General features: G+C 43.5%; 2 protein-coding genes and 3 long non-coding RNA genes across 9 annotated transcripts; 1 reads left to right on the top strand and 4 right to left on the bottom strand.

The window, feature by feature from the left end:
- Window positions 1–7,894: 7,894 nt before the first annotated feature.
- On the bottom strand, window positions 7,895–27,191 carry KLF10 (KLF transcription factor 10). 2 transcript variants are annotated; one of them, XM_048841409.2, is made up of 4 exons: window positions 25,364–27,191; window positions 11,408–11,647; window positions 10,381–11,290; window positions 7,895–9,477 (listed from the first exon to the last, which is right to left on the bottom strand). In XM_048841409.2, the coding sequence occupies exons 1-4, from the start codon at window positions 25,454–25,456 to the stop codon at window positions 9,218–9,220; spliced, it is 1,503 nt and encodes a 500-aa protein (XP_048697366.1). In that variant the 5' UTR covers window positions 25,457–27,191; the 3' UTR covers window positions 7,895–9,217. The 2 variants fall into 2 exon arrangements, with proteins under 2 accessions (XP_048697366.1, XP_048697365.1); XM_048841408.2 differs by lacking the exon at window positions 25,364–27,191 and adding an exon at window positions 14,840–15,022.
- On the top strand, window positions 15,070–17,252 carry LOC142070960 (uncharacterized). Its single transcript, XR_012666903.1, has 2 exons — window positions 15,070–15,200; window positions 15,642–17,252. It is a non-coding gene; the product is annotated as an uncharacterized LOC142070960 (long non-coding RNA).
- LOC142070962 (uncharacterized) lies at window positions 19,591–25,329 on the bottom strand. Its single transcript, XR_012666905.1, has 2 exons — window positions 23,186–25,329; window positions 19,591–20,032 (listed from the first exon to the last, which is right to left on the bottom strand). It is a non-coding gene; the product is annotated as an uncharacterized LOC142070962 (long non-coding RNA).
- A 1,223-nt stretch (window positions 27,192–28,414) lies between the features above and the next one.
- On the bottom strand, window positions 28,415–30,225 carry LOC142070961 (uncharacterized). The gene is made up of 2 exons (XR_012666904.1): window positions 29,945–30,225; window positions 28,415–29,582 (listed from the first exon to the last, which is right to left on the bottom strand). It is a non-coding gene; the product is annotated as an uncharacterized LOC142070961 (long non-coding RNA).
- Window positions 30,226–74,961: 44,736 nt separating this feature from the next.
- Window positions 74,962–134,216, bottom strand: AZIN1 (antizyme inhibitor 1). Of its 4 annotated transcripts, none has more exons than XM_048841410.2 (12): window positions 133,904–134,213; window positions 126,454–126,591; window positions 97,851–98,048; window positions 95,110–95,283; window positions 94,616–94,788; window positions 90,042–90,176; window positions 86,173–86,254; window positions 84,857–84,931; window positions 83,091–83,256; window positions 81,994–82,112; window positions 76,921–77,135; window positions 74,962–76,271 (listed from the first exon to the last, which is right to left on the bottom strand). In XM_048841410.2, the coding sequence occupies exons 3-12, from the start codon at window positions 97,950–97,952 to the stop codon at window positions 76,160–76,162; spliced, it is 1,353 nt and encodes a 450-aa protein (XP_048697367.2). In that variant the 5' UTR covers window positions 97,953–98,048; window positions 126,454–126,591; window positions 133,904–134,213; the 3' UTR covers window positions 74,962–76,159. The 4 variants fall into 4 exon arrangements, with proteins under 4 accessions (XP_048697367.2, XP_048697368.2, XP_048697369.2 ...); XM_048841411.2 differs by having other exon boundaries at window positions 133,984–134,213; XM_075125020.1 differs by lacking the exon at window positions 74,962–76,271 and adding an exon at window positions 77,949–78,155 and having other exon boundaries at window positions 77,031–77,135; window positions 133,904–134,216.
- Window positions 134,217–144,179: the final 9,963 nt, after the last annotated feature.

Below are 144,179 nucleotides of genomic sequence, written 5' to 3'. Positions count from 1 at the left end.
TCTGAGGACTTGTGAGACTGCTAAACGATGCAAATTTCCTGGCAAAGCAGCCAGTAAGTAGCTTATTTACAGCACAAATGGCAAGGTAAGAGAGGAACCCGATGTTTCTTCATATTTTGTATATATCTAAGACCAAATCCTCCAATCGGCTCTACAGGCTGATGCCACGTCTGCACTGTGGCATCCGGCCTGGCAGCCAGAAGGAATGCTAGTTTTTGCCAAGACGTTAGATCTGGTTGGTTAAGGGAGGTTTGAAATAACACCGTTTAACTGTAAACTCCAGCAGCAACAACCTCAAGAGGATCAGGGTCCAGTGGTCTCGACTGCGAGACAGGAAGTGCTGTGTTCTAATCTTAGCTGTGTGGCTTGGGACAAATTCTTATCCCCACTGTCTCCTCATATGAAATAAAGGGATTTTAATTTATTTGTATAGCACCTATTGTTCCAGCGAATAGCTCTCCAGTCTCAAAAATTACCAGTGAGTCATCTATAAAATGGAAAAATAATGCTCCTTTCTTCTACTCTGTTTTGTCTAAATAGACTGATGTCTCCAGGGGAAGGACACAGTGTGTATGTTGTAAAGTATGTGGGCCCATACTGAAGTGGGTCTGGGATTACTTAACTGTTCAACGCTAAATAAAATTAAGTTTGATAGAAATGTTAAAGCAGTTTTGTGTCTTTACGTTAGAGGGTGCTGAGGTAAGCTATGGACTTGCATCGAGATGGGGCTCTCAGAGACATTTCCTTAATTTCTTGCCTAGTAACAATCATGAGTTAATATGTGTGAGAATGGCTGACAAGTTGCTAATTATTTTTAAATAAATGAAGTGTGCGCTCCAAGTCCATCACTCGAAGTAGAAGCCTGTTGCCAGTCCTTCCAGCAGGAGCCCCACACGTATTCTTGGAAGAGCCCCAGTCTTTAGTCACCACAGTGGATCTTGGAAGACTGAAATTTTTCATTATGACTGAAGACCTAGAGACAGCCAAAGCCTTGGGACCACATCAATCATATCTAGCATGCAGGGACCATCTAACTGGCCTTTGAAGATACAATGGTGGCCCCTGAGGTGAAGTGAATGGGATACTGACCCCTATAAAAATTAAAACCATGAAAATTAAATGTGCCTCTCTCAAGACATTAGCAACACCAGACGCTACATGCGCCTGTCTTCCTTTCTCCATGCCCCTTGCCCAAGCCATCCAGAGAAGATGAGGTAAAAGACCTATGCCTTTGGCCATGCCACCCTGACCAGTCTACAACCAAATGAGACTCCCCACATACACACACACCATGTGCCTGAAGGTATCTTATGAGTTCTGACAGCTGTTCTATCACCTGCTTCCAGTTAACAACAATCACATGAGTTAAAGATACCAAGAAACAAAGAAGAAATGAGAACTCTAATATGGCACGAGGGGGGAGAGGGAGAGAAGTAAGAAAAGTGGAACAATTGTTTGTAACTACAATGAGACTAAAGGACTAAGGGTTCAAGTGGTGAATTACAAGGAAATCATTCTAAGGGCTTGTCTACAGTACAAAATTAAGTTGACCTAACTTACATCAGCATACAGCCACCGCAGTGGTTAAATCACGTTTGTGTGTCTACATTTTGCTCCTTGTGTTGGCAGTGTGCACCTTCACCAGGAATGCTTGCACTGACTTAACTGACAGTGTGGGGTTTTGTGAGATGGCTTCAGAAAGGCTTCTGAAAGTTGATGTAAGCAACACAGTGTCTACACCAATGGTGGGCAACCTGTGGCCTGCACGGGGCCCATCAGGGTAATCCTCTGGTGGGCTGCAAGACAGTTTGTTTACATCGACTGTCCGCAGGCATGGCCGACCCACGCTGCTTCCTGCAGCTCCCATTGGCCGGGACCAGCAAACCGCGGCCACTGGGAGCTGCGGGCGGCCATGCCTGCAGATGGTCAATGTAAACAAACTGTCTTGCGGCCCACCAGAAGATTACCCTGATGGGCCGCAGGTTGCTCACCACTGGTCTACACTGATACTACGTCGACCTAACTACATCAACATTGACTCTGTGTCTCCCATGGAGGTGGAGTTACTAAGTCATGTAGTGAGCAAGTTACACTGGCGGGAGCAATACCTTAATGTAGGCGCTTAGAGTTAGGTCTACGTAAACTGCCTCACATTGACCTAATCTGTAATGTAGACCGGGACTTAGAGTTTTACTTCCTTAAAATAATCCAAGGCAAGAACATTGTCTGCTCTGAGCAGTCTCATTTGGTTGGGGTCTCAGATCAGAGAGAAACCTGCTGCTCCTTAACTCTGGTTAACAAAATAATTCTTTCTGATGTCAGCCCCATAATTTGATTGGATTACTTGTATTAACTGGAGAAATTGATAGACTGAGCCATAGATCAATTGATTTTTATTTCAACTGTAACCTTGATCATTGCATTGTTCTATTAATTAATATAGAGAAATGATAGTAATTAGGGATATGATTGTTTAGTTTTATATTTGCTTGCTTATTCTCTTAATAAAATCCACAGAAAGTACACCAAACTGGTTTCTCTCTCAAAACTGCAACACAGCTCCTCCCACCCCGAGAACAAAGGTACTTTTAATTAAAACATAATTAATTCCTAGATGGCTCCTACAGTGAACAGAGCCTGGGCTGGGGCTTCTAGATGCAACTGAAATATAAATAATCACAAACACATAAAATATTTATCTCATCAGGAATTGTGAACATTAATTAGATGAGGCCAATCTTGAACACTGTTGAGCACCCTCAACTCCTACTGTCTTCTGTGGGCATTGAAGGCATCTGGGATCCAGAAGCTATTATTTCCATCTAACAGCTCTGCAGTGACCCATGTGAGAAAAAAGGGATGGTATCAGTTCTGTATCTAGTAAGAGAGGCATCTACATAACAAGTCACCATTGAAACTGGCACTCTTTTGGTGGTCCCAGCAGAGCTCAATGAAGATGGGCACTGCCCTGCTTTCACAGACAGAGATAGCCTCTTTACCGTATTGGATGGTTTGGATCTGGATGTTTTTATCAAAAAAAAAATGTATTTTTGCTGAGGGTTTGTTTTTTTTTTTAAATATTTCGGTTCTACTTGGTCTCTTCCTTAAAGGCTAAGACACGAGGAAAATGATAAATGGTTTTCTCTTTAGTTTTCCCTTGCTGCTCTGTGTCACTCCAGCCAGAAATCAATGGAAAAATGATAAAAATCTTGAGAGGAAAAAATCTAAGGTTTCCCACCAAGCAACAGATTTTGGTTGCAAAATAAATGAACATCCTAAGTCATGTGTCATTCAACAATGAAATGGTGGATATTTATTGTCCAGGATTTCAGCCAAATGTTTCCTATTTTGGGTGTCTAGAGAAAGGCACTTAAATAATTGGCCTCATTTCCAAGTTTGGCTTCCATAATTAAGCTTAAAAATTACATGTGTGGAGATGTGTGTGTTAAATTCATAGATCATAGTTCTCTGTCTGCACATGCAAAAAATCACCAGTGCATGTGTTTATATTTAAAAGGCTGCATTTATAGCAAGAAATGACTGTTTAGTTGTGACGTTATTGACATAAACTGTGACCGTATAGATCATTGTTGCAATCAAGGTCCTATAGTTGCACCAAATCTTGTACAAAGGAGGTCCAGTAAGGTGTCTATGGAAAGGTTATGATTTTCTGGTTATGATTATGCTATCTGTATATGTGTATCATTTTTGTAGTTGAAGTTATGAATATTGGCTATGTACTTGTATCTCAATGTGTTTTGATCCTAAGTAGTCGCAGTGAAGCATTTAGTCAGCTTCTTGAGAAAGGACTATTCTCAGTAAGTGCCCAATCAAGAAACACTTAACTGACAATGAACTTTGGGTGATGCCAATCCACATCTGAGCTTTCCTGGGAACGTTCAAACTAACATGAAAACAATGGCATCAGTCTGTAAAGAACTGAGTAATGCACGGACATATGACTTGCCCATGTGACTCCAAACTCCATCTTGTTGCTGTGCTTTTGCACAGAAGAACCAAGGGGTTTCTGCCCACAAGAGAAAGAATATAAAAGGCCCTGGAAACCCCTCCATTTTGTTTTCAGTCCTGCTTCTAATCTCTGGAGGAACCTTGCTGCAAACTGAAGCTCTGAACAAAGGACTGAATGACCCATCCCAGATGTGGATGTACTCCAGAGACTTCATTTGAGCCTGCAGTTTATTCCATCACTGCTACAAGCCTGAACCAAGAACTTTGCTATTACTGTATGTAATTGATTCCATTTAACCAATTCTAGCTCCCATCTATATTTTTTTCTTTTATGAATAAACCTTTAGGTTTTAGATTCTAAAGAATTGGCAGCAGCGTGATTTGTGGGTAAGATCTGACTTGTATATTGACCTGGGCTTGGGGCTTTGCCCTTTGGGATCAGGAGAGCCTTTTTTCTTTTACTGAGGCATTGGTTTTCATAACCATTCAAACCCAAAACAAGTGGCTCTGGTGGTGATACTGGGAAACTGGAGTGTCTAAGGGAATTGCTTGTATGACTTATGGTTAGCTTGTGGGGTGAGACAGAAGTCCTCTCTGTTTGGCTGGTTTGATGTGCCTTAGAGGTGGAGAACCACCAACCTGGGGCTGTGACTACGCTGCTCTAAGCAATTTGTCTTGAATTGACAATCCCAGTTGTGTCCCGCCAAAGGCAGCATTGTTACATTAGTACAGAAAGAAACCTTGGATTTTGGAGAAATTTGTCAGAATGCTTCCACCTCACCATACTCTGTAGAAGTCTGCTGTCCAATTTTTAGTACTACTTGGTGAGCCAAAAACTCAGCTAGTGTAAGTCAATGTAGATCCACTGAGCTGCTGTTAATCAGCGTAGTTTCATTTACTTCAGTGGACTTATACCAACTGAGGATTTGGCCTAATGTATTTATTTGAAAAAGAAAAACTTGACACAGTTGGAGTAAGATGTCAACCCAAACTGTCTGATAGAAGCCCCGCTCAATATCTTTGCCGGTATTAACAGCTAAAGGGTATGTATGTGTTGGAGGAAATTGTCTAGAATCTAGATTTATTAATCCACACGAAAGGCCATGAGTGTCGGTGACACAAAGACTGTATATAAATTGGATTTTGGGCAGAAGTTTCCCATTGCTACCCATCAGTTCAGCCCCACCAACAGCAACACTACAATTGTCATACACAATGCTCCAAATGGCCACTTATACTTTTCCTGTATCATGTCTTCTAATCCTGTTCAAAGCAAGGTTATACAACATAGTACTTGAAATATTAGAGGCTTCTGGCACCTTATTCACACTAGCTCACTTACTCTTGCTATCACTGTTGCCGCTCCACCATTGGTAGAAGTTTTAGCAGGAAATTTTAGCAAGAATTTCTTAGGCCATGTCTACACTACAAAGTTTTGCTGAAGCAAGTTACGTTGGCATACGCCCACCATTGTTAGCATATCGCTTTTGTGTGTGCATACTTGGCTCCTTGCATCAGCATTGCACATACTCTCCAGAAGTGCTTATGTTGGTGCACCATGGGTAGGTATCCCACAGTGCAGCCCGCCACTGTTCAGTCTTTTGGGTAGTTTTGACAATGCATGGTGGAGTGGAAATGAGTCACAAAGGGGTGACTGGGAGCAAGGGGTCAACTTCCCATGATGCAATGTTGTCCATCTATATCATCTATAGCCCATAATTTTCAAGACATAGAGACATTGTTCTTTGACTGACCAAGAAAGTAGCAGTTTTCTATGATGGCAAAATATACTGGAATTGGAAAAGGTACAGAAAAGGGCAACAAAGAGGATTAGGGGTATGAAACAACTTCCATTTGGAGGAGAGATTAAGACTGGGACTTTTCAGCTTGGAAAAGGACAACTGAGGGGGGGAATCTGATAGAGGTCTATAAAATCATGACAGGTGTGGAGAAAGTAAATAAAGAAAATACTGCTTCTCATGACTCAAGAACTAGGGGTTATCAAATGAAATTAATAGGCAGCAAGTTTCAAACAAACAAAAGGAAGTATTTCTTCACACAGCGCACAGTCAACCTGTGGAACTCTTTACCAGAGAATGTTGTGAAGGCCAAGACTATAACTGTGTTCAAAAAAGAACTAGGTAAGTTCATGGAGGATAGTCCATCAATGGCTATTAGCCAGGATGGGTAGGGATGCAAAACCATGCTCTGAAGTGGCCCTAGCTTGTTTGCCAGAAGCTGGAATGGGCAACAGGATGGATCACTTGATTACCTATTCTGTTCATTCCCTCTGGGGCACCTAGCATGGGCCACTGTCAGAAGACAGCATACTGGGCTAGATGGACCAAGGGTCTGACCCAGAATGGCTGTTCTTATGTTTTTATCTCCACATAAAAGGGTAATAGGAGCTAGTGAGGGCCAAAATTCACAGGAAAGGCTAAATTGATGCAAGACCTTCTCCTCCCCCACCACCCTTACCATTCAGATTACCATCAACCCGCGACCCTTAGAGACTTACAGCCACTTAGCAACTGTAACTCCCACCACACATTCAGTACCTTTACACTGCTTGCTGGTCCAGAGTTGCTTTCTGTGGCATTCACCTTGGTGTGTGTTTAATTTTCTCTATTTCTGTAAAATTGCCAGTTAAGACTTTAGTTTGTCTTAAAGCAAACAACTGTTGGCTGTGTGCACAAAAGAGTTAAGTGCTGAGATGCTGAACATCATTGTGCCTAACTTTCAGGCATGTAAGAAAACACTGATTCACAAAGCCTGAGTTAAGCACATAGTCACTTTTGACTGCTATTCACAAAAGACATGCTAGGCAGAAAGCCACCTAAACTATCCAGGAGATGCTGACCAGAGGGCTGTGTGCTAAACCCTGCCCCTCTATAGTCATAGTTGCTTAAGTCCAGGCTGGCGCCTATCTCTGTCAGCGATTTTTCAACTGTGAACCCTCTCCTGGAGCCAGGCGCCTATGCTCTTTTAGCAAAAAGCCAGGGGCAGGGAAGGACCTCTCAACTTTTAGCCCAGTGGTTAGGTATTCAGCTGGGATGTGGGAGAACCCCAGTTCAAGTCCCTCTCTCCTTGACAGGGAGAAGGGTTTTGAACTTGGACCTGTCACATGAGCACTCTAACCACTGGGCTATGGGATATTCTGATATAGAGCTCCCTCACTCTCTCCTCTTAAAGCTGTTGCACTGTGCAACTGTGGATAAATAGTCATCGGAGCTGGGGAACTGGATCCTACTAGATTGGGCTCCGCACATGACTTAGGGGGCCAAATGCCTATCTTACCCCAGTTTGTGAATAGTTCTGGGGCTTAAGTAAGAGATAGGTATCTGGAGGCCTCGAGGGTGAAAGCAGTACACACATTGAGAGGCGGAAACATAAGTGCCTAGGGAATGTATACTGTAAAAACTTAGGCACTGAGTGAATTTAGATACTTACAGGGTTCAGAGGGAGTTTTGTGCATCGCAGTGGCCCAGAAACTGAAACAGGGACTTAGGCACCTACCTCCTTTTGTGCATCCAGTCCTTTGTACCTGACTTATGTGAGCCAGATTTTGGTTGATGCACTCTCAGAGCTGGTCTACGTGGGGAAATTTACAAACAGAAATACAATTTTACTGCTATAGTCATACCGGTATAACTCCCTACATAGACACTTATTCTGCAATAAGAGTGTCTTGGAAAAAGAGCGCACAAAAGAAGTATTCTAGAAGTAGTGTACGCTTAACTGTACATTAAATTCAAGTTAGTTTTACAAGGTTTATAAATAAGAGGGCAACTAGTCTATCACTAATCAAGACTAACTAATCACTATAACTAGTCTATCACTAATCAAGACTAACGCTGATAGGCATTGTTGCACTGGCTGTGTTTTGTAAGCAAATAACCCAATCAACATGCATCACACGGAGGTCTGTATTAAAATTGTTCTTTATTGTAAACAAGGTATAAAGTACGACATAAGAAGTATTGTGCAAAATTTTAAAGTAGTCATAAAAGATTACCTAGTACACTATTATCCAACTGTTTAGTTGTCTGTATTTGTGTACTCAACATAATAAGATACAATAGAAATATGGTTAGTAAAAGTTGATGCATTATTTGTCACAAAAATCTACAGTATTAATTCAAGGCTGGTGTGTTTACTGCCTTATTTTTACTTTACAAATAACTCCTAACTTTCTAATTTAATACAGTATAGATTATATCCTCATTATATAAAGACCATTTATCTCTAAGAGAAATCATCTTCAAAAGTGACCTCCACATCAAGTAGCCTAGCATAACATACTTGTTCTTGCCTTCTTAATAAACCCACGTAATTTATTATTCTTATGGTTACATTTTTATTTTTTTAAACATACCATCTCAGTGTTTATGAAAAATGCGGTGGTATGGAATTTTGAAAGGTATAAAGGAAACCACAAGCAACTTGAAAGCAGAAGCATCATAGGATGCCTAAATATAACCAATTGTAATAATCATGAGCTTTCAAGAGGAATAGCAAAAATACTATTAGCGTTCTATATTATAATAAATTAATGGGGATTTAGGTACTTTTGGCTCTCTCTAGCCACTCAATCTATTCCATATTTGGACAGTAATGTAAAACTGGCATGACGGACATACTTGATACAGTATTTAATGTATCAAGAGGTGCTGAGCCTCAATGCCCATCTCTCATGATTGGGCTGCAATGTAAATAGAAAAAAAAAAGTATAAATATCCTATCAAGGAAAGGTGACAGCAGTAGGATAACTGTTTTATACTATTTCGTACAGATGCATTTCTGATCTACAAATCTGTACTATACATTGATATTTCTCTCTAGTCTGTGCTCTACTGAAAACTCATTACGTCTTTGAAAGCTGTAATTTTAGTTGGTTTCAAGAATTATCAGCCAACAGCTCTGCATGACTTATGTCTGACCACTCTATAGTACATACAAATAATCTGCATAAATTCAAAACCCTTCGCTACCTGTGCTGCTCTGCTCTCAAACCTTCACCTCTTTCTCTTTTCACCAAGTCGAAAAGAAACCTGACATTCCATTATTAGTCACTGGTTCTCTCAGTAGCATTTCCTGTGACCAAGCACAGACTGCCTTTGCCTCTCTGCTGTAATGCCATCAACAGCTGGCACTGAAGAACTACAGACCTGGAGTAGGAGCTTTTATACATCACTGGTAGTATACCATAGTGACAACAGTTAGTTCTGGTAACTTTTCAGGAGTTCTTTCACTGTGCAGGTGTGGATGCAGGTGGCACAACAATGTCATTTAGCTTGCTCACTTCCATTTGCCAGTTTGGTAGCTTCTTAGCTGACAAATGCCGCCGTGCATGCTTTGTTAAATGGTCACTCCTCATGAACCGCCGATCACACATCGGGCAAGCAAACTTCTTCTCACCAGTATGCGTTCTGCGATGCCGAGACAGTTCATCAGATCGTGCAAATCTCCTGTCACAGCCTTTCCAACTACAGCTAAAAGGCTTTTCTCCTAAAACAAAATAGAAACATGAGCATTTATTTAGCAACAATTTTGCTTTTGACTGATAATATGTTTGACTTTTTTATAACCGATTTCTACTGTGACAATCAAGACACAAATAACCAACCAGGAAACCCAGAGACATATAATATTAAGATGGTTTTGACTGTCCTAACTCGAAGAGTCACCATCATTAGGTAGCCAGTTGTACAAAGGGTCAGTGCACTAGCGTTTCATCACTGGAAAGCAGAGTTCAGCTTGTGCTTTATGTTTCAAAACAGTTATATTCTCATCCTTATCTTCATTTATATACATTATGAAACCATGACAGCTTTGCGTGACCAGCACCCACTGCTGAAAATGACGTCTATACTAAAAACAAGAGGGATGTTACATGACAAGGCTGAAGTGCGCTAGTAGAGCTGTGTAAACATACATAGCCCCTTATCCTTTACTAGTGTGATTAGATTCACTGCCAGGTTTTTTTAAGGAACTGCCGGACACCTGAAGGAATGACTCTCTGGGGTGTTAATGTTGAAGGTGAGAATGCTAGTCACCTCTCCTTTTTGAGGCATCCTACCAAAGATTATGCCATGTATTAACACCTACTGGCAAAAGCAAGCAATAGCACTCTGGGACTACCCCACAATGCTAGATTATGTTCAGTCAAGACAAAAAAAAAAAAAATCTTTAGAGATGTACAATGTTAAGATAGCTTTAACTGAAGTAACTAGAAAGGTCACCATTATCAGGAAGCCAGCTGTACAAAGGATTAGTGCACTAACCTTTCACCTCTGGAAAGCAGCAAACATGAACAAAATCACAACTCACTAGAACACTGATAAATATTAGCACAAATATACATGAAAAGCTTTCTTTGAAATTCCTACTATCCACTGCTTAATGACTTACCCGTGTGTGTTCTCACATGGGCCTTCAAATGAGAGCTCTTGAAATAAGTCTTTCCACATCCTGGATAGTTGCAAATGTGGCTTCTTATTCTTGATGAGTCAATTGGTGGAGTGATTTTTGCTGCAGAAGGTGTAAAACCTGGAGCAGGAGCAATAGGAGAGAGTCTAGTGCCATTTGGACTAATGTTTGGAGCCTTTGTGTTCTGCACAACCGGCTGGGGCACAACAAACATAACGGCACCTTTAGGAACTTGAGTTCCCATGAACATCATAGGCTGGCAAAGGGTTGATTGTTGGCTCGAAGGAGTGCTGGGCACTATTGCTGTCACAACAGAGTTGTTAGTAGACAGAGGAACCATCTGGCAAATTACTGGTACAGATGAGACACCACTCGCTTGCACAGCAGGAGAAGATGCTATCATCGATGACTGCTGTACTGATCCAGGAACAGGCTGAGGTCTACTGGTTGAAGTCTGGATCAGGGACAATGGACTGACAGCTAGTGCTGTACTTGTTTTTTCTTCTAAAACTGGAAGTTTGTCACTTTTGTAAGTTGCTCTGTTTGGTGACACAATTGCACAAGGTGGATTTTGTTTTGCAGTTCCATTATTCTGTATATTTATTTCCCTTGAAGTATTGTTCTGATACTTCAGCACACTAGCTGCTCTCACTGGACATGTTCTTTGATTACAAAGCTGAGCATCAGCTGTATGGCGAATAACACTTGTTGCTTGAGCTTTCATTGGTCTTGGTGCTGGAGACATTTCAGTCTCTTTAAAAGTTGCTGAAGAAACAGGCTTTGAAATATCAGACAATAATCTACATTGTACAGCAGATGGCGCCGCTGCTGCTGGCAGATGAATTACTTGAGACATCTCAAAATCAGAAGGGCTGTAGGGTGGAGTCAAGCACTAAAAGGGGAAAAAAGATGCAAGTAATGAGACATCTATTCAGCACGATTATTTCTCACAGTTAATGTGATCTAAAAAACTTTAATAAGGCATGTACAATAATAGAATAAAGCTTACAAATGCTGGTATTGCATGAAAGTCAGCTGCACCAGGTAGCAGGTTATCATCAGTTTCTTCTGACATATCAGATGCTGGTGTTATAGGTCTCAGTTCGGCATATTTTTTGAAGTCTGATTTCCAGTTGCAGCTCATGGACATAAGGGCTTCTACGGCTTCAAAATCACTCTTTTCAGCGGTATTGTTCCAGGAACGTCTATTATTGTTTTGCTTTTCAGTAATCATCTCTATTCCTTCCTCCTAAAAGGAAAAAAGGAATATTTTTCAGTTTACGGTTAATTTAACTATTTATCAGTTCCTTCTTTAAAGAAAAATTACAAAAATTAAATGCAACCTGTAAAACATATCATACTTCATAGAACCTATTCAATATTTTTAAAGACACTCTACATTCCTGTTTCCTCTCCCAATACAGTATATAACTTTCATTAAAAGGTTAATATGAAAGAGGGAATCAGACTATCTGATGAATATTGTGTCTGCACAGCTGTCTAGTGAAATTATTTGGAACAAAATACAAAACAGTTTTTGAAAAGCAACAGTAAGTTACTCCCTTACTGCAAGTTTTGAATGACTGAAAGAAAGCTTGTTCCTTAAACTGTCCTTTAGTTATTTTATACTTGCTGTTCCTTTATTCCATCCTGTAAGGATTTTAATTAGGGTACAATCTTAATTTTTTTGTTTGAATAAACTGAAAAGGGACAATACTGAGGCTGAGACACAAAAGTTGACTGACTTGAATTGTGACCTGATAAAGTTTGTCAGACAATATGGAAAATGTTTCTGTTGTTTCATTCTTGTTGTTTTACTCATATCATTTGAATATTAAAAACAGGTAAACACTATTTTGTGTAGCTGGAGGGTGGTGGGTGGGGAATGTTTTGGACTCTACAGGATCATATAGCAGCCGCCATTGCTGAAGCAGTTGATTTTAGAGTGCTGATGCACAAACAGATATTTGTGTGCCTGAGCTCATTGGTGGGTGTCCTCAGTGGACAATTCACACTTCAGGAAGCTGTGGCTAACGTGCTCTTGCCAGGGCCCAAACTAGTGGAGCTTCAGCATGCATTAAGATGAAGCTGTTTGATCAAGCTTTTAACCAGCCTCTGGATCATTCTTAGGGGCAGGACAGGTAAGGTTTTATAGATGCTTTTCTAAAGGCCTATGTTTTGCAGATTTTGAATTTTATAAATAAAGAAAAGATGGAACATGTAATACTCAGAAGATGGACCCTGAGAGGGCTAGGGAAAGGTTGCCCTCATTGGATTCTATAAGGAACTGGCCTATATTAAGAGAGACATGACCAATGAGCAAAAGCAGCAGAGGAAAAAACTGCCTTTGGCTCACAAGGGAGGCAGCAGAGGCTCAGGGAGATCCTCGCTGGCAGACGGATCCTGTGTTTGAACCACGCTCACCTCGGTGAACCTCTGTGACTCACTCTCTCCATGCCTGCACTCAAACCACGCAGTACCGCCCCCGCCTCTCGCCCATTGGTCGCCACGGTCAGGCACCACAGAAGCCGAATGGCTGGCACAGGGCCGAGGCGAGCTTGGGGCGGAGGCATGTGAACAAAGCATGATCAGCGGCTGGTCCCAGGCACTCGCGAAACGTGGTGAACTGGGGACTGCCGCTCGGCGACCTTTCCCCTACTTGTGCGGTCTCTCTCTTCCCCCGCCTCCCTCCCCAGAGGGTGGAGGCTGAGCCAGGGCCCGCCGCCAGGCAGGAAGGGAGCCCGCCTGCTGCAGCAGTGAGCAAGGCTGACAGCCAGCCCGCCGCGTGCTTCCTCGCAGCTCCCGCCAGGCCAGAGCCGCACAGAAGGGAGGGGGCGGCCTCAGTCCACCCCCGCGGCACCCAGGAGAACAAGGCGGAGACAGCCCCTCCTCTCCAAGGGCTGGGGCCGAGAGGTTCAGCACCACCACACCCGACGCTTTCCCGCGCCGCAGCTCGGGTTACCACAGGGAGCCCTAGGAGGGGCCACGGCTGCTCCGGGGGGGCTCTCAAGGGAACGGAGACAGGGCGCTCCCTGTTCCCAGGCTGCACAAGAACCATTCGCCCAACAGGCACAAGCCCTGTCCGGAGCCTGAGCCCGCCCGACGTGCCCGGGGACTCTTGCATGGCGGGAGCTGGCCAGACTCCCTCGCCCCGCCCGCCGCCTTCAGCCGGTCTCGTCTCATCTCACCCACCCCCGGCTGACCTCCAGCCCCCGCAGGCTCGCCCACCGGCTTGTCCCTGCCTCATCCCTCCCCGTCCCGATCCCCCTCCCTGAGCCTCGCCCACCGCCTTCCTCACCCGCGAGGGAATCCCGCAGCGTCTCCGGCGCCCAGCCCCCACTCACCGCCCCTTTCCCTCACAGGCCCTCTCAGTCTTTTACCGTCACCCCAGTGCAGTCCGCCCCCGACCAAACCCTCCCCACCCACCCCTCGCTCTGTCACACGCACCCACCTCCCCGCCCTCCAGGCAGGGCTCCCCAACTACCCTCATCCTAGCGGCGTGAGCCCATAGCTCCCGGTACACACCACGTGCCCCCTCCACTCGCCACAGGCCCCCCAGCAACCTCTCCCCGCCAGCGCCCGCAGACCGATGCCCTGACATCCAGTTCCCCAGTAACCTCCCCCCGACTGCCTCCCTCTCTGCCATCCCCTCTCCGCAGATCACCACAGGTTCCCCAATAACGCTCCCTAATCCCTCCCTCCTCTCTGCAGATCAGGCTCCCCAGTAACCTACCCCAAACAGCCCCCCCCGACTACCTCCCTCTCTGCCATCCCCTCCGCAGATCACCACAGGTTCCCCAATAACGCTCCCTAATCCCTCCCCCCTCTCTGCAGATCAGGCTCCCCAGTAACCTACCCCTGCCTCCCCCTCTGCCATCCGCTCTCCGCAGATCACCACAGGTTCCCCAATAACCCACCTCCGACTGCCTCTCTCTCTGCCATCCCCTCTCCGATCACCGCAGGTTCCCCAATAACCTTCCCCTAATCCCTCCCCCCTCTCTGCAGATCAGTCTCCCCAATAACCTACCCCAGCTCCCCCCACCCACTGCCTCCCTCTCCGCCATCCCCTCTGCAAATCAGGCTCCCCAATATACCCCCCTCTCAGCCATCCCCTCTCTGCAGCCCACCAATAACCTCCCCGCAAGACCCCGATTCTCTCTCCAGATCCCACAAGCACCCAGTAACCTCAGCCCCAGCTCGATTCCTCCTCTGCCACCACAGGATTCCCAGCAACTCCTCCCCGCAGCTCCCCAAAGGGAATCCCTTGGGGCATCGTACCCCAGACAACATCTCTCCCCCTCCATCCTCCCCGGGCCGAGCCCCTTCTCCTCGTGCCCCGCCTCACGGCGCGTATCCACCTCTCCCCAGGTGCAGCTGATGCGGGGAGGGCTCGCTGGGCACCAACCCCCCAGGACTAGGGAGCGGGAAGAGACGCACTTACAGCTGGCTGGTAGAGGGAAGCTGCAAAATTCAGCATGGCCCTGCTGGGAGGCGCCGTGGCTGGGAGCTGCTCTGATGCTGATGCTGCAGCTGCTGACAAGAGCCTTCACCCCAGGCGCTCTCTGGCCACTGCCTTGATTTTCCTCTTTTTGTTCGCAGCTGCCCATTCGGCTGCTGGTTCCACCAGCCCGGCGTAGGGGGAGACCGGAGCTGGCCGCGGCCAATCCGCTGCAAAGGTGTGTGAGGCGGCGGCCAATGGCGAGCGGGGGCACGCGTGATCAGCGGCTGCCCAGCGGCATGGAGAGCGTGTCAGCTCTGCGTGTGCACTAGCCCCGGCAGCGTGTTCCCGACGCAGCCCTCGGGTAAGTCCCGACGAGGGCTGAGTCAGTGTCACGTCTCCTCTGTCTCCCTCTCCGGATCCATGTGGGAGAGGCGCGCCCGAGCGGGGGAGGGGGCAGCAAGATACTTCCTGTCAAATGAGATCATACCGCTGGGGGAGGGGAGGGCATAGATCATGTCTCCGCATCTACCTTCTCATCCGACTAGCCGGGGCTTGTCCTTGCACCACTCCCGAGGTCTCAGGTTGGGTAGGGGGTACTTTGTCCAGATTTTTTTCGAGGGGGGATCTCCTGTGGGAGTCCAAATGGCTGTACCCAAGTGATATCAAATGGAGCAGTTTATAGTCACCAGTAATAGCTGCTATTTATTATTTTATTTATGGTCTCCATTTGAGCAAATATTAACCAGCTTTTCACTGCAACTCCACTGTGAGGTATGCAAGTATTATTTTCTTCATGTTACAGATAGGGGACTGAGGCACGGAAAGATTTGTGACCCCCGGGGGTGAGTGTGGCAGAGCCTGAAAGAGATCTCATACCCAGCCTTAACAGGACCATCTGATACTCTTACCATTTGAGTGGGTTGGTCAGTGTGATCCATGGAGGCTACAAGTTCCAATATTTGTTGCTCCTCTGGGGCCTTCAATGATATCAAAGGAAACAGCTGCTCAGGCTCCTACATGTGTGTCACCACTCTAAATCCAGCCTAGGTTTGAGTCCCAGGGACAATGAATTTGCAGTTTATAGTGTAGAACCAGGGACATCTACGTCGAACACATCACCAGCCACCGACAGTACCAGGAAGTGTGAGCCGGTACAACATTGTGCATCAACTATGGGAAAGGGACTGAGAGACTTTTTCCATTGGACCATATGAACTGGAACCATAAACTCACTGAACATTAAATCCCACCAACTGAGGGTAAATCCATCCTCATCATCGTATCCACTCATACTTCACACCTGAACATAGCCATTATATGAACAACATAACCCCATATCTCAATGTCTGTACTTTGATCTGTTAAACTTTTACCCCCAATCAGGGAGATTGCAGATTATGTATTCCTTACACCACCTGTTTCTAAACTGAATTTCGCACCCCTTGGTAATCTGTACCTTATTCCCTGATAACCAGAAACTTCTATGCTTAAACTCTGTACCATTTTCTTTTTACTTCAATGTCATCTTAGTAAAATTATTAAATGTGAGTGACTTTAATCATCTGTAGAACCCAGCTAAAACCTCAGTCCTATTCTAGGCTTTAGCCTGCTACTGGATCACTCTATACTACAGATGGCAACTGTGTCAGAGGATAGCCTTGGTGTAATTAGGTTCATTCAGCTGTCTTCCTAGTGGCTTGGCCCTTAATGAACCCGCATCCAAGGCAAGCTCTACTTGTCCTAGCTCCCTTACTATTATTGAGACTCAAAGGGGAAGATGATAACTCAGTGTTTTTCACACATGCTTGTTGGGAGCAGGCCTTGAGAAGAGGCAACTCATGGCTTGATTTCTCCTACTGGGAAGTTGGGACAATAACTGTAAGGCCAGCCTCATCTTAATCGGAGTGGTGCAGCTTATGTGGCAGTTAGTACCTATTTTACAGGTTCTTATATTGTTACCAAAACTGTGATATCTGAGTGCCATGCATATATTAATGTATTCTCATAACACCTGTTATTTAGAAAAGTATTATTAGTCTTTTACAGATGGACACACAAAGAGATTAAGTGACTTTGCCAAGATGGTACAGGAGGTCTGTGGCAGAACTGTGAACTGAAACTAGAGTCACAGTCTAACACCTTAACCACAGCATGTGCTGCTCTGCCTTGATCTGAGAGAACAACTCTTGCTTGGATCAAGTTGGAGTATCTCTCGGGCTAGGACCCATTGTCCCCACAGACTATCGTTATGCATCAAAGATGTAGATGAATGAGGGTCATACTGTTGCAGTCAGTGGGCTGTGTTTGATATAAGGACCAATGTATTTGTCCCTATATCTCTCAGTGATTACTCTGCTTTACTGTAACTGCTGTTAGAAAAAAAATAAAATAAAAGGGCTTAGTAGTTAAAAAATTTTTACACTCTGTTTTCCTATGGAGTTGGTTAGAAACGTGAAGAGTGAAAACATCTAAACTTTTAAATTTTACATTTGTCAAACTTCATTCCTTTCTTAGTGCTGACTGCAGCTCTTTTAATAGCACAGTTTTAAAATTAGTGTTCTACAGCATCTTTGTCCAAAACATCTTTAATAATGATGCTGTAGAAAGTACATATGGGTCTTCCATTAAATTCATTGGGAGTTGGATTGGGATCAGTGGCAGTTTAAATGCTAAATAGCAAACAGGAGAGTACAAACTTTTTTCTGCATTTCATAAAAATTGTTACTGTTCCTTGAATGTTAAACTTTATTTCAGACATTATAATACTTTAAATCTCTCTAATTTCTTTCATTCTAAAGGGTTCTAAAATACTTGGTTAACTATATACATCTAACACCAATGAAATGCAAGCCTGTCTTGGGTGGAAACTGGCAGTCAGCTGACACATTGCATAGTAGCAAGGGGTGTGGGAATTTTGGCTAAGGACTGTCAAAGTCAGATTCAAGGCTCACAAAATTTGTCAGACCACTCTGTTTATTAGCGAAGCGCTTTGCCAATGCACCCAGATATGTGAGCCCCCTGCAAAAGCTCAAGCTAACTTACTTATACAGATAAGCCAAAGCCAATTTAACATAAGAGACAAAAGGAAGAGAAACTGACAAATATACATACATATCTTATTTGCATACTAACGTTTACCAATCTCCTAGCTCAGTAGGAGCTCTAAGTTAATTAGTTTGAGGACCCATTGTCTCACACTCCTTAATGTTTCTCTTCCTGACAACTATATTTCAACAAACCTTTCAAGCAGCATTTCTTTAATGAATTATAATTTAAATATAATTCATTCTACTTTCACAATCCCTCCTTTTGGTCAAGCTATGCAATGACCAACAATTACTGGGTTCCACATATCAATCGTTCTTTATCTCTTTGTTCATCAGTGATATTTAAAATCATCAAATTAGCACTCTGGTTTGGGGCAGTTATCTGTGTAGCATGCCTGACACAATTTTGGATACAACAGGAAAGTAACTGAAAACATACAAAAATGATTAGGATTCCAAACAGGAGAGTTAGGGCTCCCTGAAACAACCAGTTTTCTATGCCAGAGAAATTGAAAAGGTTACTTAGCCACTCCCATAAAGAACTTGGCTCTTCGTGGGGAAGATATGTGATTTGTTCTAAGTGGCTAGCACGATCTGTTACCTCATTGGTGTTGTCTGGTATATACACACAGCAGTCTTTTGCAATAAGAGCACAAGTCCCTCCTTTTGCCGCCAGCACTATGTCCAATGCCTGACGGTTTTGGAGGGCCATCTGTCGGATTGCCCCTGTTTCTTTGGCCAAGGCTCTTAAACTTTCTCCGGTTTCATTTGCCATTATTTCAGCTACTGCTTGTAACCTTAGGAGCCTTTTTGCATGGTGTATTACTCCCCCTAATGGTATTAAGGAACCGCCAATGGCCTTTTCCCAGATTAAAGGGTTTATGTTATTTACATACCATTGGGCATCTGTTAAGCCCCTTCTTTTTCGCCTGAAATTGCGGAGGCGTTCTCGAGGGAAGGTTCCTAGCACTTGGAATTGTGGGAAGAGTCGGGCGGATAAACAGATTCCTGACCAATTAGCTGGTAGTGCAGTATAAGCTCTGGTCCCACACACCCAGTGATGGCCTATTAAGGCCAGGAAGGGTTGGTTGCACCCATTTGTCATATAGGTGTTTGCAAAGAAGGAGTAGTATCCCACAAAGGGTACAGGGTAATTCTCCTTACAAGGAGTGATGTTATTTGCATGACATTGAAAGATTGTATTGTTTTCACTAAGGGGGGAACATGAGATTGATTTCTATGTTTGATCCCAGGTTGAGAAAAAATTCATATCTCCATACCCGGCCCGCCACTTTTTAGTTTTGTTTGAGTAATCCCCTACACCACTGGCCACGATATGCTGAAGGCAACAGCTTTTCCCCAAATCCAGCACTGTCCCATTACACACCCAACACCAATGACCTTTTCCCTCCACCACACTTATCCATTTAGATGCATTTATTCCCACCGCTTCCCAAGTGTCATTGCTGTTCCATATTTTGTTAAACGGATGAGGCCCTCCAGTGAGGTCTGGGGACTTGAGTGGGATAGCCAGGACAGGAACACCAGTTTGAGAGTGGGCTGGGATGTGGCTGCAGTTAGAAATATTAAGGGTCTGAGCTATCCACACCTGCTGCTGGATAAAAGAATTGTCATCGTGGTCTCCCCAGACCGTAAGATACCAGCAGCCGAGGAACAGGCAGAGGCGCATGTTGGAGGCAAGGCTCTTCTGGTTCTGACAACCTCAACTGAGGGAACCGCAGTCATGGTTTTATGCCCACCAGGCAGTAGGCACTAGGCTCGCTACTGCTTTTTTTTTTTTTTTGTTCGTCATCTGCTTCTGGCAACCCTTACGAGAGCGTAGATTGTAAGGTATTGCAGACTGTTCCTCTATGTCTTCTTCTGGAGTCAAAATTGACTCTGCGTTGTCCTGAGGTGATGACTGGTTCTCTGGGGATGGTGCCTTCTTACACTGTGAAGCATGTATCCACGCTGCGATGCCAGATAGTTTAACAGCCGTCTGTTTAGTAAGCAGTACCTGATAAGGACCCTTCCACGAGGGCTCCAAGGCGTGCTTTCGATGATGGCGCCTTACATAGACCCAATCACCTGGCTTGAGGTTGTGACAAGCGTCAGCGGTGGGTTCCGTGGGCCAGGTGGCTCGAACCTGTGAATGGAAGTGACTTACAGCTTGCAATAGTCCCTTGCAATACTGAAGGAGCGTGCTGTGGGTCAAGTTCAAATCTGGAACGGGAGTAATGGTAGTCATAGCTCGCATAGGGCGTCCCATAACAGTTTCAAAGGGACTTAATTTATGCCTTTGAGATGGAGTGGATCTCATGTCAATAAGGACTAATGGTAAGGCTACTGGCCAGCTTAATCCTGTAGAGTCACAAATTTTAGCAAGCTTATTCTTAAGTACACCATTTCGTCTTTCAGCTGCACCTGTACTCTGTGGGTGGTAGGGACAGTGCAACAGGTGTTTGATATGCAATATACGGTCCAGGTGTTGAACAAGTTGTCCAGTAAAATGTGTACCCCGATCACTGGACAGAGTAGCAGGAATTCCCTTGGCAGGCATAATATGATTTAACAAACATTTGGCAACAGACAGTGAATCAGCCTTGTGACAAGGAAAGGCTTCAATCCAACCCGAGAATAAACATACCATAACCAATATAAATTCATATTGTTGACACTTAGGCATTTGTACAAAATCAAGTTGCCAATGCAAGAACGGTGCTTGAGGCAGGCCCCGGAACCCCTGGGCCATTTTTACAGGTTTACCAATATTATGGCTTTTGCAAATGGTATAGGCTGCACAGAGGCGGGCTGCAAAAGAGCAAAAATGGGGGGCCCACCATCCTGTCTTAGTTACAGCAGAGACCATCCCCTCCTTTCCGACATGCGAAACACCGTGTAGCAGGGCGGCCAGAGACGGGTAGAGTGAAAAGGGGGTTACAAGGTGCCAGTAGGCGAGCGCCAAAGAGAATCGGGATGTAGAGAGCAACCTTGGGCAACCCAGGATTCTTTCTCGGTTTCTGGGGCAGAGTCTTGGAGCAGGGTGAGGTCAGTGAGGGACGGCGGCGGTATAGAAACAGAAAGGGAACCTAGAAATGCATCTGGGGAAGGTTCTATGGCAGCAGCATGTTTAGCAGAGGCATCAGCAAATGTGTTACACTTAGCAACATCAGTATCCGCCATTGAGTGGCCAGGGCACTTAACAAGAGCTAGGGCAGACAGAAGTAAAACTGCATACAGGAAGGCACGTGATGTAGGGCCCATTTTTAATAGGGGTACCGGCAGAGGTAAGGAAACCCTGAGTTTGCCAGAGGGTACCAAAGTCATGTACAATCCCAAAAGCGTAGCGGGAGTCAGTGTAAATGGTGGCGGAGCATCCCTCCGCCAAAAAGCAGGCACAGGTGAGGGCAACTAATTCAGCGACTTGTGCTGAGGTTACAGAAGGTAAAGGCGCAGCTTCCAGGGTTTCAGAGAGTGAAACTACAGCGTATCCTGCAAGGAGATGACCTTGGTCATCTCAAAAACAGGAACCATCAGTAAATAAAACAAGGTCAGAGTTAGGGAGAGGGACATCAGAAAGGTCAGAGCGCGGGACGGTGACAGCAGAGACAGTTGCAAGGCAGTCGTGGGGATCAGTCATTAGACAAAGGAAGGAGAGCGGCAGGGTTTAACTGAGAACAACGCTTTATGGTGATATATGAAGCTGATAGTAGTAAAAGTTCATACCTGGTAAGGCGGGCAGAGGAGAGGTGGCCTGTGTTATTTTGTAGCAGGAGAGTTTCTACAGAGTGAGGGACCAGGAGAGTAAGAGGAGAGCGGAGAACAAGGGAATCAGATATTTCGACTAGGCGCGCTGCAGCAGCCACACCATGCAGGTAGGGGGGTAAGCCTTGGGCAACAGGGTCTAAAGTGGCAGAGAAATAAGCCACTGGGCGGTTCTTTTCTCCGTGCATCTGAGTGAGAACTCCAAGTGCACACCCAGATTGTTCGTGGCAGAAAAGGGTAAAAGGCTTAGAATAGTCAGGCAGCCCTAAGGCAGGGGCAGAAGCCAAACCCTGTTTGAGGGAAACAAAGGCAGAATTGGCCTTAGGGGGCCACGGCATGGGGTCAGGCACAGAGAATCCAGTGAGTTCCTGGAGAGATTTTGCAAGGGAGGCATATTGGGGAATCCATTGTCTGCAAAATCCAGTCATGCCTAAAAACTTCCAGACCTGGCGTGGGGAGCAGGGTCGGGGAAAGCTAAGGATAGCTTGGACGCAGGTGGGAGAAAGTGCACGGGAACCCTGGAAGAGGAGAAAGCCAAAGTATGTGACAGAAGCTTGACAGAGTTGTAGTTTAGAGCGAGAAGTTTTGTGACCCTTATTTGCTAGGGCAGTAAGGAGCACTAAAGAATCAGTTTCAGAGGCAGACAATGAAGGGGAACAGAGGAGTAGATCATCTACATATTGGACTAGTGTGGACCTGGATGGGAAAACAACGTCAGCAAGGTCTCGGGCTAACGCTTGGGAAAAATATGACGGGCTTTCAGTATACCCCTGGGGCAGAGTGGTCCATGTGTACTGTTGCCCCTTGTAAGAAAAGGCAAACAAGAACTGGGAGTCAGGGTGAACCGAGACAGAAAAGAAAGCAGAGCACAAATCAACAACAGTAAAATGAGTTGCATCTGGTGGGACAGAAGCCAGAATCTTTGAGAGAGGCAAGTTTTGATTCTGTCCACCTATGATTTGCCTCTTCCCACCACTGCATGAAACAATCAACCTCTCCTTTTGCCAATTTAGTTTTAGGTTGGCCGAGTTTATCTTTTAAGATATCTACTCAGTCTTTGTCCCAAGATCCTAACAGTGGCCACTGAATTTTGGGATTCTCCTGAGTTAGCCTAGACCATTTTTCCAGAAATTTACAGGAGTCCAGACCCTTCCTAAAATACATAAAATGAGCCAGCATTCCTTTAGGGAACTGTCCCGACTTAGATGTCTGGTTACCCATACAGGAGGACTTTACATACCAATCACACAAGAAGGAAAGTCGGGTTCGTCAGAGCGATGCCCGGTGCGACACACAAAAGGAGCCCACAGGCTACTGCCTCAGTCGCCCTTGCTTTCAAACCAAGGGTTTTACCCAAGGCGCGGTGCGGCTGCGATTGTGCAGATTTCACTCACTCAGACCATGGGGACAGGAACCCTTTGGTCAGCCGATCCCCGGACAGAGACGGCGACCAGACTCAAACACACCACAGGGAGGACGGATAGACACAGAGACAAGACAGTCCTCAGTCCGGACAAAACACAAAAATAATTACCTGACCAGATTCCTGATGTCAGATCCCGGGATCCCTACCAGAACAGAGTGGGAACCAACAGGTTCAATGGCGTAGACTTCACTGTGGTCATGCACCCTTCCGTTCTGGTGGAGGACCGTTCGGGCCAAGTGCCCAAGTGCCGGCTTGCCACGGCTGTCCTAAGAACGGTCAGGAGTCACACGGTTGTCATCTCAGTGGGACCTCCAAAGTCAGATTCAAGGCTCACAGAATTTGTCAGACCACTCTGTTTATTAGCGAAGCGCTTTGCCAATGCATCCAGATATGTGAGCCCCCTGCAAAAGCTCAACTAACTGATTTATACAGATAAGCCAAAGCCAATTTAACATAAGAGACAAAAGGAAGAGAAACTGACAAATATACATACATATCTTATTTGCATACTAACGTTTACCAATCTCCTAGCTCAGTAGGAGCTCTAAGTTAATTAGTTTGAGGACCCATTGTCTCACACTCCTTAATGTTTCTCTTCCTGACAACTATATTTCAACAAACCTTTCAAACAGCATTTCTTTAATGAATTATAATTTAAATATAATTCATTCTACTTTCACAGGACCCTGGAGCAGAACCTCCTTCTTATGAAAAGTGCTATGGGATCTTTAACTTTCACACACAACAGGCAGGACGCATCCTAAAGGCTCTAACACAAGCAACTTCTTTTGTTGTCTTTGGGAGGATGAAGAATTGCAGTGCATTTTTAGATAGTACAGATATGTATTTAGAATCCAGAGGGTGCCCCCATAATATATGTAATGATTTTAAATGCATACCAAATAATGGGTTAAAATATTCACAGTGTCCTTTTAATTAACTCCAAGAACCTGATTCTCCACTTAGTTGCACCATTGTAAATCAGAAGTAACATAAAATAAATGGAATGATGTCAGTGTAAAACTAGTGTGAGAGGAGAATCAAGTCTTTTGTGCTTATTTTCCTTAGACAGAAACACATTGGTTAATCATTTGGGCTCTAGGAAATGCACACAGAGCAGTGCCAAATTCAGCATTCATTTACATTAAAGTAAATGTGGAGTCACTCCACGGAAGTTGATGGAGTAATCCATCCAGATTTACACGAGCGTACCTGAGAACAGAGTTTGAAACACAAGTTTTATGTTTCCCACCAAAATAAGAATAAATTATTTAACAATTCTCTTTCTTCCTATGTTGGAGTATTACGGATCAGGTTTCAGCAACCATCCTTCCAACCAACATGGACTGGACATGGACTCCTTTTACAGTCACCCTTAAGTCCTAATATCTTCTAGAGAGGTTACTGTTGAGAAATGAATGCCTCTTTTCCTCCTTGCCTGTCTGTGTCTTTCCTCTCTGTGTGTCCCATCCTCCTGTGCACGTTGTGCTGCATTGAAGCAGTGTAGCTGGACACAGCACTGCTTGGAATGAGTGTTGTCAGGTCTGAACTCAGCGCTTAATACAGTGCTTTCTGTTATTGGTTGACACGGGGTGCTGCATTCAGCTAAGCCATTTCAAAGTGATATGTTGTCGTCAGGACAAGCGATACCTAACTTGTGTTTTAGATAGAGGCCCCATTCTGTCTGTGGCATGGTCTTCCTCTGTCTGTTCTTTTTAACCATCTCTTTAATGGAAATGATAATACCAGGATGTATTGGGGGAGCTTCTCTGAAGCCCTCAGGCCCTGGTGCTCTCTTCTCTTGCTGCTTTTTTTTTTTTTATTGTGGCTTCTCATTATCACGGCAAAAAATGTGCTCTTCTTTTGTGTCATGCACTCCGTACAAGTTATGAGGATGAGAAGGTGGTTGAGTTTGGCAGCATCTGAAAAAGTATCACCTCCTGCAAGGCTGTTACTTCGGTGGTTCAGTGCACCATCTCATCTCTCCTGCATTGGGCCACTCCCCTCACTCCTGTTCTGCTCCTCCAGTAGCAGATCACCACCTGCAGATGGGAGCTGACAGCAAGTTGGTTATATCCTGCTGTTTGCTTGTAAGCATTACATAATACTTTGCATATCTGAAGGTGAAAAGTGCCATAATAATAGTGCACAAAACACTCTGGGATATTTCAGTCTGAAGGATACAAAGTGAAAGCTGAATGCACAAATTCATTGGACAAGAATAATTTTAACAAATTCTTAAATTATTTATTTTTTTAGCTGAGAAGACACATTCTGAGGTGTTACCTTGATTCTGCAGTTGCCACTGAAATTCTGTGCATGGGGGTTCCTCTCAACACAACTGCTCATACTCATTTCCTTCCTACTGGGGTACTCCATGCCACACACCAATGGTGCCCTTCTGTCTTTCCTCTGTTCTGTTCTATTCAGGTTATTTATACTGCTTTCATCACCATGATATCTGAAAGACCCATTATCTCTCTGAAATGGGAGAGCCTACATATTTTGCCTTTTGGGTACATTATGTAGCTTGTAGCAATATTGAGGATCTGCTACTCTTTGACTGGTTCTTTAAGACCTCTAATCTAATTGTAAGGAGCCCAATCGGCTGAAAAGCCCTTTTCTAGATTTCTTGAAAGAGATTTAGTATACTCTGAGCCTCACTCCCTAACAGCAGCGAACGGTTGTTTATAAACTAATCCTCTGGTTCCCACAACTCAAGTTATGCTTCAGCAGGAAAAATTGTATTAACTGTTACTCTTAGGGTTTGATCTTTCTCCTGCTGAAGTCAGTGGGAGTCTTTAGTGGGAATAGATCAAGCCCTTAATGTACTGTACTTCATCAAAAGGCTCAAAAAAATCCCTTAGGCATCCTCATAAGCACAGATTCTCCTAGCTGCTACCCCAAGCCCCCACTCCCAGTTACATAAATAACTGCTGTGAGATTGAGGTAGGAGTCACTCAGTGAAATTTTATGGCCTCTCTTATGCAGGAGGTCAGACTAGATGATTGTAATCGTTCCTTCTGGCCTTAAAATCGATGAAATATTTCATTTACTAGTATGCTAGAGATTAATCCAGAATAATGACAACAAATAACAATTGTCTGTGTAAATGAAATGAGTACATTGTATGAAATACTACTTCCACTTTTTTTTTTTTTTTTTTTTTAAAGAGTTTGTTGACTTACCCTCTAAGGCCCACTGCAATTACAGAAAGTTGCTGGTAGGTCTACACTGCAGCTGGGAGCTAGCGCGGATTGAGCTAGCACATTACAAACAGCAGCATGGACGTTGTGGCTGGCAGCAGCTCAGGCTCTCAAGTCCACCTGACCCCCCTTGGCTTCAGAGCCCGAGCTGCTAGCTTAAGCAGAGCTAGTGTGAATGTCTACCTGGTAGCAGGTTTCAGAGTAACAGCCGTGTTAGTCTGTATTCGCAAAAAGAAAAGGAGTACTTGTGGCACCTTAGAGACTAACCAATTTATTTGCGCATAAGCTTTCGTGAGCTACAGCTCACTTCATCGGATGCATACCGTGGTAGCAGTATAAAGAGACCCTCAATCATCAGTGAAAGCTAATGATATACAGTACTCTCCTAGTGGGGGGGAGGGGAAAGAAACTACTCAAAGAAATTCCATCGTTATGTTCATACATAGGTCAAAACCAGAGTATTTCTTTAGTTTATCTATATTGAGGCTTGATTCAGTGCTCACTGAAGTCAATGTACGGACTTCCATTGATTTCAGTGGGCATTGGATTAGACCCTTAAATTGTATGCACTTTGGGGCAAGGCATGTGTCTTTGTGTTTGTACAGCACCAAACATGATGGCTTGGAGTCTCTGGGCATTGCTGTAGTATAAGTATTAAATCACTCACATTCTCAGGTGGCCCTTCTCAGTCAGTTTTTCCTTTTCTGCTCTTTCTTCCTCTTTTGCTCCCTTCCCCTTTTCTTTCTTCACTGCACTTCGTTATTTTCACACGTTTATTTTGGCTTCCTCTTAACGCTTTCTTTCTGACTCACACCTTTTTTTGTTGCCTCCTCAAAGGGTGACCTTCTGCAGTTGCTATACCATCTTCAGATATCCACTACTCACCCACCGCTTTCCAACTGCCACCCCCAATTAACCCCTCCTAACCTCGCCCCCCCAATTGCCATTTTCATCTGGCCCTGCCTTAATTTGCACCTGTTCCCAGATGCTCCTTCCCATCCATCATTTCCAGACTGCCTTCTCCCAGTGCACGGTGTCCCACACAACCCCCTCCCAACTGACATTCCCAACACGCCCCCTTCCAACCTGCCCTGTAACAACGGTCATTGTCAACCCACCGCCTCCCCACTGCCCTTTTCAGTTAAATTCTCCCAACCTGTCCCTTGCCAACAGTCATTTCAAGCTGCTCTCTTCAATGGTGTTTCCCATCCTGCACCTCCCAACTGCCATTTTAAACCTACCCCTTGCAACTGTAATTCCCATCTGACAACTTCCCACCTGCCATTCACACTTGTGTGACCTAACCTGCTTGTTGCACTCTAATTCCCAAATGAAGCTTTCCCAGCTGTTATTCTCAACTGCCCCTCCCAACTGTCATACCCACCATGACCCTTCACAACTATCATTCTCACTTACCCCCTCCCAACTGTCAGTCTTGTCTGTTCCCTCCCAGTTGTCTATTTCCAGCTGCCATGGCACCTTCAGAGTCCAGCATGCCATTCCATCTCTTGTTCAAGGGACAGCATCCAAAACACTGTGCATGCTGCCTGAACATCAATACAGAATAGAATATCTCCCTGTCGGAATCCTGTTACAATTCTTCTTGGATCCTTTGGGCTAGATTTCAAATGAGATCTGGCCAGCAGCACAAAGGGGCTGAGTTCTAGCTGCAGTGGCCAGCAGGGAATTTCCCTGGTGTAGAGGAACTCCATGCTGGCATAAAGCTGACACCTGAGTGCTATGCCAGCTGCTCCTGAATCCTGCAGTGGGGTTACATCAAGGGGAAAGGAGGTAGGGAGGGGAAGAAGTATGGTGGAGTAGAATTTTGCTACACCTATCCTCCACTGACAGAGACTCCCTTAAGGACCCTATGCCAGTGACATAGACATGTCAGGGCTGGGATTGGTGTAGATCAGCCGTCAGAATGAGGGAGCTGTAACCAGCTCGGTGACACCACTGCCATTATCCTAAGGAAAGCTGTGTCTCAAGAGACTCTGGTCCTTTCTGTGTACTCAGAACTTCTAACTGGTCTAAACTGCTGCAGGGTAGTGGGAGTGGGCTGGTGTATGTTGTACTGTCATTTCCCCCTACTCTGCATGTTTGTCCCAGGGTATTAAAGAGAGGAGGTGGGTGAGGTAGTATCTTTTATTGGACCGACTTCTGTTGGTGAGAGAGAGAAGCTTGCAAGCTGCACAGAGCTCTCAGTTCAGTTCAGAGTGCTGTTCAGAAATACCATCCATGCTTCCGAGAGAGGAAAATGTGACAGCTTCATTTTCACACCTAGATCAGGGCAGTGGGTGTCGGAGGCAGAGAAGTTTGAGGGGGTGGGAAGGGAAGCACAGTGCTGAAGCAGCAGAAGAGTGTTGAGCAGGCAGGGAACAGGAGAGGAGAGAAGTGGGAGGAAAGGGAACAAATTAGAAAGTGAGGAGGGGGAAGGGAAGGGAGGAGACAAAGGGGAGGTCAAAGCGGGCCAGTATGTGGCAGTTGAAGGGATAGATATATTTTTCCCCTGCCTCTAGTCTGACCTGAGGGAAAAATGAATTGAAGCAGCATTCATTTCAGAAGTCTTTTGTTGGCAGGGGCAGGTGACGAGTGGTACAAAGGAGGGACAGTGTAATGATGTGTGGATGTTGTAACTGTGTGGTAGAGGTGGAACTTACAATTTGCACCATGGGGGTGGATTCAAGGGAGGTGACAGCATGTGTGAGGATGAGAAAGTGGATAGTGTGATGGACCTGAGGGAGGGAGGTAAAGTGGGGAAAGGCAACAATGTGCACATGTAGCAATACAAGGCCATGATCAGAGATGATACAGGCCCTAGCAAATGTTCGCAGTGTCCTAGTTATAGAAGTAGTTTAGTTTTTGTCTGTCAGAGAAAAGACATAGCTTAATTGAAAATAATATAAAGGGGATTCTTTGTTAAGGCTCTGGAGACAGGCAGCTCCCTGTAGTTTCTTCTAGCAGCCTGCCTCCCAAGCTAACTAAGCACTGTTTGGCTGACTATTTGTTGTTGTTGTTTCTTCCCCATGCTACATCACATAATCTATAGTCATTAAATGTAGCTACTTTGTATGTGCATTTCACAGAACACTCCTCATGGCTTAGGGCCTCCTGTCTAAAAGCACTTGTGCCTGGTCCTGAGTCATCACTGCTCTAGTTTTGCCTCTCCTGATTGGTGCCTTTCAAGGGGAGGGATCAGAAGAGGTTCATAACCATGACGTTCTCATTCCTGCTGGTAGGAGACCAAGGCTGCCAGGAAGGGCAGTGACTCGGACACCAATGATGATCCTTCCTGAAGCCTAAAGAGAGCAAGAGAAACTGTTTGTGCTATCAAATAAACTGTTTTCAATAAATCTGTTCTCCCCCCCCCCCCCCCCCCCCCAGTATAGTCATTGGAAGCATTTGAACGATCACAATAAGCTCAAACTTAGTTATGCTTCTCATTCACTTTCCCAAACATGTTAACTACATTCATGTTTCTAAGAGAAAATTTGTGAGGAGTTTACAAGTATGACCTGTTTAGCACTTGTGCCGGGGTTATCTATTTGTATATGCCTGTTGCACTGGATTGTATATCTTTTATGCTGAATTTTCCAGAAAGCCTGCAGCCAGGAAGTCCAGCCTGCAGGTCCTATTCCGTTGATGCAGAAAACTGAATTACCATGGAATTGTGACGATAAACTGAGAGAATAATTGGCAGCATGTCGGGTTTCTGGTGGGGAGTCCCCAGGATTGGGAGGGGGATCCCAGGTCCCAGCCATGCACCTCTGCACAAACATCAACACTCCCTTCTAGGTGGGTCAGAGTTAACCTGAGGAACAAGCACCTTACTTAACCATTGAACAACAGTTCTATCTATCCCAGGCAAAGCCAGGAATAGACCCATGTGAGGATCTCTAGCAGGACTTACACAGACTCCCTTGTCTCTGACACAGCATACAGAAAAACAGCACCCCTTCTCCCTCTCCCCCCACCCCCCAAATGCCTGGCTAGACACACACAAGATCTCTGCTCCACACCAATGAAATCTCCCCCTCCCCACCCCTGTCCTTGGGTCAGTACAACCTGTCTGTGCACTCTGATGCTGGCATGTGATGTGAGCTCAGAATGGTGTGTCCTGTTGTGTGGTCTCAGCTGTTCTGTCAGCTCCAGGCTAGGCATTTACAAGAATCCCCTTTTGCAAACAGCTGGCTCTCCTCCAAGCAACTCCCTCCCTGCTGTAGCTGAGGGTTTCTGCTTCCTGTGCTTGCTTCTTCCTTTGTTTCCTCTCTGAATTTTCCCAGGCTCGTCCCTATTCGTGCATTCACTCAAACCCTGGCTGAGTTCAGAGTTAGTTCTGTGTCCTTGGTTTGGAAACCACCCCACCCCCCACAATCAGGTTTCTGCAGACTATCAGGAAGGGGAGGAGAGGAAGGAAGGGAGGAGCTTTCTGGTTAGCCCCAGACCTGCCACCATGTAACACAAATGTCACCAGGTAGTAGGCACACCCTGTAGCTTGGTCACCCTCATGACTGCTATAGCAGTCGGGTACGGGGACCCCACGCCTACCCCCGGTTTGGCCTTTGAGAACAGCAGGGTCCTCTGCCTCATTGCTCTGTTTCCTCCCCTGTCCCCGTGTCAGGCTTGGGTGCCTCCTCCCTGTTCTGCTCTTGCCCTGCCTCAAGGCCGGGACCAGGGTCTGGGGCTTTCTTCCGGCAGCTCACGGAAGCTACTAGATCGCATGCCCTGATTCTCATGGGTGACTTTAATTTTCCTGATATCTGCTGGGAGAGCAATACAGCGGTGCATAGACAATCCAGGAAGTTTTTGGAAAGCGTAGGGGACAATTTCCTGGCGCAAGTGCTAGAGGAGCCAACTAGGGGGGGCGCTTTTCTTGACCTGCTGCTCACAAACCGGGTAGAATTAGTGGGGGAAGCAAAAGTGGATGGAAATCTGGGAGGCAGTGACCATGAGTTGGTTGAGTTCAGGATCCTGACGCAGGGAAGAAAGGTAAGCAGCAGGATACGGACCCTGGACTTCAGGAAAGCAGACTTCGACTCCCTCAGGGAACGGATGGCCAGGATCCCCTGGGGGACTAACTTGAAGGGGAAAGGAGTCCAGGAGAGCTGGCTGTATTTCAAGGAATCCCTGTTGAGGTTACAGGGACAAACCATCCCGATGAGTCGAAAGAATAGTAAATATGGCAGGCGACCAGCTTGGCTTAATGGTGAAATCCTAGCGGATCTTAAACATAAAAAAGAAGCTTACAAGAAGTGGAAGGTTGGACATATGACCAGGGAAGAGTATAAAAATATTGCTCGGCATGTAGGAATGATATCAGGAGGGCCAAATCGCACCTGGAGCTGCAGCTAGCAAGAGATGTCAAGAGTAACAAGAAGGGTTTCTTCAGGTATGTTGGCAACAAGAAGAAAGCCAAGGAAAGTGTGGGCCCCTTACTGAATGAGGAAGGCAACCTAGTGACAGAGGATGTGGAAAAAGCTAATGTACTCAATGCTTTTTTTGCCTCTGTTTTCACTAACAAGGTCAGCTCCCAGACTGCTGCGCTGGGCATCACAAAATGGGGAAGAGATGGCCAGCCCTCTGTGGAGATAGAGATGGTTAGGGACTATTTAGAAAAGCTGGACGTGCACAAGTCCATGGGGCCAGACGAGTTGCATCCGAGAGTGCTGAAGGAATTGGCGGCTGTGATTGTAGAGCCATTGGCCATTATCTTTGAAAACTTGTGGCGAACGGGGGAGGTCCCGGATGACTGGAAAAAGGCTAATGTAGTGCCAATCTTTAAAAAAGGGAAGAAGGAGGATCCAGGGAACTACAGGCCAGTCAGCCTCACCTCAGTCCCTGGAAAAATCATGGAGCAGGTCCTCAAAGAATCAATCCTGAAGCACTTGCATGAGAGGAAAGTGATCAGGAACAGCCAGCATGGATTCACCAAGGGAAGGTCATGCCTGACTAATCTAATTGCCTTCTATGATGAGATTACTGGTTCTGTGGATGAAGGGAAAGCAATGGATGTATTGTTTCTTGACTTTAGCAAAGTTTTTGACACGGTCTCCCACAGTATTCTTGTCAGCAAGTTAAGGAAGTATGGGCTGGATGAATGCACTATAAGGTGGGTAGAAAGCTGGCTAGATTGTCGGGGTCAACGGGTAGTGATCAACGGCTCCATGTCTAGTTGGCAGCCGGTATCAAGTGGAGTGCCCCAAGGGTCGGTCCTGGGGCCGGTTTTGTTCAATATCTTCATAAATGATCTGGAGGATGGTGTGGATTGGACTCTCAGCAAATTTGCAGATGATACTAAACTGGGAGGAGTGGTAGATATGCTGGAGGGGAGGGATAGGATACAGAAGGACCTAGACAAATTGGAGGATTGGGCCAAAAGAAATCTGATGAGGTTCAATAAGGATAAGTGCAGGGTCCTGCACTTAGGATGGAAGAATCCAATGCACCGCTACAGACTAGGGACCGAATGGCTAGGCAGCAGTTCTGCGGAAAAGGACCTAGGGGTGACAGTGGACGAGAAGCTGGATATGAGTCAGCAGTGTGCCCTTGTTGCCAAGAAGGCCAATGGCATTTTGGGATGTATAAGTAGGGGCATAGCGAGCAGATCGAGGGACGTGATCGTTCCCCTCTATTTGACATTGGTGAGGCCTCATCTGGAGTACTGTGTCCAGTTTTGGGCCCCACACTACAAGAAGGATGTGGATAAATTGGAGAGAGTCCAGCGAAGGGCAACAAAAATGATTAGGGGTCTGGAACACATGAGTTATGAGGAGAGGCTGAGGGAGCTGGGATTGTTTAGCCTGCAGAAGAGAAGAATGAGGGGGGATTTGATAGCTGCTTTCAACTACCTGAAAGGGGGTTCCAAAGAGGATGGCTCTAGACTGTTCTCAATGGTAGCAGATGACAGAACGAGGAGTAATGGTCTCAAGTTGCAGTGGGGGAGGTTTAGATTGGATATTAGGAAAAACTTTTTCACTAAGAGGGTGGTGAAACACTGGAATGCGTTACCTAGGGAGGTGGTAGAATCTCCTTCCTTAGAGGTTTTTAAGGTCAGGCTTGACAAAGCCCTGGCTGGGATGATTTAACTGGGAATTGGTCCTGCTTCGAGCAGGGGGTTGGACTAGATGACCTTCAGGGGTCCCTTCCAACCCTGATATTCTATGATTCTGGTGGGGATCCCTCCCAATGTGATCCACCCCACAAGTGGGAGCACATTGACTCCTTCTGGCCCTTTCTCCGAGGTACTAGGGCTTGGATCTCTTCCCCCACACCCTCTTTTGTGACTCAGGCTCCAAGTAGTAAGGCCGGAGCATGTTGTGGTGGCCCAGGTCCTCCAGTCTATCCGCAGACTCTGCTCAGATCTTGTATCCTGGCTGTCTGGGGTATGGGATCCCACAGACAATGCATGACTTGGGGCTCCAGGCTGGATCCAGTTTGGAGCACCTCTGCTGCTTAAGTAGGACCAGATCCCCCAGCTCCAGTGGCCTGGCACCAGTCTGTCATAACGCTCTTTCTGCCTGACTCGGTCATGGCCTATGTTAGTGGCCACAATCTGGCCTGTCTCCCAGAGGCATTGGTGATGCTCATGGACCAATTCTGGGGCCCCTGGACCCTGGTTCCCCTAGGTGGCTGCCCAGGGTCATGTCTGTAGGCTGCTGGCCATGCCTGCTGAAAACCAGGAATTAGCAGATGTATTTTGGGGCAGAGTGCACTGCATTATTACACATGTAGGTCAGTTCTGGCAGGTAGGAAAGCCAGTGTGTCTGCTGCATTTCTGACAGGGACCTCAGCCCTGCTAGCAGTGTCTGGCTGGCTTGTTTGCAGATGATAGGATGTCATCCTTAGCTTGTGGCTGCCATATAGAGAGCACAATACAGTTCTTTGAACATCTGAGACTTGTAGGGTGTGCCTTTGTCTGTGAGCACCTTGGTAGGACAGCCATAGGGCTGGTCAAAGTAGTGCCGGAAGGCTTCTGTGGTTGCTCTGGATGTGATCTCCCTGAGGGGCGTGGTGACCAGGAATTTGGTATAATGATCTACCATGGTCAGGATGTAGGATGCACTGCTCTGATTTATTTCCATCTTCAAGGGGTCCAATGCCACTGACTCCAAGAGTGTGCTGGTCTCTGTTGGCTGGAGGGTTTCTCCATTTCTGGGTTTCTTCTGCTGGTGCAGACCGAGCAGTTGTCACAACACTCCTGCATGGCTTGGGCTATCCTACAGGTAGAACATCCTAAGGGTGTTTTTCTCAGACTTTTTGGGGCCAGAATGGCCCATAGCATCATGATAGGCTTGGAGCACTGTCTCAGGTGCTATCTGGGGCAGCACTGTCTGGATGATTTCTTCATTAGTCCCTGGGTCTCAGGTCTTGTGTACCAGTCTGCCCTCTACCCTCACATAGATAGGCCTGCTGGTCACTTCTGGGGTCAGAGCACTCCAATCCATGGCAGAAAGTCCAATGCTTCTCTGGATAATCTCTAATACTCTCTGAATAATAGCGTTACGGTCTTGGATCTGGACCCAGAGGTCTTTGCCCTTTTCAGACTCTTGCGGGGTGGTTCATGCAAGCCTGGACTGCTTCAGCAGAGATGGTCACAAATGGTAACATCTCTAAATCCTTGTGGTCATCTGGTGCTCTGGTTCCAGTGTTGTCGGAGCCTTGATAGGGCATCAGCATTGATGTTGCTCCGGTCAGATCGGAATTGCATGGAGAAGCTGTAATTAGCCAGTCTTGATGCCCAGCATTGATCTAGTTCTCCTGGCAGAAGGGGAGAAGGGAGGGAAGGCACTTTCTGCCCAGCCCCACAATGGCAAATCACAGCACTTTTAGCCATTCAGCTGAACCTGAACCATTTTAAATACTTCTGATTCTTATAGTGCACTGGTATCTTTTAGACACAGGTATGTACAAGTGGGTGTCTGGCTAGTGGGTCTTGCCCACATGCTCAGGGTCTAACTGATCGCCATATTTGGGGTTGGGAAGGAATTTTCCCTGGGTCAGATTGGCAGAGACCCAGGGCTGGGGGAGATTTGCCTTCGTCTGCAGCATGGGGCAGGGGTCACTTGTAGGTTTAAACTAGTGTGAATAGTGGATTCTCTGTAACCTGAAGTCTTTTTAACCCATGATTTCAGGATTCAGTAACTCAGCTAGAGGTTATGGGTCTATTGCAGGAGTGGATGGGTGAGTTTCTGTAGCCTGCAATGTGCAGGAGGTCAGACTAGATGATCATGATTAAGGATAAGATTATGTCATGGAGGTCACGGATTCCATGACTTTCAGAGACCTCCATGACATTTTCCAGCCCCGGCATGGTAGGCCGGAGCTGTCAGCTGGCGGTGGGCCCCTGCTTCTTGTGGGCAGTGGGCACCTGTAACAAGCGGGTGGTGTAGGTGGTGGATGCTGAACCCCTTCTGCAGTGGGGGTTCTCAGTCCCTCCCCAACCCCCTGATCAGCCCCATTTTCTCAGTTACTTTTAGTAGAAGTCAGGGACAGATCACGGGCTTCCATGAATTTTTGTTTATTGCTCATTACCTGTCTGTGGCTTTTATTAACAATAACTGACAAAATCTTAACCTTAATCATGATGGTCCTGATCTTAGTCTATGAGAAGGGCCTGCAATTAGAGCAAGAGGAATTCTAGCTCAATAAATACCTCATCCAGTGCCTAAAGTGAGAGGCTTTCCATTAGCTTCAGGTGTTGAATCAGACCCTATGTCAGCCATAGTTCCTTCTGGGGTTCTGCAGGTGTGTGTGCTGTTGCAAAAGTTCACATCCTTTTGCAGTGTGCGGTATCAGTATGTGCACCTCCTTGTGTTCATTTGGTGTGCTGACAGGCCCTTCCTTGTCCTCCCCCTTCCTCCCCTTTTTGCAGGCTAGCCACAGTTCTAACCTAGTGCAGTGGCTGCACTTTCTAGCTACTGTGCAGCTGGTATCTGAGTGGGGATGGGGCCGGGACAGGGGAAGTCTCCTTGTATTCTCTACCACCGCCTTAGTTAGCCCCCACATGAGTGTGTGAGCACAATTTGCCCTTTACTGCTCTCAGAACACTCTAGTACTATTGTCAAGGTTCCTTCCCCACTCTGAACTCTAGGGTACAGATGTGGGGACCTGTGTGAAAGACCCCCTAAGCTTATTCTTACCAGCTTAGGTTAAAAGCTTCCCCAAGGTACAAACTGTTTTACCTTTTGTCCTTTATGCTGCCACCACCAAAGTGTCTAACAAAAATAACAGGGGAAGTGTCCACTTGGAAACGTCTCCCCCCAAAAAATATCCCCCCAAGCTCTACACCCCCTTTCCTGGGGAAGGCTTGATAAAAATCCTCACCAATTTGCATAGGTGAACACAGACCCAAACCCTTGGATCTTAAGAACAATGAAAAGCAATCAGGTTCTTAAAAGAAGAATTTTAATTAAAGAAAAAGTAAAAGAATCACCTCTGTAAAATCAGGATGGTAAATACCTTACAGGGTAATTAGATTCAAAACCTAGAGAATCCCTCTAGGCAAAATCTTAAGTTACAAAAAGACACAAAAACAGGAATATATATTCCATTCAGCACAACTTATTTAACAGCCATTTAAACAAAACAGAATCTAATGCATATCTAACTAGATTGCTTATTAACCCTTTACAGGAGTTCTGACCTGCATTCCTGCTCTGGTCCCAGCAAAAGCATCACGCAGACAGAGAGAACCTTTGTTTCTCCCCCTTCAGCTTTGAAAGTATCTTGTCTCCTCATTGATTATTTTGGTCAGGTGCCAGCGAGGTTATCCTAGCTTCTTAACCCTTTACAGGTGAAAGGGTTTTTCCTCTGGCCAGGAGGGATTTAAAGGTGTTTACCCTTCCATTTATATTTATGACAACTATCTATGCTAATTCCAGTAGATCCAGTACTTAAAATGGAGTTCTAAAAATTACTCAATGAATTTCCCTCACACTTCATAGGAAAAGTTTCTGCCTGGTTGACAGTTTATGTATGCAGTACTGCAGCATTTTAGACAGAAACATACTTCTGCCAAAAGTTGAAAATCCTATACAAAAGAGATTTATTTACACCTTCACAATAACCAGGGGTCACCCAAAGGAATTACTAGGCAGCAGGTTCAAAACAAGCATAAGGAAATACTACTTCACACAACACACAGTCAACCTATAGAACTCTTTGCCAGGGGCTATTGTGAATGCCAAAAGTATAACTGGGGTAAAAAAAGAATAAAATAAGTTAATGAAGAATAGGTCCATCAGTGGCTACTAGCCAAGGTGGTCCGGGGCGCAACCCCATGCCTAAACCTCTGACAGCCGAAAATGTGACTGGATGACAAAGGTGGATCACTTGATGAATTGCCCTGTTCTGATCATTCCTACTGAAGCATCTGGCACCAGCCACTGTTGGAAGACCGGATACTGGGCTAGACAGACCATTGATTGTTCTGCCCCAATATGGCTGTTTTTATGAGATCCAAACCAAAACTGCTGCCAGTCTTAATTATTACATTCACAAACAAGCTATATTATAATTTATGAATAGGGTCCTACCAAATTCACGGTCCATTTTGATCAATTTCACATGCATAGGATTTTAAAAATCATAAAATTCACAATTTCAGGATTTAAATATGAAATTTCATAGTGTTGTAACCATGGGGGGGGGGGGGTCCCGGGACAGAAGGGGAGGATCACAAGGCTATTGTAGGTGGGTTGCAGTATTGCCCCCCCCTTACTTCTGCACCGCTGCAGGCGGCAGCGCTGCCTTCAGAGCTGGGCTCCCAGCTAGCAGCTGCGGAGCTGCCTGCAACTGGGGGAGGTTCCTAGAGATGGGTCTGACCCAGTCCTGGGAGCAGCCACTGCAGGGGAAGAGGAAGTCCCGTCCCTCCTCAGTCCAGCTGGAACTAGCATCTGGAGACCAGCGCATAGTAAGAGGCCCCAGCCCTGCCCCTCCCCTACACTAGCCAGACTTCTTGGGTGAGACCAGATTTCACGGTGTGTGACACATTTTTAATGGACATGAATTTGGTAGGTCCTATTTTTGAAGTTACGCAATATAGCAGTCAGGTGGAAACCTGTGAATGCTGGTTTGTAAAGTATTGGGACGACAAAATACCAACGTTTACATGTTGACTATCATGATTAAAGTAGCCCATGTGCCTAGAATAAGAAGATCGCAGGCAAAACCAAGGGCTGCTGTGTACTGGCCCCACACATCCTATAACTTTCCTACAGTGTTATTGGAGACATTGGGTTAGTGTGTGCTGCTTTAGTTTGTTTGTAGTCCTAACTCCTTCACATTAAGAACTGCAAGTAGTGGACACGGATTCAGAATTAGCTTTTCCTCCTCACTGCCGCCCAAATCAATGACGCTGTATTCTTGAGCTTAAGCTCTTTATAGGATGATGATAATTTGCATCTACCCCATAAATGCAAAACCTTGAGTCTTGATCTGAGATGATAGTTGCCCTGGTTTTCTTAAACCAATTGGCTGCTGCCCAAAATAGCTGCATTAGGGGCCAGCTTCAGATGCAATGTTTTAATGAAGCAGACTTCTGCCCACACTTATGGGAAATAGCTCCTTATGTTGGTTCCATTCTGTTTGGGGTTAAAGATGAGTAGGAGTGCCTGTATATAATACAAGCACTACATCTGTTTGTAAGAATTGCTGTTTCAAATGGGTACTACAAAATGTATACCCTCTATCTTCCACAGTAGTTTTTGGTTCTTAAGCCCAGGGTTCACAATTTGGAGTATAGTCTTGGAAGTGTTCTTATGGATAAGATATACACTCTTGTTTAGACAGCCTTTTGGGTCTAACCAGCCCAGGAGAGAGATGAGGGTATATGGCATGTGGAGAATGGGCGGGAGGACACAGAACCCTTGGCAGGAGCAGAATAGGGGATCCTGGTATGAAGGTGAAGGGGGTACAGAATCCCTGGTATGGGGGGGAAGATTAAGGGAGAGGATAATGGGGGGAGGAACAGCCCCTTGTATGGGAGAGGGAGGGAGGGGGTCACCTACAGAGCCCCTGCCATGGGGAGGGGGGAATGGGGAGTACACAGAGCCCCAGGTGGGGGAAGAATTGGGGACCCTGGTACGGGAGGGGGGATGCAGGGGTACACAGCGCTCCTGGCATGAAGGAGGTGGTGGGAGAAGATGCAGGGAGTCTCTGAAATGGAGGGAGATGGGAGGGTGGCACACAAGGAAGGAGTTTGTGGGAGGAATGAAGGGATGTGAGGAGCTCCCGGTATGTGCAAGGTGCTCAGTCTACAGAAGCAACAAAGTTACAATCTTCTAGTAAAACTTGCAGATAGGAAGCTGAATCTCTCTCTGCCTCATTGCTTTGAACTCTCATTCTGGGGTATTGCCTTGCCAGGGAAATGAAGCACATATATGGGTCAACTCTTTCCTGTACCACCCTGCAAAAACTCCTGGTAAGAGCAAGGAATGTTTGTCTTCACTAAATTAATGCAGCCAACTAGAGGTAAAGGAAGACTTTGCAACCTTTGAAGTTCTAATCTAAACATTTCATCTACTCTCCCTTCTTCAAATATTATCTGTTTAGATAAACACTTGCACTCCCACATATTTGTGGCCTTTAGGGTTCAGTCACCTTAGAAGTTAATTATGGATTGATTTGCTGATTCATTCTGTATAGGCAGTGTTTCAAATTTCGCCATGTTTACATAGAAACTGAATATGGCACTGTTCTTCTAGAGCTACATTGAATAGAGTTGCCAGTTTGAGTTAGGGATACCAAAATATCACACAGAAGTAGTCTGAACTTGTGTTCATATTCTAGTCCTGGGGGAATTCTGTGCCAAAAAACTAAAAATTCTGTGCATAATATTTTAAAATTCTGCAAAATAACACTATAATCATGCCAGTTTCAATTATTTTGGTAATTTATTTCAAACTACTTATCAGCAAGTATGTCTGTAGCAATACAGATTAAAAAAAAATCAGGGATTTTTTTTTTTTTGACAAATAGATTCCTTACTAGGCATATTAATACAGAATGTTGAGTAATTCATTTAAACTACAATACAGAAATCCTGTGTGCCCTCAGAAGCATTGCGAAGGCTTGGAGAAATCAGGGGTAACAGAGGAGTGGAGGAAGAGAGAAGGAACCTGGGAATGAACCTGGAGGGTTGTTGGGTGTGGGTGGGAGAAGTATGGAACTGTTGTTTTGAGGGAGCGGGGTGGGAAGGAAGGGATTTTTAGGGAGTTGGGGAGCCTCCCCTATGCAGACCCTGGTTGACCCCTAGCCTCTCCCATTCAGTCAAGCACATCTGCCCCCTGTCCCTGTGTGACCCTGCACCTCCTGTCTTCATGTGGCCCTGCAGCCCTTCTCCCATTCAACCCCTGGCTCAATGCTGTCACCTCACTAGCTCCTGAGCCCATGCTCCAGTCTGTCCCCGCCACTAGCCCTTCTGAACCCCAGTCTGTGACACGCCCCCCCAGTAGCTCCTTGTGCCTTCTCTGCCCATCCCATGTCTCCTCACCTAGCCCCATTGTGAGGAACAAATCCTCTCCGGCTGGCTGCCCTCTCTTCTGGTACCAAAGCAGCCTCTGGTGGGTGAAAGGTGTAACTGCAGCACCTCTCCAGCAGAATCTATATTCTGTGGAGGAAAAAAAAGTTGGGGGGGGGGACATGATTCTGCACATGTGCAGTGGCACAGAATTCCCACAGCAGTAATATTAATTTATATCAGTGCCTTGTGTATCTTCACTGAGTATAAACTGCTAGTGGGTCTATAAATAAGACAAATAAGGGTAGGGACAATGCACAGTCTTGTCACGTTCCACGTCATAATTCAACAAGTTCTAAATGTATCCCATTTAAGAATGCCTTTGGATAGTTACAGAAGCATTCGATAGATTTCATAAATTATTGGATGAAGTTAAATTACCTTTTGCAGTACTTGAAAAATCTCATAACCTAAGTTCCCTGTAAGCTGTGCAGTTGGGCGGCTGCCCAGCAAGCTATCAAGTGCCACACAGTTCAGGTGTCCCTCCCCCCACTGCCATGTGTTGCTTCTGCCTTAGAGCTGCTCCCAGGCGCCTCCTGCTTGCTGTGCAGAGTAAGGGGGAGAGGAGTGCTGATGACAGGGTGCCCCTCTCCCCCCACCCCTGTACCCCATCTCCACAGAGCGGGAATATGACAGGGCTCAGGATCCCGGGAGCTTGCTGGCAGCTGCTGCTGTGTTTGAACTTGCTGATTTACTTAAACGGGGAGCATACTTAAAGTGGGGTCAGCATACTTAAAGAGGCAACACGCATCTCTATCTCTGTCTCACACACACACAAACACACACTGTCTTTCACACTCACCTCCCAACACAAACATGTTGTTGTTGTTACTTCTTGATACTTCTTTCAAAGTGTGTTGTTTTAGTTTTTTGACTGCTCTATGCATTTCATAATTTTTATTTCTCTCTTATGCTTAAATTTAATTTTTTGAGTAGTGAGTTCTCAAATGCCTAACCTGTCCTGGATGGAGTAATTATCCCTATGGTAACTCTTAAAAAAATATATATATATATAGGTTTTTGGTTTCTACTGGTGGCGCACACATCCACACATTACCTCGATATGGTGCACATAACAAAATTCATTTTGCACATGGATGGAAAAAATTAGAAGGAACACTACCCATAATACACAATCAGAATTTTTTTTTTCATGGAAGGATAAAAGAAGCCTGTGTGTTGTATCTTTGGGAATGGTGTAGGACATTCAAAGGTCTCCTGCTATAATGATTTGTTGATTTGCCATATGTAAAGCCCACTTGATCAATGTGAATTAGGGCTTGATCTTGCCAACACTAATAGCTGAGCTGTCAGCCACCTTGGTTGAAATACAACAACCTTTAAGCATGACAGAATGATGGGCTTTCACTGAGCACAACACCATCTGTCTGTACTATGAAAAATAAGCAAATTTCTTGACAAAATGCTAGATGCAACTCTGTGTTTTTAACATCAAAACCACAATTTATTTGTGATATAGGTGACCTAATTACTGCTATTCTTGACAGAGCTCCTTTGATGTGATAAACTCAGGCTGTAGGAAGTGGGATTGTTTAGTGATCTAAACGTCACGATTGGCATATTGATGTGGATTCAAATCCTAGCAGGGACTATTCAGCCTTTCATCCTTTTAAGGAAGATAAATAGAATACTATCTAGCTACTCTGTGTGCATGTGTCTTTTGAGGCCTTAAAATGAAGGTCCTGTCTTCCCTCTTTACTCCAGTGTCCTTGATTTTCACCTCTCTGCCTTGATGTGCAGCAGACTGCAGGCCTCCACCCAGAGAGGGTTGCATATCAGTGGCATTGTGTGTATATAAGCCCTGATCTTGCAGTAGTATCACCATATGTGAACCCCTGCGCCTATGTAAAGCCCTGCTGACTTAACTGTCAGGCACCAGTGTCTGCTTCTGTGGATTCTGTTGCCCCTTTTTGACCTGAGGGGCTAGTCAAATTTTGGGGTCCTGGGGTTGTGTCAATTAGAAATAGAAATTGATGGTGTGTGGTATTTTCTTTGATGCTATCTTGTTTATTTACAAGGAATGTACAAAGTCTTGCTTTAACAAACACAAGAGGAATCAAAAGCAAAAGGAGCGGTTCTTAGCTTCCATCCCCAAGCCTCTTTAGCCAACAGCCCCAAAAGGTCTGTCTGTAGCTTTTCCCAGGGTCAGACTGAGCTTGCAGGTTACTGCTTGGCTTTCTTTCTTTTTGTTTTTCACCCTCTCTCTCTTCTTCGTTTCTGTGCATTCTCTCATATGCCCATCTGGTCACAATACCCAGTGGAACTCCTGCCCACATGGTACTAGTTTCTGGGAAGACTCTATTAGGCCTTGTTTTTGGTGTGGCCTGTTGACTATCTCTGACAACTATCTTAATTGAAGGGCACGTTCATACATCAGTTTGAATAAGGTTTTGTCTCAACACATAGCAAGGCTTAATCCATTTTACAGCAATCTATTGTGAAACTGGGGTCAGTTTGTAAAAGGTTTTGTGATTCTTATAATTTTCCAGAGATAATTTTAAAGTATAAACTGCAAAAGCTACTGGAGAAAATCAGTTAATAACAAGAATGTTTTATTAAGTCAATTGACACCCTGCTTTGTTTGTGAGCTGTCAAAACCCCATTTGGTGAGAATACTTGTTTGATTACTTTTGTTAAATCTTCCTGGAATTAATTGTTACAAGATATATTATCTTAGCTCTCAGTATTTGCATGTATCCATTTCAGTTTATTTTTATATTTTCTTGTTTAATGGTTAGATTGTGTAAACAAATCCTAGTTTTATTAAGATATAAATGTTCAAAGTAAATGTATAGCAATATCAGTTTTTCTTTCAAATGGCTCTTTGTGTCAGTGGAATGGTGCTATCTAAATTTAACCATCTGTTTCTATAGTAATGACAGGACAAAGTGATTGTTGTACAAACCCATTTCACCTCACTTCAACCTCAGGACAAGGAAGGGCTGGTGATGGTGTTTGTGGTACGTGCAGAGGGCCTGATCCTGCAGTTCTGCTCAGAGGTTTTTTTGAGGAAGGGCCCTGTGGCTGAGAGTGAGCAGCGGGCAGGCAGGGCCTTGAAGGAAGAGGTGGAGTGAGGGTGAGGGCCTTGAGGGAAGAGGTAGAGTGAGGGGGAAGGGAGGCTGGTGGTTCCCCCACTTCTAGGGAGCTTTGCATCCTGCACTACGAAAGTGACAGACTGGCGCACCTCCAAAGGGAAGTGACCCATGGCGTATCCGTGGCATTTGCCCTCCTGCATGGCCAGCCTTTATTTTATTTTATTTTTTTTTTGGAGAGGCTTCCCCTCCCCAAGCCTCTTGTATGCGCTGCCCACACATTTGTGACACAAGCTCTTTGTTCTTAGAGTCCCTTTGTGAACTGGTTTTCTTTCAGAAAGTGCTGTCAATTTGTGCATGCGGTGCAAACGCCTGTGTGTGTGGTTGATGGTTTCTAGATAAATGGATTTTGTGCATGTTCAGTTTATAACCTGTGTTTGCAGGTACTAGTGCTAGAAAAGTGCACATGCAACTTTACACATCCAAATACAAGCAAGTGCACAAAAGGAGGATGGGTTGGAGCCCTTTGAAATTCAGACCTTTGATCTCCATTGCCCTGAGGAAGCTTTGAGGTTAGACTCAAACTCAGGTCAATTTTGTGACAACAGAAGGCACTTTGTGCAGGGTGACATTTAGTGCTCTGGAGCAGGAAACATTAGTGAATCCTTTCCACCCAAACATGCTCTGTCTGTTTTCTCTCTTCTGTGGAACAGCAAATGCTGGTGAAGGAATCCCTGAAGTTCCAGAAGTCCATGTGAGTGCTGTTTTATGAGTGAATTTGCTGGGATTACCCATAACCTTGTGAACTGAGCTGTGTTGTGTTTGGTATGCCCAGTGGCAGATTATCCAACAGGCCTATGCTCAGGAGCCCCGGCCAATTGCGGAGCCCCAGCAGAAACCTGCCTTGGGATGGCAGAAGCCCAGAGCCATTGCAGAAGCCTCAGAATAGCCAGGGGAAGCCCCAGTGCCTTGACCCAGGGTCCCTGCAGAAGTGCCAGGTGGGCAGGGCGGGGGAAGCCCCAGCGGCTGGCTGCGGCCCCAGGACTGGAGGAGCTCTCACTCCCTGCTGTAGCCTCGGAGCAGTGGTGGGGGGACAGAGCTTCTCTGGTCTTGGGGCCGTGGCGGGGGGACACAAAAGGAGGCAACAGGTTGCGGTGCTGCAGTGTGGGAGGAGTGGAATGGGGTGGGACTGTGGGTGAACTGGGGGCAGGGCTGCAGGGGAAGGGGTGGAACAGGGGTAGGATTGCAGGCAGTGGAGGATTAGCCAATGGGCCCACAGGGCCCAAGACCAGGGGCCCTAGCCAATTGGGGGCCCCCCAGAAAATGAGTGCCCTGCCCCCAGCAGACAAGCACCAGGGTGTGGCAGGGGAAGCCCTGGACCCCGCTCCTCTCCCCGGCAGTAGTGCCAGGTGGGAAAAGCCCCCATACCCCAAACCCGCTCCCTGGCAGCAGTGCCAGGCGAATGGGATGGGGTAAGGGAAGCCCCAGTGCCTGGACCCTTGCTCTGGCTCCGGGACTGGAGGAGCTCTTGCTCCCTACTGTGGCCTCAGGGCTGGAGGACTCTCACTCCCTGCCGCAGACCATCCTCTTTTTTTTTCTTTTTTTTTTTGAACACCGACTCTGGCCATCACAAACTCAATGTGCAATTTTATTATCGTCAATGCAATATTTGGCAATTCTGGCATAATGCCCCTTACTGGTTCTCTGGGCTCTACATTTTGGACAGCTTGAGAGTTCAGAAAGCCTTTAGCCAGCTCTACCCATGTAAAATGAACAATTGATATGGATTACAACCTATGAGAGGCTCTGTGGTTTAACAGTCTTCCTGGTACTGTGACCACTCAGAATTCATTTTAAAACGTATACTCAGAATTCATTTCAGTAAATATTTGTTTTTGTGTGAGACAGAAAAACAGTTCAACCATTTCTCACACAGCTGTCTCTGTGCCTTTATCTATATCACCCCTGCACATGGAAGGTAGAGTTTTCAAAGCTATTTGAAGATTTGGATGCTCAATTCCCATCCATTTTAATTGAGTATCCAGATAGGTTAAGCAGTTTTGAAAATCTGAGCCACAATGCTCTGGCTAGCCTAGTTCACCTGGAAAAAACCCTCTCCTCATTAATATCCCCTCTAAACCAGTGGTTTTCAAACTGTGGGTCATGACCCAGTACTGGGTTGCAGAATGTAAGGTACTGGGTCACAGCAGCGGCTTTGGTCAGTACTTCCGACTGGGCTGTTCAAAGTCCCATCAGCGGTGCTGCCCGACTAAGGCAGGCTAGTCCCTACCTGTTCCGACACTGCGCTGCGCCCTGGAAGGGGCCAGCAGTAGGTCCGGCTCCTAGGCGGGGGCTCGGGGGGGGGGGGGGGGGATGGGACGGGGCTCCATTTGCTGCACCAGCTCCACACTCCTGGCCAATGGGAGCTGGGGGGACGGTGCCTGCGGGCAAGAGCTGTGCAGAGCCACTTGCATGCCTCCGCCTGGGAACCAGACCTGCTGCTGGCCACTTCTGGGGCACAGCACGATCCGTTGTGCCAGGACAGGTGGGAAGCCTGCCTCTGAACCCTGGCTGCGCCACTGACTGGGAGCCACCTGAGGTAAGCCCGTGCCCCAATCCCCTGCCCCAGCCCTGAGCCCCCTCCTGCAACCCCAACCCCTCATTCCCAACCCCAGCCCAGAGCCCCTCCAAACCCTGAACCCCTCATTCCCATTCCCATCCTGAAGTCTGCACCCCAAACCTCTGCCCCAGCCCTGAGCCTCTCCCACACCTCAAACTACTCATCCCCAGCTCCGTTGGGTCGCGGGCATCAACAATTTTCTTCAGCTGGGTTGCCAGAAAATTTTTTTGAAAACCACTGCTCTAAACACTCCCATCTTCTGCACTGCCACAAAAAGTGAATGAAAATGCTTTAAAACAGATTTTAATGCCCCCCCACAACTGTTCATCCATCTAGCCCTGCTCTTTCCTGTCTATGTTAGTGGGTAAGGTCTTTGAGGCAGAGTCTCTCTGAGTTCCGCGTATTATACAGCAGCAAGTCCATTGTCAGCATGCAAATCATCATAATGGACCTGTCATAAATATAAAGGGAAGGATAAACACCTTTAAATCCCTCCTGGCCAGAGGAAAAACCCTTTCACCTGTAAAGGGTTAAGGAGCTAAGACAACCTCGCTGGCACCTGACAAAATGACCAATGAGGAGACAAAGCTGGAATGGAGCGGGGGACGGGACGGGACAAAGGGTTCTCTCTGTCTGTGTGTTGTTTTTGCCAGGACCAGAGCAGGAATGCAGGTCAGAACTCCTGTAAAGGGTTAATAAGCAATCTAGTTAGATATGTGTTAGATTCTGTTTTGTTTAAATGGCTGATAAAATAAGTTGTGCTGAATGGAATAAATATTCCTATTTTTGTGTCTTTTTGTAACTTAAGGTTTTGCCTAGAGGGATTCTCTAGGTTTTGAATCTGATTACCCTGTAAGGTATTTACCATCCTGATTTTACAGAGGTGATTCTTTTACTTTTTCTTCAATTAAAATTCTTCTTTTAAGAACCTGATTACTTTTCATTGTTCTTAAGATCCAAGGGTTTGGGTCTGTGTTCACCTATGCAAATTGGTGAGGATTTTTATCAAGCCTTCCCCAGGAAAGGGGGTGTAGGGTTTGGGAGGATTTTGGGGGGAAAGACGTTTCCAAGCGGGCTCTTTCCCTTTTATATATTTGTTAGACGCTTGGTAGTGGCAGCAATTAAGTCCAGGGGCAAAAGGTAAAATAGTTTGTACCTTGGGGAAGTTTTAACCTGAGCTAGTAAAAATAAGCTTAGGGGTTTTTTCATGCAGGTCCCCTCATCTGTACCCTAGAGTTCAGAGTGGGGAAGGAACCTTGACAGTACCATTCTAAACTGACAAGGTGGGTGAGATAATATCTGTTGTTGGACCAATTTCTGTTGGTAAGCTCGAAAGCTTGTCTCTCTCTCCAACAGAAATCGGTGCAATAAAATATATTACGTCACCCACCTTGTCTCTCTAATCTCCTGGGACTAACAGCTACAACAATACTGCACACATTATAAACTGATACAGATTAAGCATCCAGAAACCATTTTTTCCCCCTGTTGATTCCTCTGCTGTACAAATACATGTCAGGCTTCTTGCCTAAATGAGAACACCACATAGCACTGCCAAATACAACTCAAGGCAGAACTATGTAGACAGAGTTATGTAGGTGAAAGGACCTGGGAGTCCTGTTTACTACACTGGCACTTATTATCCATCCTGGGATGCTACCATGTAGGATTGCCAGTTTTGTTATTGCAGCATAGCGAAGACATTGTTTACTGTAGTATTATTTGATGAGTGTGGTTTTTTTGGTAGTCTCTTGTGTCTCATAAAGGACTGTTTGAAGGATGAAATAGCTGTAACTATGAGGTCTATCTCCAGACATGCTGAGAGGAGGACCCAGGATAATGGTTCAGCCAGTCTGGTGTGGGTGAGTGAACGAACAATTACAGAGATGGACCCATCCAGCTCTGGGAAAATGGATGCAAAGGTGGATTTTTCCTAATGTTTTTTCCCTTTTCTCTTTAATTCTGGTCTAAGTGGAAGTCACCATGGTGAAGTAGATTGCTGAGCATACAACCTGTTGAATGGGAATTGAAGGTGCTCAGCACCTTGCAGGAATGGGCCCTCTGCTGGTGCTATGTGTTGCTGCTATGCTGTAGCTGTGTTTGGCCAGTGTTTCCATTTTAAACTCCATTTTTTCAAGGCAGAAATTAGCTTGGACCTTAGCATACCCAGGGCAATGCCGAGTGTGAACAATTTTAAAGTAAGGGGCCTGATTCTGATCTCCCTTACGCTGATATGACACCATTGACTACAATGACTTACTTCTGATAAAGGTAGAAGTGTTCAGTAAATATTTCTGTTCTGTATTAGAGGGGGAAAAACAGATGATATAGCCATATCATATAACAATCTGTCCATTTCACTAGCATCTGAGGAGAATGTTAAACAGTTGCTACTGAAGTTAGACTCTTAAAATCAGCAGATCTCGATAACATCCATCCAAGAGTTTTAAAAGAGCTGGCTGATGAGCTTGCTGGACATTAATATTGCTATTCAATAAATCTTGGAAACTGAGGAAATTCCAGAAGACTGGAAGAAAGCTAATGTTGTGCCGGTATTTAAAAAGGGTAACTGGGATGACCCAGATAATTATAGGCCTGTCAATCTAATATCAACCCCAGGCAAGACAATGGAGTGGCTGCTACAGGACTCAATAGTTAAAGGAGGACAATGTAATTAATGCCAGTCAGCATGGGTTTATGGAAAATAAATCCTGTCAAGTTAATTTATCTTTTTTTAATGAGATTTCATGCTTGGTTGATATAATGTACTTAGACTTCTGTAAAGTGTTTGTTTGACTTGGTACCACAGGACATTTTGATTGTGGGGGTGGAACTAGAATGATATAAAATTAACATGCCACATCACAGGTTAAATGGACTAAAAATTTGCTAATTGATAGGTCTCAAAATGTAACTGTAAACAGAGAATCCTCATAATCAAATGGGTGTGTTTCCAGTGGGGTCCCAACAGGATTGGTTCTTGGCCCTATGCTATATAACATCTTTATTAATGACTTGGAAGAAAACATAAAATTTACAGATAACCCCAAAATTGGGGGAGTTGTAAATAATAAAGAGGACAGGTCACTAATACAGAGTAATCTGGATCTCTTGGTAAACTGGGTGCAAGCAAATAGGTGTTTTTAATACAGCTAAATGATGAAACCACTCCTGGAATATGTGTCCAGTTCTGGTGTCTGCAATTCAAGAGGGATGTTGAACATTTGGAAAGGGTTCAGAGAGAAGCAAATTAAAGGATTAGAAAGCATACATTTATAGTGATAGAGTCAGGGAGCTCCATCTACTTAGTTTGATAAAAAGGTGAAGGGGCAACTTGATTATACGTCGGTAAGTACCTGTATGGGGAACAAATATTTTGATAATGGGTTCCTCAGTCTAGCAGAGAAAGGTATAACATAATTGAATGGCTGGAAGCTGAAGCTTGACGAATTCAGACTGGAAATAAAGTGTAAATGTTTAACAGTGAGGGTAATTAACCAATGGAACAATTTACCAAGGGTTCTGGTGGATTCTCCATACTGACAATTTTTCAATCAAGATTGGATGTTTTTTTCTAAAAAATATGCTGTGGGAATTATTTTGGTGAAGTTCCAAGGCCTGTGTTATACAGGAGGTCAGACTAGACCGGGGTGGGCAAACTTTTTGGCCCGAGGGCCACATCTGGGTATGGAAATTGTATGGTGGACCATGAATGCTCACGAAATTTGGGGTTGGGGTGCAGGTAGGGGGGTGAGGGCTCCGGCTGGTGGTGCGGGTTCTGGGGTGAGGCTAGAAATGAGGAGTCCAGAGTGTGGGAGCGGGTTCCAGGCTGGGGCCGGTGTGCAGGTGAGGGGGGGAGGTTAGGGCTCCAGCTGGGAGTGTGGGCTCTGGGGTGCAGGAGGGTGGGATGGAGGGGTTCGGAAGGTGGGAGGGGGATCAGGGCTGGGGCGTGAGAGGTGGTGAAGGGTGGAGGCTCCAGGCAGTGATTGTCTCAAGCAGCTTCCGGAACCAGTGGTATGTCCCCTCTCTGGCTCCTACGCGGAGGCACAGCCAGGCAGCTCTGTGCACTGCCCCGTCCACAAGTGCCACCCCTGCAGCTCCCACTGGCCAATGGGAACTGCAGGTGCGGCACTTGGGGCGGGGGCAGCATGCAGAGCCCCCTGGCTGCCCCTACACGTAGGAGCCAGAGGGGGGATGTGCTGCTACTTCCGGGAGCTATGTGGAGCAGGGCAAGCTCCCAACCCCACTCCCGGGCTCCAGGGCCAGATTAAAACAGCTGAAGGGCCGGATGCGGCCCCCGGGCCGTAGTTTGCCCACCCCTGGACTAGACGATCACAGTGGTCCCTGCTGGCCTAGGAATCCATGAATCTGTGACGTAGGGCCACATTTTGCCCCCAAACTGCCATTGCACAGTACCTTACTCCATGAGCAGACCCATTGAAACAAATAGGACAACTTGTGGAATAGGATGGGTATTGTCTGTGTAATATGAGGACATATGATCTGAACCTCTCATTAGTGTAAATGAAAGGAGAATCAGGCCCAAAACGTCCTAACAATTTAAAAAAAAAAAAAGCCCACTTTATTTCTAGGAGTGCTGAAAAGTTACAGTGTAGTGGGGGCAAAGATCTTGTGTTCTTATAAACCCTGGAAACAGTGTTTGTGTTAAAGGAAATTTTTACACACAATGAATCTGTAACAATCTATGTATATACTTCTCTGGGTCTCTTCACTGCAGCATTCGAGAATCTGACAACAGAGCTTCCCTCAGACAAAGTCCAAAGCAAAGTGCTAGGCTAGGCTTCTCATGAAGGGGGGCCTAAAGTTAGGCCTCTAAAATCCCTATTTAGACACCTAAATAAGTTGCTTGCTTTTCAAAAGGACCAAGCATCCAAAAGCTTCCAGTGGAGACAATGGGAGCTCTTGGGTGCTCAGTTCTTTTGAAAAGTAGGTCAGTAATGGAGGTGACTAAATCCATATTACATCTAACTTCAGGCACACGTTTTTTAACTTATGGCACTAACATGGCTCAGGCCAGCCAAGTTTTAGACAGGCAGAGGAGAGCCCTGCCTCTGGCACTTCTGTCTGTACCAGCTCTGTATGTATAGATTTCCCCTCCCTGACTTTCCCTGCCAGACTCAGCACTCAGTTCTCCACAGCACATCCCTCTTATTACTACTGTACCCAATTCAATTCCAGTTGTCGTCAATGGCAAACCTCCCATTGACTTCAGTGTTGCAGGATCAGGCCCATAGGATGCTGGGGGGATATTAACTAACTCCCCAGAGTTGGCCCTGCCCTAGAAATCCCTGCATACCCACAGGTAATTAGGGTCCTTCCTGTAGCCAAAGGAGATGCACCCATACATCCTTGTATATGTACATCCTTGGGACTGCACCCATACATCCTATCACAGGACTCTTCTGAGGAGCAGATCACTGTATGGATCCTAATGAAATGCAGGGCAGGTGCCAGTCTTAGGTCATTTTGTCTGAGAAGAATTTCACACCTTTCACTCCTTTTTATTATTCACACAATAAGTTACTTCAGCTACTGCTGATGGAGCAAGAGACAGAAATGGACAGTGTCACTGAGCTCTCTTACATATGCTCACAAATGCAGATTTATTCTTTCAGATCCCAACTACAGAAAGACATCAGGGACACCTACAAATTCCTCCCTTCTTACTGGGTGGCAGTGACTCTCTTGCTCCTTGCTCTCTGTTTATACAACAGTTAGTATGTCATAAGGTATGTAAGGAATCAATCGCAGACAACCTAGTGACCATTGGTAAAAATAAATTTCGTATATTTGTTTGTCTTTACTAACCATTCTGTGATACAGTTTATAGACTGCATGAAAACTACACACAAGATTAATCCGATTCCGATTCAAAGTGGGGGGCCATTACTCAGATGCTAAATACTACAACTTTGATGTTTCCTCTTTTTGGCTTGCTAAATGGATGGACAAAATCCAAAATCATAAAGCTGGGTATCTTTATTTGTGTGAATTAATAACCAATATTCCAAGAATAGCAGTTCTCAAGCGTAACTGAACCGCAATCCCCTTCTGACAATTACTTCACAATCCCATGAGGATGGACTGAAGCCTGAGCCCGCCTAAGCCCCACCACTCTAGGCATGGGAGCCAAGCTGAAGCCCAAGGGCTTCAGGCCCTAGTCAGGGGGCCTGCAACCCGACCCCTGCCACCCAGGGCTGTAGCCCTCGGGCTTTGACTTTGGCCCTGGGCCCCAGCAAGTCTAAACCAGCCCTTGTGACCCCATTTTGACCCCATTTCAAGAACTGCTGTGCTAGATCTTGAGACAAAGCTCTGTTGCTTTCTATCAGAGGTTTTAGTCATTTTGATCTTAGCTCATTATAAAATGAGTTCCTTAATATAGAGTGGCACATACCCTCAACTTTACCCTTCCCACATGGGCTTAATCTCAAATCAAACTCTCTAGCCTGGGGTCCGCAATTATTTTGTTCAAAAAAGAAAATAACACAGATAATTCTGCATCTTGCTTTAACATGGGAAGGATGAGCGTCCTATGTGAGATTCTACAGGTGAACCAGTGACTTTATGGGGAAATGTCTTAAAAGAATTTTGGCAGTCTTGAATACCCCTGTCATGAGAAAACAAGGAGATGCAAAGTGAAGTTTTACATGTAAAAACAAAACACCTCATGAAAGTGAGTCAAACAACTGGGAGTTATACTCTACCAGCTTATGCCCTGGCATGCTGCCTAGATTAATTCTGTTAAGGGCTTCAAGGAGTTTGAATCCTGGGGCTGTAGGCAACTTGAGCCAGATCCTGGGGTGCTACATGGCCACTTTGCATCACATTGCAGTCAGGTTCTTTTCCTAAAGTTGGTATAACTGACCATGGGAGGATCACCCAGTGCAGGAGGATCACTGAATGTGATATAGGAGCTGCTGTCTCATCCCCTAGCTCCCTGCTGTTGGCACAGAGGGCATGATTGGAGCTTTCCTGTGTCCTCCTGAGCCCTGGCTGTTGTGTTGGCCCTTTGGGCTCAGAGGTATGCTGAGGGGAAATGGCCAGGCACACAGTCAGTTTTGAATCAAGAGAGCAGAAAGGCCACCTTCTCCCCATTTCTGAGCTGCCATGGGTGCTGCTTGGCTGTAGCTGAGGAATCAGGATTTGAGCTTTTCAATCCTGTATGTTTGCATTCTTCCACAACTGGCTTGTGAGCGCCAGATGTTCTGCTGAGGACATTAAATCTTGCATAATTGCACTGACACATTTGGCAAGTAAGCTGGAATTATTCAGCAACGACGCCAGGTGAATTTTAACATCTTAAATTGCTAACCCCAAAACTGTTCACTTCTTGAAAGGGCTTTCAGAAGTCCCAACGCTGTAGGGGAACTTGCCCTGGCCTTGCATGGGAGGAGGGCAGGAGGAGCTGAGAGTGCAAAGAAGAGGTGGAGCATAGTTGGGCCCAGAGACAGCTAACATTTTGGCTGATACTAGGAGCTAAAGAGAGACCTTCACAGCAGACAGCATGAGTTTCTACAGCTTGAGCTGAGCTGAAGAGCCAGCCTGTTTAGCTGGGGCTGTAAGAGACTCATCTCCTCTGTGGATCAAGCACAGAGGGGCACATGTAACCCATACCAACCAGTGGGTTCTACTTGCTCCCCCGGTGTGTTGAGGTGCTCAAGGAAGGATTGTGCCCCCTGAACACTTCCTGATGCTCTGCCCCTCACAGAGGCCAGTGATGAAATGCAATACTTGGGCCCTGAATTGTTTTGACTGGTTGTGTGGGGATCGATCAAAGCTGCAGCCATGTGCCCATATAGCTCAGTGTATCTGTTGAATCGCAGACATGTGTGACTACAAGTGGGGTGTGTCAGGTAATGCACAATATGCAAGCTGCACTAATAGTGTGCACACAGGATGGTGTGCTCTCTGTCAGTGTGTATACACATGAGGGAGGCTTGCTGCTTACTAAGGGCATGCCATTCTTGGAGGTATTGCATTGTCCTTTGCTGCTGAGCAGTGTGCATTCTGGGATTTCTCACTGTGCATTGTGGGATGCAAAGCAGAAGCCAGATGTGTTTAATTTTTAAAAAACAAACAAACCCCAGAACACCTATGTTTCCTCTGTCTCCACTCTGTCCTTCCGTTTTGGGTGGCCTAGTACCATTTCTGAATTGCTGTCAGCTAGCACAGACCCAACAATGCTCTGCACTGCTATGCTGGCAACCATGAATGTGCAGAAGCTGTTTGGGCTGTCTTAGAGCTCTCAATGCTGGATAAATTTGGCTTTGGACTCCACCCACCACCCACTGAGCACGTGATGTGGCAGCAGCAGCAGCTCCTCAGTAGTAGGAAATTCAGAGGCAGAAGAAGCAGGACAAGGATGAAGAAGAAGAGGAGGATGCTAATCAACTGGTTCCTGGAGCAGCTTCATGCTGTGCAGGGCTGTTTCTGGGCTTGGGGAAACCAGTGTGGACTGGACATTCTGCAGACCTGGAACAAATAGCAGTGGGGAGAGAATTTCAGGATGGGAAAGGCAACCTTCTTGGAGATATTTGCTGAACTAACCCCTAAGCTGCAGCAGCAGCGAACCAATATGAGCTGTCCCATACCTGTGATCAGTCAGGTTGTCCTTCCCATCTGGAAACCAGCCACCCCCAAATGCTTCTGGTTCATAGCTAACCAATTCAGCATGGGGAGGGGTCATTGTCATACAGGTGTGTGATGCCATGGAAAAGGTGCTGCTGAACTGGGTTATAAAGCTCAGTAATGTTCAGGAAGTTATTGATGACTTAGCACACAGAGGCTTCCAACATTGTACTGGGATAATTGATGGGACCCATGCACCTATTATTTGCCCACAAACCTCCCCTCCTCCATCAGGGATCAGAATTTATAACCAGAGATGGTCATTTCTCCATGGTGCTCCAAGGGCTTACAGAACACCCTGGGCAGATCTAAGGTCACACATACTGGCTGATCTTTCAGAACTCCGCTCTGTATACCTTAGTGGTGAAAGGACTGCTTGCCACCAGGAATGCTATGAACCTTCATGGTGTGGACACTGCTCATTATCCTGGGAGACACGGCTTGTCCTCTTGTTTCCCTGGCTAATGAAGCCATTCACTTGTTGAACTACTGTCTCAGTAGTTCAGAATGACAGGGAGCATGCATTTGGCTGTTTGTAAGGAACGTGGTGCTGTTTGTGGAATAGGTTGGAAGCAGCAGGAAAAAAGTGCCCAAGATCATAGCAGCATGTTGTGCTTTGCACAATGTTTGTGAAAGAGAGAGAGCCTTAGTGATGAGTGGGAGGCTGAGGCGCAGACACTTGCTCAGCAGTTTGAGCAGCCAGCAAGATGTCCAAGAGAAAATGGAAACAGACATGACAATATTGTCAGGGATGCCTATTGCTCCTACTTTGAGTCTCAAGCCTAAACCTGTGCAGCTGTACATCCAGCTGTTAACCCGCAGGGAGGTCTGGATGGATTGTGAGCAGTTTCATGGTGTTTATGGGCAATGGAGGTGCAATGTTGTGGCAGTCCTTATTTACCTCATGTCTTTGCCTAGTACTCTTGTAAAATGGTATGAGTTATATAAAACTTAATGAATTTCAGTATTAAGTGCCTTGACCCCTTATGAATGTTTCTTTGAATTTCTCAGTGGTTTTGTTATTAATCTATTATGTAATAAACAAAAAATAAACCTATAAATGAAACCATAATGAAACAATGTATTGTCAAACAACTACAAAGCAACCTCTAATTAAAACAATAGTCAAAACATTAAAGTGCAACAGCACAATGCATGGTTTGAAGTCACAGGCAAGCTTTACGTCTTGCCTCTGCTTCTTCTTATTCATGGGTCTTATGGTGTTGAATGGTGAGGCCTAAAGTTACCAGAGCAATAGAGGTTTCTAAAGAGCTGGGCCAGCAGGTACAACTGTTCTCAGTGCCCTGAGCTTGGCCCAACCAGGGGAATGGCCTCTGGGAGCTCTCCTGTGGGGTACAGAAGGGAGGAGTTGCTGGTGCTCCCACTATCCTGTATTGCCCAGGAGCTGCAGAACGTGACTGGCTCCTGGTTTACAACAGTGCAGGGCCTGCTGCCCGAACCGCAACATATGTTAGAGTGCAGCATTTTGGCTGTGTCTTGTATTCAGGAGCTGCCTCTGCATCTCCCTTGTCTTTGATGAGGTCTTTGGCCACAGCAATGCTGTCTCCGGCACCTGCAATGCTTTGAATCCCACAATGTCATTGGCCATTCCCGCAATCTCTGAAGAATTCCCTGTCGGTTTCCCTCTCCATCCTCAACAACTACCTCCACCACTGCGGAGGTTTTTTTGGGTTGGGGGGGGGGGTAGGGATGAGGAGGAATTGGATGGTGGTGGGTTTTTTTGGTTTGGACTTTGCGGTGATGTCCATGAAGATTTCATCATGAGTTAGCCAGCTGGTCAGTCACTGATAAAGGCCCTGTCCTTGCGGGTCTGGCCAGTGCAGGTGCTGTGTCACTATTTAGAAGAGAGGAGAAAATTAATAAGTGATTACTGTTCATATTCTAGGGAAGCTGTGATAGAAATGCATGCTAAAAATGCTGACTTTACCTCCCTGAGAGTCTTCCCATCCTTGGGGAAGCCAGTTGAGTGGTGTGTGCTTTGGGATTTTTGTCTTTGCTGTTGTGCATTGGAGGTGGGGACATAGGCTGAGTTGGGAATGATGTTCCCCATCTGGGGGTGGTCGGGAATTATGTTCTCAATCTGGGCTTTGCAGTTTTGGTGTAACTTGGAGGTGTCTGTATGCTATCAGAAGGGACACTTCCAGGAGCAAACTGCATAGTAATCCCTTCTATGTCCCCTTTAGGCTGTCCTGACTCTGGAGACATTACACTGAGGCAGGAAAGCAGGAGGCAGAGAATGGCCTTATTCAAAAAGGCAAAGAATAGACCAGTGAGGTACACTGAAGTTATTCACCAAGATGGTCCCTCCCAGAAACGTTGCAGGCGTGGAAGGGAGTTGTGAGCTATACCATGCAGCTATTCCTCAAAATATCCGGACAAAACCTGAGAAATTTCTCAGTCTTAGATTTTGCTTTATCTGCCCTGCAGCCATGGTGAAAGTTCAGAGAAAAATAGAGTTCTGAAACGATGGACACATTCACTGTTCCCAGTTTTTCTCTGTGTAAGCCTGTGAAAAGTCACTAAGATCTTTGCTGTCCCTACAGTAAAGCTTTTGTACTGTAACATGTTATGGAGCTTTTATATCTCAGCTGGGGGCTGAAGTCTTTGTAACTTTATTGGCATGCAATGTCCATGTCTACCTCATGCAAACAGAGAACGCTAACCAAACTTCTTTTCCTGTAATCACTGTCTCAATAAATCAATAAATTTTGCACAAAATTATATTTTCATTATTCGAGTCAGCTGCAGGAGAGGGGGCTAAGAGAGGCTGTTGCTGGCTGCCGTCTCGAGCTGGGGAATAGGGTTGTGGGCAGACTGGTGTGGTAGGCTGGGCAGATCAGGGAAGGGGAAAGGAAAGGAAACCAGAGAAACTGAGGCATGCCTAGGAGTCATATTACAGAAAACTCCCACTTTGTCAAAGCTACACCCCATTTTTGTACAGCTATAACTATTTCTGAGAGAGTATGATTTATTTTGGGGTTTTCATTTTTTTCTTTTTAACTGACATAGTTCTACCAGTATAACCTCTCATGTGGGCACAGTTATACTGGTAAAAAAGCACCTTTATACCAGTAACACATATTCCCCTTCCCCTACAGGAATAGCTATGCTTGTATAAGCAGTTATACAGAGTAACTGTATCCACCCTAGGGCTTCTACCAATATTGTTAAAACAGTAGAACATCTGTGAATAGACAGGGCCTTGTGTATTACCTTGGAATCAGTTGCAGAACAATTTACCTTGAGCTGATAGCTTTTTTTTTGGCTCCGTCTCCTGCTGATGACAGTTACTATGGAAAATGAGGGTGATTTAGAGGGTTTATGAACATCAGGTTCAAGGCAAATTGGAAAAGGAGACATATTAGCTTCTAATCCTTGTCCTCACTTTATTTGATGCCTGTCTCTTTTTACCGTCACCCCCATATCTCCTTAGTCTCCACACCTCCTTCCCAGCTGGGGCTGTGTTATCGTCAGATGTCAGCTTTTAAACAAAAAATCAAGGTCCATCAGCAGTGTATGGGAATGCTACAGAGATGAGCTGTTCAGGGACAAGGGAACTCTGCCAGTCAGCAGCCAGTCCACTAGCCAACTAAAGGTTACTATTGTCAGGCTTGGAAGGGGGAGGGTCCTGTCTGGGCTAGCTAGCTCCAGATGGAGCAATGGTGGCCATGATTTGATTTGTAAAGCAAAAGGAAAATTGTGGGGAGATCCTCAAGACTGCATCAAGGCAGGAGATAACCAAGGCATGGAGATGCTTCTTAGCTGTAGGGGCAGAAAGGAAGGGTTGGAACTTCCGTATGTTGTGGAGGAAGAAATGTCAGGATTTGATGACATCCTGGATGTGTGAAACATGACACCAAGGGCTAGATTTACAAAGGGGACTTAGATTCAGTGTAGCAAGGCCTAATGTTTAGATGCCCTGCCACCTAGCATAACTCTCGGCCTTTTGTCAGGTGCCCAGGCTCCCTACACACTGGATGGCGGGAGAGAGGTGAATGAGAATGGGATCCACAAAAGCCAGCACACTAAGTGGAGGGCTACCTAAGCTAGACAATAGGACATGCTGAGGAGAGGGGTCTGGCCTAAGCCCTGCTCTTGAAAGGGATTTAGGTGCCTAACACCAAGTCAGAGGAAGGTGCCTGTATCTAGTTGGGATTCGGAGAGATGAACCCCTTCCTTGAGTTAGGCTTACCTGACTTTTAGGCACCTTTCTCACAAAAACTGGTGGTAGTGATGACTTTCCCCCGTAGTCCAGTGGATGTGGAGAAAGGTCTTGACCCTGACTTGCCCTCATTATACATGAGAGCCCTAACTACTGGGCACAGAGTTAGCCTCAGTCTCTCTCTCCCCCACTGGCAGAAATTTAGGCACCTACAGGGGTAGGTGACAGCTGAGCAGAAGTTTTGAGGATCTACATTTTGGATGTAGGCACCTAAATCCCTTTTTGGCTCTAGCCTCAAGGTTGCAATCTGGATGAACAGGAAGATGGTGGTGAAGGGAGGGAGAAGAGAGGTGAGAAGGTCAGTGAAGGTCATGTTGAAGCTGAACTGGAGGCTGAACATCCAGCATCATAGGTAGTAGGATAGTTGGAGGAGGGCGGCTGGACTGCAGGGGAAGGTTAGGGTGGAGAGAGAGAGATTTCAGAGTCGTTGGCATAGATGGCAGCTGCAACAGAGTAAGCAGATTAGGTCACCCAGTAACAGGGTATAGAGGGTGTCAAGGTTCCTTCCCCACTCTGAACTCTAGGGTATAGATGTGGGGACCTGCATGAAAGACCCTCTAAGCTTATTCTTACCAGCTTAGGTTAAAAACTTCCTCAAGGTACAAACTTTGCCTTTTCCTTGAACCCTATGCTGCCACCACCAAGTGTGTTAAACAAAGAACAGGGAAAGAGCCAACTTGGAGACATCTTCCCCCAAAAATATCCCCCCAAGTCATACACCCCCTTTCCTGGAGAAAGCTTGATAAAAATCCTCACCAATTTGTACAGGTGAACACAGACCCAAATCCTTGGACCTTAAGAACAATGAAAAATAATCAGGCTCTTAAAAGAAGAATTTCAATTAAAGTAAAAGAATCACCTCTGTAAAATCAGGATGGTAAATACCTTACAGGGTAATCAGATTCAAAACATAGAGAATCCCTCTAGGCAAAACCTTAAGTTACAAAAAGACACAAAAACAGGAATATACATTCCATTCAGCACAGTCTATTTTACCAGCTATTAAACAAAAGGCAATCTAACGCATTTCTAGCTAGATTACTTACTAACTTTCTACAGGAGTTCTGAGCTGCATTCCTGATCTGTTCCCGGCAAGAGCATCACGCAGACAGACAGACCCTTTGTTTCCCCCCTCTCCAGCTTTGAAAGTATCTTGTCTCCTCATGGGTCATTTTGGTCAGGTGCCAGTGAGGTTATCTTAGCTTCTTAACCCTTTACAGGTGAAAGGGTTTTTCCTCTGGCCAGGAGGGATTTAAAGGTGTTTACTCTTCCCTTTATATTTATGACAGAGGGAAAAGAGGATAAGACCCAAGAACAGAGTTTGGAGAGGTAACAATACAGGGAGGGAGGAGCAAGAACAGAAGGGTTCCTGGAAGTAGCAGATGGGGGAAAACTAGGAAAGTGTATCAAAATCCTTACAAAGTTCTCCATGAATGCTATCCACAAGCTTTCCCTCAGCCACTATTCTTCGATCTCTTTCCCCAGCCCCTGAAGGTTCACTGACCTCAGCCTCTTCTTTCTGCTGTAGCTGCTCTTACCACTGGCTCAGTGCATGCCTGCTTTGCTAAGCCAGTCAGCTCAGTGCTGTGCTTGACAGGAGGCTGTTTCTTCAGGGCTGAGTAACAGAGTGGGGACTCATGGAGAATTACATTCAGGACGCTCTTCAAGTAATGGTTTGTCAAGTTATGGAAGGATATATTCCCTTAATTATACCCCTGCCTCTGATATAAATAATTATGAAATAAAACAGGAATAGAATAAGAGTAAACCAGACGGATCAGTTCAAGTACCTGGGTGGCCGAGTTACAGAAGATGGCGAGTTTGAACATGAAATACAGTCCAGACTGGGGAGCGCTGGAAGAGTGTGGGATAACTTCTCAGGAGGTGTGTATGCCCCTGAGACTGAAGGCCCACTGTACAGAGCAATGGTTCTGAAGCATGGGCAGTGAAGAGACTGCAGGTTGAGTGCCTACAGGGGTTTGCGATTAAGTCTTCACGCAATAAAAAGAATTGTGCCAGGACAAGATTTTGAAATGAAAGCATTAGGATGGGGAGCTAGCGAACAGGGGAGTTTGTAGGAGGGAGTTGTAATACAGTCGCTATGGTTAGGAAGGGCCACATCGCCAGTGCCAACGCCGCTGCTGTCTCCTCCACCTGCGCCTGTATCCACACAGACAACCTCACCACAGATGCCTCTGCCCAGATCCTGGTGTGGATTTGCAGAGACTGTGGCCTGCATTTCCCACTCTTAGAAAGCCAGGCTAGGGGGACCATCCAGTGTGAAAGGTGCCTGGTGGAATCTCTCAGGAAGCAGGTGGGAGAGCTACAGGAGGAGGTGGCTAGACTGAGGAGCATCCTTGCCCGAGAGGAGTTCCTCAAGAATATTTACATGGCGACATCCAAGGTTGAGGAAGCTATCCAGCTACAGAGGGTTGCTGTCACACCACTGGGGGAGAAGGATATGGGTCTGTCACAGGGAGGGCACTGGCAGCAGGCAGTGCTCCACCCCTACTCCCAATCCACCCACCCACCATGGTGATGGAAAACTGATATGCTGCCCTAGCAATGACCAATCCTCCCCCCCCACAAGAGAAAGAGGAGAAGCCATGTACCCCCAAGGCTGGGAGGATCACCAATCTCCAGGAGGATGGATCCAGGAGGAGGATCCAGGAGGAAATGTAGGGTAGTGGTGATTGGTGACTCTCTTCTGAGGGGGATGGAGGCACCCCTCTGTCGACCTGACATGGCATCCCGGGAGTTATGCTGCCTGCCAGGGGCCTGTATGCAAGACGTTATGGAGGGATTGTCGAGGATTATCCAGCTCTCTGACTACTGACTACTACTACCCCATGTTACTCATCCATGTGGGCACTAATGATACTGTGAGGTATGACCCTCAGCACATCAGAAGTGACTACAGGGCTCTGGGAGTAAGGGTGAGGGAGTTGGGAGAGCAGGTGGTGTTCTCTTTGATCCTTCTGGTCAAGGGTAGGGGCCCAGGCAGAGACAGATGCATCCTGGAGGTGAATGCCTGGCTGTGAGGATGGTGTCGCCAGGAGTGCTTTGATTTCCTTGACCACAGACTACTGTTCCAGGAAGGACTGCTAAGCAGAGATGGGATCCACCTATTGAGGATGGGGAAGAGCATATTTGGATACAGACTGGCGAACCTAGAGAGGAGGGCTTTAAACTAGGTTCAAAGGGGGCAGGTGACCAAAGCCCACAGGTAAATCAAGAACATGGAGACCTGGGAGAAGGTTTGGAACTTGGATGGGAGCACAGGCTGTTATAGCAGGGATAAAGGAGAGACCAGACAGAATTGGCAGGGGAGTGGGGGGATCAAATCAGTATTTTAGATGTCTGTATATTAATGCAATAAGTATGGGGAATAAGCAGGAAGAACTCAAAATGCTAGTGAATAAACAGAACTATGACACAGCTGGCATCACAGAGACCTGATGGGATAATACGCATAATTGGAATATTGGTATAGAAGGATATAGCTTGCTCAGGAAGGACAGGTAGGGCAAAAAAGGGAGGAGGTGTTGCCTTATATATTTAAAAATGTATAACACGTGGATTGAGGTTGAGAGGAAATAGGAGACAGACTTGTTGCAAGTTTCTGGGCAAAGATAAAAGGAGTAAAAAACAAGGCTGATGTTATGGTAGGGGTCTACTACAGACTACCTAACCAGGAAGAAGAGGTGTGTGAGGCTTTTTTAAACAACTAACAAAATCATCCAAAGCACAGGACTTGGTGGTGATGGGGGATTTCAACTACCCAGACATCTGTTGGGAAAATAACACAGCAGGGTACAGATTATCTAATAAGTTCTTGGAATGTATTGGAGACAATTTTTTATTTCAGAAGGTGGTGACAGCTACTAGGGAAGAGGCTGATTTTGACAAATAGGGAGGAACTGGTTGAAAATTTGAAAGTGGAAGGCAGCTTGGGTGAAAGTGATCATGAAATGATAGAGTTCATGATTCTAAGGAATGATAGGAGGGAGAACAGCAAAATAAAGACACTGGATTTCAAGAAAGCAGACTTTAGCAAACTCAGGGAGTTGGTAGGTAAGATCCCATGGGAAACAAGTCTAAGGGGAAAAACAATAGAAGACAGGTGGCAGTTTTTCAAAGAGACATTATTAAGGGCACAAGAGCAAACTATCCCACAGTGTAGGAAAGATAAGAAGTATGGCAAGAGACCACCCTGGCTTACCCAGGAGATCTTCAATCAAGAAGAGTCCTGCAAAAAGTGGAAACTAGGTCAATTTACAAAGCATGAATATAAACAAATAACACAGACATGTAGGGACAAAATTAGAAAGGCCAAGGCACAAAATGAGATCAAATTAGCTAGAAACATAAAGGGTAACAAGAAAATATTCTACAAATATATTAGAAGCAAGAGGAAGACCAAGGACAGGGTAGGCCCATTACTCAAGGGGTGGGGGGAGGAAATAATAACAGAAAATGTGGAAATGGCAGAAGTGCTTAATGACTACTTTGTTTTGGTTTTCACCAAAAAGGTTGGTGGTGATTGGATGTCTAACATAGTGAATGCCAGTGAAAATGAGGTAGTAACAGAAGAGGCTAAAAAATAGAGGAAGAACAAGTTAAAAATTACTTGGACAAATTAGATGTCTTCAAGTCACCAGGGCCTGATGACATGCATCCTTGAATATTCAAGGAGCTGACTGAGGAGATATCTGAGCCATTAGCAATTATCTTTGAAAAGTCATGGAAGACAGGAGACTGGAAAATGGCACTGTATTTGCCCATCTATAAAAAGGGAAATAAGGACAACCCAGGGAATTACAGACCAGTCAGCTTAACTTCTGTACCCAGAAAGATAATGGAGCAAATAATTGAGCAATCAATTTGCAAACATCTAGAAGATAATAAGGTGATAAGTAACAGCATGGATTTGTCAAGAAAAAACCATGTCAAACCAACCTGATAGCTTTCTTTGACAGGGTAACAAGCCTTGTGGAAGTGGTAGAGGTGGTATATCTTGACTATAGTAAAGCTTTTGATATGATCTCGCAAGACCTTCTCATAAACAAACTAGGGAAATGCAACTGAGATGGAGCTCCTATAAGGTGGGTGCATAACTGGTTGGAAAACAGTTCCCAGAGAGTAGTTATCAGCGGTTCACAGTCATGGTGGAAAGGCATAACAAGTGGGGTCCTACAGGGATCAGTTCAGGGTCCAGTTTTGTTCAATATCTTCATCAGTAATTTAGATAATGGCACAGAGAGTACACTTATAAAGTTTGTGGACAATACCAAGCTGGGAGGGGTTTCAAGTCCTTTGGAGGATAGGATTAAAATTCAAAATGATCTGGAGAAATGGTCTGAAGTAAATAGGATGAAATTCAATAAGGACAAATGCAAAGTATTCCGTTTAGGAAGGAAAAATCTGTTGCACACATACAAAATGGGAAATGACTGCCTAGGAAGGAGTACTGCGGAAAGCAATTTGGGGGTCATAGTGGACCACAAGCTAAATGAGTCAACAGTGGAACACTGTTGCAAAAAAAAAAAAGCAAACATCCTTCTGGGATATATTAGCAGGAGCATTGTAAGCAAGACACGAGAAGTAATATTCTACTCACTCTGCGCTGATTAGGCCTCGACTGGAGTATTGTGTCCAGTTCTGGGCGCCACATTTCAGGAAGGATGTGGACAAACTGGAGAGAGTCCAGAGAAGAGTGACAAAAATGATTAAAGATCTGTAAAATATGACCTATGAAGGAAGATGGGGGGAAAAAAAATTGGTTTGTTTAGTCTGGAAAAGAGAAGACTGAGGTGGGGGACATAACAATTTTCAAGTATGTAAAAGGTTGTTACAAGGAAGAGGAAGAAAAATTGTTTTTCTTAACCTCTGAGGTTAGGACAAGAAGCAATGGGCTTAAATTGTGGCAAGGGAGGTTTAGGTTGCACAGTAGGAAAAACTTCCTAACTGTCAAGGTGGTTAAGCACTGGAATAAATTGCTTAGGGAGGTTGTGGAATCTCCATCATTGGAGATTTTTAAGAGCAGGTTAGACAAGCACCTGTCAGGAATGCTCTAGATAATATAGTCCTGCCTTGAGTGCAGGGGACTGGACTAGATGACTCTCAAGGTCCCTTCCAGTTCTATGATTTTATGATGGAAGTCAAAGTCCGTGATGTGGCTGACAAATCTAGGAAGCGCAGCTTTGCTGGTTTGGTTATGTACAAAGGATGAATGAAGAGGACTCGGTGAAGATAGCAAGGCAAGAGAGGGTGGTAAGAAAGAGACCATGAGGAAAGCTGAGGAAGCAATGGATGGATTGTATCAAAGAAGGTGGTAAGCAGGTGGACATTAGTGCCAGCTCAGGCAGGTGAAGATGGCAGAAGCACAATGACCTGACCCCAGATAATGGGAGAAGACGAAGGAGGAGGAGAAGAATAGGAATAAGGAGCTGGACAAAAAGGTGAAGTCTAGACAGAAACATAGGATGGGGAGAATGGGATGAGACAAAAACTCATTCCTCTTCGGCTTCAGCTGCACTTTCAATCCATCCTGGACCATGCCTTCCAAATGAAGCCCTTCTTTCAGGGACTGGCAGGAAAGGAGACCATGCACTGATGCAGCATGTTGATGGTCAGCTAGACTAGTCCAAATTTACTGGAAAACTGTAGAAAATCAACAATGGAGACCAGTGCATGGTTTCTGAACATCTTTGGAAGCCAGTAAGGCTTTGCCTCTGGTATAGATCCTTAGGAGGAGGAGGACTCACAATGTATCATCCAAACAGATGCTCTAGGCTGCAACTGGCATTGACACCATTTCAGATACATCTGAATAAGCCTGGAGAGGCTTGTGGCTAAGAGACAAGCACGCTAGAGACCATGTCCTCAACTGGGAAAGAAAAGGACCAAAAATAAAGTGTTAGCATTTTGGTTTTGTTGCAAAAGTAAGTCTCAGGAAAAGTGTGTCTGATTCGGAGAATGAATTTCTACCCTAACGGAGTGGCCTGATTGTGAGAGGTGCTGAGGACCTGCATCTCCCAGTGATTTAAAAGGGACTTGTGCTGATAATCTGCACTTCTTAGGTTGAGGCCCTAACAAAGCAACTGTGATGGAGGGAGGGGTTTAAAATAAAGAGCAGGGAAGGGTGGAGGGGAAGGGAGAATTTTCTCTCTAAGGTTCTAGCAGCGAACTTGACATGATTACATCAATTTTGTTTGACTGTAGCTTTGACCAGATGTATAGAAATTATGTTCTCGGAACTGTGTGTAGGGAGGAATTAGCTTTTTATTTCAATCTGCTGAGAAGAAAGGGGTACTATGATCAAATTACTAGGACACTGAGCCTGAGGCACTGGCTTCTGTTCCTGGCTCTGCCATTGACACACTGTTACCTGGGGCAAGTTACTTAATCTCTGTGCTACAGTTTCCCCATAACTCATATGGGGACGACAATGGGTACCCATTGTTGTAAAGAACTTTAAGATCTACAAATGGAAATTTATCATGTAAGTCCTAAGTGTTGTTTGTTAATAATCGTTTAATGACACTTTAACTACAAATAAAACAACAAATCTTTGTCACTAGAATGTTACTTAAGCCAAAGATGGGTTTGTTTGTTTGTTTGTAACGTACAATCTGTCTGCCTACATAAAGTTAAAGAGCCAGTGATTCAGGCAGTGCCTTTAGTGCTACAAGGACATTTGTGTTTGAATAAACCAGCAATCCAGTTTGGGGGAAAAGGTTTCTTTGGGAGAAGGAGACAGTCTGTCTGTGACATGCAGATGGGCTGGTCCCTGAATTCTGTGCCGGTTCTTTCTACTGCAACAAACCAAGTATTTCACTCTGCAACTGTCAGTACTGCTATGATGCATCACAAGTGTGCACTGATAATATTCTAGGAAAAGGAATAGCTACTGTCAAGAAAGCCGGTGATCTCATCCAAATGGGGGGAGAAGGGAGTGCTGGTGCCAGACTAGTGACAGGGCTCGTGCAAAGTGTGTGGTTAAGAACAAAACACATCCCACTTTCATATACCTGACTTGACTGTCACTTTCACTGCCAAATCCCAGAAACATCCTCAGGTCTGAGCTTTTCAAGGAAAGTCCTGCCCATAGAAGCGAAAGTCGTAATAGTCACTTTAGAAGGCAAGACCCATTTCTGTAATCAGTGTGTCTGGGTGGGGAAATTGAGAAGTTAACTCTTGCTGTGGAAGTCAAGGATTGGAGTTGTTCACATTATAGTCATTGTGATAAATACAATATGGTTATTTTACGGACTGTTCATCACATCAAGTGTTACACAAGGCTTTACACTCATAAGCTAGAGACAGAAGATACATTCTAATGCAAGATTTAAAGCAATCTACTCGCTGGCTCTTGAGGACACTAAGTCCCAGTCAGATGGAGTAATACAAGTAAAGCTGTGACCCCTAGTGGAGAGTGATAGTAGGACACTAAGAGGAGGCTAATGCTGGAGGAGGGGAGTGAGCTGGTAAAAAGTGATGAGGTACCACCAACAGACAACCCTTCCTGGTTTGTCTGTTTCACTAAAGAAGTATTTGATTAAGACAGCCCATGCACTGTCTTATCAAGCCTGTAAGATTGTATTGAACAAGTCCATAGACATAACTGTTTGAGCTGTGTAGGAAATGATACATCCCCTTTTCACCCATCACGTACATTTTCAAATCTCAGAAGTGTTAATGTAGAACATTATTCTGATGGAGCCTCTGGTTTTCTCATATCTGGGTTTGGGATGATGGTGACTGATTTCTATCATCCTTTCCTGAAAGGTCAAAACAGGTATTTTACGTGTATTACCATCTCAAAACAGGTATGTGCAGACCTGAACACAATGCAAGATTATATTACAAATAATCAGAGACTGGTTTAAGTAGCTTATCCCCATCACTATTCTATTGAGTGCCTGCCAGCTACTCAAAAGTAAATGTAACGATCTCTCCTTCTCCTTTTTCAACGTGTAGAAGAAACACCTTGGTTAGGTCTTGTGTGGGTGTAAAGACTTCAGTGAAGGAAAGCCAAGTCTAAGGGATGAGCTTTGCATTTAGTTCTGAGAATGCTGATAGCTGTGGTCACTCTTACCTGTTGCAGGAGCGAGTTCCATAGTTTCTGTCTACCTCTTGTGGAGGTTTTGTCTTCCACGTTGACAAACCTCTCAGTTATTGGTCACAAGTTTGATCCAGTGAAACCACGGTGTCACGGGAGATCACTGTGCTGGAGAGAAAGGCAGTGGCTCAGGTAACTAGATAATTCACACAAAGAGCTTTAGATATCAGGATAGAGATGCTGAACTGGATTCTCTTATTAGTGGAGGCAGAACACTGGAGGGGAGTTCTAGGAGACATTTGGGAAGCAGACAGGCTGCTGTGTGTTGTACCATTTAGACCCTTTTCAGGGTTGCAGGGATCTCAAACTCAAATGACCACGAGGACCACATGAGGACGAGTGCATTGGCCCGAGGGCCGCATCACTGACACCCCACATCGCTGCCCCTGGCTCCACCCCCACTCCACCCCTTCCATGAGGCCCTGCCTCTTCCCACCCCTTCCCTGTCCCCATTCCAACCCCTTCCCCGAAGTCCCCACCCCAACTCTGCTCCCTCCCTGCCCCCAAAGGGTGCAGGAGGTATGCAGGGTATGGCAGGGGGCTCAGGGCAGGGAGTTGGGGTGAGGGGTGCAGCAGGGGGTTGGGGTGCAGGGTGCGGCAGGGGGCTTGAGGTGCAGCAGGGGGTCAGGGTGCAGCAGGGGGCTCAGGGCAGTGAGTTGGAGTGTGGGGTGCAGCAGGGGGTCATGGTGCAGGGTACGGCAGGGGGCTCAGGACAGGGGGTTTGGGTGCAGCAGGGGGTCAGGGTGCAGCAGGGGGCTCAGGGCAGTGAGTTGGAGTGTGGGGTGCAGCAGGGGGTCATGGTGCAGGGTACGGCAGGGGGCTCAGGGCAGGGGGTTTGGGTGCAGGAGAGGTGCAAGGTGCGGCATGTGGTGGGGGCTCAGGACAGGGAGTTAGGGTGCAGGCAGGGCCAGCTCCAGGCACCAGCAAACCAAGCAGGTGCCTGGGGCGGCAAATATAAAGAGGCGGCAGGAGGTCGGGCTCTGGGGCAGCAATCCACCCTTGGCAGCGGCGGGAATTTGGCAGCTGCTCCGTCACAGCGCGTTTCGCGCTCGGTGGCGGGGACGCGACTCGTGTTTGGTCACCGGAGGCAATTCAGTGGCTGCACCGTCACTCCCCCTCCGTGTTTGGCGGCAAGGTTTTTTGTTTGTTTGCTGCTTGGGGTGGCAAAAACGCTGGAGCCGGCCCTGGGTGCAGGATGCAGCAGGAGGCTCAGGGCAGGGAGTTGGGGTGCAGGAGGGGTTCAGGGTGTAGGCTCCGGCCCGGTGCCACTTACCTAGAGCGGCTCCAGGGTGGCAGCAGCACGCATCGGGGCCAGGGCGGGAGGGGGCTCCGCGTTGCTCTTGCTTCCAGGTACCTTCCCTGAAGCTCCTATTGGCTGCGGTTACCCGTTCCCGGCCAATGGGAGCTGCAGTTGGCGGTGCCTGGAAGAGAGAGAGCAATGCATGGAGTCATCTGTGTGTCGTGTTGTCCCGTCCGTCCCCCCCGGGGCTGCAGGGACATGGTTCTACGCACCATGGGGGGGCGATCCCATGCCTGGATTTGGCCCGCGGGCTGTAGTTTGCCCACCCCTGGCCTAGAAATAGGCAGAGAGGTGGGGGGGGATATGGAGGGCACAGGGAGCTTGGCGGGCCACACAAAAGAACCCCGCGGGATGTGTGTTTGAGACCCCTGGTTTATGGCTTCTTTCCTAGGCATGAGTTGCAATAACAAAGCTCCCAGGTCACACAGATACGGCCAGTTATCTATGTATGAGTCTAATAGGATAGGGCTTTATCTTCTGACCAGACACAGATTCGTAAATTCTGTGGAAGGCACCATTGTGAGCTGACCTCCTGTACAACATAGGTCATAGAACTTCCCCAAAATAATTCCTAGATCATATCTTTTAGAAAAACACATAATCTGGATTGAAAAATGGCCTGTGACTGAGAATCCATCATGACGTGGTAAATTGTTCCAATTATTAATTACCCTCCCTGTTAAAAATATGCCTTATTTCTAGTCTGAATTTATCTAGCTTCTTGCTAGATTGAAGATTTTATTACATTCGTTCCTCTCATATGTACCTGCAGAAGTAATCAAGTCACCCCTTCATCTTTTTCTAACGTTAAATAGTTTGAGCTCCTCGAGTTTGTCACTATAAAGCATGTTTTCTAATCCTTTAATCATTCTCATGGCTCTTCTCTGAACTCTGTCAATCCCCACCCGCCCAACCATTCTTGAATTATGGACACCAAAACCAAACCCAGTATTTTAGCAGTGGTTGTACTCATGTCAAATTCAGAGGTAAACTATCCTCTCTGCTCCTACTCAAGATTTCAGTTTATGCATCCAAGGATTGCATTAGCCTTTTGGGTCACGGGATTGCACAGTGAGCACATGTTCACCTGATGATCAACCCCAATGCCTAAATCTTTTTCAAAGTCACTGTTTCCTATGCAAGTATGGTTTACATTTTGTTCCTAAAGGTATCCATTTACACTTACATATTGTTTGCTTGCACTCAGTTTACTATTTTAATATAACTAAGTGATCTAGATCACTCTGTATTAGTGACCAGTCCTCTTCATTATTTACCACTTCCCCCAATTTTTGTGTAATCTGCAAACTTTCTCAGTGATTTTGTTTTCTTTCAGGCCACTGACAGAAATGTTACAGCATAGGGCCAAGAACTGATCTATGTGGGATCCTGCTAGAAACACACATTTTCAGACCTCAGTGCACGTTTTCTGCATCATAGCTATTCATGCCCTCAGTAGAATTGAGGGCCTTGTTGGGAGTCGATTAGCTACAAACAGCCTGAGGGCAGGTAACCTCAGTGGGAGGATGATGTACAGTAAACTTAGGACTTCTGTACAACTTTTATAGGATAGGAAATGTCTTCTCATTCTAAATCTCAAGGTTGACGAAAATAGGACCTACTCAGCCCTTCAACAATGTAGGCTTTAAATTAAAAACAAAACAAAACAAAAACAGAAGACAGTGTCAATTTCCAGACTTTGGAATGGCTGCAGTATAGCAATCAAGAGAATGTTAGTATAGAGATTGTTACATTCAGAGGCAGCCAAGGAATAACAACCAACTTGACTTCAGAGAAAAATGACTATTTTTGTAATAACCGCATTGCTCTGTCTTAATCTGACAAATAGGAGCACTCGGGACAGAACAGAAATTAATCTGTTAGTGCTGTTACTGTCTTACAGCAAGTTTCCCTTCTGTCAGCTAGCTCATACTGTCAAGCACAATTGGCTTTGTTCTACAGCAATTCGCTGGGTAATCCTATTAAAACACCTAATTCAAATTAGACTATACAGAGGCAAGGAGATTAAAATGTAATGTGAAAAGGTGGCTTTGTTTAGCTTGAAGGTTACAGTATTGTTTAATATTGGGTTCTATATTCTACTCAGCCTGTGACCATTTCCACGGCAGCTAGTTTTACAACAGTCAAACCCTCCTCTTCTTCAGAGGCTCTTTTGCCACAGGTAATTTTGTCATGCCAGCCATTCTTCCACTGGAGGATCCAATACTATTGTATTATACAAAGAAGCTACAGGGTAGCTGTACTAGGATCCAAACATGAATTCCCTTATGGGGTAGCAGTATTGCCAATCTCAACCATTCAAAGATCATGAGTCAGATTAATTTAAAAAAATTTTTTTTTAAAAATAGGGGGGTTTACTTGCCTTCTTATTCTGAGCCTGCAGCATGCATTCCAGTTCACGTTTCCATGCTTTTCTCTGCAATCATGAGGTCTAAAAACTTACTTAAAAATAAAAAGCCGATCCATATCGCTTCTCTCCAGGAGATTTGGGGGCAGAGGGAGGCAACACTGCAGTAGTAAAGGGTATGCCTGCATGACCGCCATCTATAGCTTCCCCATCTTCTTAAGAATGGTTTTAATAAAAGATGTGTTTATGGCTATTTGCATTTTACCATGGAAACTCTCAGGATGCAGATTCTAGTTGGTGTCAGGTAGGAAAGGAGATGATCTAAAACAATGAGTTTAGGCTATTCTTTGTGTGAACTGAAGGGCTGAATACTTAAAGCCTTGGTTGTTCACAGGCAGGAATGGATTAAGACTATCAAAGGCCACTGGCATGCCATAGCTTGCCCCCCACCCTGCCCAGTACCTGAAGTGGCTGTGGGCCTACCTTCCTTCCCAGAGAGGTGGCAGCAGGTACCCTTGTCTACTCCCTGAGCAACAAAAGTCAGGGTCTACCACTTGTGGGTCCCATCTCCCTTGCAGGGGTGACCATATCTTCTAGGGTAAGTACTGGGCCTTACAACTATTTATCTTAAGAACTGGTGAGGGGGAGCCTCTTACATTCCCCTACTGCCACACACCGAGGTCCATGCTAGGGTGCTGTTGGTAGGGCCTACTAAAGCAGCAGTGGATCTTGGTCTTTATAGCCAAGGCACCTCATGTCTCAGCACTGCTGTTTGACTCTACAAACTCAGGCAGACCTCTCTCTAACTATGCTCAGTTTACATTTTCATATTTTTGTTTTAATGAAAGCTGAGATGTCACAACCTCATCATATGCCTCTCAGAGTTGGTGCCTAGGCCTGTGCCTAATTACAGGGAATCAATAGCAAACCAAAATGCAAGATTAAGTTTTAGACTAGCACGCCTTAGTCTATCAAATTCTAGCAATTTATTTAGCAGGTATCTTCTGAGGGAAGTAGGGACAGTAATTAAATCTAGTTTGTTTTCCTAAATATACAATGAAATGGTTTTTCATAACTTTCCCTGTTCTCTCAAGCCTGGATCAAGTCTCATGTACAGCCCATTAAGAGTATTAAATCTCTTTGGTGTTCCCTGTAATGTGGGGGAGTGTTTTCATTAAAAGTAATGAGATGGGGAATGGAATTTACCCACCTCTGACACAGGACTCACCTTAGCTAGGTGACAACCCTCAGCTCAAGGTAAATTTTATATTTAGGTTGACTGGGTAGCAGCAATGGATTTACTAAATCACATTTATGTGACTGGTTGCTTGGATAGAGCAGAAGCAGCTGCAAAGTGTCTTTCCCTACTGAAAGATAACTGACAGAGCTTGAGTAGTTTGGTTATACCAAATAAAGAGGGACCATTGCCTCAAGTTGTGGTGCCTAATTAAAGGGTGGTGATGAACGCTTGGGAAATGCCAAAACATATATACAAATTGTCAAATGTATTGATGTAGTACTTCAGAAGAAGTATTAATAGTTTTGTGAACATAGGTATGGTGTAACACTGAGCCTGTTTGGGATATACATGATTATTCCAGTGTACTGGAAACAGCACTTGGATATTAACATCATGGAAATTAATGGTTTAAAATCCCCACTGTATTCATACCAAGGTCCACAAGAGTAGTTTTCTGAGCAAGAAGTTGTAGATGTGTATTCAGCATGACAAAGCTACATTACAGTTCAATTACTATATAGAAATCATTCAGGTTTATATTTTAACTTCTGAACTGAGATTACAATATTGTAAACAAATGATGGTAACAATTTTTAGCATCAAATTGAAATACATACTGGGTTCAAACTTTTTTATGGCAAACTGTCTTCATATACAATAGGTATGTCTGAACTGACCACCATATTATTTACAATGGAATTATTTGCAACTGAGCTGTAAGTTTAACATAAAACAATTCTCTTTAAAGCTCCACAGCAGAATCCTGCAACATGATCTCAGATAACCCTAGGTGATGTTTTGTATTTGTTTAGGATTTCAACCAAACCTGCCACTGGAGGACTAGAGTACATGGACTCTTTCAAACCTAGAGAAATTTGGGCTGATGGCTAGATTTTCCATATGAAACTAACTCCCAAAGTATTAACCCCCATAAATAATTATTATAAAACATGACCATCTTCAACCTGTCCCTTCAACAGACAGGAACAATTCATTAACTCAAAAAGCACAAGACAGTTAAGCCCAGAGGTGCAAAGGTATTTAAGCACTTAACAGCCACTGATTTCAATGGTACTTAGACACCTAAATACTTCTGAGGTTTTGGGCCTTAGTGCTTCCCTTAGGACTGGCCTACACCATTCTATCAATTGAGAAACAACATGGTACAATTCCCTATTGTGACTGTAGATACAGGTATAAAACTGTGTGTAGGCAAGCCCTTGGTGCTGGAAGTCCAAGGTGAAAGGATCATTCCATGATAAACTCACCTTCTTTCCACCTTTAAAGATATACAATATTATGTATTCTTAGCCTTTCTGAACTGCAAACTTGGGTTTCCTGCCAGTTGGCACTAATGTACAAATGCATTTGTACATGTAAGGTGGAAATTTCACACCCCCAGGTAAGGAGCTAAAAAATCATCTCCATTTTCTAATTAATGCTTTTGATTCAGAGATCCAGGATTTAGCACAATAGCCATGAGTATTTAAAAATCCTGACTCCTAACAGTTTCAGGTTAGCAAGAAAAATAAGTTAAAATGAAAAAGCAAGTGGAGGACTGGAGAAAAGAATCAAGAGACTTTAATAACAGAACAAGTAATTCCACTGAACAGCTTCAGTTATTAAGATTAGTTGGCATATATAGTTGGTGTGCTTTGCTGTTATTTAAATACACAAAGTACAGTGCAAAAGAGCATCAAGGTTTCTGAAGACATGTAGCCCTTCTATTACAAAGACAATGCTGTACAGGACTAGTTGAAGGTTTTCTATAAAGCTAGTTCAAAAAAGGGAACTGACATTTCTATTTAACATTCAGTACAGCTGTAATTCATATTTCTACATGGGTACTACATGCATTCTAGCTACAGCTACCTCTCTCCTAGGTACTGCTATTCACTACTGTTGCCTTGAATGTTTGATATTTTTGGTGTTAGAAATGTTAATATAATTTAGTTTATGTTGAAGCAACACCACAAACTGCATTTCAGCTTGCCAGGAACTTATCATCTGAACTTCCCTTCACACGAGCTCACCAAACTTAATTTACTTAAATTAATTATTCATCATTTAATGTTCTGCCAACCTAAACCTGAAATAATAGGCTGGAAGAAAAAAAAAATCTTTTCAAAAGAATCATCTACATATCCATTTCATTGCTATCTAGTCCCTCTCACAAAGAGAGCCTGAAAAAAAAAATCTACACAAAGTTTTATTGCAATCATACATGGGTTACGTCAAGGGTCAAATACAACAAATACTATGATGCAATTTTACATTTATTGAACTACAGTTCAAAGCACAAATTTACACACTAAATACACTGAACATCTCTAATGAAGTCACACTAGTCTCCCACTGACATTTGATATATCTGGGTGAAAGACAATAACTTTACAAGACTTTCTAACAGGAATCCTTAGTATAAAAACTGTGTACTTGTATGTAAACTGTTTAACTGAGAACCCAAGTGATGGGTTTCCATCTCGACTAAGTCATCCATTTTGTTGCATATTTTATTTAAACGCTCAGGGGTTGAACAAACTGGCAAGTTTAAATCTGCACACTATTATCTAACCCTCCCACCCCAGTGAATTGTAGTTGTAGCTGGTTTTGCCTGGTCCCAATTAGCTATTACTAATTTTCAAGTTTTGAAGAGAATGAGTTGAATTCAAGATTGTTCCATTTTAATTCCACAGTGGAATGTTGACCAGACAAACTACAGGCTTGCAACTGCAAGTCTACATGAAGCGTTACTGCCTGTTTAAGCTGCAGTGGAAAAGCTGTCTTCTGGGCTCAGCTGAATGCAAGAAGGCACAAAGAAGAAGTTCTTCATCAATGTGTCTGAAGTAATTCCAGCATCTTGCATCTCATACCTACAGCAGAAAGTATAACAGAGGTATGTTCAGGAAGCATAGACCTGAGAGTTTTAAAGTTCTCATGGCGGCTTAACATTGGAAACCAGCATTAAGTTCAGTATTCAGTCTAAACAAAAAAATTATTTGGCAGACTTAAGATTAAGTTAACCTTTTCCACCTTAGTAATACGTGCATTATGGTATTTACTGGTGAATATATGTTATATAGGCTGTGCTTATCACAACACTTCCTTTTAACACATTGGACAGCTGCACAGAGACTCATCAGCCAGCAAAGCAATACCTACAATTGTATGCATTCTACCATTGTCTTAAATGAAAGACTTGTCTACACCACACCACAGGGTAGACTATGGGATTGTGAACTGCAGAGCACTCCAAACCATTGTGCTCTAACTGTCCTGCATGGACACTATTGGTGAGAATACCTAGTTCATGTTAATGTAGTCCTGTTTGAAAGGTGAAACAGTGTGGTAGCATTTTAAAAAAGAAACATGAACTAATTGTCTAAGTTGATTTTTTTTTAAAAAATAAATCTTCCTATATCAATCACCATGCATCCAACTGTAAGATTATGACTAAATGTTTTCAGGGGGGAAAAAGGCTGAGTGCAACTACCACAGCAAATATTGAAAACATCATCTTACCAGTCATTGAAAGACATCATGTAGTAAATTGGTGGTCTCTGAAAATCATTAAAGGCAGACTGTTGACCCAAGGTACCAGAACCCATATTATCAAAGATCAGCCAGTCTCCGACACTCAACTCAGGAAGAAGACAGTTTTCCACAATTTGATCAAGCTCATCACAGGATGGACCCCAAAGGCTGCTGGCAAACAGAGGCTCATCTTCCTTGTATTTCTACAAAAACAATCCAGTCAAGTCAGGCTTTAGTTTAAGGCAAAAGAAAGTTTTATAGACACATTAGAAAAAGAACATTGATATTAAGTCATCTGAAAAATTCCTTTCTTCTAGGGAAAAAGTCCACAGATCCATTACAATGGGTCTCACGCCTGCTTGCAGCTTCTTGGGGCAGAAAAGACTTGTCAATCAGGCAGTCTGGGAGAGGCCATACCCCTAAAGACCTAGCCAGTTCAGAATACTTCCAAAGCTGTTTTGTAGTGCAAAGTCCTTTAAAGGTTAATTCACAGGTTAACAGACAAGATTCATAAACATTTTCCGCTGCAGAGCAACTTGAAATTCCTCCCCAATTATATTATTATGTCCCTAACTTCAAATTTCACCCCAAGGAAATATATATTGTGTCCCCAAAGAAAATGGAGGCTAGTGTGATGGTTTATGCCTTCCTCAGACCACAATCCTTGTACTGAGTTGGATCTGCGGACTTTTATGACTGGAAGAAAGAAAATTTTTGAGAAAAGATATGGTAGGTTTCCCTATTCTTTTTCACAGGGAAAGTCCACAGAGCCATTACAACAGGGTGTCTAAAAGCAGTGCATTTCCGTGAAGGGAAAACAGGAAGAATGAGATGAGTGGCTCTGAATGAATGAGCACCAGTTTTTTTGGTGGGGAGCATGCTTTGCCTGTTCCATGCAGGCCAATAATGTAACATGACACACACAGACCAAGCCCTTGAAGATGTCCTGTTTGTAAAAATACTTTTTCAAGGCTAAAGAAGTGTTAACACATCTGACTATCCTATTTTAATTATACCTCTCACATAATGTAGTTAAGATTTGATTTTCTGGACTTGGGTACAGAATTTTGTCCTTGGGAGCAGATTCTTTTTGTAGAGGAGACATAGCTGAGTGGTGGTGGACACCTGAATTCTACATGAGACCTAGAATTTCCCTTGACAGCATGGAGGCCATCATGGCTCACTTCTGCCTTGTTCGTTTGTCCTGGAGATCCTGGAGAATACTGTGATCAGAAAAAGAAAATCAGGCTTTTGGCCCTGGAAGAAAGGTGCATAATCATGCCTGCAGCCTATTAATTTCTTCATCAGAAAAGAGACTCATCTTTGCTGGGTTCTGGCTACAGATATGTCCATTGACACACAGGTGACTCAGGGCTGACTCTGCACTCAAAGACCTTAGGCTGTAGCCTCCGCTCTTCTGGATTTTTCCTTTACTTTAACCACCTCCTATATTTATTTATTCTATATGTAGTGCTTGAATATACAGAAGATTTTTTTTTGCTCTTTTCAAAATATGCAGCCAGGAACAGCGAAGATTAGATGCTCATCCAGGTTGAGGGCCTGGTATCTCTGTCCTTGTTTAAAGCTATTGCTGAAGTGTTGTGAGGGATCACTGCTACATCTTGGCTGATCAGGACTGCTCTTAAGGCCTAATTATTTTGATCCCCTTGATACTGTGTTAGAAGTCTGTTCTTGCATTAACTTTGGATGCAATTTGTTCCCTGAATGAGGTTTCCTGCTTTTGAAGCTGCTATAGATTATCTCCACCAATCCTCTCATTGCAACATACCCTCTCTTCCAAGTACCCCTGGCAATGGCACAAAAAAGACAGTCCTACATGCCCAAGAAATTTATGGAGAAAAACCATGTGGAGTCTTACAACAGTACGTTGTTCCTAGAGACCCCTGTTCTTATCCAAGACAACAGAGCCCTGACAGATGTGACTGGAGAACAGAGGACACTGTGCCTCCTGACCACTGGCTTGGAGTGGAGGTTGATAGTTATAACTATTCCCAGAAGTAACAGTGCCAATATGATCTCATTTAGATGTTTGTGATACTGACAAACTAGGTTGTTCCAGGAAAGAGAATGAACTGTATGGTATCCCTTTTGTGTGGGCATTTTCTAGGAACAGTGCTCTGATGAGCAAGTCATCTTAGCACATGTATACAAGAACCCTTTTCTGCTTGTGGAGAAACAATGTTAACTAGCACCTTGGAGGACAGCCTGAGAAAGGCAGGTAGGCCACAGAATAAAGGGTATATGGGTAATGTAGTCTGTTGCACATGATGCTGGTATCTCCTCCAGCACGGTTGCATAACATGTAGATAGGTGTTCACATCAATTAATGATGAAAATTTGGTACAGTGGTAGAACTTGGTCTCCATCTTGTGACTTTGGAGTTGAAGTTATGAATATTGGCTCTATACTGTCTGTATTTCAAACTTATGCTATGCTTCTGGGTGACACCCCAAACAAGTTGGTGTCAGCTCTGCCTAGCCTGCTTGATGGTCTATTAAGGACCATCAGCTATACAACCGACACATTGAAAGAAGGCAGATACACCTTGTAACTCAGCAAGGTATGCAGGGACATGCCTATGACCAGAACTCTGAGGTTTTTCCATGCCATGTGATGGACAGCTTGTCTTTGGGACAAAGAAAGCAGAGACCACATGGCAAGAGACTATAAAAAGCTACTTCAGCTCCTCCACCTTGTCTTCAATCCTGCTTCTTACCTCTGGAGGGACTTTGCTACAAATGGAAGCTCTACACAAAGAACTGATGACCCATCCTAGATGTGGATGTACTCCAGAGACTTGATTTGAACTTGCAGTTTATTCCATCACTGCTACAAGCCTGAATTAAGAACTTTGCCATTACTGTATGTAATTGATTCCATTTAACCAATTCTTGCTCTCATCTATATCTTTTTTCCTTTTATGAATAAATCTTTAGACTTTAGATTCTAAAGGATTGGCAACAGCGTGATTTGTGAGTAAGGTCTGATTTGTATATTGACCTGGGTCTGGGGCTTGGTCCTTTGGGATCAGGAGAACCTTTTTCCTTTTACTGGGGTATTGGTTTTTATAACCATTTATCCCCATAAATAGTGGCACTGGTGGTGATTCTGGGAAACTGGAGTGTCTAAGGGAATTGCTTGTGTGACTTGTGGTTAGCCAGTGGGATAAAACCGAAGTCCTCTCTGGCTGGCTGGTTTGGTTTGCCTTAGAGGTGGAAAAACCCCAGTATTGGGCTGTAACTGCCCTGCTTTAAGCAATTTATCCTGAACTGGCACTCTCAGTTGGGTCCCACCAGAACCAGCATCGTTACACCCTCCTCTAAGTCTCAGCTGGATCAAGGAGTGCCAAGACCCATAGAAGAGAGTTTCTCCTTTTGAGTTATCAGAGCTCCTCAGATGATTAATATATTTTAAAATTATTTTATGTAAGCAGGTTTCCAAGGCAGATTTGTTTATAGTCACTAAAGTGTGTGCCCCCTGTGCTACTCAGCAGTAACCAGTACCTACTTGGCCTGAGGATTGGACTTCCACAGCCTCAGGCAGAGCTGGTGCTGTGACTAAGCTGAGCTTATTGCTCTTACTGTAAATCTCAGGCTGTTTTGATGAGGGAGGGCTAAGGAAATCTTTCTCAACAAGGCTGCTGGCCTGAAGGTTCTTAATGATACAATGGGCAAGAGGTAGTCTGGCCATGTATGTCTGGTTCTAGTCAGATATGTGGAGGCACAAAAGACTGCTGAGCTGGCTCAGGGGTTGTTTTGGTTTTTAAATTATATTCTTTTAAATAAAGATCATCTGTTTCTTTAACATGAGGACTGAATCAACATTGGGAGTACAAATTATCACAAATTTGCTTGTGGATGAACTAATTCCCCTTTCCTCACAATCCCCATGTTTCCTTTTGCAGGGGCTTATCTGGAGGCATACAGAGTCCCCACCAAATACTCCTGAGAATGGTTTCTGATTACTCCTCAAAAGAAAAAAAACTGAGTTCTTCCTGTATTGTGGTGACCTACAAGTGGAAGGAAGTCCCTGCACCTTTTTCTCCTCCTTTTTACTAGGAAAAAATCAAGCCTTAGAAATTTCCTCTGTGGAGGAGTGACACCTGCAATTAGAGTCCATAGTGTGCCTTTTATGTCCCTCTCAGCTTCTGTATTCTGTGGTAATAGAATATCAACAGAGGGGGTCAGGAGAAAGCATAGCAGGTGTGGTTCTACAGAAATAATGTTCTTTTGAGATGAGCCCTTGAATTTTATAGAAGCTCCTTAAATCCCTGCCTGTGGAAGGAGCAGGGAAAACAATCACATGACACAGCCCTTTTGTCTCACTAAATCCCCTGGTGGGCCCTGTAGTGCTACACAACAGTTAACACCCATGTTGTCTCACTGAATCCTAGGGTGGGCAAGGCAGGCTTCCATAAGGGATGATTCCCACCTTGTTAAAGAGGGTGAAGTAAATTAGAAACAAGTAGTGGGCCAAGACACCCTTTACTGCTGCTTGTTCCTCCACCTCTGGGCTGCTCTCTACCTCAGCCCTCCAAGACTAGCAGTCTGGGGCATGGCTGACCTGCAAAGAGCAGAGACCCATTAGTCAGGCAGGTAGCACATGGCTGACTGGCAAAACAAGCTGAGTTCAGCTGGCCAGATATTTTTGCGCCCTTTTCGTCCAACTTCTCTATTCCTCTAATTGCCTTGAAGCTGTTCCAACAGAGCGGCATGTCCAGACAGGTTAAAACGGAAACTTCTGCAGCCAGCAACCCTGGTATCAAAACGGGGTGGGGGGAAGGTGTTTCAGCAAGCCTGCTGCAGAGCACAACTCCTCCACTCACCCACACCCCTTCCAAGGCAAAATAAAAAGCCAGTTCAAACTAGCTAGAAGTGGCTGCGTCTTCAGGGGTGTGGCCATTTGCGCCTGAGTGGCAGGTCTGGTTACTGCCCCAAAGAAGCTGCAAACAGGAATAAGATCCATTGTAATGGATCTGCAGAATTTCCCCACAAAAGAATAATCCTTTGTAAATTCTGTAAGAATATGATATAGACTCACCTTGTGAACCTCTGGGATGGTATTAAATTTTTCAAACAATTTACTTGCAAAAGAACCATAAACACCATCGTTCATGTAGTACATAAAGATTGGCTCATCATCACTCCTGGTTTGCTCCACTGGAAGAAAAATGGTTACAGAGGATTGCGAATTAAATGTTGTTATAAAAATATGTAACAGTTAATCCCCACCCCCCAAAGTATGTAAAACATGCACTGGGATAAGAATGTTGGGGAAAGAGTGTAATTATGAGACTACAATATCCATTCAAGCCTCCCGCTAAAGGCTATGCTTAAGGACACATTTTGTATATTAATATTTCAGTCATTACTCAAAACATCCAAAAAATTCCATTTCAGTAAAAGAGGGACAATAGTAACTCCATTGCATGTTCTTTCATCTTCCCCTAATACAGCTGTAATTATATGCTGATAGCATGCCTGAAGATCATAGATGAGTCACATCCATAAACCAGTGAGGAAAAAAGCAATGCCAAACAAACACAGAAAACAGAAAATTAACAGAGATACAGATTAACCAGGCTTGGAAGAATTAGATTTTTATCGGTAAATGTCTTTCATTGTATACACACCAACTGATGAAAAAATATTTCCACCAATGATAACAAAATATACAGACAGGCAAAGAAAGAAAAACGCTGCTTGAGAATTTATTAGAATTTGATTAATGATATTCATTTTATATATTTTGACATGATGTTGATAATTTGTTTTAACAGTTATAAAAAATTTGGACTTTTTGAAACTCAACATCTACTATAATGAAGTAAGTATTGTCTGACCATGCCACATAATATCCTGCAAAGGTGAAAATTTAAAATATATAAAAATGAAAAAAATATGCTTCAAAACAATCATCAATTATTTTTTAAAAAATCAACACTTAATTCTGCCAAACCTAAGATTAACATAGGGACAGAACCTTAAAAAATAGACAGACTCAAGTATGAGCCATATATTGAACAGAATATTTAAAAAGCATAATTCATGATCTGCACATAAAATGGAGCTATGCTGACAAAAATGGAGACTTATTTGTACTGATTCACACATGTACAAAACAAATATATTGCTTACTTCCAGAGGGAAGAAATTTATCGTATTCAACAGCTTTCTTTGCAATGATGTTAACTGCTAGAGTAAATGCAGATGAAACATAATAGCATCCAGGCTCTGCAATCACATTAACACCGGATTCTTCAGGAAAGTAGACATCCAACAATGGACTGATGACATGATTAACCTAGGAAATTGAAGTCATAGCTAATGTTTAGATTGCTCATCTGATTTATTTTGAAGTTTATTTATAGTTCTTGTGAAAGGTGCTGGATTGATAGATCAGACACAGAAGTCCTCTGTCACAAATTCCCAGCCAACAATTTACAGTGCTGGTGAGTTGGCCATAAGCTGATTTTTACTATCCATATTGGGCCTTTGCTGAATCAAGTCTCAGACATCACAGTTAAGATTTACAAAAATAAAATGGGTGTTACTTTTGGGATACTGATGCCATACCTAGGCACCTAATAATAATTGCTAGCTCTTACATAGTGCTTTTCATCAGTAGATCTCAAAGCGCTTTACAAAAGGAGTTAAGTATCATTATCTTCAGTCTCCAGTAAAGCCCAAGTCATCCAAATGACTGAATCACCCATTTAAGTAATTTCATAGTGGTTGTAGTACAACAGATGTTGTAAAATTATTTATGAATCCATGAAATGCATCAGAGTTGCGTTTAAAAACAAAAAAGCAATTTGGTCCACTACCCTCAATAGTTGTGCATCTTGACAAATAAAGAAACAGATGGTATTCACTGAATTTACCCAACATTAATCTGATTTTTAACTTCAGTATTAAAGCCATAGTCTTGCATGACTTGTCCACAACTACTTGATAAGGCAAACACTAAGTAGACAATTTTCAAAGTTCTATTAATGATTTTAGCTGTTTGAACCTATTCATTTCAGCACCCCAGGCTTTGGGAGTATATCTTTAAGAGTACGCAAAATACAGTGATCAGTCTAAATCTCCATTATTCACTAGTGACCAAGTCATAACACCAAACCAGAGATCAAACGAGGCTCTGTCTACACTTAAAATGCTTCAATGTAAACACTTACTAAAGCAACAGGAGGGGTTCTGTCATAGCTAGTAGGTAATCCACCTCCCTGAGAGGTGGAGCTAGGTCAATGGAAGAATTTATCTGTTGACCTAGCACTGTCCACACTATGGGTTAGATTGGCTTAACTGTGTCTCTCAGGGCCATAGATTTTTGACATCCCTAAAAATGTAGCTATGCCACTTTAACTTTTCAGCGTCAATCTGCTCTAAAAGTAAAAATCTTAAAGCTCATTAAAGCAAATGTCCAGCTGATGCATTGTGTCTTAAGTTCTAAACCAAAATACTGAAAATTCCAGCTGCAGCAGCAGGTCAGTATTCATCCACTATGAACACAGTAAAAAGAACTGCCTCCAGAAGAAAGGGCTAAAATCTTCATGGTAAGGGTACAAGGGTAACCGAGGCTTTGGTTTGCTGTCAATTTAGAATGGTTACTGTTTCTCTCATTTGTAAATCCTTAGCACCTGAGGGACAATTTTGTGAATAATTTATGTAATATTAGTTGAATCAGAGTTGAGAAACTAGCAGGACTTCATGGACCTGTACTAATTCTCTGCTAATGACTCCACAGTGCAATTGTGGCATATAATCCAGTCCATCCCCATGGTTTTAAATCTGTCAATCCAGGTTTTAACTATCAATATTAGTTGGAAACTGACATGTCAAAAAACTCCAAACCTACAAATGAAAGGCAAGCTAGTTCTAACTTCCACTGAGTTGCATACCTCTTCCAGCTGAAGTTCTGAACCTGTGAAGCCCCCACCAATGTCCAACATGTTCATCTTAAAGCCAAATTCTTCCTAAAAGGAAGTATAGACAGGCCTTTAAGTATGCAGACAATAGAAATTAAAGTTTTTATTGAAGAGCTCTCCAATCTCATTCAATATTGTATGCTCATGATTTTAAACATGAAATTGTGACATCTTAAATACAGTAGAATATTCCAGTGAACAATTCACTCCTGTTATACCTAGTATTACTCTACATTAAACATTACTGCAATATTAGTAAAGAGAATGAATAAATTAAGCAATTCCAAAGTAAAGCAACCTTAATTTGGCCTTTGTTGAGTATGCAGTAGAAGTGTCTTTTCCTCACAAAACTGGACAGTGCAACACACTGTCCAGCAAATACTTTACTACAGTATAGTGGGAAAGAATTACATGTTTATAACATTAGATGCACATAACAGTATGTATAATATAAATGGATGCATGGTATGATAATGTAATTCAAGCCCCTCTTGTAATGCATATGCACAAGGAGGAAAGAGTTAAACTGCTGTGGGAACTTCAACTGTCTTCCTTGTATAATTAATCACATCAATAATTTTGCAATAATCACAGCAAGGTCGTTATCTTTGATTTTTCTGAAGTAAAACTTAAGCTTTTCTTTCTCACTTAAAGCGAACAGAAATATTTTCAATACAAAAATCTGTTTAATTAACACAAGAAGTATACATTTATAGCCTAAAACAACAAATTAATTTACCAGTGTCAACAAGTCAGTTCCTCTTTGCCAAGAGGATCATTCAGAGTTCTGTTCCTCCCCACCGCAAAACCCAATGACACAATTATACAATTATACGGAAGGCAGCCACATGCATTGTTCAGTTGGTAGTGATTTCATCTCATGCAGAAAAACAAAACCTGTTCACTGGTCTTGGTAGATAAACATTTTAGTTTACTTTTAAGATGTATTCTTAACTTAGAAAGCTACAAATATATTCTGCTCGAGTTGAGATCTGGGACTTTTAAAAAAAAAAGCAGTTGGCCTTTAATGAAAATTTTAAAATACAATCAAAGGATGTTTTAGTGGAAGATTTTATTTGTCTCACATTAAATACTAAGTAAGGTCTATAATTTACTGCTCAGTTGTGTGTAATCAATTCCTTTATTTGAAGGGTCTTTACAGCAATTATCTTTCCTACCCTTATCAGACTAGCAAGACACATTTTAGGAAACAATTTTTCTTATCTCCATTAGCGAGAATATAGTTGGATGATGACTCTATTAAATCATATGTTACCATAATTACTTACAGCCATGTCAAACACACACCGAGCATCAGATATAGCATGAATGTACACTTGAGGTTCCTTGCAAGAGCTTGAAATGTGAAATCTAAAAGAAATGAAATATAATAATAAATACACAAACCTACAACCTGCATTAACAACAGACCACTGATATATCTAGACCAATAGGGACGTACAGCAGATCACTCAAGGAAATTTGACAAAGGAAGTATTGTTTTGACAGTACACACGTATTTATAGTAGTCGAAATGCATGTATATTCCATGCATAGGTGATTAAGGTTTTATTTGTTTAAAAGAAATGTATGCAATATATACAGGACTATAGGAAGAGACCTCAAAACATCTTTGCTTTCCTTCTAGCTCATTAATTTTGCCCACAAAACAAATTTGTACAGCACAATTTAAGAATGGCTAACAATGGCTTCATTCTAATCTTTTTTAAAAAGGAAATGTCAGTGTTCTCAAGATATGACAATTAAAGTTGCCTAATGGCAAGTCCATAGAAATAATTTATTGAAATACGTTTATAAAGAAAAATAGGCTCATTAGTGAGATAGCATCTGAGAACCAGTTACCGAAAATACTCTAAAACACAGTCCTAGCACCTCCCTACTCACAGTGTCCATATCAGTTTTGATTTTTTTTAAACAGAATTTTAGGCTTTGGAGAATTAAAACTATTGTAATGCAGGTTTATAGAACTGTACAAATGACCAGAGGGACACAGTAAAACAATAGATGTTATAACAATTGGGAACAGTAGTTATTCCCAATTATCCTCTTTATGATTATTTTCCTAATAGACCAGATTGTGGACTAGACACTAGACAGATTGATTGCACAGATGAGATGGGGTAATTCAAAACAGGTGAACAGAAAACATTAGCTAGAAAACGAGAGGCTAAGAACAGATCAGACAAACCAGCCATTTTCTCATATCTAAAACGACAGACATGAAAGGAATAGAGCACAGTTTCAGCCAGCAGTCTGGTCTCGAAATCTAAGATTACTATCTTACTATGACAGAAGACGACACAAAAAAAATAAACATTTTCATCACGGAAACTTAAAATATTGTGACACCATGTTTATTCACAAAAATTGTTCCTGGTGCCCACTCACTAGCACCGGGCCCTTTAAAAGAGACCTAGTACTTATGAACTTTGTTGTTCTGACAGTCCAGAAGAATGATGATGTCTTATTTATGTACAGAACATAAAAATATAAATACAACTGTGAAGATATAAATTTCCTTTATAAAAATGTATCCATATTGACACTGGAGAGATAAGATAATTCAGCTTCCATGGTTATACAGTCTACTAGACCACTCTGCTCAGGCTGCCAACAAGGTGCCAATTAAGAGGGTGACTCTTGTCCAAGGGAACTAGATGAAGACTACAGTTCATTTTATACCTTTTATGTTTCATGCCCCTATAATATAAAGCTTCAGTGCTTGTGAAAAACACTAACTCTGCATCATATAGAGTAAAGGTCACAAAAGCCATTGGTCGCTTCTGATCACTACTAACTTGGGTAAGAACCAAAGCAGCAATCTAAAGGGGAAAGGCTCTGTATCCCATTATCAATCCCCTTGAGCCATTCAACCTCTAACATGCATACTTTGATATGTAACATGTATTCACTCAGTATTCTATAAGCTGTTTTATAAATAAAAAATGGTACAAAATGCAAAACAGATGACCCGTAGTTAGAAGAAAAGGCTCAGCACAACCAAATGATGGGAAGGAGAAAGAGTAGAATGTAAGTTTGAACTACAATGGATAGCGTATTTTAACATATTTTAGAGCCCAATCCTGCACTGCCAGGATGGACTAAGCGTTCTTTTCCAAATTATTTGGCCAAACATCTGAAAGAGGGAAGGAGACAATGAAGAATGTGACAAAACCAGACACGAACTCAGAACCAGCTATATTTTCTGCCTCTTTTTGGAGCCTTGTGAACCATGTGGCCCCACTGATTTTCATTTCTAGAATTAAGTTAGAACAGTTTTAGACATACTGATTTAACCCTGTATGCTGACAATTTGTATTCTCTTCTCATCCTTAGCGCTAAGTAAGCTCAGCCACAACATGACTGTTACTGAAGTGACAAAAATTAGACAGATTAAGCTACTGATACCTCATCCAGAGTCTAAGTCTTCATTGTGACAGACATGACAGATCAATTTAAATCAATTTTCATCCTGTTTTGCATTTGTACATTTTAATTACTTTTCTAAAGAAAGGGTGATTTGCATTGATTGGTTAAATTTGGTACTTCTTTTTGCTAACCAGGAGGATACATTATCTATAAACAATATTTCAAAGCAATTCTATAGCTTAACATATAATAAAATGCAAAAATCTGAATAAATGTGATAGAAAATGCTGAATGATGCAGTTCTAGATGATTTTCTAGATTAATATTTTTACTTGTGATGTTTGTCAAACTACGTTTCAATCGAAACTGGAATTCAATTAAAAATGCACAAAGCTTTTTAAAATTAGTGAAAAATACCTTAAATGTGCTGAATACATAAAGTTTATCAAAACATATTTTGCATTTAAAACGGATTTATAAACAAAGGAAGTATCTGCAGTTAGTGAACTCAACTAATTGTTTCTGGTCATGTCTTTCAGGATTTATAAGTAGTTCATCTCATCCTCAGACACCTCATTTTTGTATATTGGAAGAGCCGAAGAAGCTTCTCTGCTTTTTCAGCTCCCAACTGGTTTCTCAAATTTGAATGAATTAGTCATTAAACTGAACTAACTGAATCAACTGAAATGAAGAAAATATTCTCTCTGTACTTGCAGAAGCAGCTAATGCTGTCAAAAGCTGGTTTAGCATTTCAACACACACTGGTTCCAGGTGCTTAGCCAATGACTTCCATTAGTTCAGTGCTTTGACTTTCTTTAAAACTTTGCCAGCAAACATATACTGCTTGAATTTTTTTAAATTTAATTTTAATACTTTAAGTTTAGGCATTAACATACATTACTAACTTCAATTTTAAATAGGTTAATTTATTAAATAATAAAAATGTATTTAATTTAAAAAATCCAATTTGTTTAGGTTAAAAAAATAGATTTTTTAACCCACCCCCGGTGACTGATAAAGGAATATTCCTCTTACTTTGACTGTTTCCTTAATCTATCAAACACATTCATTAGTGTTCCACAAGTTTTTTCAGCAGTTGAAAGCGTACAGACAATTTGTGCATCGATTTTTGATCAGTGTGATATGAGAATTTTTCATGTTTGTGTATCTAGCTTACTCTAGATTTAAGAACCACAGGTCACTCAGTTTAGGAAGACTAAAAACACTTCAAGAAGATCCTCTGCCATCTACAGGTCAAAAACTAAAATTACTAGAACTCTGAATTTGAAGTGATTACTATGGACATCACTAAAAACTTTCCATAGTTAAATCTTACAGCATTATCTCACCTAGTATCTGTACTGATTTTCCCACACTTAACTACTGGCTTTTATCAGTTCAACTGTTTATTTTTCTATGCACAGTTAGACAGATAAAAGCTAATCACTGGAAAGCACAACAGCAAGAGTAGGGAAGTCAGTGGACGAAATGCTCTAGCAGTTTTTCTGACTACAGCAGAAGGGATTTCACATTCCCACTATGGATTGCATTAAATTCACTTTATGTAGCTCAAATGCAATTACTTTTCTGTTTCATACGGATTTGAATGCTTAAGTGTCACCAAAAATTCTGAAATGATGCAACTGGATTTTATATTGTTCCCTATAAGGAAAGAAGAATAAATTGGCACAATAAAAAATAATTTGAGTTAAATCTAAGTTTGAGTATTTAATATTACACATAAAGGGAAAATGAAAAAGCTACTCACTTAACACCAACTATTTGGACTTCAAGCTCCTTAGCACATTCCATGAGGTGCCTACAGCTCTTCAGCATGGTGCCAAATTTCATGTTCATCTCCTCAGCTCCACTAATGTCTTCTGTGGCAATATGTAGTAAGAGCCTAAGAGAAGGGGAAGATGATTGGGGCACAGTTGGTTTACATCATCATCAGCACATGTGAAGCCTGAAGACTGTCAGAAGTATGTTGATTATGTTGTCAGTACTCCAGCTCCATCGATGGATGAGTCAAGTGAACCTAATAAAAACAATCCTGTACAGAGAAAAAACTAGCAATTAGGGGCTAAAACATTGAGCCAACAAGGAAAAGGGATTTGGAAATGCAGCAACTAAGACTCTGTTGTAGCAGCAAGAGTCTGTTGGGTGCTGTAATAAAGAAAGGGTTACCGTCTCATAAGGAGTGCTTGCTCAAAAGCTGCTCTTTAGTGACAATGGGATTGCTTCTCTCCAGCCCTTTCCTCCTGGCTGGCAGGAGGAAGAGTGCCCTGGGATTCCCTTTGGAGCCTGCTGTGTTTCTCTTCTTACATCAGCCTTGTCTGGTAGAAGTCTGATCCATGTAGAGACCCCTCCCATCCCCCCATCTCCACTGGCAGTTGGACTGGGTGCAAGGGGTGTTCCATTCCCTCCCCCATTACTTCCTGGTTGCCTGTGAGAAGGAGGCTGCTGTCTGAGTGCCATTTCTCCTCCTCCAATGGGTCTCACATATCATAGCTAGAAGACCTATTAACTCAGTCTTTGGCTAGAGCATAGGTAGCTAATTTCTTGTAGCTTCGTGAGCTGAGTCTCATTAGTTGATATTTAATCAGTCTTGTTATGATTTAATTGCTGTGGAGTGGTAATTTGATAAGACATGCCTATCAAAACCAGAGAATGTACAAACACAAGATTATATTAATACAAACTCACTCAACGTCAGCTAAAAGGGTCAATGATTCCATTTTCAATCCCAAGTGAGAAACACCATCAAACATAAAAAGCCGCATTTTGCACTAGCTGAAGGTTGGCTGGTGAAGTCCAAGCACCCCATGCAGAGTGAACTGCAGTAATCCAATCTGGAGATGAAAAAGGCATGGATAACTGGCAAGTTCTACATCTGAAAGGAAAGATCACAGTCTCCTTGCCAAGCAAAGATAAGCACACTATTGGCTACTACCAGCGATGTGATAATCTAACGGCTGCCAAAAATTTAATGGAACCCTCAAATTGCAAACATTTACAGGTTTAAAGGTGTATGCCGGGGGGGTAGGGGGAATCATCTAACTTCCATTTCTTCCATGTGTGCCCTTCAGCATCCTTGCTCGTCATTTATGCCATTTGTTACTGCTGGCATTTCACTCATTTTGGATAATTAAAGTAGACTGGCCAGTTTCATTTCCTGGTTCTCTTTTACCAACACAAACACTTCAGAGGAATTTTTTAAAAATCATTTATCAAAATTAAACAATTTTAGTTATACAGTATTCTGTAATAACATTTGGACAAACCTATATATTCGGCCTAGTTATTTAATCAAAAATCAAATCCTTTGAATTCATCATATGAAAACTCCAAAAATATATCTATTTTTGCACACTACAGCTTAAGTAGCACCAAGGTTAGTCTGAAAACATTTGTTAACCAAGACTACATATGCCATACTGAACTGACAAGTTTTCATGACAGCATTATAAAGCATCAGTAAAGATTTTCTAGCGAAAACAACTGTACAAGATAAAAAGAGAAAACTACTTTACCTTGTAATTCTGCTCTTCTCAAAATATCTTGCAGGATTCTCACACCTGGGTCTCAGCTGGCTAAAGTGAGGCTGGAGGAAATCCAAGATCTTGGTGCTTTTTGGCCCTTAAAGGCAATGGTAGTGGGTAGCAGCATGAGCCATTCTTTCCCTACCAGAGGTCACATGACACCCTGAGCTTAATTACTGCCTTTGGATTCTTTCAGTCAATTCTAGATTTTAGCAAAATGTGAAGGCTCCGCAAAGAAAAATTAGCCAATCACAAAACAAAATGATTAGAAGAAAAGAATGCTTCAGAAGGCTGAATAGTAAAAGCATCAAAATCTGAGAAACCAACACTTCAAAAAGGTTCCTCTTCAAACATCGACAGAGATGGATGAAAATCTTCAGAGAAGAAGTACAATTTTCTGTGCAGGATTCTCTCCAGGAATGCAAGTAACTAAAGTCACATGATTGGAACAGGCAGCAAAGGCAAGTCAATGCAAAAATATGAAATTATTTTTGAAGTACACAAAGAAGGTATAAGATAACTCCCAAAAGGAAAACCAGGCTTATCACTTCAGACTGTAGGACAAACACAACGACTTCAAAAGTTTAGCCAACTCAGGTGAAATCCAGAAAGAAATAAAACTATATAGTAAGAGAATTTGGACTCACAAGTTGTACAGGATTTATACTCCAAAATGGGATTTCTTCCTGTAAGCTGAATCTAAGCAACTGCTTTGTACATGCATGGAGCAAGCATCATGTAGCAGTCTTGTACACTGCTAGAAACATCCACGAGGAAGACAGCACAAGCCACTTTGATTGAATGATCCTTTAACAGGGTCTTTAGCTTATAAAGGCTTTCACATACACCTGCTAGCTACCATCACCCACATCAAAGGCTGTCTGTACCAGATGCCAGCCCAGGTCCATGCCCTCCTGCACTAAGATTATTTATTTACCTTAAAGAGTCCTGGCATTTTGTCCAAAGAGACTGACTGAACCAGGGCAGAGGCCTTTTTTCAAAAGTCAGTCTGTCCTTTGACCGTGAAGAACTGATATTTCACCATGCTAAAGGAGCCAACTGTGCACTAGTAAACCTTTGTCCAAAAGAATCTTAGCACTGAAGATCAGGATCACAATGAACAGTCTTTGTTCCAGCCATGGTCACCTCAACCACAAGCTCATGTGGGGATGGGGCAGGGCAGAGAGAGGGGAAACTTAGCTGAAATACACTTCTTGACTGTCTGACAGGGACAACAGTCTGGGCAGCCTGATACTTCTTCACCAGCTGGACCCAAAGAGGGTGCAATGGTACCACAAGCCTACTGGATGGAGGTGAAAGTCTTGATTGTAGCCTTTGAAGATTCCTGAACTGGCACTAACTCAAACTAGCCAACTTAGCCAGTTTTTCAAGAAACTGGAGGAAGCCAGTTCCTCCCACAGTCTTGCTAACCTGCTGCTGCTCTGCAATGGAAATGTATTTGCCATTAGTTGGTGGTCAGCTTATCTGATTCCCAATAGAAACCATGTCATCCTGATCACCACCCTGCTCCCACTATAGTGATCTATCTAACATGCTAATGGAGCATACACAATACCACAGAAGTCATCTAGACTGCTTTTCTTAAGACCCTTCAATTGCATGAGGTACCTATGTCAAAGCCAATGCTTCATGCACCAGCTCAGTGTGAGTGTAGTCTCTGTGCAGACGGTGCTCTGATTGTGTGAAGCGCCACCAGGTCTCAAAGCAGGGTGGGAGATAAGCACTAAAGGGAGTACTGTAGCCTTTGGGACAGCCTGAGAGATAACCAGGAGGGATGTGGCAAGATCCCAAACATGTACCATCACAGAATCTCCCCACATCCATCTCCAAGATGTGAACCTGAACAGAGTCAGGTGCTTTGGTAGTGATATGTCAGGGCAACTTGTTTCTTGGTGTTTCCTGTTGAAATTTACGTGGAAGCAATGCCTTGTTCACCAATGTGAAGCATAGTACTGTTCACTTAAAGTACTAACTTGCAGTGTCTTGGGAGGCTCAGACCATAGGCGACCCGCAAGCTATGAATGGGAATGATGCAAGATGCTTTGAGGGGAAGCTCTCTCGCACTGGGTCTGGAGGGAAGTGGAATCTGTACCAATGTGGGTGGCACTAACGGAATTCCAGCCCTCAGCAGCTGAAGCAGACTCAGGTTTATGATTGAGTGATTTCTCTTTTGAAGTACTCTGAGCCATGGCTGGGGTATCTCAAGAAGGGACTGAAGGCAATACCCATTACTCTTAATTCGCTTGTGACATCTGCAGGTGTATCTGACACCACTACACAGCACACCCAAATCCCAGGCAGAAGATTCAGTGTATGCGGTCATTTGTTGACAATTGAAGCTGTTGGGAGTCAAGTAAATGGATGACATCCTGAAATAAAACACTGAAGCCATGCAAAGCAAGACTACTTGTAGATGAAGAGAAGCTGAGGCCTCAAGGCAGGTGCCAACGTACTGAAATTAAACTGCCAGAATACTGAAGTGAAAGTTGGGCCCCCAAAGCCAAAGTTCCCCCCAGGTTCTCCTGAGCATAGGAAGTTCCACCTGTTATGCTAGGAAGCTGAGACCCAGAAGAGAAAATCCTGCAACAAAATATCTTTAGAGAAACACTGCTACACCAGAGCCAAGGTTGGACAAAATACATGCAAGTAAACTGCACTAAAAAACCCACATGCTTCTCTTGCTTCCAGGTAAACAGACAAACCATACCACAGCCAAAGTTAAATTCCCACAACAATAAGAAAAACTAAGATTTCTCCCTCTTTTCAATGCAACACTTACTTAGCACTTGGATGGTTACGTGCAATTTTCTTTAATTCACTTTCATTGTCACAAGTCATGATGTTTACCCCAGCTTTCGCTGCATATTTTATCTGAGAAGCTTGCTTGCAAGGATTTGTATATATAATGTTTTCAGGAGCAATGCCCAAGTCTTGTACCAATGCCATTTCAGACTGAAAAACAAGACAGTATTAAAGTGTTAAACACAAGTCAAATGAGTTTCAGTAGCGAATTTATCTTCAATTTATGTGGGGATATATAGCTCAAATAAGGTTTTCTTCTAATTAAACTGTATATTATAAGCTGCTTCAAGAGTACAAAATGGAATTGCTATACTAAATCATAATGAAAGGTTTACAGTTTAAGGCAAAGAATGTGTCCGCATGGTAACTAACACCAAGAGCAGAAGTTTTATACAGGACAAATTTAATGAACTCCAGGATAGAGAGAGGGTAATTTGACAGGCAAACAGGATATACAGAACAAACACTCACTTTACTAGAACATGCAAACCCAATTCCAAGAGCTGCCAAAATCTCAAGTACACCTGGAGTGGAATTGCATTTTACAGTGTAAAATGGTTTTACTGGTGCCATCACATTCTGCCATTGGTTGTGTTTCTTCAGAAGCTTTCCAAGATCACCAACAAAAAATGCATTTTTTCCAGTCTATAAACAAAGGACAGTAGAAAAATAAAAATCATGTATCTATAATAGTGGACCTGAAGTCAAAGCAAAAATATCCTAGGACGCACAAATATCTCATGTTTATTAGATCAAAGAATGACTAGGAATCATAGGTTATATATTTTTTATTCTGCCATTTGCTTAATGTATGACCGTGGACAATTCATTTGACTTCTGTGCCACAATTTACCCAAATTTAAAATGAAGGCAATACCTACTCCTTCGAAGAAGTTGTTAAAATTATTTACATAATACTTTAAAATTCCTTGGATGAAAGGCCCTACCTTAAATGCCTAGTATTATGGCTTTTGCAAGAACTATATTTAAGGTAACAACTATATTTAAGGTAACAATATATTTCCATTACAAGCACTTCTTTACTAAAAAAAAAAAAAAAAAAGTCGTCAACTTTCTTGAGCAGGGCCAGGGCCAGGAAAAATTTTTCCTAATGTCTAATATAAGTCTGCCTTGCTGCAATTTAAGCCCATTACTTCTTGTCCTGTCCTCAGTGGATAAGGAGAACAATTTATCACCCTCTTCTTTGTAACAACCTTTTATGTACTTGAAAACTTTTATGTCCCCCCTCAGTCTTCTCTTGACTAAACCCAATTTTTTCAACCTTTCCTTGTAGGTCAAGTTTTCTAGACCTTCAATAATTTTTGTCATTCTCCTCTGGACTTTCTCCATTTTATCCATATCTTTCCTGTGGAGGCCTTTGCTGAGCAATTTAGTGCTGAGCAGTGTACTCCAATTGAGACCATAACGCTGAGCAGAGTGGAAGAATTACTTCTCACGTCCTGCTTACAACACTCCTGCTGCTATGTCCAAGAGTGATGTTCACTTTTTTGGTAACAATATTACAGTGTTGACTCATATTTAGTTTGTGATCCACTATAACCCCCAGATCTTTTTCTGCAGTACTCCTTCCTAGGCAGCTGTTTCCCATTTTGTATTTGTGCAATTGATTATTCCTTCCCAAGTGTAGTACTTTGCACTTGTCCTTACTGAATTTCATCCTATTTCTTTCAGACCATTTCTTCAATTTGTCCAGATCATTTCGAATTCTAATCCTATCCTCCAAAGTGCTTGCAACCCCTCCCAACTTGGTATCATCTGCAAACTTTATAAGTGTACTCTCTATGCCACTAGGCAAATTTATGAAGATATTGACTAGAACTGAACCCAGGACAGATCTCTCCTGCAACCCATTTGATATGCCTTTCCAGTTTGACTATGAACCATTGATAGCTACTCTCAGAGTACGATTTTCCAACCAGTTGTGCACCCACCTTATAGCAGATTCATCTCTAGGCTAAATTTCCCTAGTTTGCTTATGAAGAGATCATGTGAGAAGGTATCAAAAGTCTTACTAAAGTTGAGATATGACATCTACTGCTTTCCCCCCTCCACAAGCCTTGTTACCCTGTCAGAGAAGGATATTAGGTTGGTTTGACGTGATTTGAGGTTCTTTCCCCCATCTATCTGAGGCATCAAGATTATAATTACATTCTATACAAGAATCTATACTAAAAGTACATTAAGGTTCTAAAGTCAAGCACTCAAAAGTTAGGAAAATGCCAGGTCACCTGTGCAACCTGGTTAACTCTTAGGTATGGCATATTAAAGAACAGGGTTCTATTCTGAGCTCTGCCACAGATGGCCTTGTGCAACACTTCCATTACCCCTTTATGCTGTCTGCCTGCTTCTTAACTTTGGGGTGTGAGACCTTGCTCAATAAAAAAAGTCTATGACATCACAGAATTAATAAAACTAGTCAGTAGAAGATCCAAGACTAGAACTCACTGTCTCCTCCTGGCTCCCAGTGCAGCATACCTTCCTCTAGGCTGAAGGAGGAGCTGCTGCTGTTGTTACCCCACCCTACCCCACCCGCTCTGTTCCTAGCATGTAGGAGGTTCGTTGGGAACGGGGAGCATATACAGTGCACTTACCATATGCGGAGAAGGGCTCTGTGGGACTGCTCAGTACAGATGGAATATAGAAATTTTAACAGGAAGACCCAAACAATCTCTGAGCATGTGCAAATGATTATTTTCAGAGGCTTATGAATCAGCCAAATCTGGGCAAATTTTCATGGGGGCAATAAAAGTCACTTCTCTAATCCCAGCACTATATACTGGCCAAACTTCAGGTCGCTGCTCCAAATCCCATAGCTAAGCTCTTCATAGGAACAGCTGGAGAATTTTATTTATTTAACACTGGCAAAGCTATTTTCCCCACAACCTCATTCTTGGAAGTGGCTGACCAGGTTTTGCTCAAACTTTGCCAACAAAATTCAGCCTGAGGCAGAGAGCAAACATGGAAAATTTCAGCCCAAATGGTTAAAATTCAGCAAAGTTATAAGCAATTGGAAAGGGGTTTATAATTAAACAGGTTAGGCAAACTTAACTGTATGTGTCATTGCCATCTTGCCTACAATACACTTGCTAGTCAAACAATTTGAAACTAGGAACTGAAAAATTTAAGTACTAGAAAATTATATATGAAAATTAATTCAGTTAAATTAGAAGGCGTGGGTATCAAATACTTACAAGTGTATGTTCATAAACATAGTTGTCAATAACATCTCCAAGAGTTGCTCCTTCATCCAGCAAGCCAATAGAATAGTTTGCATCCTCAAGAAATCCTTTCATCTCAGCCGTATTCCGCAAAGCCGACAGTCATAAACCAAGAAACACAAGGGACAGGCCGCCAAGCCTTAGATCCGGGTCCTTAAATTATGCAACAAACTGCACAACAGAAAAAGAAAAGGAAAAAAAAAGGTAAAATAAACCAGCTGATAGCAAACAGCACACATCAGTCCCCAAGGCTTCTATTTAAATTTACAACGGACCTTCCATTTTCGGTGTGCTGCAAATGATAAGACACTTATTAAATGAAACTTTCTGCTCTGCTCCCTTCACTTACCATGGATCAAGAGAACGTGGGTCCTGCACAAAGATACTCTGAGAATTAGTAAAATTGTGTAAAATAAAATAAAACTGCCTTAAACTGATGCTAAACTTTGAGATGAGTCAGCTTTCATATTTTCTACTAGAAAGGCACTATTCTTACCTCTGTTCAAATGGCTGAAATAGTTCCTATGAAAGTCCTGTTCTTGGAAGGGTCTCAGGCTGGACACACATTTATTTGTGTTTCGCAACAGGAATTCAAAATGTACTGCTTTGGATTATAAACAAATTATTAAAAATACTCGTAGATAAACCGTAAAACCAAAGCATGGGTGGGTGGAAGCTTGTTTTCAGTGTTGGTCCCAGGATATTAGAGTCAAGTTGGGTAAGGTAATCTCTTTTATTGGGCCAACTTCTGATGGTGAAAAAGACAAGCTTTTGATCTGTACAGAGCTGTGTGTGGCTTGAAAGTATGTCTCTTTCATCAACAGAAGTTGGTCCAATAAAATATATTACCTCACCCACCTTGTGTGTGGAAGCATAGTTCAATGTCCAGAGTGTCATCAGCACTGGATGTGCTTTATCATCTTAACAGCTGCAACCCCTTCTGTGTTATTCCTTACGTTTGGAGACGGATGTGTATACAAGGCTTTCAATAGTATGCTTCTTGCTGAGGCCTGGTCTACACGAGAAAATCAGGTTGGTATAACTACACAGCTCACGGGTGTGAAAAATCCACACTCCTGAGCAACGCAGTTAAACCGACCTAACCACCGGTGTAGAAAACGCTAGGTCGATGGGAGAATCCTGGCAGCTGCCTCTTGGGGCAGTACCTACGCTGACAGAAGAACTCCTCCCATCAGCCTAGGTAGTGTCCTCTCTGAAGTGCTACAGCAGTGCCACTGCCGTGGTTTAAGTGTAGACAACCCATATTCATGGAGGCCCTATCCGCAAGGAACCCTGGAGTCTACTGGAAACATGCTCGCACTGAGATTTGTTAGGCTGTTCCTATATTTTCCGTTCACAGTTTTGTTTTGAATTTAGAAAATACAAATGCATACCCATTTTATGTGGATATTAAATCCAGGATGGGAAAAAAACTTGACTTTGTGCCATTCTAACTTTATCTACGGTCTTTGACATCTCTATTTCAGAAGAGCTAAAGATATCAATAGAATGGAAATAAGATCAGTGAAAAGCAGTTATTTAAGAAGCTTTGAAATTGTATAAGAACTATAACTGCATGTTGTTTTAAAACTCATTTGTTGTGTTTGCTATGTTGCGATTAATAGTGACAGACTTCAAAATAAAATCACTGATATAAGAAACATGCATTCGTTTTGTCTTTTTTTTAATAATAAAGTCTGTATTGACAGTTAAAAAATTTTTCTGAACAAAGTGCATCAATTCAATTTAACAAAGTGACAATTTGGGTCAAGAAGGACCCTGAATAACTAAAAAATATGTTTTTATTAAATATATGCAATGTATTAATATGGGGGTATGTGAGATAAGGCCAAGTAATTTCATGTAAAAATGTGCACATGGCTGAGAACTACCAATTGCTCACTGGATCATCCCATCAGTCTTACTTGCTTAATAGGCTGAACTAGTTTAATCCTGCTTAAAACAGTCTGTTAGAACACTTTGAGATTTTAAAGATTAACTGTCCAGCTTTCCATTTTTTCAGATCCCGGACTGGAGCTTATAAAAATTGTCTGGCTACCACTTTTATGTGAACATGGTGGATATTCCCCGAAATCTCTGGTTGAAAATGTCACACTGATTAGGAAAAAGAAAGGGAGTACTTGTGGCACCTTAGAGACTAATCAATTTATTTGAGCATAAGCTTTTGTGAGCTACAGCTCACTTCATCGGATGCATGCAGTGGAAAATACAGTGGGGAGATTTATATACACAGAGAACATGAAACAATGGGTGTTACCATACACACTGTAACGAGAGTGATCAGGTAAGGTAAGCTATTACAAGCATTCTTACAACTACAATACCCACCTGCTGAAGTGAAGAAACAGACTGACAGAGCCAGAAGAGTACCCAGAAGTTACCTACTACAGGAACGGCCCAACGAAGAAAATAACAGAACGCCACTAGCCATCAGCTTCAGCCCCCAACTAAAACCTCTCCAACGCATCATCAAGCATATACAACCTATCCTGAAGGACGACCCAACACTCTCACAGATCTTGGGAGACAGGCCAGTCCTTGCTTACAGACAGCCCCCCAACCTGAAGCAAATACTCACCAGCAACCACACAATAGAACCACTAACCCAGGAACCTATCCTTGCAACAAAGCCCGTTGCCAACTGTGTCCACATATCTATTCAGGGGACACCATCAGAGGACCTAATCACATCAGCCACACTATCAGAAGCTCGTTCACCTGCACATCTACCAATGTGATATATGCCACCATGTGCCAGCAATGCCCCTCTGCCACGTACATTGGTCAAACTGGACAGTCTCTATGTAAAAGAACAAATGGACACAAATCAGACGTCAAGAATTATAACATTCATAAACCAGTCGGAGAACACTTCAATCTCTTTGGTCACTCGATTACAGACCTAAAAGTGGCAATTCTTCAACAAAAATCTTCAAAAACAGATTCCAACGAGAGACTGCTGAATTGGAATTAATTTGCAAACTGTATACAATTAACTTAGGCTTGAATAAAGACTGGGAGTGGATGGGTCATTACACAAAGTAAAACTATTTCCCCATGTTTATTCCACCCCCACCCCGTTCCTCAAATGTCCTTGTCAACTGCTGGAAATGGCCCATCTTGATTATCACTACAAAAGTCCCCTCCCCCCCACCACCTCTCCTGCTAGTAATAGCTCACCTTACCTGATAACTCTCGTTACAGTATTTATGGTAACACCCATTGTTTCATGTTCTCTGTGTATACAAATCTCCCCACTGTATTTTCCGCTGAATGCATCTGATCAAGTGAGCTGTAACTCACAAAAGCTTATGCTCAAATAAATCTGTTAGTCTGTAAGGTGCCACAAGTACTCCTTTTCTTTTTGTGGATACAGATTAACATGGCTACTACTCTGAAAACTGATTAGGAAAAAGCTGAGAGCTTTCTGGAAAGATATGCTACTTTGCTTTGAAATAAAAGCTTTGTAGATTTTAATAACGGTTCTGGGAACAATTGTACAGAAGCTGCAATAACCAAATGAAAAGAACCCATTGTTTCAAATGTCAGCATTTTCCTATATTTGGGGTCCTAAGTAAAGCATCAAAAGCTATATTTCTACCAAGGGGTTAAAAAAAAAACAAAAAACCAAAACCACCACAAAACATGGTTGATCTGTTTCCAAAAGATAGTAAGATAACTATGACTTCAGATGGCTTGAAGACCACTGTACTATTCCTGGGGGAATTCTTCACCACTGCACATGAGCAGAATTAATTTCCCCACAGATTTCTTTGCTTCCCCGCTGAAAAATGACTCTCTGATGGGGAAGCAAAGGGAATCTGCAAAAAGTCGTCATGTGCCACTCCCCAGCAGCGCGGGTGCGTTGTTTTGGGTGCCCAGAGCAGCCATCTGAGAGGTAAATCGGGGGGGAGGGGCAGGGCGGGGCTGGGGATGCTCCAGCCAGTGGCTCCTACCCTGTGCCAGGCTGAGCTGTTAATCCTGGCTGGGCTGGGCCTTCCTCTTCTCCTGCAAGGAGCAGCCAGGGCTGGGTCAGACCCATCCCCAGAAACCTTCCCTCCCCCTGCTTCCTGCCCACATTGCGCCTCAGTCAAGGGGGGTGAGGAGTCACTGTATAAGGAGCTGCTCCCCCATCTGCCCAACCCTCATACATCTGGGACCTCCCCCCATATACAGATCCCCCACACAGAACCCCCTGCACCCAAGCCCCACCCTCCCAGCATCTGGACCCTCACCCCTGCACCCAAACTGTCCCTGCTCTCAAACCCCCACTCTGACAAACTCCACCCCAAATCTCCATCCAGACTGCCCCTGGCACCCAGACCCCCCACCAAGCCACCTGCACCCAGATTTCCCCAAACAGAACCTCTCACCCCACACCTGGATCCCCTCCCACTTGCACCCACCTGGGCTGAGCCTTCCTTCCTATTCCTAGTGTACGTGGCATGGAGGTGCAGGGCCCCGGGGTGTTTCTGGGGCAGGCCTAGCCCTTGTGCCATTTCAGGGATGGGTGCAGCCTCACCACTGAGTCCGTGTCCCAGGGAGGAGGGGACAGGGCTGCAGGGTGATCTCCCATCTCCGTGCTTGCATTGGGGAGCACAGGCTACTACCATGTTGGAGCCATCACATTTATTTATTGACATATAAAGTTTGCAGAATTTTAAAATACTGGGTGCAGAATTTTTTTTTTTGGGGGGGGGCACAGAATTCTATCAGGAGTACACTGTACTAGCCCCTTCACCCTTTCCCCAAAAAGGATACTGTGAAATGAAATGTAAAATCAATTTCGCTAATCCTGCTTAGTAAGGTTATGAAAACAACACTGCTAGTATCTCAGGCCATCTTTGAGAAGGACAACTTCTATATGCAGTTCAACTTCTTAGCATTTTAATCTGGTGTATGGAAACAAATCATGGGGCCTTGATTTACATGCTTTCTATTTGGACTCATTTTAAAACTATATGGTCAGAAAATTGCCTTGAAAAAAAAACCTGTACCTTCTTATCTGGCATACCTGCCCTGGTACATATAGCTTATCTGAGATTTCTACTTTTGTGAGCCCTGCAGGGCCAAAACAACTACAGGAGAGTGAGATGGATCCCCTGATTAGCATCAACAGAATTATTTCCTAAGTTCTCAGCTGTAGAAACCTCACTACAGGTAACGTGAGCCAGAAAGATAGTGGAAATGTCTATCAGATCAGGTTGAGTTTGGCAATTAAAAATTTACTTTTAACTTCAGCACATTTGATTTGGAATCAATGACACCAATATGGAACACCAGAGTACTGTTTACATAGCTACTATGCACAATGCAGTAGCATTTTAAACACCCCAGCAATATCGTGGTCTTGCCAGTGTCCTAGGCAGGAGCCCATGAACCCATTTTCAGACCATAGGCAGAAGTTACAAGAAAACAACACTGGGAAGACTCTAGCTCAAATCTTCATTTTATTAAATTTGGTTAAGTTCTGGAATCTATTCAAGGACTGATGGAGAGAGGAAAAGCTATAAAAGGAGTTAAAATCACTTCCTTTGCCATTTCTCAACACTACAATTTAAGGCAAAACTAGTATTTGACTGTTCTTTGAGATGTGTCCCTCTGTGTGTGTTCCACTGTAAGTAACTTCACAGCAGTATCCCTCATGGATGGCTGGGACTTTGGAGTGGAGTCTGTTACTACAGAGTACTGTGGAGTCGAAGATGGCATTGAAGGCCAAATCTCCAGTGATTGGATACTGTTCTGTGAAAGTGTGGACAGAGATCTAAGTCCCAGCTCTGCAGATTTCCAAGATAGGGGACATCTTTAAGGAATGCAACCAAGGTAGAAATTGTGGAGTGCATAAAGATTCCAGACAGAGGCAACAGTTTGCACCCAATAACAGTGATTAATGTAACACGAGACCCATTTGGATAGTCTTTGAGCCAATATGCACATTAGAAACTATACACATAAAATGATGGGATCTAAATTAGCTGTTACTGTAGAACTGATCAATGAAATAGTTTTTAATTGTTCACTTTATTAATATAACTTCATAAGCAAAGTTTTATGAATGAAACATTCATTCATAAACCAGGTACCCCAATAACTGACTAATTGAGTTTCACTTTCAATGAAACTTGCACTGTTTCAACATTGTAACTTCTGCTCACTGTTTGTCATTCCTTACACTTGTCCATACTATAACTCAAACTTCATTTTAAAATGCTCACTTCATTTTTGCAAAACCCTGCTGTAATCTTATTAGTTTAGATGTGTGAATGAGGTATGTATGGATGATGGAATCAACCTCCAGCCCCAGACTGTCCTGATGAAATAAAGTGTAAACACCAACAGCTGAAGATCTAGACAACAGCCCTGGCAAAGCAAGAAGAGCCCACCCTAAAAAGAAAAGAACAAAAGTACAACTGAAGAAACATCAAAGCCAGGTCCCAGGCTGAAAGTCATGTCTACAACTGACGGGTGATCAATCACACTGAACCCAGAGGCAGCCTGACACAGCAAGACCTACAGCCTCTGGATTCAAACTGAAGCCTACAAAAAGGATGGCTGAGATGGAAGACTTTGGAGGGTAACATTCTGCTGCCAAAATGGAAGGGCATCGGTGCATGCCCAACAGAGACCCAGCCCTTCCTTGTGCCCGGCTTTCCTGGCCAGTTAGCCGCCACAAGCTACAAACCCAAGCCACAAACTCAAGCTACATTCAGGACTGGTAACTATCTAGCAGCTGCAGAACATTTGATATGTGTGTGTGTGTACATAAGTATTAGATATTAGTTATTGATCATAACTCAAACTGTGTTATTATAATAAACGTGACATCTTGTCTTATCCCCTGAAACGATCCTGTGCAGTTTTGTCTCTATAACATTACCACTCAAGAGAGAGAGCTTGGAGTCATTGTGGATAGTTCTCTGAAAACACCCACTCAATGTACAGCGCCAGTCAAAAAAGAGAACAGAATGCTGGGAATCATTAAGAAAGGGATAGAAAAGACAGAAAATATCATATTGCCTCTATATAAATCCAAGATGGTTGGTAGCGATTGGAAGTCTAAAATAGTGAATGCCAGTGAAAATAAGGTAGGATCAGAGTCTAAAATAGGGAAAGAACAAGTCAAAAATTACTTAGCCAAGTTAGAGGTCTTCAAATCACCAGGGCCTGATGACATAAATCCTAGAATACTCAAGGAGCTGATTGAGAAGATATCTGAGCCATTAGCAATTATCTTTGAAAAACCATGGAAGACGGACGACATTCCAGAAGACTGGAAAAGGGCAAATATAGTGCCCATCTATAAAAAGGGGAAATAAGGACAACCCGGGGAATTACAGACCAGTCAGCTTAACTTCTGTACCCGGAAAGATAATGGAGCAAATAATTAAGCAATCAATTTGCAAACACCTAGAAGATAATAAGGTGATACGTAACAGTCAGCATGGATTTGTCAAGAACGAATTGTGTCAAACCAACCTGATAGCTCTCTTTGACAAGGTAACAAGCCTTGTGGATACAGGGGAAGCGGTAGAGGTGGTATATCTTGACTTTAGTAAGGCTTTTGATACTGTCTCGCACGATCTTCTCATAAACAAACTAGGGAAATACAACCTAGATGGATCTACTATAAGGTGGGTGCATAACTGGTTGGAAAATCGTTCCCAGAGAGTAGTTATCAGTGGTTCACAGTCATGCTGGAAGGGCATACCAAGTGGGGTCCCGCAGGGATTGGTTCTGGGTCTGGTTCTGTTCAATATCTTCATAAGTGATTTAGATAATGGCATAGAGAGTATACTTATAAAGCTTGTGGCTGATAAGCTGGGAGGGGTTGCAAGTGCTTTGGAGAATAGGATTAAAATTCAAAATGATCTGGACAAACTGGAGAAATGGTCTGAAGTAAATTGGATGAAATTCAATAAGGACATATGCAAAAGTACTCCACTTAGGAAGGAACAATCAGTTGCACACATACAAAATGGGAAATGACTGCCTAGGAAGGAATACTGCGGAAAGGGATCTGGGGGTCATAGTGGATCACAAGCTAAATATGAGTCAACAGTGTAACGCTGTTGCAAAAAAAACAAACGTCATTCTGGGATATATTAGCAGGAGTATTGTAAACAAAACACAAGAAGTAATTCTTCCGCTCTACTCCACTCTGATTAGGCCTCAACTGGAGCACTGTGTCCACTTCTGGGCGCCACATTTCAGGAAAGATGTGGACAAATTGGAGAAAGTCCAGAGAAGAGCAAGCAAAATGATTAAAGGTCTAGAAAACATGACCTATGAGGGAAGATTGAAAAAATTGGGTTTGTTTAGTCTGGAGAAGAGAAGACTGAGGGGGGACATGATAACAGTTTTCAAGTACATAAAAGGTTGTTATAAGGTGGAGGGAGAAAACCTGTTGTTCTTAACCTCGGAGGATAGGACAAGAAGCAATGGGCTTAAATTGCAGCAAGGGCAGTTTAGGTTGGACATTAGGAAAAATGTCTTAACTATCAGAGCGGTTAAGCACTGGAATAAATTGCCTAGGGAGGTGGTGGAATCTCCATCATTGGGGATTTTTAAGAGCAGGATGGACAAACACTTGTCAGGGATGGTCTAGACAATACTTAGTCCCGCCTTGAGTGTAGGGATCTGGACTAGACGACCTCTTGAGGTCCCTTCCAGGTCCATGATTCCTATGGTATGCCCATATCTTGAATACTGCATGCAGATGTGGTCGCCCCCATCTTAAAAAAGGTATACTGGAATTGAAAAAGGCTCAGAAAATGGCAACAAAAATTATTAGGGGTATGGAACAGCTTCCATATGGAGGAGAGATTAAGACTGGAGAAGAGATTAAGACTGTTTTCAGCTTGGAAAACAGACAACTAAGGCGGGGGGAATATGATTGAAGTCTATAAAATCATGACTGCTGTAGAGAAGTAAATAAGGAAGCGTTATTTACTCATAACACAAGAACTAAGGGTTACCAAATGAAATTAATAGGCAGCAGGTTTAACACACACAAAAGGAAGTATTTTTTCATACAACTCACAGTCAACCTGTGGAACTCCTTGCCAGAGGATGTTGTGCAGGCCAAGACTATAACAGTGTTCAAAAAAAGAAAAGGAGTACTTGTGGCACCTTAGAGACTAACCAATTTATTTGAGCATGAGCTTTCGTGAGCTACAGCTCACTTTATGAAGTGAGCTGTAGCTCACGAAAGCTCATGCTCAAATAAATTGGTTAGTCTCTAAGGTGCCACAAGTACTCCTTTTCTTTTTGCGAATACAGACTAACACGGCTGTTACTCTGAAAAGTGTTCAAAAAAGAACTAGATATGTTCATGGAGGATAGGTCCATCAATGGCTATTAGCCAGGATGGGCAGGGATAGCGTCCTTAGCCTCTGTTCCCAGAAGCTGGGAATGGGTAACAGGGGACGGATCACTTGATGATTACCTATTCTGTTCATTCCCTCTGGGGCACCTGGCATTGGCCACTGTCAGAAGACAGGATCCTGGGCTAGATGGACATTTGGTCTGACCCAGTATGGCCACTCTCATGGTATTGCAGAGCCTTTGGATCTTTCCGCAAGCAAAAGGAAGAGTTTAAAGGACCTCCTGAAGTCCTTAATTCTGTCAAAGTAGAATGCTAGTGCTCTTCTAAAATCTAGTGTATTCAGAATGGCCTCCTTGTTGTCATAATGTGGTTTTAGGGAAAAAACAGGAAGACAGATCTGCTGATTCATATGGAAAGTCAAGGCAACTTTAGGGAGAAACTTGGGATGCGGACTTAAAGTTACTTTGTCTTTTTAAAAAAGACCATGTATGGTAAGTGTGCTATTAGGGCTGCTATTTCTTCTATGCACCTAGCTGAGGTGGTGATGGCCATTAGAAATACAGTCTTCATGTACAGGTGTTGAGAGAGCAAGTTGCCATGGGCTCAAACGGAGGTCTGGTCAAAGCTCTGAGAACTAGGTTACGATCCCAGGTTGGAGCGGGTGGGTCTCACTGCCATGGAGACCAAGTGGGCCACTGAATCAGCTGCACCCGGCGCCATCTGTAGTGCTGTTCTGGCTACTAACTGACCATCTCTGACAATGTCCTGAACCTGCTCCTTGTGTGTGTCTGGTAAAATGTCCAGAAACACTGAAAGAAAAGGAGTACTAGTGGCACCTTAGAGACTAACAAATTTATTTGCCGCTCACGAAAGCTTATGCTCAAATAAATTTGTTAGTCTCCGAGGTGCCACTAGCACTCCTTTTCTTTTTGCGAATACAGACTAACACGGCTGCTACTCTGAAACCTGTCAGAAACACTGAGTTTCCCATAATTAATACGATAATATTTAGCCATGATAGCTCAATAGTTTGCGACTCTAAACTGCCATGTTGCCAATGAATATGCTTTCCTCCCAAAGAGATCTAGCTTTTTCTGATCCTCACTGTATGGGGTCTACTTGGTATGCTGTTGCTTGCCTCGTACGTTAACCGCACCCACTATGATGGAGCTGGGTTATGGATGCTGAAACAGGAACTCTGCCTCTTTGGGAGGGATGTAGTATTTTTGTCAGCTCTTGTAGGTTAGTGCAATGGAGATTAGTGTCCACCAGATGACTTTGGCAGGAACTAGAATTGCTTCATTAATTGGGAGGGCAATTTTGGATGAGGAGGTGGTGTGCTGAATATCTACCAGCTTGTGATGTGTATCTGGCACCTACTGTAGAGGAATCTGCAGCTCATCCGCCACCCTCTTAGTAAGGTCTTGGAAGTTCATGAAATCATGAGCTAATGATGGGGGGGAGGCATATCACAGCCTCATCTGTTGAGGACTAGGAGAAGTAGCTTCCCCTTCGAGCCCTTCTTCCTGTTCCTCAAAAGGTTCCTCCTCCTCTGGTTCAGGGGTTCTGGACAGTGACACTGTAGGAGACCATCTGGCAGACTCTCTCTGAGACACTAGTCACCTGCAGAGTATGGGATCTGTACATCGCTCAAGGATCCCAATACGGCCATGGGTTGGGGAAAGGGCATAGGTGGTGGGAGGGCCCAAGGGGGCCCAAACCAAGAACACAGGTCAGCTCAATGAAACTGAAGAGGATCCTTGAATTGTGACGGGAGGCCAGGGAAATTATATCCTCCTGGTCACTGTCTGACTCCTTACTGGGTAAGGATGGTGCTGACTGTGGTAATGGTGGTACACAGCCCAGTGCTGAGGGAGATTCCAGGCAGTGGGATGTGCTCAGTAGCAGGGACTAGTAACAAGTAATGGGGATTGTTGTTCCTCCCCAACTGTCAGGTCTCTAGGGTACCGGAACTCTTGCGGTACCGTTGGCTCACTCAGAACCACAGAGGAGTGTCCATAGTATGTTGTCAGTACCAATTGTTTGGAAGGTACATAGCGCTCCCTCGACCAAAGGTTTTCTCAGTGCTGCTCCTTTAGAGGCAGTATGGTTTTTTTTGTTTTTTTTTGTGTCCTTAGAGGGGGTAATGCTGCCTCAGAGACTCTAGGTGGTGTGGCAGAGCTCACAGCAGAGGCACCCTGATGTTTTTGGATACTGTGCTTTGGAGCCACTGGTACCGGGGTGGTTGATCACACTGGGGAACCCTGCTGGCTGGCCAACTCAGTTTGCAGATTTGGAGCCCTTTTTTCCACAAGCCTTTTGGGGGGAATCTGCTGTCCCCCCCCACAATTCTACCGCCTCTGAAGTTGAAAGCTCCAGAGATGATCCATGGTCAGCACCAGAGCCCTCTGAAGGGTGAAGTGCCTTCTCCATAAGGAGGAGTTTTAACTTCAGCACCTGGTTCTTGCAAGACCACAACTTTAGCTGATGGCAGAGGGAGCACTTCTGAGCGATATAGGACTCTCCCAGTCACCAGACACAGTGAGAGTGTCCGTTACAGGAATCAACTCCTTGCAGGAGAGGCACCTCTTGCAGCCAAGGATAGGAGAGGGGAAACGATCCTACTCTCGCATCGAGGAATGCAGAAGAAAGTTGTCTCCCCGCACCTTCCTTTTAAAGTGGAAGAACTCAGAGAGGGTCTTCTAAATACCCTAAGGGAGGGTGGGTAGAGAGAGAAATAGTCCCAGACAGGGCAGGGAAACAAACTAAAGTTCTTTTTCCTCCCCCCCCTTTTTTTTTTAAAATCCCAAGGGATTAAAAAAGGAAACACTAACTATTAAGAACAAAATCAACTACTACTTATGCTAACACAGATAAGAAAGGGATAACTGTTCACTGAGGCCAAAGACAGTCAAGAAGGAACGGGGGGGGGGGGGGGGGTCATCTAGGCACCGCTAGGTAACCTTGAGGCAGACCATGAGGGAGGGAGAGCGCATGTGGGGGCTGAACTGACACTGCAACCTAAAATCTCCAATAAGAGGAGCAGGGGTGCAGATATACCTATAATAGAGCACCCACAGGGACACTACTTGAAAAAGAAGCTGCATGTTTAAACAACTGATGAAGCTGAGCACAAATAGGAGAAAGAGGGCTTTTATTCATTCTCAGGTTAGTACATTAATTAATTGCTCAAATTACCCATAGTTTTTCTAAATTAGCTGTCTAATACTACAAAATGGGCTAGTTTAAAAAAGAAATGCAGGTCAGGTTTTAAAGACACTATGTATTTTTTTCTTTCAATTAAGAACATCTGATATGCTGAAGGTTGTAGTGTATCATCTCTGCTTTAAGTTATGCTTGAGTAAGACCACTGAATTCTGAAAATGAAAACCAATTACTGTAAAGTCAGGAGGCAAAAAATAAAGGGATTTTGAGGAATGAACAGTTAACATTTTATATACAATAGGCATTTAAAGTGTATTTAAAGAAAAAATTAAATCACTGAACAGCAAATCCATCTCCCCTCCTTCACAGGTGCAGAGGCTCCCCAGGCAGTAGAACAGATGTAGATTTGTTTAGAAAAGGGGCAAGTTTCCAGGAGCTGCTCACTACTTATTTTGCATCTGGCTTTGCAGCAGCTCCTACACAGCAGACAGTCGAGTGGATTCTCTGCTGCACTGATCCTTCTGTGGATGACTGTTAGTGAGAACACAGCTTCAACTATTGGGTTTCAGTAGCCTCGGAAGAACAGATCTGTCCAACACTCAAGCTGGCTCCTCATTTTAGGATTTATCCCTTAATTAGCTTTTAGGGAAAAAAAGCTCAGATTTTGTCAAGAGTTATTGTTCATGTGTGTTTTCTAAAGCTCTCAGTCTTGGTCCAACTCTGCTCTCATTGAAGTCAACCATTGGGAGAGCAGAGTTAGGCAAACTGCTTCATACTTTGACAATACAGGCTGGGATTTTTAAATTTAATCAAGGTGGTGGCGCTGTTTAGTAGTACAAACTAAGCTCAGTGGAGAGATTTCTTCAAATCCCCTTCTTCCCCCCCCCGCCAACACAATTAGATGGAATCAAAGATGACAAGATAGCTGGGAGGGAGGGAGGGCAAAAATGACAAACAGAAGGAGGAAACAGGGGTTTAGCTCTTAATTTTAATCTTTTTCTGCACCTCACTCTGAACAACTTGGGCAGAAACCACCATTCCAAACTATGAAGTGAAAGTTTTGCTTGGAATGTTGAATTACCATAAAAGTCACATAAATGTAATGTGTTGGCAGTAACAATACCCTCTTTACCCCACAAGTGTCACTCTTCAGACAATAAGAAAAGGAGTACTTGTGGCACCTTAGAGACTAACCAATTTGAGCATAAGCTTTCGTGAGCTACAGCTCACTTCACGAAAGCTTATGCTCAAATAAATTGGTTAGTCTCTAAGGTGCCACAAGTACTCTCTTTCTTTTTGTGAATACAAACTAACATGGCTGTTACTCTGAAACTCTTCAGACAATATCGTTTAAGGCAGACCCAACTACCATCAACTGAGCACTATAAAAAAAAGACAGCCACATAGCCATGTAATTGCTACCTTTGATGTAGGTGTTAAACGACAAAGAGCCTGGGGATGTAAGAGAGTGGATCCCTAGATTAAAAACTTTCAATTATTGATACATTAAAAATTTATCTTAATGTAAAATACTTAAGTACTGCTGTTAAAATACAAATACCTGAAAGCCAAAAAAAGTTAAAATTCAGTTTTACTTTGAAAAGCAATTCAAACCAAATATCTGTTTATTGTATCTGAGTGTCCATAAAAACTGTAAACTAAGACATTTGTTATTTATTTAAACTGACAGCACTGGATATGCAGCCTATGCTCTGAAACAAGTTAAGGTGGTTTCCTTCTTTGATATATATCACCTGAAAGCTAGCTAGAAAATAGAAATCACTTCCCACCAACCCCCTCCCCCCCACCACCAAACCCATGGGGTTGGTTTTTTGTCTGTCTGTGGGTTTTGTTTTTTTTGTTTTTTTTTTGGGGGGGGGGGTGTCAGATCATCTTGAACCACAACAAAATGGTCAAAAAATGCAAAAAAAATTCACAGGAAAACGTTTCAAGAAAAAGAATCCATTTGGGGAGAACCAAACTGGAATTTTTCAGCTTCCTAACAAATGAAATTGCAAAGCGCTTACAGCCAGGCTGCCAAAGATGCAGAGAGCCGGGGCACAGAGCCTCCCCTCTAGCTCCAGGGCTAGAGAGGCAAAGGTCAGTCTCTGCCACAGCTGTGAGAGAGGGGGGAGTTTGAGAGACCAAGTCAGGGTGCTCAGCCTTGGCACCTGTTCTGGAAACCTTTTATCAATTTCACTCACAGAAATTTAAATTGACAAAAGCCTTTGAGGCCTAAAGCCAGGGAACCGTCATTTTGATTTTCCTGACAGAAAACCCTGAAACTTTTCAGAAAAAGTTAAAACTTCCCACAGAAAATTTCAGTTTGGCAAACAGGACATTTCTTGTCACAAAAGCATTCTGCTGTAATTTTTCTGATGCGCTGTAGTCAGTATCAGGGGCTTTGCAGGTTAAGCTAGGTTCTCAGTAACAACTTTCAACTCCATTGGCTTCAGTGGAATTACAGAGGTAACAGATTGGAAATTTAGCAAACAAGTCTGTTGATGCACAAAGAGGAAGAGAATTCATCTTACATCACTAGCTGTGTTAATTCTGCAGAGCTAACAAGTAAAAACCAGCAAAAGTATTATCACTAAAGCCAGCACATATGACTAAATATATCTGAGGAGCTATTCTGTTGAGTCAGGAAGTGCCATTAGACCCTGGTTTTACATAGTAAAACCCAGACTACAAGACTATACAAGAAACTCCAAACATTGAAATATATTATATATAAAAATCCCTGTTTAAGATACTCCAAACCACCACTACTCTGCCATTCTGTGCACCTTCCGTATACAAAAAAAGATTTTGGTACTTCAGTTAACTGAATTTCCCCATTAACAAGGCCATGGGAACATGTGGGGTCACACTCCACTTAGGCCAGGTCTGCATAAACAAACTAGATCACCATGTAAAGTGCAGCAATTTAATTACTGAACCAAAGCATCTACACTGCTTTGTTACACTGGTTTAAGGCATCTGTATTGTTAATCATTGCATCCACACAGTTCTCTCTCTGCACTTGTCCATATTAACTTGTAAGTATTCTGGGCAGATCTCTCATGGCACAATGTTCCACGACTCTGCTCTGATTTTTCTTGCAGTGCAGTGTGTGATGCCTACTGAAAATTACAAGAATTCTGGAACTGGGGTTTGAACTAACAGACTCATGACTCCTACCCAGCATCCATTAATTTTGCCAGTGCCATTCTCCAATCTGTCAGGCAGAACAGATGAACCCCTGTGCTATGAGTCATTTATATAAACAGGATGATACACATGCACTTGGAGTTGTGCAGACAGATGGATTCAGCTCTGCAGATTCATAGAGCTTTGGATGAAGCGGAAATACAGCTAAAAGAGGAGAACGACGACTAAATCAAGCAGTTACTTCTGCACAGCATTTATACAGAGCAGCTTTATTTGGTGGAGTGCTGCTTCTAGTTTCAGCCAACTCACTTGGTGGAATGAAATACTGATGCAGAACTGAGATGACCAGCAGTGGCTGCAGAACTTCACAGTGAGAAAGGCCACTTTCCTAAAGATCTGTACAGAGCTTGCTTCAGAGCTGCAAGAGCAGCAGAACACCAATATTAAGAGCTCCCCTCACTGTGAAGAAGCATGTGGCCATCACCTTCTGGAAGCTCACCACCCCTGATTGCTAACAGGTCAGTAGTTAACCAGTTTGATGTTGGCAGATCAACTGTTGGGACTATTCTGATCAGGTTTCCAATGCTGTGAGGGTGCTGCTGTGCTATGTAATGAATCTTGGCAAGGCACAGGAGTTTGATGACTTTTCATGGATGGAGCTCCTGAATTGCATATGGGCTATAAATGGGATCCACCTGCCTATTTTTTGCCCCTCCCACACTGAAACAAAGACTATCAACAGGAAGAGGCATTTCTCCATGCTGCTGCAAGACATGGTTGGTCACCATGGAAGATTCATCAATATTCATGTGCAGTGGGTTGGAGGTCCATAATGCCAGGATATTTAGAAATTCAGGCCTCCTTGCAGGAATAGGCAATGTAATATTTGCTCCACAACCACTATAGACATTCACGGAGTTATGGCTCCTCCTGTCATTCCGGGAGACCAAGCTTATCCTCTACTTCTGTGGCTCAAAGCCTTTTGCTGTACACTTGGCTAAGAAAAAGGAGCAGTTTGATTTTGGCACGAGTAGGTACAGAATGCCAATGGAGTGTGAGTCTGGAAGGAAAGATAGGTGGGTGGTGCCTTATGAAGAGGCTGGAAGTTTATCATTAAGTGCCTCATCATAAGCACCTGCTATATTTTGTACATCTGTAAGAACAAAGGAGAGCCTGGAGGATGGGTGGGAGCAGGCTGTGGAGAGACTTTTGAACCAGGCAGAAAGGGTGCTGCTGAACATGCCCCAAGTGGTCAAGGAAACAAGGTGAGGCATGCACTATGCTCCTACTTCAAGGCCAGAAGCTGTTAGGGGTAATAAGTCACTGTAACCAAGAAACAAACCAAGGTGTGTTTCATTTTATTAAGAGGTGACTGAGGAATATTATGCCATTTATGGACTGTGCTGTACCTCACTAAGATTTTTCAGCCAAGCTGTACCAAAACGAAGGTACTAAATTAACAAAGCCATCACTCCGACATTGCTTCTTTAATGAAACCAAAAACAATTAACCAAGACTATAGTACAAACTTAAGATGAATAGACTTGAGGCACAGCCAACCTTAGGTGTGCTCAAACGCTCCTGTAGGTAATTCACTTGATATGGAAGAAAAGTGTGCAAATGTCCTGTAAGTGAAAGGGTAGGTCCAGTAAGGTGTTCTGTATTTTGCAGGACCACTGAAAGGTTAGGGTGCAATATTTGACCTCTCTAAGAAAAAGGACTCTAGCAGCTGTTCGTCTCTATATCATATCCCATTGCAGGACTATATGCTCCATTTTGATCTTTGGACAATCCTCCAGAAGCCACCCCTCTGCCTTCAGGGCACTCTGGTGGGAGCTCTCTCTAAATCTAAAGCAAAAAAGCACAAGTAATTATTGCACACCTAATCTCCACCTCTAAAAATGTTTCTTTCCCCACAATCTGGAAATGGCATTCCCTTCTCTTCCCCCTCGGAAGTGCCCTTTGACTTTTCCAAGTTATTGCTACATAGAAAGGGCCTTCTGTGCAAAAGCTGGTATTGGGGTGGCTGCAGGGCTGTAAGATGGGTATGAGAGGCTATAGGCTTTCAGGTGGGTAGGGGACAGATTAGTAATTGCACATGCAGACTGTCCTCGGTTGGAGGAGGTTACTCAGAGGATCTTATTCAAAAAGGCAATAGGGCAAACTGTGAATGGATGTAGAACTGCTAATTGCCAAGACAGCACCACCTTCCCACTCCCAAACTGGTACAAGAGAAGGGGGGGAACACCACATTAGCTCGATATGCAGTCCCAAGAAATCTGCTTTACTTTGGCATGTTCACGAGTACTATTTTTGGCTTCAGTTCTTACGGCACTTACAAATCAGCCGCACAGATACAAAATTTATAGAATTCTGCAAGAATTGTTCTAAAGCCAAATGCCTTATAGAGCCTTCAAGTCTCTATACAGCCTCTGCAGACCGGTTTGGGTAATTTATTTAATGAAATCACAACAGAGTGCATTATGACTGTGAACCAATCTACATTTTCTCTCAGTCTGCCACTACAACAAACATACTTACCTTTCAATGTGTGTCTTACCCCCAGGGTGCCAACATCTTGAGAGGGGAAGGTTTGTGGGGGAGGAAGGAGGATACCAAGAGAAAGCAGCTTGGCAAAGGGGATCGGGCACCCATATTGGATCATATTAAAGAAGTTCTGTATTAAAATCACAAATGAGTTTGATTCCCCATAGTTTAAATTCCAGGGTATTACTAATTAAGAGGTCTCTTGGTTTTTGGTACTGTTTCTCTCCCTCTACATGTGAAACTTGCAAGCTGCTAATTGCGTTAGTACATTCTAAGACAGAGTCTGTTCTCAAAGCAATTCTTTGTAACAACTATTCTCACAGAGAGAGACTCAAAGCAATACTCTAACAACAGAAATAGCACCCAGAGACTCTCCGCCCTTTTGTTGTATTCATCTCGCTTTGTTAACAATTGTGATTAAAATAGAGATAGAGGATGTATGCTTGGTGTGGATAATAACTGAATGATCAGCTGAACTGAATGATCAGCCTGAGGTGCCAGCCTAACAATCTAGTGTCCATTGGCTGAAGAAGGCGTCAAGTGGAAACAACCAGAGGACCCCCGGAGGGCAGACTGGAATCCACCCAACAGCCTCAAGAATGGGAGAACCAAAGAACAAGGTAACATCTGGCAGCATGGAGCTGTCAGGAATATGCCATCTGCTGATTGATTCAGCAACAGCATGATGAAGCAATTCCCATAGCCTGGCATAGGAAGAAATTCCTATAAAATGGACTCTAGAAAGTGAGAACTTTGGGGTCTGATTCTGCAAACCAACTTCCAGGAGCATCAGATGTGCATCTGACAAGGCCCTGTTCCCTCATGTCCAGGCCACCTGGCCAGTGGGCAAACATGAGCAACTCAGGCTGGTAACTATGATAACCTGGCAGAATGTGTGTGTGTGAGAGAATGTGAATAAATATGAAATTGAATGGAATGTTATAGCTATAACTGCTTACTAGGATTCTTTCTGTATTCACAATAAATGTGGTATTTTGCCTTTTCCCCTTTAATAAGATCCTGCTGGTTTTTATTTTATTGGTATAACATTTTGGAGGAGAATTACGAAAGGGGGAATATTGGTAAAAAACCTCAGTTATTGTAAATATTGGTGTGCACAGCGCCAGCCCTACTGAGCTAGGCATTTTTATTAGGTTAACCAGACCTGCTGGCCTCCAGGAAGGTAGCAGGGGAAAGTGTATAAATTAAGCTAAGATTACAGAATCCAATTCCTATTGTTCACTGAAGTATCAGGGGCAACAAGAAGGCCTAAGGGCCAGGCAGTGCTGCTCGCTGGAACAAGGAGCAGCAGGATCAGAGAATCTAGGCTGTGTCACTTGACCACCTGTGCCAGGTATGACGAGGAAATTTGATAAGTTACGATTTCAGAATCTAGGCTGTGTTACTCACTAAGTAATACCAGGAGTGACAAAGATTGAAATACCTGTGTTAAGACGTTTAAAAGAAAACTGGGTAAGCCAGTACCAGAGGGAGGAATGGAGTGAGAAGGAACTCCAACCTCACCTTTTGTTTAAAAAATTACCTTTTAAACAAATCCTTCAAAAATTTGGGCACAGTCCTTGGACTAAACAAGCCCTAGCTGATGTCTGCACTATTTCGGACCTAGAGGATAGATTGGCTCAGTATATCCTCATATACAAACCTCTTCTAGTGCTGCCAAAAGAGATGCAGCAGCAATTTGGCTGTTGTGGGAAGCATGTAAGGATTCTTACCTCCACTTGTCTTCATGTAAAGAGGAAAAGGCACAAACGGAAAAGGGAGCAGACAATTGGAAGGTGCTGGCTACAAATACCCAAAGTCAGCTGAAAATAGTGAAAGAGGCACTCCAGGAATGCAAAGAGAAAGATTCCTGGCAGACCAAGCTAAAGCCTCTGAGAAAATTGAAAGAGAGAATCATGTGCTCCAAGGTATGGTAAAGAAATTAACCTTGAAGCAGGGCACAGCACCTGCAAATCATAGTCGTCATGAATCACTAATTAAGAATCTGAGACAAAAATTGGGCTTTGCCTCTAAACAGGTAGCAGCCATTACAGCAGGTGAAGGGGGAGAAGGTCCTATGTACAGCACCTCCAAGCATAATTACAAAGAGACAAGAGTGAAAAAGTTACCTCTGCAGAGGCTGGAGGGAATTAAGCAGCTAAACTTTGTGAAAATGTTAAAAAGAAAAAAAAAGTGTTAGAGGAAAATAATTCTTGGTTTCTTTTGAGGATGAAGGAAGTTCGGAAAGGGAGAAGAGAAGACAAACTCAAAAATAAACCCTTTCCCACATGAAGACTGGTGGTGCTAGATTTCCTCTTGCAGAGAAAGATAAAAATTTAGGCACAAGGTATTTCAGTTTTAAAGAACTTAAAATCCTTTCAGCTTCCCTCAAGTTTGCCAGGTCATCTTGCTACAGGAGTCGTGTCACAGGAGGCAGCAAACAGACCTGAAAACATGAGTTTGAGGGAGGGTGGATGGATTATTTTTTCCTTCTTCTTGATAGGAGCTTAGGAGGGAAGGCTGTGACAGCTACAGAAGCAGCAGGGGTAGTGATTTAAAGATGAATGGATGTGGAAGCTGCAGAGAGAATACCTGAAAGATGCTTTGTATGTATGAAGTAGCACCTGACTGATCTGATGGAAGAGAAGATCCAAGGTTTGGAGCTGCAGATAGAAACTATGGTTGAGGTTCTATGGGAATTTGAGCAGATAGTGGAGGAAGGAGAGATGAGGCTGAAGACTTGCAGATGCATACTGGATCAGAGAACTGTGAGGATAGACTGCTGGATGAGAAGGGTGGCCAGTGGAAGCACAGCACTACAAGGAAGAAGAAGAGACTGGCAAGCAAAGGAGAAACAGAGCCGAGAAAAGGTTTGCAGAGTTGGAAAATGAAGGGGAGAGGCAGGCAGTAACAGAAGATTAGAGAGCAAGGAAGAATAGCAGAGCAAGTCCTACAAGAAGTAGGGAAGAGACAATGAGATACAGAGTTCAGCGTCCCAGGAGACCAGATGATTACTCAGAAGATTGCAAGTGAGAACAGAGGATAAGACAACTTGCAGCCGGAAAGAAAAGGAGGAAGTCCAGAGAACCACACCAACACCAGTAAGAGGCAGATCTGTTTGGGGATTCCCTACTAAGAACAGACACTCCAGTCACCAGAGCGGATCTGGAGACTAGAAGGGTGTGCTCTCTGCCAAGGGCTAAGATATGCGATGTGGACTGAGGCTGAAGGAGGTGCTAGTGGGAGCAGGAAAGAATCCACTGATTGTCCTTCACATGGGAAGGAATGATAGAGCAAGATTCTTGTTGGGACACATCAAAGGAGACTATGCCAGGCTGGGGAAAATGCTTAAAGAAACAGAGGCTCAGGTGATAGTCATTGGGATTCTACATGTTGCTAGAGGAGGTCAGAAAGGGAGAGACAAGGTTATGAAGATCAACAGTGGCTCAGGCAATGGTGCTAAAAGGAGGGATTTGGGGTCTTCAACCACAGAGGCATTCATGGACAGAAGACTGTTCGCATGGGAAGCACTCCACCAGAGTAGGGCAGGAAATAGACTTCTGGGATGGAGGTTGACAACCGAGCTTTAAACCAGGAATTCAGAAGAGATAATTGGAGATGGTCATGTAATCACTACACCTGATTAAAATACTGAGTGAGGAAAATCAAGTAAAAAACACAGCAATTGAGAAAGAAAGAGGATAGGAGAATGGACAACAAAATAAAAAGATAGTGCCAGTACCAATGACAGTAACAGGCAGGTAGGCGATACTGGCAGTAAAACTACTACTAAATCAGGTTAGAAATCTGGGTTATGCCAAACAAACAATTAAGATATCTATACACCAATGCAAGGAGCCTGGGTAACAAAATGGAGGAGCTAGAACTACTGATGAGGAAGTTATTATATGGATAATGGAAACCATGGTGGAATAATAGTCATGACTGGATTACAGGTATGAAGTATATGTACAGTTAAGGAAAGACAGAAAAAAGTAAAGGTGGTGGCGTGGCATGGATTAATGATGAGGTGGATTATACATAAGTGATGGAACAGATAAAAACAAAACAATCTGTTCAGGTCCAAGTCACTTTGGGAAAGAAAGACGACTCCGCTAACACTTGAGGTTTGCTACAGACTCCAGGATCTGATCTGGATATGGACAGAGACCTAATATTTTTCACCGATATTCCTGGATGTGATAGCGGACTTTTTTTTCTACCAAATAGTCACTGAACTAAGAAAAGGTGATGCCATTTTAAATTTAGTAAGCAGCAAGGACTTCATAGAAGAGATGGTTGTAGAGGACAACCTTGGTTTGAGGGATTCATGAGTTAATTCAGTGTAAACAAAAAGGAAGGATAAACAGGTGTGCAACTAGGGCCCTTGACAAAAAAAAAAACAAATGAAGGCAATTAGTTAGGGAAGTGGACTGAACTGAAGAAATCAAGGATTTGAATGTGGAAGAGCCTTCGAATTACTTAAGCAAAGTTGAAGATAGTATCTGGAGCCTGCATCCCAAGCAAGGGGAAAAATTCATAAGGCAGGGTTGCAGACCAAACTGGATGAACAAGCACCAGATTATTGAGAAAGGAAAAAGCCTACAGAATGGAAAAAGGGATGGATCAGCAAGGAAAGCTACCTCTTGGAGGTCAGAAAGTGTAGAGAAAAAAAAGTGAGAACTGCCAAAAGTCAAGCAAAGTTGGACTTTGCAAAAAGTATTAAAACCAGTAGTAAAAGGTTATTTTAGCCATATAAAGAAAACAATGAAAAAAGTAGGACCAGTAAGCACTGAGGGATGGGGTGGAGATTAAAAGTAATGTAGGTATGGTCAACCACTTAAATATTTTGCCTCTGTTTTTAAGAATAATAATGAGGCACCTGGGGACAGTGGCAGAGTGGTTAATGGGAATGAGGATACAGATGTAGAAATTACCACAGATAGAAGCCAAACTGAAACAGTTTAATGGGACAATATTGGGCAGGCCAGATAATCTCCATCCAATGCTATTAGAAGAAGTGGCACATGAAATTACAAGCCTAATAGCAAGGATTTTTAATGAATCCATAAACTTGTACCCTATGACTGGAAGAACTGCAAATACAATGCCTACATTTAAGAAAGGGAAAAAAGTGATCTGGGAAACTGCATACAATTGGAGTTAAAGTAATAGGCCTGTAAGGTCTTAGAACATTTTTGAAAGAGTAATTAAAGACAGAAACAAATAGTACTTGGGATGAAATACAACATGGTTTAAAAAGGTAAATCATGCCAGACAAAATTCTCTCTTTAAAATAAGATTTTCTAGACAAAGGAAATGCAGTAGATCTAATCTATCTAGATTTCAGTAAAGGATTAGATACAGTTCCACCTGGGAAATTAGTTATATTGAAGACGACTGAGATTAACACAAGAATCAAAAGGTGGCTAGGCAACTGGTTAAATGGGAGACTACAATGGATCATGCGGAAAAGTGAAATGTCAAGCTGGAGGGAGGTTACTAGTGGAGTTCCTCAAGGAACTGTTTTGGGACTAATCCTATAACATTTTAATTAATGTCCTTGCAACAAATAGTGGGAGTGCGCGAATAAAATTTGCGGATGCCACAGTTGGGAGGTATTGCCAACATAGAGGAAAACTGGAATATCATACAGGATGATTTGGATAATCTTGAAAACTGGAGTAATAGAAAAGGGGTGATATTTAATAGTGCAAAGTCATGCACTTATGGCTAACAACAAGAATTTTTGCTATAAGATGGGTACATATCAGTCAGAAGAGACAGGAGGACGAGGAGAATCACAGTATCGGTCAGTCACAGGATGACTATGAGCCACCAATGTGATGTAGCTGTGAAAAAAACTAATATGCTCCTAGGATGCATTAGGAGAGGTATTTCCAGAGGAGTCAGGAAAGTGTTATTATACAAGGCACTGATGAGACCTAATCTGAAATACTGTGTGCAAATCTGGTCTCCCATGTTTAAGAAAGATTAATTCAAACTGGAACAGGTACAGAAAAGGACTACTAGGATGACCACAGGAATGAAGAATCTACTTCATAATAGGAGACTTAGGCTAAACAAGCTATGCTCCTTAACAAAATGAAGGCTGAGAAGAGATATGATTGCTTTCTATAAATACATCAGAGGGATAAACATCAGCAAGGGAGAAGAGTTATTTAAGTTAAGGCCCAATGTTGACACAAGAACAGATAGATATAAATTGCCCATCAACAAGTTTAGGATTGAAATTAGACCAAGATTTCCAATGAGCAGAGGACTGCAGTTCCAGAACAGCTTTCCAAGAGGAGCAGTGGGGGCAAAAAACCTAACTTATTTCAATACTAAGCTTGCTAAGTTTATGAAGGGAATGGTAAGATGAAGCTGCCCCACAATGGCACTTGGCCCATCCAAGACTGCTAGTAGCAAATATCTCCACTGGCCAGAGATGGGACATTAGATGGCAACGGCTCTGAATTACAAGAGAGAATTCTTTCCTAGGTATCTGGCTGGGGGGTCTCACACACATGCTCAGGATCTTATGATCACCATATTCAGGGACAGGAAGGAATCCCCCACATCCCTAGTCAGACTAGCAGAGACCTGGGGGTTGGGTATGTGTCTGATGGGGGTGGAGGGGTTTCCTTCCTCTGCAGCATGGGGCACAGGTCACTTGCTGGTTTGAACTAGATTAAATAGTGGATTTTCTGTAACTTGAAGTCTTTAAATCAAGATGTGACAAACTGGAGTGGATGGGTGAGGTTCTGTGGCCTGTGATGTGCAGGTCAGGTTAGATAATCATGACGGTCACTTCTGGTCTATAGGAATACACCACTCTGGGATATCACCAATATCAAAAATCAGAGCTTAATAGAAACCACTGGTCCCACTGGTTTATGGAAAGTTATGAAAGTGATCCGCCCCTCCTTACAACATCTACTGACAAAGTTACTCCCTGACTGCCCTTTCATCAGTAGTCTAATCAGTGGGAACAAGCTGATGTGTTTATGTTTAGCTCAGCTCGTTTTCTGGTTTTGCAGTTGAACTGTAGCTCTACAACTGGGTATGTGAGGAGTGGAGCCGAAAATAATGTTACTACTGATCAGTTCTTATGGACCGTACATATAGTAAAACTTATACTTACCTAATAAATCATAAGTGAATACATCCATTAGGCATCATTATATGAGAAAAAAGTTGACCGCAAGAACTTAAAGGAATAAACTCGTTAAGCGGCTTCAGCTCTGCTCACTAGGCAAAACTATAATCAGGATTTAAAGTCAATATCTGCACAGGGACTTCTGAACAGTAACTGAAGAATCCAAGACTTTCAAATATGCAAAGCTTAGGATAAATCAATTGTTTATGTTTTGCCCAAGTTTCTCCCAAAGTTCTTTGGCCACTAAATTTACTGAAGATTGTGAGGTGCTTGGATACTACAGTAATGGGTACATGAGATATATATGTACATGAGATAGACCTTTTAAATTTAACCAAGTGCACTCAGTTATTATGCATTACTACAACGTGTGTTATTTAGCCTAAGTAGTATCCATTGAAAGCCTTTAGTCTAGGGTTAAAAATGCAATTCTAAGGTTGCTTTTTTAAAATATTACAAAAATGGCTTGGATGAAAGCTGCAGTCTGAGTGGGAGAAGAGACTTCAAACATGTAATTTTCTCCCAATGAATTCACATCAGGACTACAAAGTTTCTTCAACAAGGATGCTGTAATAGCCAAGCACTTTTAAAAATTATTCAATTTAAATCTTAAATTTTCATCTGAATAATCTTTAATTTTAAATTATCTTATAAAAAAGTGGATGATGGGATTAGAGAAGGCAAGAGCTGTAAAATTCAGACAGCTCTGAACCACTACTTCTTTCACCTGACAGAGATGGGTCTGGCTAAAAGTTAAATGGCTTCCCCACTGCCTACTACTTCCCTTCATCTCTCCATTCAGTGGGATCTGGCAGCAAACAAAGCAGATTTTCTAAAGTAGATCAAACCACATTTGCAAGCCCAGATATGCTGATCAGCAGGAGGAGGGCTTGAAAGAGCAAGGCAGAGCTAAGCAAGAGAATGGGATCATAGTAGTTTCAAAGGAAAACAGCTCAAGCAGTTCCTCCTTTGCCACCATCAGCTGGAAGAGAAGGAAGAAAAATGGGAGGGAAGCAGGTTTAATGGGAATATAAACACATCCTCAGACATAAGCAGATTTTTATGAGTGTCTGTATGAAACAGATTAATAATTATGCTTAAACGCTTAATTGACTTTTTCCTCAATAAACCATTTTATAAGTGGAACAAACTCCCTAGGTGCACATCAATCAGCTAATTTAAGCACATCTTGGCTGTGTTTGAGGGACTGCTGTGCTTCAGCACACCCAATATGTGCATATATTGGCTGATTAACAGTTGTGTGCTGTGGCTTTATACATCACTAGAAAATTAAGATTTAATCTCCTTAAACTCATATCACACTATTTGAGGAGTAACAGTTCCTACCACAAAACAGAAAACCAGAATGTCTTAAGACATCGTTACAAACAATATATCCAGCTCTACGATAAACCAATTTTCACTATTTCCTATGGCATGTCTGCTAATTCACCAGTAAAAAAAAATGAATTAGGAGGCTTTAACATTAGAACATTTTGTCTAGTAGCTTTTGTAACTAATCAACTTAGAGATTTGTATCTAGCCAGTTTTCAAAACGAATTTAAAATTGTTTTCGATTGTATACTACACCCGCCTCTCTGACAATTCTTCTGATTCTGCAGTGACATTTTCTTATTTTAAATGTATTTCCTTTATCCCCTATTTCTGTGAAAGACCCATCTGTCAAGGAGAACTGACCATGTAAAAAGTGCAGTGAAACTCAAAGTGGGAAAAAGGAAAAAAAACACCTGAAAAAGAAACATCTATTACAGTAATCATAGGTGTTATTTGCAAAACAGCAAGCAAGAGATTTTCAGGCAGTTTTCAATTTGAGAAACATTCTCTCAGAAGGTAAGCATAAAAGTAAGCATATTTAGATTAATTCAAAACAATTTTCTCATAAGCTTGAAGAAAAATAACCCCAACAAAACGAAGCTACAAGTCATGATCAGCCAAGTTGTTCCCCAACCTCTCCCACCAAAGTGTTTTCTAATATAGGATTCCATCTGTATTAGATACCTTATAAATACCAGTCACTTTGGCATCTCATTTAACTCTGAAGGGTCATTTCAAAAGCACATGAGTGTTCCTGGAAATCTCACCCCGAAGTTTTTAAGTAAGAGTTATACAGCAATTAGCAAATAAACCGACACAGCATATTACTTTGAGCCAAACTGAGAAAAAAGGTACCATGTATAGAATATCAAGCCATCTTAACTTTTAGGGTTACACTTAAACAGTAAGACTTATGATAGCCATCTTAAGCAATTGTTTTACAATATTATACAAAAGGAGACTACGGAAGTGCAAAATACAGAGCAAGATCTTGCAAGTTAAAAGAGGCCATTGAAAAAAAAAACAATAAATTGATTCAAAAATGACTGGCATGAGTTCTGGATTTCCAAGAAATTAGGTTTTTCAACTTTAAGAAAATTACAATAACTAATACCTGAACATTTAGTCACTAATACACTTAAGTCATCAGAAGTGCAAGTGTTATGGTATTGGAAGATCTGGTATGGATATTCGTTATCAGAGAGCAAAGTCGTTGCTTTCTTTCGTAGCCTGCCACTGTAATTTTAAGTCTGTTTATAATTTGTACATAATGTCAGTCCAGCACAGAATTCAAGATTCTACTCTAATTGAACTATAACTATTTGTGGAAGTAGCAAGGTAATTAGCAAATAATGCAGACAGGCTTTTGGGGAGGCTCACCCTTCTAGAGCAGTATTCATACTGACTGTTTACAAGAGCAGATTTAACTATTTAGATATAAAACATTAAAAACATATAGTGCTGTGCCAAACATGATTCAATAGTCTAAATAGCTATGATCTTCAACTTAGCACAATGGAACTACAATTGTCAAACAGATTAGAAATAAATATAGCATTTTATTTCAAAAATTTCTGTAGCCTGTAGCTGTGATTCAGGAAAGCATTTCAACATCTGACTTCAATGGGACTTAAACACATGCTTAAGCACCCTTCCTGAATAGGGAGAGACTTCAGCACAAATTTAAGTGCATTCCTGATTTGTAGCCCAAGATTCCACACATTTCCCCACCTATTAAGAACTCTTGTAACAAAGTAAATTAAATATTTATCAAGATGTCTGGATCTATAAAAGAGAATAGATGTGTCCTACACATTTCTTTAAGTTGTTTCCTTGCTTGCGTAGCCATAAAAAAAAAAAAGACTTACATGGACAAGTTAGGAGATGGAACCCTACTATCATCAGCTAGGTTCCCAAGGTGGCTCGGCGTTGAAGTCGAACTGTTCTCTATAAAGCACTTCTCCTAGGCCTTCTGGATAGTTGTAAACCTGATCAGAGAGTTTGCCCTGTAGGAAAAATACATAGATAAATAAAATTTATAAAACTTAGGAGTAACCACCTCTTTACCTTCAAATATGCAACTTCTGTTCTTAACTGCACTTTTAATATGGACTGCTGTCTCCTTTTATAGTAATTTACAACAACTTACAAAGCCTGTTTTTCAAAGGTGAGTGCACACACAAATGAGCATAAGCAAGACAAACTGTCATCAGTGACATGTTTAACTATCAATAGATGTTATCCACCTTATGGCCTCTTGATATTTATGGCCTCCTAGAACCTCCTCCCCTTATTGTCTCAGATAGCAACTATGAAAATTCAGGACAGCGGGTGGGGGTTAACAGGTGCCTATATAGGAGCACAGGAGGTCAAAGCTATGTGCAACGATTGAAAATGGGACTACAGGCAGTGGATACAAGGACAAAATATAACAATCCGCGGGTGAGGGAGACAGTGGGAAGTACACAGGAGAATTAAGCTTGAGTATGGAGTGACATCAGGGGGTATGGGACTGTAATTGTCATCAGGTGGTACACATGGAATTTAATCGTCATCTTTGAGGGGATTAACAGAGTCAGAAGTGGTGCAAAGAGCACCACTGTTCTGATGGCCCACCAATGATGAACTACAGGTTTGTTAGAACAGATCCTCTTTGAAGAACTTCCCATAGTTCATGGGCCTGCAGTCCCTCTCTCAAGGACCACATTTAATTAATCCAAGTCGAGATGCTGCATGCACCACGAGTCCCCTCAGAGTCAAAAACATATTTCCCCAATTCCTACCCAGCTCTAATTAGCCCCCACCCTCAAGTGGGTACATATCTTCTAGGACCTCCTACAGTGCTCCTACTTCCTCCCCACCCACCCCCTTAACAGAGAGTGGTTGGGAATGTATTCTAGGGGAAAAGTCAGGGGCCTTGAGCTATGGGGAGGCCAGAGTCTGTGCATCAAGAAACTGGCAGTTTAATGGGCCCTTAAGGGCCAAGCTATTAAATACAGATGCAAAAGTCAAAGTAAAGTCTTGTCTACAGAGGGACAGCAAAGAAAATTAATTCAAATTAATTAAAGGTGTGAATTCAAAGTGGCATAGTTAAATTGCATTAAATCACTACATGAAAACATTCATTCTGAATTAAAGTGGCCTTAATTTGGTTTATTTCAATTCACTCTGGAAGTTAATTTAATCCTGTTTAGTTCCAAAGTGAACTGAAATAAACCAAACTAAGGCCACTTCCATTCTGAGTAACAGCGTCCACACAGGAATTTAATGCAGTTTTTCTAATACACTTCAAATTCACACCTCTAATTTTCTTAGCTGTCCCTATGTAGACAGCCCCTTAGGTGTTAAAATATGAGGTTTATACACCTGAGTTCAATTACAATAGTCATTTCAAAAAGTACCATAATAGGTCACAGTGGAGTTTAAACCAACCCTGCTTACACAAACTGAATTCTTCACAGGTACAAACTCAGTGTCTGTCACATTTTAAAATAATTGAAATAACCAGTGTAAGCAAACTGGTCATCTTGAAACCTGGGACATGCTGAGATTAAAAAGTGTGTGATAATCCATGGTATAAAAAACAGAATACTACCAATATTTAATAAAAGTAAATCTACATTAAACTTAAAAATCTGAATACATATGGGCTATCAAAAATGACCGATAGCAACCTAAACTAGTCTGTTACAGATCCTTTATCACATCTTTATCTTTTCAGCCATAGCAGTTGCTTATGTATGTATTGGCAAGGATAAGTGAGCAAACACAGGAGAATTATGCTAGTTCACATTCCATAATTTGCGCTCCAAACGTATCCTCTTTCTTTCCATCCCAACAAAAGCATAATAGCAGTGCTGTAGTGGAATCTCATTAATAAAATGTCATTTTTACAATACAAAACTATAGAACATTTACTAATACAGTTATGACTATTAAAACTGAACTACACTTGTTAAAAATGAATTGGGATTCTTTACTTCTAGCTGACGAAGTTACTTTTCATGTTCAGGTTTCAGAGGAACAGCCGTGTTAGTCTGTATTCGCAAAAAGAAAAGGAGTACTTGTGGCACCTTAGAGACTAACCAATTTATTTGAGCATGAGCTTTCGTGAGCTGTGGCTCACGAAAGCTCATGCTCAAATAAATTGGTTAGTCTCTAAGGTGCCACAAGTACTCCTTTTCTTTTTTCATGTTCAGTTAACTTTAATTTTTCCACTGGAATTCTTTAAATTAAAGCTAAGCCAATAACATATTGGCATAAGAAATATGTTTTAAAATCAAGTGTTAATATCACAAAAGCAAAATGTTTAAATATCTACACTATTTTTGGATGCTGTTCAAAAAATGAACATCTGTATGCGGCTTTCAAACTGAGAGCCCTTTTACAGCAAGATAAGTCTCTTAAAAACAGGTGTTGCAAGCAGAAAAGATTACCTTTACTAGAGTACATAAAAGGCCACACTACAAGCAAATATGATCTGCACTACAGTCAAAATAAATTTTGCCACATGCCGCAAGGAGAGAGAGAGAGAGAGCGCGCGCGCGCGAGCACGAGAGCAAGTTTCCTTGGAGTTGGAATAAAAATTCACAATTTTCCCTAGTGATAACTTCGTTGTGTTGTGTTTTAGAGGAATGCACTGGAATTTTACTTAAACACACTTAGCATTTTAAGTCCTAAACTCAGGATTTCCTCCCCCACTCTCCCCTTATTAGTGATCTCTCCTAATGTATAGAAAGTACAATTCACTTCTCATGCATGAATATTTAACTCTCAAATATCCATAAAGGATAGAACAGCATTAATGAAGTCTGAATTTTGAAAAAAGAAAAGGAGTACTTGTGGCACCTTAGAGACTAACCAATTTGAGCATAAACTTTCGTGAGCTATAGCTCACTTCATCAGATGCATTCAGTGGAAAATACAGTGGGGAGAATTATATACATAGAGAACATGAAACAATGGGTGTTACCATACACACTGTAAGGAGAGTAATCACTTAAGGTGAGCTATTACCAGCAGGAGGGGGGGGGGGCGCGACACGGGGGACGGATGGACCTTTTGTAGTGATAATCAAGGTGGGCCATTTCCAGCAGTTGACAAGAACGTCTGAGGAAAGAATTTTATTCTAAGAGGTAAAGAATTTAACTAATGAAAACAGATCAAAACAGGACAGTGCTAAAATGTAAAGTACTACATGCTAACATTTCACACAGGGTTGCCACATGTCCCTAATTCATCTGGGCAGCACAGATTTTAAAGGAATTGCCTCATGTCCAGACTGAAATGCTTGATTTTTCCCTATTTTGACTGAAAGTCTCAAAGGTGGCAATAAAAATTGTTCTTTACCAAGAGAAGTTTTCAGATGAGGATTTTTTTTTAAACTAAATGCCTAGTAGCTGTACTTTGCCTTACAACACTTATAAAATCATTCATTGTCCATACCATTTTACAAACAGGAAAAACTCAAGGCACTAAACTAAAATATCCAGGGCCCAAACGCCTACAATCCAGAATCACATGACTCACAGGTTTACACTGGTTGGCACACTTAGAGGCAGCATGAAGTGCATGGGTCATGGAAACTGAACTATCCCAATATGGTCCCTAGCTCCCTTCAAGATCACTGTCGAGGCATGCGGGTAGGACAGTATGTGTGGGAAGCTTGCCTTCCCTGCCGCCCTGCAGATCACAAGGGCTTCTGTTGCCAGAGTATCCATCTGACCCCTTATGTAAATTAGTTCATTACATTATTTTCATTAAGTGTTTATGTGACTAAATGTCCCTAATCCCCCCCCCCCCCCAAGAAGGTGAGACTCCTAATTCCCCTCTATGGTAAGAATGGTACAATTTATTACACAGAATATTCACATCAGCATCAAGCCCACTAAGGAAAATACTTGAGACTCAAAACTAGACAAGGTACACAGTCCCCTTTCAATTTTACAGCATAGGCTGGGGCAGCCAGAGGTACAGCTCACTGTGGCTCAGTTTCTCTAACACAGAAGGATTTCCCCCACCCCTCCCCCCCCCGAGAGAAATATTTACATTACTATGTTACTACCAAACCCTATCCTAGCCTCAGAAGCAGCCACAATCCCCTCCTCCCCACAGACTTGGAATTCAGTGCTGCCTGTCTGCCACCTGGCTAGGGAATAGAGAGAGAGCAGGCAGAAGAGTGTGCCTGCTGGAGCTGCTTTGGGGAGAATTGCTGTTCAGTGTATATGAGGCAGAGCAGGGAGGGGGCATCCACTCTTGCACTCACTGCAGTCAGACACATGGGGTGGGGGGATGCAGTGTCGCAAGCAGCCGCGACGGCAACGGCAGCAGCATTGTTCGCATGGTGACAGGAAGGAAAGAACCAGACTGGACCAGTCCAGACTGGAACAAACCCCTCCTCCCCTTCCACCACCATTATTCAGGCTGAAATGCTGTTGTCTTTCACATTCACCAAGGGAAGAACAGCAAGCAAGTGCATTATCTCTAAAGCTGGCAACCCTCACAAACTCGGGGAGGAAGAAGAATTGGGGCAACACTTCAGCTCACTCACACATAAGCATGAGTGTAAAAGAACAACTCAGAGTTCTGAGTAGGGGCCCAGAGAAAGGAAAGCCAGAGCTAATCCATTTTGTAATTGTTATACAGCCGCTTCCCACAGCAACTGACACAATGCAGCTGTATTCCACTGGGGCTACCCAAACAAGCTATGCTGAGCCACCAGAGACTGCTGTAGACAGGGTCTGAATTGCAGCAAGCAGAGAATTGCAGTAACAGTACTTTTGCTCCTGTGTACTGTCACTTCTTGGTTGTGCAGGATGTTGCATAGCAGAAGATACATACCAAAAAGGACTGAAAGATTTAGTCTTGCTTTCCTCTGATACCCACAATTTGGATCCACCCTTATTGCAGTTACACATTTGTTCTGACTCCAAGCTTATATTTTATATGGATGGCATCGTGCTAAGCGTGAGAACATGAGTCTTCCAAACCCTATCACCTCATACACATGTGCATACACACTTGAAAACATACTACAGTCCCCACCTTGTTGCGTCTATATGGATGTATAAAAAGCCCTACAGTTCCCTCACAAGCTCCCCTTTGTATACTCACCCCCCCCCCCAATTCACAACAATATACCTGGCTCTTCTTTCTCCTAGCACCCCCTTCCAATGAAGCAGGTGTTGGGACCATGACACAAACATACCCAGCTGACACCACTCTGAGAATACACTGAAAGCCAGACCCGCTTTGTACACATTTATGGTCCCTTCTGGCCTAAATATCTATGAATCAGAAGCTGAGTAGTGACTCAATCCTCCTTCATACACTTTCCACAGGCCACCACTGTGACTGAGGAGGACATAAATAATCAGACCAAAAGGACTCCCAAGGCAGCCAAAACAGTGAAAATGGGCTTAATTGAGACAATTCCAAAAGAACTGGTGGGCAGCAGCAACCCAGTTACTGTTAGCCTGACAGACTGGTGGTGGGGAGGGGAGAATATTTGTGTGTGTGTCCGTCCTTGAGGCAACAAGGGAAGGAGAGATTGTGTCTGAGGTTGAGGGTGTTTGCTAAGCAGGATAGAGGGGGTACAGAAGAGCATTCCTTACCCATTGGCATATCAGCATTAAGTTAATGTGCCCAAGACATTAAGACCCCTGGGAGAGGGCTACAGTAAGCCACTTGTGCAGTATCCTCAACCCCTACACCTCCCACTGCTGCCACATGAGCTTCACACATGCCCCTGTCACGAACCCCAGTAACAAAGGCAGAGCATGAAGATATCATTGGGGGTTACCACCTGCCAGCACCCACAACATGGCTCAAGTGGTGGGGATAAGAAAAGAGGTGTGTGACACCACAACAGAACCCGGATGGATAGTCACAGTCACACAACATGGCCTCTGAGAAGCGAGAGGAGTCTCTGCCATGCTACGAACCCCTCTTCTGCTCCCTTGTCCTCCTCCCCTATCTAGTCAGGCCTTCTTTACTGATCAAAACATCTAGTTACAAACCTATTTCCCTACACCCCCCAAAATGGCATTCTGAGTGTCAGTTTACTAGAGAGAAAGAGAATCAGCAAAGATCCATATGGGAGGGAAACAACACTACCCCTTGTCAGAGCTGCCCTGACTCAGAAGTGATGATGAAACAGCTCCTGCTACAAGGACTATTCCTGGGGGAGAGGGGAGTCTCCTTTCACTGTTATTAAGTAGCCAAGTCAAGAGACTCCCCTCTCCTCCCCCAGCCCCAAAAAAAGGGCATCGAGCAATGCAGAAGCAGCTGGAGGAGGAGTCTGCTATTACTGCTAACTGACCCACTTCAGACTGAGACACATCACACATAGCCACCCAACCCCCTCCACAGGAATCCGCCATGTTAGAGCAGCTGCTGAGCCCCCCCTTACATAGGCACATTTGGGTCTGTGGCTCGTCTCCTCTCCTCCCCCCACTGAACGGATACATCAGCCACGGCACAGCAGCCCCCAGATCCCCGCTCTCTCTCTCACACACACACGGGTGTCCGCCATGTTTGAGGAGCAGCTGCTGAGCACCCTCCACACACACATTCCGTTGCTAAATGTGCAACAGCACCTCACTTCTGCCCCGCTCAGTGAGGACACGCCAGCCCCGCATTAAGCGGCAGAGATCCGCAGCAATGCGTACTAGGGGAGGGCGCAAATCTGTGACTCGTCCTCTTCTTCCCAGCGACCGCTGCTGGAAAGGGGGGTGCTGCCCGCGGCTCCCCCAGCCCGCCACGGCTGCCAAGGACCTGCAGCTCACGCCTCCCACAGCCGCTGCTCGGGGCAGGGGTGGCCGAAGGTCTGCAGATCCCTCCCGAGGATGGAAGCGGTGCTTGGATCCCCCGCCCTCTCGTCATGTGGGGAAGGGGACAAACATCCTCCGCTCTTTCCGGGGGGCCGAAGCCTGCCAAGCCCTAGGAACTTGCCCTCCACCAGCCGGGAGGTCTGGGCCCAAAAGCCCGCAGAGCCCAGCTGTGCCCGTACCTCCCGCCAACAAGCCCCAGGCTTGGGAGGGCGTCTGCTTCGCAGCTGCCAGCGTTGGAGGCGTGGGGGGGGTCTCTGCCTCGCCCCAGCCCCCGGGATTTGGGGCTTTCGCTTTCCCCCCCTCCCCGGCCATACTGAAAAGGGATGTGCCAGCATTTGGGGGGGGGTCTCCCCCCGCCTCCTCCACCGGCCCCTGCGCAGCAATACGCAGTGCCGGAGGGCAGGGGGTCGGCCTGCCCCCACCCCACGCCCAGTGTCCCCGGGGGTGGGGGGTCTCCCTCCGCCCTGCCCCCAGCCCGGGTACTCACGTGGGACAACGGCCCGAAAGATTTGGTAAATCGTCTTCGCTTTTTAGGCGGAATTTTTAAAGAGGGATGTGGGAACCTACAGCAGAAATACAGGCGGCGGCAGCGGCGCCCTCCAGGGCCATAGGCTGCGGGGGCGGCCGGCAGGGGGAGCGCAGGGCAGCGCTGGGACGGCGGGGCACGGGCGCGGAGAGACGGGCAGGCCGGGAGCGCGAGGGGAGCGAGCCGGGCAGAGCGGGGTGGTGGTGGTGGCGGCGGGCGGCCAGGCAGGGACACGCGCAACGACGCCGAGCAGGCAGGAAAGAAGAGAAGGGGGCGCCGCAGCCCGGCACTTATAGGAGGAGCGGGGGGCGGTGCCACGCGTCACAAGCATGGGGGAGAGGGCGGTGCCTGCAGAAAGCAAAGCCGGTAACCCGCCGCCTCCCGCCTCCGCTACCCAGGGCGCAGCGCAGCGCACCACCCTGGACAGGCCTGGGGCGCATGCGCCGGCAGGGAGCCGCCCCCTGCCCTTTGCTCCTCAGCTGCCGGCTGGGCGAGGCAGCGGGAGCTCCCAGCCCACAGGTGGGAAACGTGACGTAATCCAGCCCCGGAGCTGCAGCCGAGCCTGGGCCTGGCCGCCGTGTTTCCCCCAGGAATTGAAATTGGAACGGGGGGGGCGGGAGGATGTTGGAATATGGGCGGGGCGACCAGGGTTGAGACCGTGGGGGCGAAGGTCGGGTGTATGGCACCTTAGTAAGAACTGAAAAATGTTTCACGACCCCTTTTTTAGGTTTAACTCGTATTTTAAAATCATCACAAAAATTAAAGTTGGCTACTCAAGCTTACTGTGAAGCGCTACATCTGCCTCCTTCTTGGTTTCTTGTTGTAATTTTGCACAACCCTTTGGTGTCTTCTTGTGTGTCCTACTTCCAGTCCTTCATGATATGCTCATGATCAGGCAGAAGGCGACAAGAATGCTCAGCTGTAGCTGTTGTGACTGGGAGTAGCAAGAGATGAATTTCTACTTCTTTCATCCCAGGACACATAGCACAAAAATTGGGTCAAACTATTAGTGATGATAAAGAAGTTGAAGTTAAGTGTTCATTTATTTGTCATCTGATATTTCACCCTCTGTTCAAAATTTTCTATTCTGTCCTGATCCTATTGCTGGTAGTGCCTAACTCCACTCAACTGTAGGTGTTTTATAGGACAGGCATCTATAAAAGCTATGTAGAGGTTGAGTAGAATCCAGAAATAGCTATTGTAGATTTGTAAGAATCAAGTCTGTGTACTTTTTCAGCTGGTTTAACAAACACTTCTTATCTTCTTCACTTAAGACCTTCATTAGTCAACTTCTGGACTGAAGTTTTTGCTTCTTCTAGTACAGTTTCAATGGATATCTCTGATTGATCCAAGGGTAGCTTCTGTTGCTGGACAAAGATCTACTACTGTTGTAGCAGATGCCTGGATGACGTTGTTTAATGACCCAAGTGGTTTCAACAACAGACTTAGAGAGAATGGCGTTAGTCTTCTCTGAACTTAGTAAAAAAAAGTCTCCTTACTTAGATCTGTTCTATCTTGGATACTTTCCAAAGTCAGTAACAATGGTTGCAGTAATTTTAAGACAACAGACAAGAATTGCTCATGAGAAAGCCAGCAGGTTTTCCCAGGTTTGAACTTCAGTTCCAGTGTATCTTTTATTTGTTTCCAAGATGTTCAGTCCTTTTGGACTCTTGCTGAAAATGTAAGGCTTTTCAATGTCTTTTGAAGATTCTGCAGCTTGTACTAGCGCTAGCTGGAGTAGATGGCCTCTCCAGTGTGTATACGAGAGATTAGGGTTACACTTTTCTCTGAGCAAAACTTGTACTCAACGACATCTTCCAGAGAAGTTTGTAGCTCCATCAAATGCACAAGCAGCCATCTGTTTAGGGTTCAGTTTACAAACATTTAATTCTTCTAAGATGTCACAGATGCAGCTGATGTGTCTTCTATAACCTGAACATTGAGAATGCATCTACTGGCCTACCACGGACATCAAGATAACATACGCAATGACTTAAAACTTAATGCCTATTTGCATTGGTGCATTCATCAGCCATGTATGCATATATTTTGAATATGGTGAGAGAGTTCTTCACTTTTTCAACTGCTGAGTCTTTCACTGTTGCACCGCATGCTTCTAGAGAGTCAGCTGCGTTTTTTCAGAAAGATAGTGAGCATTTGCCAGTCTTGTTCAAAACCAGTGTCCAACTTCAGGATTAACAAGTGACAATGCACTTTTCATTGGTCTCCAGTTTGTAGTGTGTGGTATCTCTTGCTGAAATAGAAAGTATGATGCAATAGCCACATAAACAGTTCATATAAACTGAGTTGAATCTCCAGCATTTTACAGCCTCATTAAATTCTTCTAAAATTGGCTTTGACAGTGACTGGCTTATAATGCTTTCTGCATGTTGATGCAGTCCGAGCCATGGTGTTTTGCAGCCTTTTCATATAGGCTGTCAGTATTGGCTTAGCTGATCAGTCTGGCAAACCAAGCTCCTCCACTTTTACTATATAAATCCATGATATGCCCACATCTTGAATACTGTGTGCAGTTCTGGTCACCCCATCTTAAAAAAGGTATATTAGAATTAGAAAAGTACAGAGAAGGGCAACAAAAATGATTAGGCATATGGAACAGATTCCATATGAGGAGAGATTAAAAAGACTCAAACTTTTCAGCTTGGAAAAGAGATGACTAAGAGGGGATATGATAGAGGCTTATAAAATCTTGACTGGTGTGGAGAAAAATAAAGAAGGAAGTGTTATTTACCTCTTCACTTAATACAAGAACCAGGGGTCACCAAATGAAATTAATAGGCAGCAAGTTTAAAACAAACAAAAGGAAGTATTTCTTCACACAACACACAGTCACCCGTGGAACTTTTTGCCAGGGATGTTGTGAAGGCCAAAATTATAACAGGGTTCATGAAGGTTAGGTCCATCAATGACTATTAGTCAGGATGGGCAGGGATGGAACACCATGCTCTTGAGTGTCCCTAGCCTCTGTTTGCTAGAAGCTGGGAATGGGCATCAGGGGATGGATCACTCGATGATTCCCTGTTCTGTTCACTCCCTCTGAAGCACCTGGAATAGTAACTGTTGGAAGACAGGATCCTGGGATAGATGGACCATTGGTCTGACCCAATATGGCCGTTCTTACATGAAAAATAATTATAATAATAAAGTTTAGTACAGAAACTCCCCAGGATAATGACCTCTTGAGATAGCGATGATGATAGATAATAACCTTGGCAAATAATGCATTTTAAAAATCTTGGCCTACTAGGAAACGTATATTTATATAAGTTTCCCAGTCACAAATCTAGCATTCTGGAGCAAAGTCACTAAAACATAGTCCAATGCTCTGGCTGCTGTTGTTTTTTGTGCCACTGTTCATACTACCACTCCGTCCCCAATGTCCCTGCACTGTCACCTTCTGCTGCCACCTGCCACTGTGATCTCGGCAAGTCAGTCTCTCACGGTTCTATCCAGCTCTCAGTGAGGAAACCTCACGGCTAGTGCAGGCTGGGCTGTCTCTTCCACAGAAACACTGTCCCATAGCAGGTCTAAGCTCTTAGTACAGTTCTGCTGCCCTTTACTCATACAATAAGAACAACAACATTTCATGACCCTCACATTTAATACTTACGTGATTTGTAACCCAACCCCAGCCAAAATTGATCAGTTGGGCAGCATAGCTCTGTCTGCTGAATACCTAGGCAGAGTAGGTGTGTTCATGTAAATACAGTCTGGTCCTGAAGCCTTTCCACCCACCACTGGCTCATCACTAGCTATCAGGGGAGAGCTCATTCAGACCTTGCTTATAAATAATAATTTGAAATTATTAGGTAGGCCAATATAGCCAAAACAAATATACTGACATTGTCATAAATAACAGCTGTATGAGGAAGCTAGTCTTTGTTCATACTTTTCAAACCCATTATGCTTTCTCAGGTACAAGTATTTTCTCATATACTGCATATGCTTTTAAAGTGTCTATTAATGTTTCAATTTCAATTCAGATTTCCAACCAATGACTAAATTGGCAACACTGCATGTAACTGGGGGTGGGGGTGTTGGGGAAATTCGGGGGGGGTGTACACCCCCAAGGGGAGGTCTCAGGGAATCCATGCCAGGCAGCCTCCCCGCACTGGGGGCGGCCAGAAGGGACTTGCTCCGTTCCCTGAGGGGCTGCAGTAATGTGAACCGGGGCCTCAGAGGTGTGGAGGAGGCTGAGGACTGCAGTATGATGGGGTGGGGGGGAGGGGAGGATTAGAGGAAGATAGGGCAGTAGCCAGTATCTACTTGGGGCCTCACAGCACCTCAGCAACTCCCAGGCTGGCCCTCTGGACCAACAGGGTATCCTGTGGGGGAGAACAGGCTGGCTACCAACACACCCACCCTGTGAGGGGGCAAAGGAGGAAACAACTCACTAGGATATCATAAAACTGGAAGGGACCTCAAGAGGTCATCTAGTCCAGTCCCCTGCACTCAAGGTAGGACTAAGTATTATCTAGACCATCCCTGACAGGTGTTTGTCCAACCTGTTCTTAAAAATCCCCAATGATGGAGATTCCACCACCTCCCTAGGCAATTTATTCCAGTGCTTAACCACCCTGACAGTTAGGAAGTTTTTCCTAGTGTCCAATCTAAACCGCCCTTGCTGCAATTTAAGCCCGTTGCTTCTTGTCCTATTCTCAGAGGTTAAGAAGAACAATTTTTCTCCCTCTTCCTTGTAACAACCTTTTATGTGCCTGAAAACTGTTATGTCCCCTCTCAGTCTTCTCTTCTCCGGACTAAACAAACCCAGTTTTTTCAATCTTCCCTCATTGGTCATGTTTTCTAGACCTTTAATCATTTTCCTTGCTCTTCTCTGGACTTTCTCCAATTTGTCCACATCTTTCCTGAAATGTGGCGCCCAGAAGTGGACACAGTGCTCCAGTTGAGGCCTAATCAGAGTGGAGTAGAGCGGAAGAATTACTTCTTGTGTTTTGTTTACAATACTCCTGCTAATATATCCCAGAATGACGTTTGGTTTTTTTGCAACAGCGTTACACTGTTGACTCATATTTAGCTTGTGATCCACTATGACCCCCAGATCCCTTTCCGCAGTATTCCTTCCTAGGCAGTCATTTCCCATTTTGTATGTGTGCAACTGATTGTTCCTTCCTAAGTGGAGAACTTTGCATTTGTCTTTATTGAATTTCATCCAATTTACTTCAGACCATTTCTCCAGTTTGTCCAGATCATTTTGAATTTTAATCCTATTCTCCAAAGCACTTGCAGCTTGGTATCATCCGCAAACTTTATAAGTGTAGTTGTGACAGGTTGGATCACAGAAACCCCCTTGGGAATTGCCAACTGATGTGCTGAGACTACCTCTGAGCCCGCTTTCCCTGCCAGCTTGGGACTTCAGTGTCCTGCCTGGTTTGAGCCAGACATGCTTGCCTGCTACAAACTCAGACCCAGGTCTGAACCACATCCCACAAATGCTGCAGGCTTAACTGGAAACAGCTTAAGAAGTGTTCAAGTCTCCAACACTCAGGTACGCAGCTCCCAATGGGGTCCAAACACCAAATAAATCCGTTTTACCCTGTATGAAGCTTAAACAGGGTAAACTCACAAATTGTTCACCCTCTATAACACTGATAGAGAGGTATGCACAACTGTTTCCTTCCCCCCCCCCCCCGGTATTAATACATAATCTGGGTTAATTTATAAGTAAAAAGTGATTTTATTAAATACAAAAAGTAGGATTTAAGTGGTTCCAAGTAATAACAGAGAGAACAAAGTAAATTACCAAACAAAATAAAATAAAATACGCAAGTCTAAACCTAATACAGTAAGAAAGTGATTATAGGTGAAATCTCACCCTCAGAGATGTTCCAATAAGTTTCTTTTACAGACTAGCCTCCTTCTAGTCTGGGTCCAACAATCACTCACACCCTTGTAGTTACTGTCCTTTGTTCCAGTTTCTTTCAGGAATCCTTTGGGGGCTGAGAGGCTACCTCTTGAGTCAGCTGAAGACAAAATGGAGGGGTTTCCAGGGGCTTAAATAGACTTCCTCTTGTGTATGGAAACCCCTTCTCCTCTCCTATGCAGAATCCATATCCAAGATGGAGTTTTGGAATCACATGGGCAAATCACATGTCCAGGCATGACTCAGTCCTTACAAGCCAGGCCCCATTCCCAGGAAAGCTCAGATGTGGACTGGAATCTCAGAGTTCATTGTCAGCTTAAGTGTTTCTTGATTGGGCACTTAACTTGCAAATTCCTTTCTAAAGAAGCTGACCAAATGCCTTACTAAGGCTACTTAAAATCAAACAAGTACACATCCAATATTCATAACTTTGAATACAAAAATGATACATGCATACAAATAGGATGAATTATCCAGTAAGTCATAACCTTTGCAGAGATATGTTACATGGCATATCTAGCATAAAACATATTCCAGTTATGTCTTATTTACTTTCATAAGTATATTTCCATAAAGCATTATGGGGTGCAACATCACAGTACTCTCTATGCCATTATCTAAATAATTGATGAAGATATTGAACAGAACCAGACTCAGAACTGATCCCTGTAGGACCCCACTCATTATGCCCTTCCAGCATGACTGAACCACTGATAACTACTCTCTGGGAATGATTTTACAACCAGTTATGCACCCACCTTATAGTAGCTCCACCTAGGTTGTATTTCCCTAGTTTGTTTATGAGAAGGTCATTCAAGACAGTATCAAAAGCCTTACTAAAGTAAGATATACCACATTTACCACTTCCACCCTATCCACAAGGCTTGGTAGCCTGTCAAAGAAAGCTATCAGGTTGGTTTGACATGATTTGTTCTTGACAAATCCATGCTGACTGTTATTTATCACCTTATTATCTTCTAGGTTTTTGCCCACACCAACCCCCAGCCAGCCAGGGGTCCAAGGAGAAGGAAACAACTCAGCACTGCATCTGCCCACGACAGCCCTGTAAAGGGACCAAGGATAAGGAAACAACTTACCATGGTATCTTTCCAACCTCCAACAAAGGCACTGAAAAGGGAAGAAGCAGCATATTACTAGAGCATCCTATTCATCTCTACTTCGCAATAGGAGCAGTGGGGAAAGGAAGGATGAAGTCTGATTGTTGCTCACAAGGAGTAGGGTGGTACCTGTGTGTTAAGAAAATAAACGACTGCTCCATGAAAAATGTCAGGCAAAAGTTATTGTTAAAGGACACCAGCCACAATGTTTTTATGCATGGAACAAAAGTGTACACAGTACAAAATAATTCATTTGTGTCAAAGAGTCTGATTGTTGGCATAATTATTGCTTGAAAACACATTTTATCTGATTCAGTGCTTCATGGTAGTTCCTTATTGGAAATGGGTCATGGGCCATTAGGCATCAAATAAAAGGCATCTCTCAAAATACAGTGCAACTGGTCAGCCATGCATCACTTCATTATGGCAAGTTGGAGCCCTGCTTTTGATTGGAGGCCCCCACAAAAATAATGTCTGGCTCTATCCATTTGGAAGCAGATGTCATGGCAGAAACTAGGTCTTTAAAGTCTATCAGCAGCCTCATTCAGTGAGTTAATGACAGCCTATTAATTGACTGACTTCACTAAGCATTAATAGGCTGTTATTAACTCTCACTGAAGAAGGCTTTAATCATGTTCACATACCTGGCAAACGCAGGCTTTTTATGGATTTCTCAGGCCCTCAGGACTACTGCATAAGCAAATATGTGGACTAAAAAACTTAGGTAGCTCCGTATATTCCATATAGTTTATCTGGGCACTAATGGTCTCCAACACTAGTATCTTTGCACATCACAAACAATTTGTCCTCATAAAACCCCCTGAGGAAAGGAAGTATTATCCTAGTTTTACAACTGAGGCACAGAGAGATTAACTTGCCCAAGGTTACAAAAGAAGTGGTAGAGCTGGGAATTGAACCCAGATCCACAATCCTGATCCAGTAGTTCAACCACAATGACACGTTTAGGATATTTTAAAAACTCACCTTGTTCAAACTGTCACAATTCTATTACACACACAAGTATAGAATGAATTGTCCAGCTCACTTACACCCACCAAAAAGCCAGATGAGGATGGGTGCTTCTGACTTTCCAAACCGATGGCTGAGCTGAGAATGCACCCAACACTAGAAAAATATGAAATTACCAGTGTGGAGGGAAACTATTTGTTTTCCTTCAATGCAAGACTATTTATAGCAATATTTTTATAATAATATACAGAGAGAGTTGATAGTCTTAAGCAAAAGGTACAGACCTGTCAACTTTTCAGAAAAAAAAATTGAAAGTATACAGCATCCAAGGATGGTAGGTCTGGGTGTCTTCATCTTTGCTTCTCACTCTTCCACCGGTCCAGTTTCCCTTTTGTCAATCACTTTGGTGAGGACAAGGTGAACTGGCAAGTAATTCTGGGTTCATTATGGTGTCTCTTCATCTCCTGTAGGCACAGGTGGTTCCATGTGGATAAGTCAATAGGACCAGGATCAGCAGGCAGAAAGTCAGCAGGTATTTTGCAAGGTATTCTGCATCTGGGCACAAAAATTTAAAATGCCTGTAGTGCTATACCCCTATGCACATGCTTCTCATTTTCCACCTAGACAGGCTTACAACATGCTATTGGGAGCTCCATCCCTAGGGTGTACAAGCAGCAGGGAAGATGGAAAGAAAAAAATCCTGTGGAGAGATGGGGGTGTTAAGGAAAAGTTAGCACATGTGACTCCATTTTGGTTTGGGGCCCACCATTGTTTAAATGCCAGCACATCATACACCAGGAGGAGTAATCCTTAGATACTGAATCCCTGTGAAAATCCTCCTCCTTGTCTCCAGCCTGCCTTGACTCCCAGTATCTGGTTTTTGTCAGTCTTTAACTCCCAGTTTCTTGGCCTTGATGTGAGGCCTCCCATCCTAATAATAAAAGTTACTGATGCATGGCTTTAGGACCATGCTGTGTAATTAACATACTGGTATAGCACGAGGAATGCACCAAGCAGGGATAGGTGGTAGATAAAACAAGGGTTTGTTTATTGGCTAAGATTTCCGATGCATGAGGGCAACATGCTTTGCTAAAAGGTATATAATCTTTGTATAATCTGCATTCAGGATCCCCTCCTGGCTAGCAGGGGGGCACCACGCTCGAGTGTAATAAACTTAGTGTCTTTTGGGAACTCTGCAGTTGTGGACTTTGTTTCTGTGCCTCAGCCTAAATTCAAACTGTGCGTGACCTACCAGGTATAATTCGCAGCACTGGTGTGCGTGTCCTATCAGGTATAATTCGTAGCACTTATGTGCGTGTCCTACCAGGTGTAATTCGTAGCACTTGTGTGCGTGTCCTACCAGGTGTAATTCGTAACAGGGGGAAGCAACCAAGTAGCTACTACATTCTGAAAGCCAAGGGGGAAACCAGAGTCAGAATTCAATTTTTGAGACAGGTTGTATGAAAAGCAAATAAAATTTATTATTAACTGTGAAACCAACAGGTGAAAAGAGATTAGAGGCAGGCCAGTTGAAAGTCTCTGAGTAAAGATAAAAGGGGAAAAATAGGGGTGACATCATGGTAGGGATCTACCAGAGACCATCAAATCCGGAAGAGGAGGTGAATGAGGCATTTCTAGAACAAATAACAGAAATATCCAAAACACAAGACCTGGTAGCAATGGGGGAAAGTAATATTGCAAAATTTCCAATATTGGAAGGTATTGGGGACAACTGTTTGTTTCAGAAAGTCAAGGAAGTAACCAACAGGATGGCCATTTTAGATTTGATTCTGACCAACAGGGAGGAATTGGTTGTGGATTTGAGGTGGAGGACAATTTGTGTGAAAGTGATCATAGAATCAGAGATTTCATCAGTCTAAGGAAAAGAAGGAGTGAGCGCAGCAGAATAACATAAACATAAAACTGTGAGCAGGACACCCACCTCTGAGTCCATGGGGTAGAGTCTTCTGCCTCATGTTCTTGAGTTCTACAACCAAAAGTTCTTTTACTGTGCCCCTCTCTGCTTCCTCACCAGACCCCACTCACGGTGGTTGTCCTTAGTCAGTGAGGACCCAGGGTTCAGAAGTGCATCTGTGTGAGTTCACCTCCCACCCAGAGAAGAAGACACCTGGCTTGCACCACCATGTGAGCACCTGCTCTGGCTGTCCGCCCCGCCAGCTGCTGTTCCTGGCCACCCTGCCATCCGCTGTTCCTCAATGCCACCAGCCGCCTGCTCTCTGCCTCCTCA

This window comes from Caretta caretta, chromosome 2 (genome assembly GCF_965140235.1).
Source record: "Caretta caretta isolate rCarCar2 chromosome 2, rCarCar1.hap1, whole genome shotgun sequence".
Classification (NCBI taxonomy): Eukaryota; Metazoa; Chordata; order Testudines; family Cheloniidae; genus Caretta; species Caretta caretta.
The sequence above is the reverse complement of the archived record's forward strand: the minus strand, read 5'-3'. Positions and strand labels throughout refer to the sequence as shown.

Coding starts and splice junctions, on each gene's coding strand:
- KLF10 (XM_048841409.2), bottom strand. CDS start 25,456: ATGGAGTACCCCAGTAGGAAGGAAATGAGTATGAGCAGTTGTGTTGAG. Junction 11,291..11,407: donor TTCATGCAATACCAGCATTT/GTAAGCTTTATT, acceptor TTCCCCTTTTAG/TGCTTGACTCCACCCTACAG. Junction 9,478..10,380: donor CCATGTGAGAACACACACGG/GTAAGTCATTAA, acceptor ATTTTGTTTTAG/GAGAAAAGCCTTTTAGCTGT.
- AZIN1 (XM_048841410.2), bottom strand. CDS start 97,952: ATGAAAGGATTTCTTGAGGATGCAAACTATTCTATTGGCTTGCTGGAT. Junction 86,255..90,041: donor GTCCAAATAGTTGGTGTTAA/GTGAGTAGCTTT, acceptor CATTTCTTTTAG/ATTTCACATTTCAAGCTCTT. Junction 77,136..81,993: donor CCATCCCAGAGGTTCACAAG/GTGAGTCTATAT, acceptor TTGTTTTTGTAG/AAATACAAGGAAGATGAGCC.